This window comes from Carex rostrata, chromosome 7 (assembly GCF_964058835.1).
Source record: "Carex rostrata chromosome 7, lpCarRost1.2, whole genome shotgun sequence".
Taxonomy (NCBI): Eukaryota; Viridiplantae; Streptophyta; class Magnoliopsida; order Poales; family Cyperaceae; genus Carex; species Carex rostrata.
In genome coordinates, this window is record NC_135924.1 from 10,441,008 (window position 1) to 10,555,061 (window position 114,054).

At 32.2% G+C, this 114,054-nt stretch overlaps 11 protein-coding genes across 13 annotated transcripts; 7 read left to right on the forward strand and 4 right to left on the reverse strand.

Moving 5' to 3' along the window:
- Positions 1-3,158: 3,158 nt before the first annotated feature.
- Positions 3,159-9,236, reverse strand: LOC144556861 (putative magnesium transporter NIPA6). Of its 2 annotated transcripts, XM_078305338.1 has the most exons (9): positions 8,816-9,231; positions 8,228-8,284; positions 8,025-8,115; positions 7,667-7,827; positions 7,263-7,390; positions 7,035-7,172; positions 5,219-5,311; positions 4,253-4,376; positions 3,159-3,651 (listed from the first exon to the last, which is right to left on the reverse strand). In XM_078305338.1, the coding sequence occupies exons 1-9, from the start codon at positions 8,937-8,939 to the stop codon at positions 3,533-3,535; spliced, it is 1,035 nt and encodes a 344-aa protein (XP_078161464.1). In that variant the 5' UTR covers positions 8,940-9,231; the 3' UTR covers positions 3,159-3,532. The 2 variants fall into 2 exon arrangements, with proteins under 2 accessions (XP_078161464.1, XP_078161465.1); XM_078305339.1 differs by lacking the exons at positions 3,159-3,651; positions 4,253-4,376 and having other exon boundaries at positions 5,268-5,465; positions 8,816-9,236.
- Positions 9,237-36,731: 27,495 nt separating this feature from the next.
- LOC144556462 (protein PSK SIMULATOR 2-like) lies at positions 36,732-41,256 on the forward strand. Its single transcript, XM_078304814.1, has 12 exons — positions 36,732-37,091; positions 37,741-38,060; positions 38,622-38,714; positions 38,799-38,889; positions 38,977-39,070; positions 39,408-39,502; positions 39,603-39,675; positions 39,754-39,851; positions 39,932-40,048; positions 40,152-40,228; positions 40,357-40,401; positions 40,533-41,256. Exons 1-12 carry the CDS (start codon positions 36,933-36,935, stop codon positions 41,005-41,007), a joined length of 1,737 nt encoding a protein of 578 aa, XP_078160940.1. The 5' UTR covers positions 36,732-36,932; the 3' UTR covers positions 41,008-41,256.
- A 9,092-nt stretch (positions 41,257-50,348) lies between these two features.
- Positions 50,349-50,777, forward strand: LOC144557130 (chaperone protein dnaJ 11, chloroplastic-like). Its single transcript, XM_078305659.1, has one exon. The coding sequence runs from the start codon at positions 50,349-50,351 to the stop codon at positions 50,775-50,777; it is 429 nt and encodes a 142-aa protein (XP_078161785.1).
- A 5,033-nt stretch (positions 50,778-55,810) lies between these two features.
- On the forward strand, positions 55,811-56,281 carry LOC144557131 (chaperone protein dnaJ 11, chloroplastic-like). The gene has a single exon (XM_078305660.1). It carries the CDS (start codon positions 55,811-55,813, stop codon positions 56,279-56,281), a length of 471 nt encoding a protein of 156 aa, XP_078161786.1.
- Positions 56,282-67,336: 11,055 nt separating this feature from the next.
- Positions 67,337-69,892, forward strand: LOC144556465 (thaumatin-like protein 1). 2 transcript variants are annotated; one of them, XM_078304816.1, is made up of 4 exons: positions 67,337-67,454; positions 67,613-67,955; positions 68,062-68,409; positions 69,417-69,892. In XM_078304816.1, the coding sequence occupies exons 1-4, from the start codon at positions 67,409-67,411 to the stop codon at positions 69,586-69,588; spliced, it is 909 nt and encodes a 302-aa protein (XP_078160942.1). In that variant the 5' UTR covers positions 67,337-67,408; the 3' UTR covers positions 69,589-69,892. The 2 variants fall into 2 exon arrangements, with proteins under 2 accessions (XP_078160942.1, XP_078160943.1); XM_078304817.1 differs by lacking the exon at positions 69,417-69,892 and having other exon boundaries at positions 68,062-68,439.
- A 1,517-nt stretch (positions 69,893-71,409) lies between these two features.
- SHD (Chaperone protein htpG family protein) lies at positions 71,410-76,598 on the reverse strand. The gene is made up of 15 exons (XM_078304815.1): positions 76,404-76,598; positions 76,155-76,281; positions 75,672-75,825; positions 75,507-75,587; positions 75,307-75,418; positions 74,888-75,014; positions 74,661-74,799; positions 74,412-74,529; positions 74,135-74,325; positions 73,810-74,025; positions 73,514-73,679; positions 73,287-73,425; positions 73,034-73,184; positions 72,359-72,763; positions 71,410-71,784 (listed from the first exon to the last, which is right to left on the reverse strand). Exons 1-15 carry the CDS (start codon positions 76,465-76,467, stop codon positions 71,551-71,553), a joined length of 2,424 nt encoding a protein of 807 aa, XP_078160941.1. The 5' UTR covers positions 76,468-76,598; the 3' UTR covers positions 71,410-71,550.
- Positions 76,599-84,869: 8,271 nt separating this feature from the next.
- Positions 84,870-85,289, forward strand: LOC144557132 (uncharacterized). The gene has a single exon (XM_078305662.1). The coding sequence runs from the start codon at positions 84,870-84,872 to the stop codon at positions 85,287-85,289; it is 420 nt and encodes a 139-aa protein (XP_078161788.1).
- A 4,196-nt stretch (positions 85,290-89,485) lies between these two features.
- Positions 89,486-89,905, reverse strand: LOC144557133 (uncharacterized). The gene has a single exon (XM_078305663.1). The coding sequence runs from the start codon at positions 89,903-89,905 to the stop codon at positions 89,486-89,488; it is 420 nt and encodes a 139-aa protein (XP_078161789.1).
- Positions 89,906-93,083: 3,178 nt separating this feature from the next.
- On the forward strand, positions 93,084-93,503 carry LOC144557134 (uncharacterized). Its single transcript, XM_078305664.1, has one exon. It carries the CDS (start codon positions 93,084-93,086, stop codon positions 93,501-93,503), a length of 420 nt encoding a protein of 139 aa, XP_078161790.1.
- Positions 93,504-106,825: 13,322 nt separating this feature from the next.
- LOC144557241 (uncharacterized) lies at positions 106,826-109,023 on the forward strand. The gene is made up of 5 exons (XM_078305786.1): positions 106,826-107,484; positions 108,140-108,245; positions 108,340-108,383; positions 108,468-108,535; positions 108,775-109,023. Exons 1-5 carry the CDS (start codon positions 107,009-107,011, stop codon positions 108,843-108,845), a joined length of 765 nt encoding a protein of 254 aa, XP_078161912.1. The 5' UTR covers positions 106,826-107,008; the 3' UTR covers positions 108,846-109,023.
- Positions 109,024-109,922: 899 nt separating this feature from the next.
- LOC144557296 (uncharacterized) lies at positions 109,923-113,698 on the reverse strand. Its single transcript, XM_078305856.1, has 8 exons — positions 113,523-113,698; positions 112,885-112,997; positions 112,585-112,656; positions 112,305-112,340; positions 111,468-111,513; positions 111,283-111,370; positions 111,141-111,198; positions 109,923-110,363 (listed from the first exon to the last, which is right to left on the reverse strand). The coding sequence occupies exons 1-8, from the start codon at positions 113,599-113,601 to the stop codon at positions 110,313-110,315; spliced, it is 543 nt and encodes a 180-aa protein (XP_078161982.1). The 5' UTR covers positions 113,602-113,698; the 3' UTR covers positions 109,923-110,312.
- Positions 113,699-114,054: the final 356 nt, after the last annotated feature.

A 114,054-nucleotide genomic window follows, 5' to 3' on the forward strand; every position in this document is an offset into this window, starting at 1 on the left:
AAAAGAGATGTCTCCATTCTTATATTATGCACGTAGTTGTCCTGATCTGCCAACGGCTGAGATTGAAACAATTTGCTTTTCTTTTTAATAATGAATTTCCTACTAACAGTATATAGCTGCTTCTTTTTATTCAAATTTATGAAATTAATTTACATATATTTTTAGTTTTTTAATAGATTTTGTTGAAATGATGATGTTTTTCATTCGTTTTTTTAGTAAATGCATGGTTGCTTTCTTATAAGAAGTCGACATCTTTTTCAGGCATAAAAGCTCTTACCGATTACGTGCACACAAAGAGGCTTAAGTTGGAGATCTATAGTGATGCAGGTATGTTATTATGTTCCTTAAATATGTTATTTGAACAATTTAATTGTATTAGACATTAATTTTAAAAATTAGTTCATCTTTATTACATTCATCTTATGTTGGTCAGACATGTAAGTATAATCATAGGTTAAGGTACTTAAAATCCTAAATCAACAAAACCATCAACAAAAAATGTATGAAATGGTTTTTTTTATAAATCTAAATTTCAACTATGTAGGGCTCACTTTTAATTAGGTGTGATCTCAATTCTATGAGCCAAGACATCAAGGATATACTTGGCAATTCAGAAGTTATTGCAGTAAATCGAGGTAACAAGATAATTATATTTTTTTTGAATTTTTTGAATTTGGATATGAGTTCTGATACATTTTCATCCTATAATTGCAAAAATAGATTCACTTGGTGTTCAAGGGAAGAAGGTTTAATATTATAATGATTTAGATTGGTCATGATTTCTTTTTATTTTTAAAATTTTAATAATTTTTGAATTGATTGATAGTGATTTGATGATGTCTTCATTTCTTTCTATTTGTTATATCATTTAAAAAATATTATTTGTCATTTAATATGTCATTTTGTTTGAGATTCTTTTATGAAAATGTCAATATATATATAAAAGAAATGTTATTTACGTTTAGATTTTATTTAATATGTAATTTACAAAATATCATTTATCATTTAGTCTATTTTTACAAAAATATATTGTATAATTATAATATATTTCCGTTGCAACGCATTTATATTTGAGTTTCAGATAAAAAACATATAAAGCAGTGTAGAAAAATTAGGAATAATATACTATGGATCATCCACATTTATTGGGCATCACCCATTTATCTTCCTATTATATTTTTGTCATTTTGAAAGATGTACAAGTTTAAAGGGTTGATTATTTATGGATGACAGTATATAAAATTTATAGTATTTTTGTATATACTATAAATTGATTATTGTAACATGGAGCATAAAATAAATTATTACTTATTTTACGCAATGACGCCTACGGGCTTATCTCCAAAAAAAAAAAAAAAATAGACCACCGATTGAATATAGCAACAAAAAAACACATCAAAAAGAAAATTAAATATGATCTAAACATGTCATAAATTATAGCCGTTGTAATATATTAATATAAACATAAAATAAAAATTATTATTCCAAAAAACTTTATTTCAATAATAGAAAATTTGTTGAAATTAAGCATGTAGCATTATTCTCAATGATCATACAAAGGTCTTCATTTTCATTCATTGTTTTGTTGGTTTGAGAAGCTTCACTGTGATAGTTGTCAAAGAGAAGGATGACTAGAGTTACCAACAGATACTTCATAATTGTGTGATAAGTTATGTACTTTAATTATGCAAATTCTTTCATCCGTCTTTTCATTCTTAATTTCAAAAGGACAGTTAATCTTACATGTCTCTACTGTCTTTTCTCTTTAATTAATCTAAAGACACATTATGTGCATCACGATATTGACCACCTCTATCATATTGTAAAATCACATATTTCTCTGGTTTTTAACACTGATAGATAATGTGTGTCCTTTAGTCTAGTAAAATGCTCTAATACCATTGAGCAAATCTGCACGAGTTTCATAATATAAATTGAGTATTCAAGTTTTTCGGCCTCTTGTTCGAAAAATTCATCAATAAAACAAAAAATAAAGAACAGTTAAATTTTGATGAACCATTTTCAAATATTAAAAATTGTGTTCCTTACCATTAATGTGATACTGTAATTTTATTATTAAAAAGCTTAACTTTATTTTTCAAAAGTTTATCTAAAAAGTCAACCGATTATTCTCGATTATAGCCGATTATTTATGATTATTCACGATTAATCGCTTGTCGGTACCCTATTCGTCCGACGATCGCATACCGTTATTTATAACACTGATTTAAAATGTTTTATTTTTGAAAATAAAATTGAGAGTAGTCGAAAAAGAAAGAAATATTACATGCAATTTAAAGTGGAATTTTTTTCTCATTAGCAACTTAAGTTTTTTTAGCCAAAATATCAACTAAAAAAATAAGAATGGTTGTCAATTAAAGAAATAATGTCAATTGAGTATACTCTATTAATAAATAATAAAGTCTATAAAAATAGAGGAGTAATTACTTTTAAAATATTCTCTCACCCCTTGTTGCTTTGAATCAAAAGCTCGATGTAAAAATCTACACCCCTCTTTCTCTATAGTTTCAATAATAAAAATAAAAAAACAATCATATATTTCTGAATTTTGTTTAGGACTATTGTATTTTTGTAAATAGATGAATAACATATTTTGTGCTGGTAGAAACAATCATATCTTTCCGATGTGAAGGGAAAATGAAAAACATCTAGAACTTTTCTTGTAGAGAAATGATTTGTAGAGAAATTTTCATTGTTAAAATAATTTACATCAATAATATATATGTAGAGTAAATCTTTATTTAAATCATTTAATTATATCTTTTCCTAAAATAAAATTTCACTGATCATTTTTCTTTCAAATCATTTAATGACTTGCCTTTCTTTTGGAGAAAATTAGATATTAAATCGCAATGATACTTCACATTGTTATTTATTATTTGGATTTTCATTTTTTTTCATTTGTATCTTTTATTTTCATTTAAATATTTTTTTTTAATTTTGTATGAATGTTAAACCAAAAGGTCTGTTATATTGTATTCAATTTTATAATATGTTTCTGTTGCAATGCACGGGCACGATACTAGTAACAATATGGCTAATTTTCTTTGCTAAGTACGAATTTTTTTCTTTGATTTGCAAAGATAAAAGTTCGAACCCTTCCTAAAGCAGAGCTGTTGCTTAATAAGAAACGGGTAGGGTAATATTTGCATATATTCAAGTTCACCTTCAGAAGACACAATTGTACTACAATGTAATAACTATCAACGATACATGTTCTCAAACAGAAGTGTATAAAACCATATGAAAACCATTATCACGTCAGAACCAAGTGCCAAACAATTGAATGCGCATGTACAAATGCCTATGTACAGAAGGAAAAAAAATGATACACAAAATGTAAGGAATGCTCTGCCTCTTGTCTCAACTGAGACCTCTATATATAGTTGAATACAAAATTGAAAAAGACATGGCTTCTGTCTCTGATATTTAGATCATTTGAAGAAAGCCGTTGGATCCATACCTAGATGAAGAAGAACATCTATCTGAGCATCATCACAAGGGATGAGTATCAGGCTGATGATTGGAGTGCCACAAAATAGTCCTCTTCTACATTCTTTAATAGATCATCAGTGCCTATGCTGATGCACCATGAAATTGCCGAAGCTGTATCCACTTGCCACGCCACGCCTTGCAAAACCAGTTTCAATAGTTTTTAGTAATTTACAGCTTAAAGGTAATTCTCCAATAGCAGTTTTACATTCAGCTGGCTGGTTGTTAACTACTTACTCATCATCCACATGTTCATTCAGGATTAATTCACCAGCAAGCAAGGAGTGTATAGAAGTGTATAACAAAAAGGAATGATTTCACAATTACTCTTACAACATGTCAAAGTATCACAAATACCCCTTCAGAAAATATATATCAGGTCCTAGACATGGAAAACATATAGAGTATTGTCCTCTTCTCCTAAGTTGTCTAAAGCTACCCCCTCTTTCGTTCCTTAGTTACACAGGATATCTTCGGTGTTTGGTCCAGAAGGGTTTGATATTTACTGGTTTGATAAGGTTATACATCGTATTTCTCGCTTTGCATGGGTATATAAATATTTAGCACTTCTTTCAGTTCAATACATGAAATTAACCCCAATAAAGACTATTCACTATACCACCTCGTATTTTTATTCAAACTAACAGGGCTGATCAACAAGAAAAAGGAAAATCACAACTAAAATCCAGGAAAGGATGAAAAAGAGGTTTAAAGAGAGTATTAAAAATTAATCAAGTACCGGAGGCAGAGGCAGAAGCAATTTCCTGCTCTCTGGCAGTATGCAACAAGACAGTTCCAGAAAGGATCGTCAGAAGCCCACAAAATTCAGATACTATGCTGCTTATTGACTGACCTGACCAATCCTGCACCAATAAAAGGTGGAATATTATGAAGGTTTGAGCTTGAATACAGTTTGGCAACTTATTTGATTTTTTATTTTGAGCTTGGGGTATTTGTCTTCAGTACAGTTTAGCAAATTTTATTATTTGTCCCAATATTTTTATTATAAAAGCTGCAAAGAAAAGGCTCAAAATGCTTGCAAAACCATCCATATTAAATTAGGCAGGCTAACCCACAGACCACCCAACCAGTTCAGCTGCCCAACAAATTTAACAAGTGATGGATCAGGTCATATCTGACAAATTTTCACTCTTCATAAAAGAGAACAACATAATCCATTGCTTTTAAAGTTCTTGCTCAGAACTCATGGGGTCAAATAAATACAATTGGGATTGGATGTGCTGACAATTCGTTGACAATATTTTTAAACTAAGGTAAAAAAAAATCACAAAAAAAAAAATGATAGAGTTTTGAATAGTTAGATCACTTAACAATCAAATTTAATGCAATTTGAGTATGGTTTGATAATCTATCAAAGATTTCTAAGATGCAGATTGCTGCAAATTTCAAGTCACCTGATGATGGATAAAACATGCACCAATTTATCCACCACATATCAAAGATATCATAGTTTGTCATATGGATAATCGATATATTGCACAGACACATCCATAAGGTTCCATTTCAATATCTTTTTGGAGGTCAGTGAGTTAGTTGCCCACTGATCAATTTCAAATTTTATGCTTACTATTGATATTGTCAAGATTGTCAGAGGATCACATCCCAATGCAACACACATTTGTGAGAGATGGACGTCAGCTATACATATTTGTTCACATAAGATCAACCTAAATTAATCCATTACCTGGAACATAATTGCACTTGCGACAATTGTGAGTGTGGTAAACATCACATAGTAAATAGGAGAAACTATAGCTGTATTGAAGGTATCCAGTGCCTGGAAATATAAAAAGTGTGACATGATAATAGAAATCACATAGAAATATGATAATGGTAAAAGTAGAAAAATGATATAGAAAAAATCGAATTAAAGCCCCAAAAATAGCAAGCAATAGTTAAAAGAACCCTACATTGCTAGAACTTGCAGTATCCTGAAAGCGAAGAAAGTCTTAACAGAGGTCACTACCATTAGTTCTGGGTTATACTTTTAATAATATGCTTATTTTGTCATGATAAAAGTAACTGAATTTTATTAAAGGGAAAATTTCATGTATACCCCTCAAAAACTTAGAAATTACGTATTTCCCCCTCTAAAATTCATAATATCATATTTACCCTTCTAAATTTCAAAATACACAAATTTACCCATTTTAGTGTCTTTTCAATTAAAAATTTAAAACTCATTTTAAATTTATAAATTACCCATTTTACCCTTTATTAAGAAAAGAAAAAAATGTAGTATATTTCAGAAAAATGGCAGTCTTCTAGTTGGTCAGTTTCTAAGGGAAAATGGGTCATTTCTCTACTTCTGATGCTTACATAAGCATATACCTAAATCAATATCTCCAACCTCGTTCTTTTTTTTTGTTCCTCCACCGAGCTTGTTTTTTCATGTTTACTGAATATCCTCTTATCTGACTAAAAGTCCCAAACTACAATATAGCCATACAGGTACATATATTATTGAAAATCTTAAGCCAACAGACCAAAAGAAAAAGTAGGAGTTTGAAGTTTGGAAAATTCTGTGTCCATATATTACATTTTGTTAGGGAAATTCAATGATCAATATATTTTCTATCTGCACTAAATAACCTTTTGATGAAAATGAAAAGTTTAGAATATGAAAGTAAAGAAACGAAATTGAAATGTAAAATGCTAAATTACAGAACCCTAAATATAGACCAGTTAAATTCAAAAGATTAGACAGAAGTACCCCAATTCTTTCTTCATTCGAGTTAAATATAAAAAATTGGGAGTTTATGCTTCTAGGTACTGATAGAGCCCATATGAATACATTCTTGCATCTAAATGTTAAAAATTATCAGAAGACTGTCTAAGATGTGTTGTATTCTTTTAAGTCACCTGGTGCAGTTGACTATATCTTTGTGTTGATGTGGCAGTGAAAGGAACAAGGATATATGGTTCTCGCCAAAAGGAAAAAAAAAAATGAAGAGGATGAGAAGGATAAAACAAAGGAAGATTAGTGAAAGGCGTTTCACATGGAGAATTTTGTTGGTGAGGTCAACATAATTTAATATTCTTTTAATCAATACTTGAAGAGGATGGCACGCCAATTCTTTTAGCGCTTGAATTTTTAGACACCCGATTCATATTTACGTGTAGGAGTTGGCACTTTATTTATTTTTTCACGTGTTGTCTGCTTCCTGTCAAATGTAGGCCACACGTGCACCAAAGTTTTGAGTTCCGCTTATATTTCAAATACCCAATTTTCCTAAATGCTTAGTTCTGAATTTTCAAATTATTTAATATAAAAATCGGTCAATTACGAGTAACTGTGTCATTGCATTATTCTTAGTCCTTTATCTTCGAGTAAGACAATGATATCGAAAGGCTAGCTAAGAATGGACAATGTTCTGAAATTCTGCATCATTTAGGGGCTATATTTTTTTTCAAAACTGAAAACTTATGATTCTCATTTTTTTTGCTATTTATGGATACTTTAGGGTATTAATTGCAAGTTTAGAACCAAAGTAGCATACCTTGTTAAGGTAATTTAGTTGGGAGACAACGCAAACAACAGCCACTGTTACAAAAAGCCAAGTCTGGGGATAAGCAATCTGACTTATTCCTTCTAATGTGAGCTTTATGGCAATCCCAATGGCCTTTATGCTAACTACCTGAGAGACCATTAATTTTAAGATTCAGATTCAGAGATAATCATCAAAAGGAAATCTGTTAATTAATGATTGTTAAACACTTAAACTTACTGTTAACGACCCCATTAATGAGCAGATCCCGAGATAAATTAAGATGTTTGTTTGTCCATACCGGGGTTCAAAATGCAACACCAATGCTATCACCAATACTAAAGTGGAACCAGCATATGTTAAAAATGCTGAAAACAAAATGAATACCAAAAAAGAAGATTTAGAACATCAAACTTCTCAATTCCAAATGGCAATAGTGAACACCACAAAGTATTGTACACGCACGCAGCAGATCCTGTACCACCACAGTACCAGTCTGGATACCGTACCAGGTAGCATAAAGCATGTACTGCACTATATAGAATATCAGCATATACTTTGAATTTTAATCCCTTGTTGATATTGTGTATATTTTAGAGAGAGAGAGAAGAGGAAGGAGGGAGATGACTATTTGCAGTTTCTACCAGGCTGAGTGGCAAGGTCCCAAATTTCTTGTACAGAAGTAGGCGTGTGTTCTTCAGGTGCATGAATTACAATAACAACAGAACCAACTATACAAGAAAGGCAGCCCAAGACTCCAAGCCTTTGTAGTCTCTCTTTCAGCATAAAGTGTGCTAGCACCGAACTGTATTGTACGCAAACAATTTCACACAAAATTCAATTACATTCTAAACACAAGGTTCATAGAAAGTTCTGTTCGTACTGAATTGGTACCATACTCCGAAGACAATCAAGACACTAATTTATATCCCCTTTTCACAGAATTAATGCAAACGGCAAAAGAAGAGAAATAAATATAACATTTTACTGTAGATCTTTTACCTGACTATGATACTTAAAGCACCAAGTGGGGTCACAAGTACGGCTGGAGCAAAAACATAGGCCACAAAATTTGCCACCTCGCCGAGCAACACTGTACATTAATCGATAGCACATGAAATATCTAATCAAGTATTTGAAAGAAATGGTGTACTGTGTATCTTGTTGTGAACTGCTAAAAGAAATTAAGATGTAGAGCAGCGTACTTGTAATCATTCCAGCCCACCATAGAGGCTCTAGCAAGTATGTGTATCCTCCTACACCTACAATACAACAAAAAAAAATCTATGGAATAAGATATAATATATATTCAACTGGTATGCGGATTCTTACTTTATGCAGGTGTGGTATAGGCAGCAAATTAGACCTACGAAATCGAATTGAATATCTCTATTTAAGAGAGAAATGAGCTACATTGTATTATTATGTCGAAATTTGTTTGTGGAAATACATAAGGGGCTAGAAATAGCTTATACCTGACAAATCTTTTTGAGAACCTCAATTCCAGGGATATTTTTATTATTAAACCTCAAAACCGATACATAATTTTTTAACCAGACATCAACTAGAATTCCGGGGATATTTTTATTAAAAACATCTATTTTTGTAAGAACTTTTTTAAACCCAATTCTCCAATCTGTACAAGAAATTTAACTTCACTTGCCTCAATTTGACACATTTTTCATAAAAGTCCAGCCAAATACGGAAATAAATCTGAATGAGTGAAAAAGAGGACACGAATCGAGGTGATGATCTAACAAATGACAGCTGAAAAATATAGTTTTCAAACGAACCTGCGCGGGTACCAGATTTCCCGGCTCGCCTAAGACCTTTCTTTTTCAAAATAAAACTAGCTCCGATGAAGGCACCGGACACCATTGCCAGCGAAAGCCCCACGACATTGTTCGAAACTCCCATTTTTCAACTCCCAATTAATCTCCACTCAATTCCCTCTTTTGGGTTCAAAAATGTAGCTGGGGACAAGATCGGGAGATCCAATTGCGCGTATCCTTCGCGCGTTCGAAATTCGAACCGCGGGAAGGAAGGATACGAAAAGCCACAGCGTGGCCCTGCTTTTTCTCTTGGGTGTGGTGAGGGACCCACGGTTCAGAGAAGGGCGAATAGCGGCGGTGGGGTGAGAAGGTCGAGGATTGGCGGTCGGAAGTTTAGTTGGAGCAGGTATTTCTTATTTGGACCGAAACGGCAGGACAAACTGGACTTTGACTGATTGTTTGCTACGCGTTGCGATCGATCGTTACGATCGCATTGCTGCCGTGTAACAATTAGCAGCTGTCGGATTGTAATTTTAAAATTTGATTATTCGATTGGTTCCGCGTGTTGACGCAATGATTGAACTTTCTTGGAGGGAAAATAGAAGAACTATGCTCGACCTGTTTAGATGGATCCAAGTACCTGACTCAAACAGATTAGAACGGACGGTCCAGATTAACTCAAAACGGTGCCTATTCGGGGATGGCGCGTTGGGGCAATATTATTTGTCATTTATGATTCGTGCCAAGTTAAGAGAACAATCCTTGTCCGTCCGTTTCCAATTTGCTTGAGTCAGGTACCTCCGTACCTGGGGTGATCCGAATTGGGATCGTGGTGGGGAAATTCTGAATCGAAAACACTTGTCATGTGGGGCAGTCCAGTGGAGCCCGCAAATTCGGATCCGTGTAAATTATTTAAGACAGGACAACTGTTGGACAGTTGGCGTATTCCAATCATACGCCTTTTTACGGAGGGCCCATATGGGATGCTGCCGTTTGTCGTGGTCTAACCAGAAGACATGATCATCTATAAACTGAGGTTGTGATTCCAATGGCGCAAATCATGATTCAAACATTAGACATCATTGACCATATTTTCAGTCTTTTGTCTCGTCATAAATAATTAAATACTGTATGATTATTTAAAAAGAAATCCACCCCGATCAGAAACGCTCGGGAAATGAATTCAATATGGAGGATGGAAAGCCAAGTAGGAGAAATGAATACTTCTTTTTTTTTTTTTGAAATTGCTTGGTAGTGGCTACAAAGTTGAGAAATGAATACTTCCTCGCAATTTCTTTGGATCATTTCAAACTTTGACTTTGTGAGAATATGCTCTGACTGACATAAGAATGAACTTTCTTGGATTATGGATATAATATGACAACTCCGCTGGTAGCCACGTCCTCAGAGAAATGAGAGTGCGGTTGTGTAGTGCAAATCACAGTGACAAATGAATTATTTGAGTTTGGTTTGGCGAGATCAAAAATACGTAATTCGGATATAATTTAGAAATGATTCGGAATTATCCGGATTAGAGATCTCAGTCCTGCAAGAGAGCAAAAAACAAAGAAAAATGTTTTGAAAAAAATTTGCTAATAACTCGCAAAATTCAGGAAAATATCATAAAGTTTGCGAATTATTCGGGTTTAATTCGGTCAAAGTTCGGTCAACCGAATAATTTGGCCTTTAGTTCGACATCAAAAAAAAAAAAATTATTCAGATTTAATTCGCGAATCTTATAACTATGGTGCATATCGGTCAGCAAGAATAAGGCCAAAGATGCTTCATGAAAACTGTTATTTTTTGTTTTCCTTTTCTTTTCCTATACCTTTTCTTTTCAATTTATTTTAATTTGAACAAGTTATAATTATTATTTGTAATTCAAACTTTAGAATAAAGTATGACAACATTTTTTTTATTTATTGGTTAGTAAAGGTATTGATATTACCCAGCTTGAAATTTTGAAACTGAAAAATGGAAATTTTAGTAAGAGATAAAAGACAATTAAAACCGTTTTCTATTTTGAAAAATGAAAAATAGAAAAGCAGAAACGATACAATAAGAACATACTTTGTTTTCTGTTTTTTATATTATGCGATATTATTAAAAGGAGGAGGTATATTTTAGTATTTCTATTTTTTTGCATTCATAGTGCCTCTATTTATTACTTTTCTAACAAAAAAAAAATTAAAATTCGCATGCAAAATAAGATTGTTAAATATGATAAGTATTTTTCTCTCTACATCACTTGCATGACTTTTCGTTTGATTGACATCATATTAAAACAAAAGTTGAAACATCGTAAACTCTTGCATGTGCATGGAGAAAATAATACACATAATATATAATGATTTGATTTTAGAGGAGGGTTTCGGTACCTCATGTTTTTCAAACCTCATCATACCTCGTATTTTATATCTTTGTTTTTAAAGTTTAAATTGTCGATCCAAACTGCTCAATGTGATATTCATAATAAAATATGTCTGGGTGAAATTTTATATTTTTTGAAAAAAAATTTACTATTTTTAAAATAAGTACAAAATCATTATTCCAAAACTTTAATGATTATTATTCAAAAATAATTCTCAAAATAGATAAAACTTTTAATAAATTAAATGTACTAGAAATATCATAATATTTTCTAGATTACATAGAAGTGACTTTTGAACCGGGATCAATAACTCAGAATCTAAGCATTTTTATTTTTTTCCAATAACACATAAAGAAATATATTAATTTTTCTTACAGCCGCGAAAAATCCGACCTGAAAAATATTGATCCGGGTTATTTGTTGCAGTCTTTCTAATAAATCAAATTATATTGTATTCCATCTATTTTCAAAGAAATATATCCAATATTTCTAATATTTCAATACAAAAAATAAAAAATAAATACAAATTTCTGTTTTTAAAAAAAAAAAAAAAAAAAAAAGTTGGGCCCGTGGAATTTTTCCACGGGTGGGAATTAAAATTCCAACCCGTGAAAAAATTCCACGGGTTGGGTATTTTTAAAATTTTTGATAAACCTTGGTTATTATTATTAAAATAATTTTTTAATTGGGTAAAAATAAAAATGTCGGCCCATTCAATCATTCCCAGTATAAATCGTGCAAGTGTACAACCCTACAAGTAGAATGTAGGCCGTTGGTGGAAAAAATTATAGATTTCAAAAGGGGCCCAGAATAGTAGAGATGAAGGTCAATTTTTCAGGCCTGCCTTCAAAGAAAAATAATTACAAGTATTTATGGGAACGGCTTAACGATTGAAGAGAAACAAGAGAGAAACAACTTCTAAATAAATAAAAGGGAAAATTAAAATGTTGTTTTTTTATTTTCTGATAAAAGGTATGTTAGTGTCTGTTTCATTAGAAACATAGTCAGCTATCGTAGACCCCAAAGAACCCAACAACCGAAATTTTTATTAATAGCATAAAAAAAAAAAATCAAAATACTGTTTGTTTGATCAGAATTCGAGAATTACCCAGGATATAGAGCTAATCTGCGGACCTAATTAATGGGGTCCGTCCAGTCTATCCACGGCCCCACAATTTTTTTTTTGTTTACATAAACATTTATAATAAAAAATAAAGGCTCAAATTTTGAGATATCTCGACACGAATTTGGTGCATGACACGGATTCCAATTAAAAAAAAGTACAACTGAGTTGCATATTGTCTGTGCGAACTCCATTAATTAGGGTCGCACACTGACTCTGCAGCCTAGGTATTCGTGTCGTGTAATTCTCTCCAAAGTTTTTTTTTTTATGCTATTAATAAAAATTTCGGACCCAACAATACATCTCAAACAAGAAATAAATTTTAAAGTGACATTAATAATTGTGAAATTTGACCCAATACTTTTAAAAAGAAATAAACAATAAAAATACCATAAGATTTTAAAGTACTTCATTTAGTGAAGTCCACGTACAACAACGTACTATCAGTTCAAAATTTTCATACTTCAATTAAATGATTGATTGACATTTGGGGGGTACTTGTTCTCAATTCAGTGAAGTCCAAATACAACAACGGGCTAATGAAATTAAGAGAGGGTTCAAATGCCTTCATTTTTTGTGCCTCCATTATGCCTCTATTTTTTAAAATTTTATTAACTCAAAATTTAAAAGTGAAAAGTCAAAATAAAACAATTAGATGTGATCTATTTTATTTTCTCTATGTGCTCATAAAAAATTATCACATTTCAATCTTGTTTTTATATGAATCAATAAGTTCAAAAATCAATGTCTAGAAATCGTCCACATAATGCATTTTTTACAAGCTCTTGATGACAATCAAAAGAAAATTGAAATGTCATAACTTTTTACACGTCCATAAATAAAATGATGTAGATCATATCCAACGGTTTTATTTTGACTTTTAAGTTTTAAATTTTGAGTTATTAAAGTTTTAAAAAATGGAGACATGATGGAGACACAAAAAATAGAGGCATTTGAACCCTCCTCTGAAATTAAATAGGGGCTATTCGTACAAATTTTTCATACTTCAATAGTTCAATTGAATGGTTGATTGGGATTTGAGGTTACTTGTCTCAACTCTCAAACCGCAAACTAAATGTGAGGTATTTGGCCTACGGGATTGATTTTTTTTAAATATAATCAATATTAATTATTTTAACAGAACAAGTACAATTAATTTTTTTTTTATAAAAGAAACAGTTCTACTGATTCTAGAGATCGGTGGAGGGAGAAAGAACTAGAAATAACCAACGTAGATTTTGCAGAACAAAATCTATATATAAAAATCAAATCAATAGTATTTTTTTATTAAAATAATTAAAATTTATTCTTTTTTTTTAAAACCTACCCCCCCTCCAAAAAAAAAAAAAAAAGGGGGTGAGGTATCTAATTTTGCTTTGAAAATCAGATCATCCATTTGTTAGGCTGTCGCAACCAAACAAAAATATTTCTTTGATACCTCTCCGTTGCTTTAAACAAACAAGGGAATTTTAAGCTCCTTGATTTTTTATTTTTATTTTTATGGAGGAGATCTGACTTCCTGAATTAAATGATGAGAGCAAATTTCCATGCGTTGACTTGTTACCATGGAATAAATGGCATCTCCATTTATTTTACAATGGAGAGATGAAGTAGTTAATGGAATGATATTTCTGAAAGAATTATTGAAAGAAAATTCAAACTCAACAAATTTAAGTACTACTCGTACCAAATCTGACCAGGAATTCTCACATGTTCAAATGCCAACTTTTATTTACTATAATTTCCTCCCTAAAATATTCCAAAATCTTCATTAAAAAAACTTCAACGTCACCAACTTGTTATTAAAAAGGAACTAAAAGCACGATGAGAAAAGAAAAGAAAAGAAAAGAAAAAAAAAAGCAAAATTATGCATTATATTAGCCAGCTGCCAAGTTTTGTTTTAGCACATGGGAATCTGTATCCTCTGCATTACCTCATATCTTGAGTTTTAAATCTCTACCGTCCGACCAAAATTCGGTCTATTACAGTCCAAGTTTGTAATGAACAATATTTCTTCAATGGTGAAGTTTTTGTGCAAAAGATTTTGGACAAAATCTTAACTAAAGTTACTTGTCAACCGTCCGATCTGTGTTAAAATTTACACGGATGGTTTAGATTTACAGAGCCATTCAGAGTTATTAAGTCTTAAATATGTTGGTACGAATCTTAAAGCAAATCAAAGGGTAAGGCCTGACTTTGGATGATATTTTGTCCGAAGTCCTTTGGACAAAATCCAATTCCTTTCTTTAATATGCGTGCCAATACGAATCAGACGATCTGGATTCATTATGTAAAAACTCAAAATTTGAATTCTGATACTGATCTCATTCATCCATTATATATCAGATCATCATATTAAGAAAAATAACATTTTTTTTTATTGAAATTAACAGCGGAGCATGACGCTTTCTACATATAATTGTCAAAGTTTTGACTTTTTGAATATGTTGCATAAATTTGAACAGCGTGCATTTGTTGCTAAATGATAGTGTTTGGAACGACATTTCATTTTCTTTCATTTTAGTAATAAATGCTAGAAAATATGTGGTCCTAAAAGGTTACATCTCACTGAATTATTATTGTTTGAAAGGAACCGTCTCAATTTCAATTAATAAGTTGAAACTGGTCTATAAATAAATTATGCTCGCAAAGTGTAATCATTAAGAATGACGAGTAGTATTAATTAGTATGCATTTTTTAATGTTGCATTGAATTTTTCTTACATATTATTTTAAATTTTATGAACCGCGTCTAACTTAGCAGCTAATGTACAGTCTGATTAAATCCAAAAAATAATAATTAAATTTAAGGTACTACTTGCATAGTGCATGTCAAGTCTGATTCATGATCAATCCACAGAAAAATATTAAAAATCAATCATTGAAAATTTCAATTTTTTGTTATAAGTTATAATATGTATGATCAATCAACAACAAAAAATATTAGAACTTAATCATTGAAAATTTTATTTTTGTTGTTATGAAAGAAGTAAAACACCTCTTAATTTGGTTTGAATTTAACATATTTCATATTTGACTGACGGAGAAAGCGCCAACAATTAAAACTTTCATCCTTCTATTATATTTTTTTTATGTTGGAATTAGTGTTCTAAATAGCGTGCTATAGCGATGTAATAGTGGTGCTATAGTATTTTTGGACCTTGAACACTGAGCTATGGGATAAAAGTACGTTATTTCAGCTACAATCGTTATAGCGGTCCACTATCTGCGCTACACGCTATGCTACATAGACTTTTATATAAAATCCAAACTAAAAATTAATTTTAAAGATCATTTTTTTCATGGTTTGTATTGATTTTGCTTTTAAATAGAAAAAGATAGTTTATTTCACGATGCTTAGGGTTTTTTTTAATAGTAAAAAAAAATATAGTTTACACCATGATATTTATGTTATTTTGAATAGAAAATGTTAGATAATTTATAATAATATTGATAATTAGTAAAAATATAAAATATATGAGACTTTAGATAATATTAATCAATTTTGTGTAACTTATTGCTCTATGAGACTTTATATAATATTGATAATTAATAGAAATATAAAATATAATTTTTTTTAAACAAATCAGTATGTATAATAACTTTTGCTATAGCTACGCTGTTCGCAAAAGCTGTTTTTTTACCTTCTTGCTATGACGCGATAATAGCTATTTAAAATCTTGGTTGGAAGCATAATAAGCTCGTCTATTATATTGTTAAAGATGTCAAATGAATGTAATGTCATTATATACGATCAAATTCTTGAAGAAAATAAAAAATAAAAAATTGCGGGTGACTGTATCGCAAAACATGCAAAGATAAGAACCGTTGTCGTATGAAATTGGATTGATTGTGATATCATATGTCTGAATTCGTAAATCGACTTGTCAACTTAAATTTGTTTGTCAGAGACACCGAGCTTTCATTTTATGCAAATAAGATTCGGATCTTGCACTTCAAATTTTGAATTATTCAAACAGGTTAAGAGTTGGTTGCAAATTTTTACTCGAGCTGCGCCCATTTAGAATTTTCTTTTAAAAAGGAAAAACTTGAAGCTTGTGAGTAGATTTTGCAGCTCAAAAGTTTGACTGTTTGTTGAGAAAAAAATTAATTTTGAAATTTCTTTTTAAGATAAAAGATTTATGAACTCATTTGACTTTTAAAATAAAGATGAGGAACAAAGTTTCTCGATTTTTAAATATATAAAAAAGAAAAGTATTATCCCGGACTGTCAATCTCTTTCACTTTTATTTTTTAACTTCCATATCATATATTCATTTTCTTTTTTGGATTATTTGTACTTTTTTTTCTCATCACTCATCTCTCTTTCTATGTTTTTTTCTCTTTTACTTTTCTTCATTTAATCTCGTTCACATTTATGTCGATCTATGATGAATCTTGCAAATTTAAACAATAAAAATCTTTTATTCAATTTTCTCTTTCAAATGAGATATATATTAAATTTTCTTTCTCTTTGTGATATGCTAGGTATACATACTTGTTAGGTTAGGTTTATAGACTTCACATCAGCACTTTACATAGTTGTGTAGCAAGATTTACAGTCTTCAAAGCTTGAATTTAAATAATTCGATGTAGTAGCTACCGCCAGATTTAAAAAAAATAAAATTAATAAATTACTTGTTAGATTTACAGATTTAAAATCAACCCTTTAAAGAGTTATATAGCAAAGTTTACTAATTTGATGCAGCAGCTTAGTGCCAGATCTAAAAAGATAAGAGAAAAATACCTTGCTAGCTTTATAGACTTGAAATTAGTGCTTTACAGACATGTGAAACAATATTTACATACTTGAGTGTAAAAATAGCTTAGTGAATTTCTAAAAAGTGATTCCAGTCAAAGCTGTTAGTACGAAGATTAATTTAACTAAAGATTTAGTCGCAATTAGCGGACTCCTTTATTGAAAATCTTTATTTAAGTTTCAAATATGCGATCTTTTATAGAATGATATATTTTAAATCGCTGGATCAAAGAAGAGATCCTAAATGCTAATTTTTCTTAGTTATTACCATCCACTACTGTTCGGTATGACATTTAATATTAAATATAATTATTTGAGGGAGGTTATTGTAATATGCATATTAGATCAATCCATGTTATAAATTTATATTTTTCAAAATTTAAACAGTCAATTTGAACCATTACACATAATTTTTATATTAAAATGCACTTGAAGACCAAATTTAATATTTTCATAATTTGTTTAGAAAGTTAAAAATCACTTGATATGAAAATTTTAAACCATCTGAAAACAACAATTTTATATCTATTTAAAAAAATAGTAAAGAGTTTCTAAATAAAATGTAAAGTTTGGTTTCTAAATACATTTAAAAATAAAAATATAAATTCATAACACAAATCCATCTATCACGTGCATAGTATTATAGCCAAATTCTGAATATTTTATCATTATTTTAAGTTAATTCCAAATATTGACCTATTATTCTATTTCCCTTTCTGTAGAACGCCGCAAATTCAAAATAAGCGAAATGTTAAAAAATGGAGACAATGATATGATTAAGGTCACAATTTTGTTTCCTTGACCAAGGACTCTTACAAACGAGTGGGGCCCTGTACAGAATGGATCTGCATGTATTCAACAAAGCGGGTTCAGATTCTCTTGTTGCGATGCGTATCAAACCCGTTAAGGAGTGATGGAGCTTTAGACTTTGGAAAATCAGAATTCAGAAAAGCATCAATTTCTGTTCAGACTCAAAACTAGAAGCCGACCAAGAGTATTTCAGGAGGGGCAGCCTACTGAATTTTGAGTTTTAGTGGAGATTGGGATGTTTCGATTGACACTGCCCTCCTTTGGAAATTTTTTTGTCTTCCTCTAGATGTTTAAATTGTAATTCGGATTAAATTTAGAATTAAAATTAATTTTTTTAATTATGATTGATAATTAGAATTATAGGTTAGAGAATCAGAAATTACAAGTTAGAATATTGAAAAGTATAAATTAAAACAATATTTTTTATCGAGTACCTCATTAGTTAATAAATTTAAATTCAATTAGCTATTTAAATCCGTTCGATATTTTTTACCTCATGACAAAAATTTTGGGTCCCCCAGCTCAAAACTTCTTTAAAAAATTGATTGAGATTGACAAAAAACGAAACAAAACAAAAATCGTCAAACTAAAACTGCCTTCAATAATTGTTATGGAGTGAGTCTATGGTACTATGCATATCATGGGTTGGCCCGTGCTACGGCTCAATATTTGAGTTTTCAAAATCCTAATAGTCAATCCGAACCGTTCATCTTGTTCTCCATATTAATATGTGTTTGGAGGCCAAATTTTACATTTTTTGAAATTTTTTTACTTTTTTTTTAGATATTTAGAAAATCACTTGATCTGAAAATTCTTGACCATCCAAAAACAGTGATTTTCAATAAATATAAAAAAATAGTAAAAAAATTCAAAAAATGTAAAATTTGGTCTCCAAATACATATTAATATGGAGAACAAGATGAACGGTTCGGATCGACCATTAGAATTTTAAAAATTCAAATATTGAGCTATAGCACGGGCCAAATCGTGATATGCATAGTACCATAGACTCACTCATTGTTTTGTATTATGTATTTTTTTGTACATCGTATATATAAATAAATAATGTGCGGTCCAATACACTGATGCATTATCTTTTTGTTTGCTTTATTATTTTTTCCTGTTTAGTCGTTTTCTTTCTATTTTTCCATTGAAGTTTATCGTATTTGGATAGAACTCTTTTGACAATGAATTTCGAGCGTTCTTTGCGTCGATATATATATATATATATATATTTTGTATGGAGAGAATAAATTGAAGATAAAAAAAATACCGTCAAATTTGATTAGACCTCCAAAGTCTTATCCAAATTGGATTTAAATCGTCCAATTATTTACAGTATTAAAATTTACACAGACGGTTTAAGACTCATGATAAGCATAAATTATATACACATTTAATCTAGATTTTATCATAAAACAGCCTCAAATATCTTGTATTTTTTAATATAAAGTGATTAAAATACACCTGGAATCAAGTTACTGCGGTTATTTGGCTTTTCATTGCAGGAAATGATAAAAAATAGCGAAAATACCCCTCAGTGCGAATCAACCACACGCACTGTGGATCAGTGCAGCCGCATTGAGTACTTAGCTGCATTTCCAACATCCAAGCGCTGCGCAGGAATTTTTCCCGAGCCTAGTGCGGATGTAGTTCCACCCGTAGTGCGGATGAGCCCAGCCGCACTCAATACTTGGCTGATTTCAGAAACTTCAGAAAAGCATTATCCACACGCAGTGCGGGTCATCCATCCGCAGTTCCACCCGCACTCAAATAATTCGCAGAAGTTAAATAAGGAAATTTAGACTCAGTGTGGGTGAGACCATACGTAGTACGGATCATCCATCCGAACTGGACCCGCAGAAAGCCAAATTTACACAGTTTCAACACGGTTTCTATTTTTGGCGCTTCATGGACGTGTTTTACAGCTAAATATGGACAAGACAACCTGGGAAATAATCCGAATATAGCCCCCACTCACTTCACAACTATGCTTCTTAATTGGGTATAGTCATGGGCTATAAAAGAGGAGGTTCATTCCCATTCAAACAAACAATCCATTATCTCATTCTCTCTCTCCACACACACAATACTTAGCGATAAATTCTGAAGTAAGGAAAGCTTTCAAGCAAGGAGAAGAAGGGTTTCCTGAGCAAGATTCGGCAAGATAGAGGTTCTTGATTCAATAAAGGGTGTAATCATTTCTTTATTTCATTTATTCTTACTTTGCCAACTTTTTGTAATGGATCTCTCTAAGAGAGAGTAGTTATCTCTCTAGGGGTTTAGGTTAATGCATGAACTTGTTTAATTATATCTTATTTGGTTATTTGTTTTTGTTATGATTGTTTTATGGGATTTGATGTTAATTTATGTGATTTATCATTTGTGTTAATTACATAGTTTAGTACTTGAAATCGAAGTAGTCCCGCTTTGGTATCTCTTTGTTATGCAAATGATCTAAAAAAGTTAGGATGAGAGGAGAGTACCAAATTATGAATGCAAATACCTTAGGTTTGGATTAGGATCTAACCAATAAGGTTAGGAATTTGGTGAAGGACCTAACCGTGAAGCCAAACCTTAATTAGGACATCTCAAATCGAATCGGGTATTAGTATGAAGGACTTAATCATGAAGTACCAATATTTGAGGAGATGAGAGACTAACAAGAGCTTATGGTCTAGGTAGCTAAGGTGAAGGACCTAACCGTGAAGTCTGAATTACTTAGACACGTTATTAATGTTGGGTTTCGGGGTAACCAAAACCCGTTTAGGCTTAAGTTGCGGAATGACCGTAGAACGAAAATTTCTACGGCCAACTTAAGCTCAGGATTAATCGGGGTATGTCAGGAAACTTTCCGAGGCTGTCCACCTTCAGTATTCCTTTGGCATCAAAACCCAATTTAATCATTTTTACAGATCCACTCCATGATTGATTTCTAAAATTTTAATCTACTTACCAATTAAATAGATTAATATAACATTTATACCTTGTTTCCAAATTCGGATTGGAATGCAGACCGAGCGAGTAGAGCTACATCACGGGAATGATTCTCCTCGAAGCACCAAACGTATGGTGCCTCTATCGGTTATCCACCAGGTTTAACCGGAGAGCGGTTTATTACTTTTGCTAGAAATACTATAAACCGCGGAATTCTGCAAAAACACTATTCATGAAGAAAAAGACGAAAACTCGTAAACACGAATTTTCGGTTGCTCAGTTTCATCAATAAGTAAAACTGACATACCGCAAAATTCGGTAAAATACTATTCATCAATCCCGTAAATATACTTCACAACAACCCGCAAGATTATACGTCAACTACGTATAACTTTCTTTTCTCAACCGAAACACTATTTGGGAGAGAAACCGAGAAAGAGAGAAAATACCGATTCGATTCTGCACGAAACGATACGTGTGAATTAGTGAGATTTTCTCTCTACCCCTCCACCCCTGTTTATAGGGTTTAGGGTCGGTTGCCAAAAGACCAAAATGCCCTCCAAGTTTGGCCTATTTACAAGATATGCCATTGAATGCATAACGATGATGACATGTGGATAAGATCGATGACGTGTCATCTGGATTGGATCGATGACACGTCATGCGAATAAGGACGAATCTGAAAAGACCCGAATGCCCTCGGCCCGAATACAAACAATATTCGTATAATTATTCTGAACAATTATATTTCTTGCGGTTGTTGTTTCGGTAATTTATACAACGCACCGTGTACGTTTATAAATTAACCGGTTAACTTTTATACAATGCGTCACACACGTTTATAAATTAACCAATGTTTTTGCTTGTTATTTTTACATAACATTTATAATTTAATTATAACACGTATAATTGATTATAACCATCTTACTATTGATCATAACCAATTTATAATCAATCACAATAAGATTCTCCGATTAACTCCTATATGGTGTGACCCAATAGGATCTGTGTTATGTTGGTAAACAGAGTTAAAACTGTTTTAACTTCTATAATCATGAGCGGCATCTGGCAACACATCATGACCATCCAATTACACAGATGATGTTGTACAGTACAATATCACGATCCAGTAAACAATTTACTTGTGTATGTTCTTCTGTCTCATAGCTATCAGATTAGTTTCAAGGTAGATGTGTGTCATCCTTGCTAACTGAATCTTTTCTTGATCTTGAGTAGATTATCAAATATAATTACTCTTGTAATTATACTGCTAGCAGATAATCTTACTCTATCAAGGGGCCCAGTGATGCTATAGCTCGTATAGAGATACGAGGGACAAATAGTATTCTTGGTAAACTATCACTTCCTCAGCTAAGCTATACATATGGAAATGCTACCGTTATGACTGCTTTTTACGGACAGCGTTAGATAACACTCACACATATATATTTCTCAGTGGGAGCGATAAATACCTCATACTATAGAACCTGACACTGAATGAAAACATTAATGACACGAACACAATTCTATTTAATGTTTCATTCGGGGTCTATCAAATACCATGTTCCTAGAACATGTATCTATGTTATTAAAATGACATCTCGTGTCAGGTGGTTTGTAAAACTTAACCATCTTTTAATCCACATACTAACTTTATCGCAGTAATTAGTGTTCCTGCTAATTACCTTGGTCAGTGATTTTTTAAGAGTATATATCATCTATATTATGGAGTTTCACAATTTCAGTCATGAACTCGAAATGATCCATAAATTCAATAATACTCAAGGCCGCAAAATGATATATAAATAAACATTCAATTCATGAACAAAGCTTTATGATAATTTATCGTATTATTGACTTCTAGATTATTACAAACTAACAATTAATTCACGAAAGTGACCCTTAATGACATATTAGGTTAGAAACATCATCAAGTCATACATGAACTCAAACAAATACCGAATAGATAGAGTTAGCAATGGATTGTAGACCGAATGCCCCTAGATCTTCTCAAACTAGAAAGCAGACCAATATTTATTTCTTCTATTTACTTTAATTGTTTTAAAACTTCTCTCTCTCGGGTATTGAACCCAAAACTAGGAATTGTTAGAACGAAACCCCCTTTTTACTTTATTTACTTTTTCTGAAATTAATTATTAAAGTTTAAACTAAGTATTATCATACTCTCTGTGGATCGATACCCGATAATATATTACACAGTAGGATTGTATACTTGCAATCTAAACCGAAAGTGTATTTAGAGTTAAAAGGTACATCTAATTGTACTGAAGCTTTTTACCATACCCTTTGGACGTATCAACTCACTAAGTCATTTGAATTTATTAAATTATAAATCATTCGTGCAAATTATAACGCAGATTGGATGCACGAATCTAAACTGTTGGCACCCGCATAGGGCTGGGCAAAAAAGCTCGAACTCGTAACTCGCTCATTTACAACTCGTTTAATAAATGAGCCGAGTTCGAGTTGGCCCCAACTCGCTCATTTATAACTCGAGTTGCAAATTATTGGTCACAATAAATTTCAAAATAATCAAACCCGAATCTCTAGACTGTTATTTGTGCTTTGAGATTCGTGCAAAATATGTTTGAACTTGTGTTGTAATACTATCACTGGTTAAACGAGTTATAAACAAGTTGTGAGCCAACTCGAGTTGATAACGAGCTGAATTTGAACTTGTGTTGTAATACTATCACTAGTTAAACGAGTTGTGAGCCAACTCGAGTTGATAACGAGCCGAGTTCGAGTTGGCTCTACAACTCGTTATTACCATCTCAACTCGAGTTGGCTCGCTCGTTTATTAAACGAGCCGAGTTCAAGTTGGGGATAACTCGCTCAAACTCGGCTCATTTACAGCCCTACACCCGCATGCTGTACAATAATTAATATTTATCAAGAAAAAGATCTAATTAGCAATGGAGACGAATATCTAATTAATTGCTATTTTTTCTTTGAGAAATAAAATATAAGTATTAAATTAACGAATTTTTTTCTTTGTAATCGGAACTTACATGAGTCTGCATCGTCTGCATTAACTCAAAAGAGTATCTTTTGAGTTAACGCATATCGGCCATCTGATTTTAAACGGAGCTAATTCAACCACAGTTTATAATTCATGGAGCTCTTCAATATTAGTGTGAATCTAGTCCGCACGGATCTTAAAACATATCGGACGGTCCAGATGCATTAACTCAAAAATTCTTTTTTGAGTTAATACAGAGGATACAAATTCAAGGTTTCCCGAAATTCGTATCCTCTGCATTAACACAAAAAGAAATCTTTTGAGTTGATGTATTTAGACCATTCAATAAACTTTAAAATTCATACATATTAGATCTGCATTAATATTGAAGCCTTCTAAGTTATAGGCGGAGACGGATTCAAATCAAATGAAATCCAAATGTTTGAACAGTACCATTGAAATTCCTGAAATTTCAAATCCAATCATCTAACTTTTTCTGTGCACGCATCTCAGAACAGTTCAACAGTTGGATTCAAAATTCCAAAAATTTCAAAATTACTGTTTATGCATGTAAGATTTCAGCTAATTTGAATCCGACAGAGACCGGATAGCCTACATTTAAAGTCAGATGTCAATCATACATCAGATGCATTAACTCCTCAAAAGAGTAAGATACTCTTTTGAGTTAATGCAGACGATGCGGATTCAGTTTCCCGCCTGTTCTTTTTTCCATTTATTTATTATTATTTTTTTTCTCTATCCTCCATGAAAAACATGCATCGTTATGACGCTATAACGCTATAGAGTATAGCCTTGTAGGTAACGCTTTCCAAGTTTGCAAGAATTTAGTAACCACCTTTTTGACTTACATTGGAGAGATCAATTTCGTCGCAAACATGTACTTGTTGACTTGACTCATCTAGATGGTTTGGTAGATTCAAATTGGAGTTGTAATTTTTTAATTAATCCACTGTTAAAATATATTTAGCACGATATTGTCTATTTTTTATGGTTAATAAAATCTTCGCAATTGATCTGCTCTTTCTAGAATTTTTGTTTCTTGCTTCGGTTATCTCAATTAATATATAAAAAATGCACATGACCACATTTTCTTTGGTTCAAAGTTCAAATTAAAAGAATGTATCTCATACTTTATATACCGGTTGTACCGGAAATAAATCTGCCGAGATTCCAATGGAATAACAGGGTCCGTTATTCCGATCTCAATCATTTAAAAATTTTCATGCGGGAATTCCAATAAATGAACTTTTTTCGCACATGAATCTCAACATAATTGAATGGTTGAGATCGGAATAACAGGATCCTGTTATTCCATCACAGCAGATTTATTTCCAGTTGTACCTAACACAGTAATTTTGGTTTAAGATTATATTTTGAGATGCCCTGATCAAATTGGGTGAAGGTTGAAAATTAGAGATTAATTCTTATTTTTACAATATCTATATTTCTAGATTTTAGTTCTACAATCTATCTGTTTGGATGCACTCTAGAATAGCTAGAATTGTTACTATTTGAGAATAGTAGATGAGAATAGTGATTTTTGAAAGAGTGTGAGAATAGTGTTGATGTGGTGCTATTCGGAATAGCGAAAATGTTATTTAGATTGAATATTTAGAATAGCGATGGAGGGATTGAACATTTGAGAGAACACCAATTGTTATTCCGACTTTTTATAAAAATAGCGGAACATCGCTATTCTTGCTATTCCGAATAGCAATTGAGTATGTTTGAATTGATCAAAACAGTGCTATTCTTACTATTCTCAGTACATCCAAACATAGCCTCAAACGTGTACATGAGCTAGCAAAATTTGTTTGTACCTATAGATATTAAGACTTTTGAGTCAGTGGTACAAACACTTTTCATTGTGTTCGTAAATAGTTATTTTGAGACTTTTTAGACTTGTTTGATGTGACCTTTGATGTACGATAAAAAGCTTTAGAATTAGATATAAATGTTTTCTTACAATAAGTATAAACACAAGACAAAATTGATTTTTGTTTTGTTCTGTTCATATTATTGCTTGTGGGACAATGAAAGATATTAATACTTGTAACCTTAACTAGACATAAAACTATGTCGTGTTTTAACAATTCTCTGGTCAATTGTCAATAGTTTTGTTTTTAGAAATTTTCTTATTTGATGGATATTAAGATTCTAACACTTCCTACATACATCTGTATAGATTTCTGAATTTTTTTATTATTTTTATATTTTTGTTCTTGCCATATATTTTCTTCTTCCATAGCAATTAACACTTGTCAACAGAGTCAGAGCTAGATTTTCAACAAATTAATTAGAACATATTAATCATATCCCTAAAATTATTTTTGTTCTTGCAAAAATTATTTGAAAATTTAGAACATATTAATTATAGCCCTTATTTACCTCACATTCAAAATTTTCAAATTAAACAAAATCAATACACTACAATGAAAAAACGACAGAAGATACAGAGTGAGGCTATGGTGCTATGCATAATGTATATCAACCCGCCCGAATTTTTTATTAATATCCAAATTTAATATTAAATTTCAAAAAATAACCACATCAGCAACGTTTCTCGAAATATATCCTTTCCGGAAATTTTTTTTCCGGAAACAGAGGCTATTTCCGGAAACGGGCTATTTCCGGAAATTTTTTTTATGGACACAAGCTCTTTCCGGAAATTTTTTTTACGGAAACAGAGGTGGACTACAAAGGGCGCTGGCTAGGGCGCTGGCTCCACCCGTCCCCATCAGCCATCAGCGTTTTTTGAAGGTAATTTTTATTTTTATTTAATTTATTTAATTTATTTAATTTATTTAATTTATTTAATTTATTTAATTTTAAATGGTTTAAAATAATGTCCAAATAATTTAGGAAATACCAAATGGTCTATAATTGTTTAGAAATTACCGAAATAGTCTAGAATTGTTTAGAAATTACAGAAATGGTGTAGAATAATTTAAAAAATACCGAAATGGTGTAGAATAATTTAGAAAAATACCCAAATAGTGTAGAATAATTTTGAGAAATACCAAAATAGTGTAGAATAATTTAGAAAATACCGAAATAGTCTAGAATTGTTTAGAAATTACCGAAATGGTGTAGAATTGTTTAGAAATTACCAAAATGGTGTAGAATAATTTAGGAAAATACCCAAATAGTGTAGAATAATTTTGAGAAATACCAAAATAGTGTAGAATAATTTAGAAAATACCGAAATAGTCTAGAATTATTTAGAAAATACCGAAATGGTGTAGAATAATTTAAAAAATACCAACATAGTCTAGAATAATTTAGAAAATACCAAATGGTGTAGAAAATTACCTTAGTAATATAGAAAATTGTCCGATTAATTTAATTTTTTTTTAGGAATCTCTTTTCCTTTCGGGTACCTTTCGGAGCTCTGATTGTCTGATCGATCGGATCTGCGATTCAGGTTTTTACATTTGAATTTTTTTTATTTTAATTTAAAATATAATTAATGAGTTCATTTTAATGGTTTAGAATATTGTCTGATTAATTTAGGAAATACCAAAATGATGTACAATAATTTACAAAAATACCAAAATGATGTACAATAATTTGAAAAAATTTAAGGTGATTTACAATATTGTTCGAATTTTGTAGTATGGCAGACCCAGTACTTAAGCATAGATTTAGCCCCCTGTTGTGGATAGTTCACGGTAATCACAGGATATCTGAGGCGTCTAAGGAGGTAAACATTTACTTATTTCGTTTTTCATAACTCTGTAAGTAATCAAATAAATATTGTAATTAATTTTTTTTCTTATTTTAGAGTAAAGAGATTTTAAACGTGAGACATTATCGGCACAAATGCGAGTATAATGAGAGGTACGCACCATTTTTAACAACAGTTGGTTTCTCAGTTATACCTGCAGCATTTCAATCAATTGTCTCACGATGAGCCTGGTGTCCGAGTCTCCGACCACGCATTCTGTCCATCTCCATCGGTATGCGGTCGTGCTGTCTCCTTTCTTTTTTTATCAGTCTCGACTCAGGTTTAATTTTTGGGCCCTCATACACTGGCCATTCACATTGGTTGTCTTTCGGTTCCCAATGTCCACTCCATGTTTGTGCCACTATTGACATACGGTACAAGGGGTTGACGTATAAATTTTCATTATATCTCATTTCACGGACAACGGCCATGAAATGAGAACAAGGTATGCTGGTCAATTGAGGCTTCTGACATTCACATTCAACCTTGTTGTTGTCCTTAACAACAACCCTATACCCGAAATCTCTACGAGTATACTCAAGTCTCGGCTGATTACGCCTTGCTGAAATTTTTTCACCCTTAACTAGGACCTCAAAAAGCCCATGACTTCCACGATAAGGAATCACAGTCATGTTCCTTCCTTTTCCAATACGCTTTTGCAATAACTTAGTTACCCTGTCGGACCACACCTGACCATGCTGACATGCCATTTGAGCTTTGTTCGATCGTTCAAAAAACTATTTATTTAATTTATAGAACGTATCCTCCACGACCGCTGAAACCGGTAATCGCCGACTAATTTTGAACACGGCGTTCAGTGACTCTGACCCATTTGTTGTCATTATCCCCCATCGGTGGCCTCCGTTCAAAGCTTTATACAACTTCTCTGGATATGGAAGCTCGTCTTCATCGTTAGGGTCCCTCTTACCCACCTTGTTAAGGTAGTCGATAGCCTTCGGACAACCAATTTCAAAGTCTTGTAACATCTCCTGCAACCTCCTAGGTTTGCATTTGTTCACCCTAGCTATGAATCTGTCACTAACCTCTCTCTTACGGCCCACGTGCTTGTAGAGATTTTCGGCAATATGTTGGGAGCAATACCGATGCACACATTGATCGGTAGACTCATCTCATCCGAGATTTGGATCCTGAAACACGGCTTTAATTCCCAAATGTCTATCCGATATGACACAAAAGAATCGATTATCTCCAATTACTTCCAACCTTAACCATCTCATAAAAAAACTCCAGTTGTCAGCGCTTTCTTTCTCCACTATTGCAAAAGCCACTGGAAGCAATTGGTTTTCAGCATCGTACATACATGCCATTAGCAGCCTACCTTGGTACCGTCCCGACATGAAACATGCATCGATACTAATCACTGGTCTGAGGAACGGTATCGCTGCAATACACGCTCCAAATGCCCATGCCGCTCTGTGGAAGTGCCTATCAGTTTCTTTCTCAATCGGTTTCAAGATCACACAATACTTAGTTCCTGGGTTGTTTCTCTTGATGGCTTCCAATAGTGGAATAAGTAAGTTGTACGAGTTCTCCCAACTCCCAAATAGATTTGCAATAGCAAGCTCACGGCCTCTCCATAATTTGTTATACTTGGGGGTTACTTTATCATATTTCATCATAACGATATCTTGAATATGATTTATAGAAGAACACACGTCCTTTCTAATGGTCTTATCAATCGCAAGGGCAACCATCTCTGTTGTAAGCTGACAATGATCAGTACGTGTTGCCGATACTGTGCACGTATGGGGAAGTGCTTGTTTGGTAATAATCCAAGATTCTGAAAGACCGTTCTGCTTTGCGGACACCTTAAATTTACAAAAAACATCTCTGCACCCCACCTCGTAACGTCTAGGTTCGCTCCTAATAACCCTGCACTCACAATTATTTTCAAGATGAAACTCTTTGATTGCTATCTTTAGAGCCGTTTTCGACTCAAAAAATACACCTTTAGCCAATTGATTATCTGTCATTTTTTTTAGCTGCCGAAAAAATCGACATCCGCAGGCCGAAAACCGGATATGTCATTGAAACTGTCAACCGGATGTGTCATATTTTCCCGACCAGTAATCGGGTACTGTGGTTGTGAATGATTGGGCTGTCCGATATCATCATCGGAACCCGACGGCTCACCGGAGAGCATCTCATCTCCACTCGCCAAACTATCAGAATCAATTGCATCCACAGGTACATGCGAATAATCGCGTACATGTCTGCGGACCGCACTGGAACTGGGTCGGGATCTCATTGGTATATCCACAGAGTGCCGACCGGTACTAGGTCGGGATCTAACTGGTATTGGGTCTTGATCCGCATGATTATGACTGCTACTGGGTCGGGATATAACTGGTTGATCCACAGAGTTGCTACCGGTACTGGGTCCGGGTCTCATTCTTACATCCACAGAGTACCGACCGGTGCTAGGTCGGGATCTAACTGGTATTGGGTCGGGTTCCATAGGATTCTGACTGGTACTGGGTCGGGATCGAGGTTCAGGAATCTGACTAGTACAGTTCGGTTCCAATTCTACATATAACTCCATAATCTGGAACCTTTGTGAAAAAGACGACACAATTCCTAAAATCATTTCGAATGATTGTTGGTCCATTACCGGTACTAATTGATAGTCACGTTGTCCATCGGTGGACATATTAAACCTGGCTTGAATTTCCAGATTTGCTTGACTAGCATTGTACCCAACAAATTTATAAATCTCATTCTGAAGATAATCAAAATTGTGGTTCACGGTTATCGGTAATGAGTATTTAGCTCGGGTACTGTAATAGACCCCCTCATCATTATATTGGATTTTCCCTCCAGTATAAATTTTCGCACAAATAGTTGTCATTTTTAATTTCGATTGGTCTGACAATTTCAAAAATAACAACATATAATTAATTAAAAATTGTGTTGGCATTGGTAAAAATATTCTGGACAATTTTCAATAATTATTCTACACTATTTTCGAATTTCATAAATTAATAGGGCAACATTCTAAACTATATTGGAATTTCTAAAATTATTATAAACCATTTTGGAAGGTTGTAAACAATTCTAAATTTTCTGGACAATATTATAAAAAATAAAAAATATTTTGGAATGAAGTAATTAATTATAAATTAAATTAAATTAAAAATAACATAAAGAAAATATAATTACCTCAATCGAAAACCGGTCGATCTGACTGTCAGAGCTACGTAAGGAATCCGAAAAGCAAAAAGTTCCTAAAACAATTCTAAATCATTTCAGAATTAATCATAATTATTTTAGAATTAATAAAATTATTTTAGAATTAATAAAATTTTTAAAATTATTCTGCACCATTTTTAATTTTTTTCAATTAATATGACAATATTCAGAATTTAAATAATTTCAAATTAAATAGTTACATATTTAAATAATTACAAATTAAATACTTCTAAATTTAAATTATAAATAAAATAAATTTAAATTAAATTTAAATTATAAATAAATGAAATTAATATTATAAATTAATGAAATTAAAATTATATATTACTTAAATTTAAAATATAAATAAATTAAATTATAAATAATAAATTAATAAAATTCGAAATATAAATAAATTAAAACTTACTGTGAGAGAGCGGATGAAATGAAAGCGACGACATTCTGTGAATTTATAAATTGCATTTTCGGAAAAAAATTTTACGGAAACAGGGACAATTTCCGGAAAATTTTTTTCCGGATTTATCCAGTTTCCGGAAAAAAAATTTCCGGAAATTCGGTCTATTTCCGGAAAAATTTATTTCGGAAAGGGTATATGTCGAAAAACATGGCTGATACGGTTATTTTTTGAAATTTAATATTAAATTTGGATATTAATAAAAAATTCGGTCAACCCGTACTACAAATTCATATATTTGTTTTGAATGTTCTAACGGTCAACGTGATCTCTATATGAATATATATTTGCAGACTAAAATTTTATATTTTTTTTAGAAATTTTGATCTGAAAATTCTACTCATCTAAAAGAATGTAAAATAAAAAATATAGGTACATATTCATAGTACATATTATAATATGGAGATCATGTTAAATGATTTAAATCGACTGTTAAAATTTTGAAAACAAAAATATCAATTCATAGTACATATTAATCCGCGCTATGCATAGTACCAGGTCTCACTCTATAATTAAATAATTCATGTTCAGATAATTTTAGCACCATAGCCCTTATTTACCTCACGTTCAGCAAATTTCAAATTAAACCAAATCAATACACTATAATAAAAAATGACACAAGATATAGAGCGAGGCTATGGTGATATTCACAATACATATCAACCCGCACTAAAGATTCATATATTTGTTTTGAATGTTCTAACCGGCGATCTGAACTGTTCAATATGATCTCTATGACTTTATATGAATATATATTTGCAGACTAAATTATATATATATATATAGAGATAGGCTACGGTGAGTTGCGAAGTAAAACGCGTTTCTACTTCACGCCGTATTTTTATTTTGAAAACCCAAACGACCGATCCGAACTGTTAGATGTTTAATCCATATTGAAATGTGCTTGGAGACCAAATTTTATATTTTTTGGAATTTTTTTACTATTTATTAAGCATTTTTGAAAACTGCTGTTTTGCTGTGAACAGTAAAAAACAGTAAAATTTTGTGAACCCTCAGATCAGCGGCATTCAAAATTGCTTAATAAATAGTAAAAAAATTCCAAAAAATGTAAAATTTGGTCTCCAAGCACATTTCAATATGGAGAACAAGATGAACGGTTCGGATCTACGTTTTGAACTTTAAAATCACAAAATATGAGCGTGAAGTAAAATAGTCGCTTTACTTCGCAACTCACCGTAGCCTAGCTCATATATATATATATATTTTAAATTTATGCTACTTTTATATAGGTAGAAATCGCTTTATCTAAAAATTGTACTCATCTAAAAGAAAGTAAAATAAATAAATATGAAATCTTGTCTACAAGTAAATATTCATAATAAATAAATTTATGTTGAACGATTTGAATAGAATTTTGGAAACAAAAATATTAATTTATAGTAAATCAATTCGTAATATGCACAGTACCATGGTCTCGCTCTATAATTAAATAATTCATGTTCAGATAATTTCAACACGGTTATTAATATTGACGTACAAATGTATGACAAATATTTACTGAACACCTAATATTAATAAAATTTAAAAGAACTAGCATTTGATCTATTGGTAAAGACACATAATATATGTTTAGAAGGTTATGGATTCGAAATTCATATAGAGACAATTCTTTATTATTAGTTGTAATAACAAAAATATTAAATAGTTAGGTGGTTTTGATCTTCAACTTTTATAAAAAAAAAAAAATTAATAACCCAACGTCACTATCCGCATAAATGTCAGCTCTGACGTCATATATATTTATAAACTAATACTGCCATTTAACATTGTAAATGATCTAGTTCGTGTTATTTTATTTTTTGCTTTAGTTCGTGTTACCATGAACTCGGATCAACAATACCGAACTAACTTACAACAAAAGAATAATGTAAAATTACAAGCAACTTGGCAAGTTGCGATCTTTATATTCCATCATTGACTTATTCTGGCAGAAGCACAATCAGTCAATGCTTCACCAAATGAAATTGATACTGGGCCCGAATAATACTTGTCGCTTTTGATCAAATATTAAAATAAAATTCAGGGGCGGACTTAGAGTGTTTCAGAGGCGGTTGCCACCTGAATTTTGAGTTTCAGTGGAGATCAGAATGTTTTGATCGACTGTATTTTTCTCTGAAATTTTTTTTGTCTCATTCTGAATGTTTGAATTGTAATTCAGGTTAAATTTATAGTTAAAATTAAAATATTTTTTTAATTATGATTGATAATTAGAATTAGAGGTAGGTTAGAGAATTAGAAATTACAAGTCAGAGTATTGAAAAACATAAGTTAAAGCAATGTTTTTTATCGAGTATCTAATTAGTTAATAGATTTAAACCTGATTAGTTATTTAAATCTGATTCAATATTTTTTTGCCCCTTCAATGAAAATTCTGAATCCCCCCTTATAAATATGGTAAGCCATCAAGGTAGTTTAGTGCAGTGCATCTATGTATGGAAAATAAGAACATATGAATAAGATATTGTATTGACTATTGAGAAAGACGCATAAATAAATAAAAACAGTGCTTATAATAATCTAGAAGGAAATGGCATGATGACAAAAAAAACAGTCCGGTTTTCTGGATAAATATTTTAACAGAGTAGTTTTAACTCCATGCAGCGCATAAATAATAGAATCGTAGAGTTGTATATGTTTCGTGCGCTTCGTGAAGTCAAACTGCTCTGTTAAAAATCTTTATTCAGTTCTCTACTTCTCTTCCTCGGATATATCATATCTAGGGGTGTACAAAAAAACCCGAGACCCACCCGACCCGTCTGATCCGACCCACCCGACCCGTTTTTTACCGGGTTGAGTTGTTATTGGGTCGGGTACGGGTTGAAATTTGATAAACCCGTTACTCTGGGTCGGGTCACGGGTTTGCTATTACTAACCTGTTTATACCCGGACCCGACTCAGAGTAATTATTTCCTTCGTTAGCGACTCGGCTCTCTTTATTGAGGGCTGGAATTACCTATTGTTTTGTAATAGTAACAGGTGTCACTGTTTAAGATAATAATTTTGTTTTAGTTCTTGAACAGTGATGTTGTTCTTTTTGTACATCAGTACATGCATGCATATTTCTTTTTCATTTTATTTTGGCTTATTTTAGCTGTTATTTCTTTTTCATTTTATTCAAGCCTATTGTACATTTAAATTGTTTGCTTTGTTTGCTTTCTTTTTATTTAATTAAACACATGTTAATGATCTAGTTTAAATTGTTTGCTTTCTATTAAGTTAATGCCTAGGTTAATATTGAACAAGTCACTGAATTGTGGAGCCCACTATAAGTTTCTCCTGTATACATTTTTGTCTTACTGTTTCTTTAATTTTTTTTAACACTATTTGTGCAAGTGCCAACTGTGCAACGTTGCCACTACCCGCTGGTACATATAATACAGATGAACATATACTGTTAGTGCTACTTTTAGTTCGACAATACCAGAATGATAGCTTGAATTAATAACCCGTTTAACCCGTCTAACCCGCATAACCCGTATATAAAAAAATAGATGGGTTGGGTTGGGTTATGGGTGGGTCGAGTAAAAAAAAAATTTAACCCGGTGTAATCGGGTTGGGTTCAATTTTTAATAAATTATCATTGACCCGTCCGTTGTACACCCCTAATCATATCATACAAATACAACGAAAACCATAAAAAACAACGAAATGTGAATAATCAGAGTCGATCCCACGTCGGAGAAGACTTCTGTGCGGCCGGTCCAACATTCAACCACACGACAGTCTACGGTGGGGCCTACGGTACCTTATCCCATCCAACGGCTAGTGTTGCTCTATCCGTCAGGTTGGTGCCGTGCTCTGGTTAGATTACGGTCGCTTTCAATCACCGCCGTGGACCAGGACCAGATGCAGGGGTATATTCGTAAATTCGCAAGATGTACCAGACCCCTATAGAGGAGGCTGGTTCACACTCGCGGAGAATCCGAAACCCGCTGCGCGCCAAAAATCACTGGATCCTGGCGACCTCCTCTCCATTTTCTGGCTGAACCGGAGCCCAAGTTTACCCGGCTTATGGCTGGTTGGTTCAAGAGGTTAAATCCACTGTATATTTTATTATTTGCACTAGTGAGAAGTGAGAACTCTGTATAATATTCGTTGCTCAGATGGATAATTTTTAAGAAGACATTACTTAAGATTATAATGATTAAAATATAACTTATTAATATTCGTGAATATATATACAAATATTATATCCTACACAATTTAAATATCGAGTTACAATACTTTTGAAATATTGAAAATTTATTAATATTCGTGAATACATATACAAATATTATATCCTACACAATTTAAATATGGAGTTACAATACTTTTGAAATATTAAGAATTTATTAATATTCGTGAATATATATACAAATATTATATCCTACACAATTTAAATATGGAGTTATAATACTTTTGAAATATTGAGCATTAATTTTTGATCTAATAACAAAGACAATGTTATCTGTGTAGTATGTCACATGTTCGAAATTCAAATAAAAGAATATCTTGTAAATATTAAATAGTTATATAACTTATTTTTCAATTTATATCATTGCATTTAAAAATGTCCTACCATAACTAGGGGTGGCAACGAACCGAACCGAACCGAACTTACCTTAGGTTTGAGTTTGGTTTGAATTAATTTCGAACCGAACCTGGTTTGATTCGTTTCGAACCGAACCCATTTCGAATCGAATTAATTGCGAACTACACATTTTTCTAATCGAACCCGAATCGAATCACAAACTAAATTATTTTTTAGCAGTCCTAGTTATACCGGTAGTTTATACATTAATTTTTTCTCGCGGGACAATTCACATGGCTTCATTTTACCGGTATGAACTATGAAATGAGTGTTTTTAAGTTGAAAAATTGTTCATGCAAAAATACATCAGAGACGGCTTTCCTGGTATGAACTACGAGAGAGGAGAAACAATCATCTAGGCCGGAGAGAGGAGTGACAGCCGGAGAGACAGCCAGTCGCCGAGAGCGTTAGCTAGATTTTAGAGCTAGAGGGAGAGTGAGTTAGGGAGATGTGGAGAGAGAACTAGATTATTGAGATTTGAGAGCGAGGGAATGTCGGCTAAGTTAAATTATGACTCTCTATCTTGGATTTTAATTTCATCAGGTAAATGGACGGCCGATTTTATTATGAGATTCGAACCATAAAAATGATCGAACCCATTTCGATCGAACTAGGCTAGATTTGGATTTGGTTTGAATTAATTCCGAACCGAACCTGGTTAGGTTCGTTTCAATTCGAACCCATTTCGAATCGAATTAAACTCGAATCAAACCCGAATCAAACCCAAATCGAATCACGAACCTCGAATTTTTTTGCCAGCCCTAACCATAACCATGTACAAATGTACAATTAATTTTGCTAGTACGTCATGAGACCTCAATAATGACCGCATTCATCGGCGGACTTTAATTTGGGCCCAAACAGTTGCACCGCCCTCTCCAGTATTTCTTTAAACGGGAGAGAAACGATAAAGGTAAGAGTCAATAGTCGAGAGCGCACGGGGTCAGAACGCTGGGAAGAAAAAGAGAGAAAGGCATTTAGCTCAAGCCTCCTATTCTAATACGCGTTTCAAAAGTTAAAACTGAGAAGAACTGCTACTAAAGCAGAGAGCTAAGAGCAAATCAAAGTAAATTGTAAATCAATTCGGGGAATTCCTTCTCCCTTTTCTTTTTTTACGCTGGCGATTAGGGGTATTATTCAACGAGCTTTGCGAATGGGATGCGTCTGTTCCAAGGGGCGAGACAAAAGAGGCGCGGCCCGGGCCGCACGCAATGGACCGGAGGTGGAATTCTCTCACAAGAGGAGGAGCGGCTACCGTGCCTACGACTCTGGCGAACTTGCGATTTTGTCGGGGAAAGCTAGCGCTGGAAAAGTAAGCATACTTATCTTTTTGAATTTTTTATCGTTTTTAGTTTCTTGATAGTTAGATAGAGTTTAGTATTCTTGTAGTTTTTCTTAAATTTTTTTAAGCTAGATTTTTTGTATCTTTCTTTTTTTGGCCAAAGGGTGAGTTTAGATGCGGGTCCCCTATTCCCGAGAAGAATTTGTTTTGTTTCAATTTTTTACCACGGTTAGTTGCTTTAATAAATAAGGAGAAACTATCAAAGGAAGAAATATATCGTTATTACAAATAACTGAAATAATTTAAAGCAAAGTTTGAGAAATGAAAACCGATTATTTTTACTCATGTAGTAAACATGTTGATTCTGTGCTTGTTTGTATTTCAAATAAGGAAATACTCCACAAATGATTTACTGAGCTGATGTCTTAATTCATTTGGGAATTTTGATCCAACAATTATAACAAACAAGTTCATAGTAGATGCTGAATTAGTACTGTATAATAAAAAAAAAAGGATTCCAATCAGTTATAGTAATTTTTTTTTTATTGTCTTCACTCCCGATGTTAAGTTCCTGTATGGAACAGTCAATTCCATATATTACATAATTTCCTAACAAAAATATATACATGACTAGAAAGCATGACTTTAATTAAAACTCTTTTATTATTTATTTTTTCAGTTATCAGAAACAAGTATTGGCAGAGCCAGCATAGCTGGCTTGGAGAAAGCCGTCGAAGTATTAGATACACTTGGGAGTAGCATGTCGAGTTTAAACACTGGTAGTGGGTTCATTACGGGAGTTGTGCATCGCGGCAATAAGATAGAGATTCTTGCATTTGAGGTTGCTAACACGATTGCCAAAGCATCAACTCTATGGAAATCTTTCTCTGACGAGAGTATCGGGATCTTGAAAGAGGATGTTTTGAAGTCTGATGGAGTGAGGTTGCTCGTCTCTTCAGATGAAAAAGAGTTGCTTTGCATAGCAGCTGCTGATAAGAGGTGGGTTTTTTTTTTTTTTTTTTTTTTTTTTTTTTTTTTGTTAGTGAATAAGACAAATAAACAGATTAAATAGGCCAATGAGAAAAACCGAGCATGTTTTCTATTGGAAATAGGCACAGGGAAGGAGTTCCGGTTTAATGGGGTCTCTTGGTACAAGTAAAGGAAACTGCAGTTTATGTGACATTGTATCGGGGAAACTGTTCTCTGGCAATTGTTAACAGTTTCATTTAAATAGAAAGAAGATTTTACACTAATTTAGTGCAGGGATCTGTCTCGAAACAGAAATAGAATACTGTTTTTCTTTTATAATTTCTCTCTCCAAACAAAAAAAATAAGGATAGAGTCAATTGTTTTTCTTTTACAATATTATTGCATAATTCAGGCCTTTTGCACGTGTTTAAAGATATCATTTCAAGTCAAAAAAAGTTTAAGTCTCATTGTTAAACCCTATTAAACAAAACACAATCATAAAGTTTGTATTTGAGTTGTCACTGTTGCAGTCCAGGTTGTGAGGATAACATAAATTTAAATATTTTAACTGAATTTTTTTAATTTCTATAGGGATGAGCTAGCTCATTTCTCAAGGGAAGTTATCAGATTTGGCGACCTATGCAAAGATCCTGTCTGGCACAACTTAGGACGTTATTTCCAAAAGTATGTCGTGTTTTTTCAAAATTCATACATGAGCTGATTTATGAAGTCGTACATATGTTGAATAGACTGTTTTTAAATAAGCAGATTGGATTCTGATTTTGCCGCTCAGGATCAGTCAAAAAGCGAGTTGGATGCATCTGTCCATCAATTGATTGATCTGGCACACAATACTTCTGTGAGTACGCCTTAATATTAAACTAAATAAGTCATTTTGTGTGTTATATGGTCCTATTATTATTGTATGAGGAGTTTATATTTGTAGGAGTTGTACCATGAGTTGCATGCACTGGATAGATTTGAGCAGGACTACCACAGGAAATTTCATGAAGAAAAGGCCTTGCGTGGTGCTAGGAAGGGTAAAACTGAAAATTACTTCTTTTTGTTCTTTCTTTGGAATTTATGGGCTTCTCCATTATATCTTTGACTTTAAGATTGATTTGGTCAAAATTCTAACTTCAACCCGCCATTCAATTTCTTAAGATGTGACAAGTCAATGTGTTCTTTTGACTATCGAGTTGGTAGTCTACATTACTATGGTTGAAGAAGAAAACACAAATAGGAAATAGCACATGGTGAATTTAATTTTCATTGAAAAGAAACCCAAATAAACACAAACTCTAGAACAAAGAGAAGAAGAAGATTTGTCGTCTTTAACAAAGTTTTTACACTAATATTTTGTTCTTTTTTTGACAGAGAGTCTTATGATATTACTTAGTGAGCTCAAGCGCCAAAGGAAGCTTGTCAAGAGCTTGCAGAAGAAATCCTTGTGGGCACGAACATTGGAAGAGGTACCTTCTTCTTCTTCTTATTCTTATTTATTACTACTATTTTATATTTTTACCTTTTTCTTAACGAAAAGATTAAAGATTTTTATTTATTCTTTTGCAGGTCGTGGAGAAACTTGTTGACATTGTAGTGTTTCTAAATAGGCAGATCAGAGATGCATTTGGTCATGCTGCTGGTGTGTACTCTAACTCCTAATATTTGCTTATTATGCAAGTAGCACAGATGTTTTAATATGAAAATTTTCATTTTTCAGGTAATAGTAATGGATATGAGCAAGGTCAGGGTAAAAGGTTAGGTGAGTGCGGCCTTGCATTACATTATGCTAACATCATTAACCAAATTGATAACATAGTAAGTGTTCGAATCCTTCTCCCTCTTTACACTCTGCTGGGTACTCTATTACTGATTTCTAACTGTGAAATCTAATACAGGTCTGTCGGCCCCTCTCTTTACCTCCAAGTGCAAGAGATAACTTATACCATGCTTTGCCGGAAGCTGTCAAATTATCACTTCGTTCTAGGCTCCATGCTATGCATGACCAAGATGAGGTAATGTGTCACTGTCAGTAATCCAAACTAAACATTTTTTTGGGTCAATTTCATTCGAAATTATTACTTGAATCACTTCATATTTTTTCTTTTTCTTTTGCAGTATACAGTTGCTAAAATTAAAAATGAAATGCAGAAGACTCTTAGCTGGATCATGCCGATAGCAGAGAATACAGTTAGGTATGGTTTTTGTGGGTTGACACAAGTAATTCATTCTGTTTAAATTAGAATACCGAACCAAATATATTGTAGGAATCATCTAAATCTTTATTTTTTTTGTCTCTCCTATTAATTTGAATTTTGAACAGAGCGCATCAAGGATTCGGATGGGTCGGAGAGTGGGCCAATCTTGGGTTAGTCTTATGCTATTCCTCTTCCTGTTTAATTTTTAATTATTGAACTCCACTTTATGGCCATCCAATAAAGGAAGTACCCTTCATCAATTTCCACTTTGTTTTTAATAATCTCATTTGTTGCATAACAGAACCGAGGTGAACAAAAAGCAGAACCAACAGTCGAGCATTACTCGAATTCAAACACTTTACCATGCAAACAAAGCTACAACTGATGAATACTTACTTGACCTGGTTGTTCGGCTCCACCATTTAGTGGTCCAAGTGAAAAACAGGGGTTACGGGATGAAATCTACAAAACAGGTTTCAGCCTTAAACAATTCTCCGTCGCAAGCCAAACAAGTCTCTTCTTCGCCACAAATATCGGAGGATGAGAGAGAAATGTTGGAAAAATTAAGTTCAAAAGGCATTACACTTGTTAGAAGTAGAAGCTTTGATTCTGATAGAGGTACCCAAACGAGAAACTCCAGGGGTTTGTTTGCGAGTAGGAGTTGCGGCAGTTCACCGGTTAGAGAACTTGGTGCAGATGTTGATTGGGAGGGTGAGAAAGCTAGGATTTTGGATATGATGGACGGTCTGGATATGTATGCTAGTGGTTTTTCTTAGACGATGCTTGAGCTTGAGCATAGGTATTATTTCTCAAGAGTATAGTTGGTTATTTTCTATTCTTATAATTTGTTTTGTATATGAATTTAAAGCCGATGCTCGTATGTGTATATGAATTAAGCCGCTGTATGTTTTGTTATAAAATGTAAATATCGGAATAGAACGGATTTGTTACCTTTTTGTATATCACAACTCTTAGTGCACAGTGCTTTGCTATTTTCACTGTTCTCTCTCTTACTCACCATAAAAGGATGAACCTATCGTACCTTTGGCTTGAATGATCGTTCGGAGATGCAAAGATGTTTGAATTTTGTGGAGAGGAGGATAGAAAAATATTCAACCGGATTTAAATAAATAGCTAATTGAATTTAAATCTATTAACTAATTAAGTAATTGATAAAAAATATTATTTTAACTTATACTTTTCAATATTATGATTTGTAATTTTTTGATTCTTTAACCTATAATTTTAATTATAAATCATAATTCAAAAACAATATTTTAATTTTAACTCTAAATTTAAACCGAATTACAATTCAAATATCCAAAGAGGTCAAAAAAGTTTCCAGGAGAACAAATTCGATCGAAACATCCTGATCTTCACTAAAATTCAAAATCCAAATAAAGACAGCTAGTTGCCCCATAACACTCTAGGTCCGCCCCTGCTTCTAGGTACTTGTTTTCTTATTCTATTATGTTTGGATGTAGCAAGAATAGTGAGAATAGCGAGAACAGTGCTATTCCGATCCATCCAAACATACTCAGGAACAGCGAGAATAGCGCTGTTCTCGCTATTCTCGCTATTCCTACAAAAACATGGAATAGCAAACTACTCTCTCAAATGTTCAATCGTTGTTCTCGCTATTCTAAATGTTCAATCCAAACAATATTCCGAATAGCTTTGAGTTAGCGCTATTCTAACTATTCTTAACCTACTATTCTCAATAGTAGTTATTCTAGCTATTCTCTAGTGCATCCAAACGTAATGCACGTTATTCTCATCAAACTTGTACTAACAATGCGAATGTTAAATTAAATTGTACCTTTTTCCTACAAAATTTGCACGGCAACATGGCCCAAAAGAGACCCCATTGGACTTGTAACATATAGACTATGGGCTCAATTTGGGCCTTTAGCTATTATTCACGGTCGTTGCTTAAATTCATTGACCGATCGTTTATAAGGCTCAACTATCAACGCTGCCATGTCCAGAATAGAGGCTCATAGAAGCCTGAATTTGGATGGACTGTTATAAAAACGCAATCTATTTTTCAAATTATTAAATAGAATTAAGATGTTCTCGAACACATCAAATTCTTAATAAGCTTAATATCAAAATTATCACAAATTGATTTTAAATGAGTAATCTAAATTGTTGAAATTGATCTACTTCAAGAGTGATATATTTATATAAATTTTTTATAACTTTTCAAATTAATTTAATATAAAATCACGTAATAAAAAAATAATGAAAAATAAATGTATCAAAACTAACTAATATTTTACCTTATTTTTACCACTTGATTTTATATTAGTTAATTCGAAAAAAAAAATTGCATGTAAACTCATCACTCGTGAAATAGACCAGTTTCAATTGTTCGAATTTATCATTTGATGCAAATCAAATATATTTCAAAATTAAGCCTACCAAAGAGCTGTTAAGCTCATCATAAAATCACAATCATCATTATTTATTTATTTTATTTCTGAATTGTAAAGCTCGCTCTCCGGTATCAAACTATACAGTCGGTTCCAGCATAATTATTTCATTTTAGATAGACAATTTGATATTGTCAAATCAAAAGTTTAAATAGCGTTTATCACGCTATAGCGGAATGGCTAAAAAAAACAATGCTATACTCATATAACGCTACCATAGTGTACTATTTAGAACTTTGTGTCAGGCTGAAGTGTTCAATATAGCTGGAAGTTAAAACAATTTTAACTCGTTCTAACATGATACAAACCGTTATAATCCAAAAAATAACGAGAAAAAAATCTCCAATTATTTTCGTACAGAGAGAGAAATCCCAGATCCATCTCCAACACTCAATACAGTGCCTATCCTCTCTTGATACGCAACTTTTATTAGCACGGAAATTAGCCATCCATCTGTAACGAAATTCTTATTTATTTTTTTTATTTTTTTTCCTTTTGATATGATCAGGATATCTAAATTGAAGTCGAGCGAAGTCCGTACAAATGGACGGCTCAGATCCTTGCTAAAATGCAACCTTACATTCTTAATATTATCCTGTGATAAGGATGCCAACAGTCAACGGGTCATATCAGATTTGAATTTGATTGTTGATATGTTTTTATTATTTTTAGATGGATTAGACCAATTAATTTCTCTGGTCAGGAGTATTTTTTATTTAATAAATTTTTTTATAAAATAATATAGTGAATGAGAAAGAATATTTTAGATTTTTTATGCATAGGATCAGATTTAATTTTTTTTTTTTTCAATTCAAACTTTAGATTGATTACAATTATACTGATCTAAATTTTTTTTTTTAATAAGTCTGTTTGAATTCTGTGTGACAAGTAAGACGAAAAATTTGAAGATAATTTTTTTAAGGTTTAAAATTTGTCCGATTTACAGATAATCAAAGACAATCGGACAAAAAAAATAGATCGGGAAATTTTTAACTAGTCCTTTTATGCATAATAAATCAAAATTACTCTTTATCTTTATTTATTATTTTATAATATTTTCTATTAATAAACAATTTTCTCTGATCAGAATGATTCTATCCGCACCTGATCCAACCAATTTAAACTAAAAATTTAGAAAAAAAAAATTAATAAATCTTCTGTACTAGATCCGAGGCATTCCGTTGCACTTGATCCAATCGATTTAAACTAAAAATATATAAAAAAATATATATTATTCTGTACCACATCTGAGGCATTCGTTTAATTAATCATTCTCGTATTTATATTTTTCAGCGAGAGGAATTAAAATAGGGGTGGCAACCAATCAAACCGAATCCAGCTTATCCTAGTTTGAGTTTGAGTTTGAATAAGATTCGAACTAAATTGGGTTTGATTTGTTTCGAATCGAACTAATTTCAAATCGAATTAATTGCGAACTACACATTTTTCGAATCGAATTATGAACTATACATTTTTTTGACAGCCCTAGCCCCTAGTTATACCGATAGGTCTCGCGGGACAAAATTCATACGATTTCCTTTTAACTTTCACGAATTCACACTAATGGATTATGAGTTAGTTCAATATTTCCTTACCTTTTACGCTACTGGATTGATTAAAATCACAACATGGACCTAGTAAAATGAAACTTATTTCGTTGTTAATTTGTTATGCTGCTGAAACGTTTTCCTATTATAAGTTATCATTACATTAATAATTTTGAGCTGTGATATAAGTGTGGTTCCTACATTATTAAAATTAATGGTTGAATTTATTAGTTGTATTATTGGAAATTCGAATCTAAATAGTTCGCGAATCAATTTCGAACGAATTATACCCAGTTTGAGTTTGATTTGAATAAGATTCGAACCAAAATGGATTTTATTTGTTTTGAATCGAACTAAACACAAATCGAACTCAAACTGAATCACGAAACTACAATATTTTTTGCCACCCCTAGATTAAAACATGTTAAAACTTTTTGTAAAGTTAAAAGCAACTATGATGTATATTTCTCTGAAATTTTTATTTATACCATTTTTAAATAAGTTAAACTAAAACTGTGGACAAAATTAAGAACACATCTTTTAAATAGATAGAATAAAAAACTCGTCTCTCTCTATATATTTCATTCAATATACTGGAGCGTACATGCGTCTTTCACCGATAATTTCATTTAATTGAGTAAAAAGAAAAAGAAAAATAAAAGGAAATGTGATAAAAAAAATAGAATTTCAAAGAAATGTGATAAAAAAATAGAATTTCTCATAAATTGTGGTTATTTGGTTTATGTTTTTTTTATTTAAGACGGTATAAATAAAAATTTGAAATACTATTGGTATTTTTAAAGATAGAAAATTATAAAGCAATTAATGCCTTGAACATTTTTAAAGTTAGAACTATAAAGCATGCGTTCAAATTTCTGAACATTTTTCTTTCATTGTAAAATTTAGGGCGACCTTATTTTTTCTCTATGATCAACATAATATACACCATCTATAGTTTTCATGTCATACTCAGGCAAAGTATGACTTAATATGACGCCCTTTGAATACATCTAACAAATTTATGCTAAAAATAAAACAAAATAAAAAATTGAGTGTCCGTAATTTGAAACTGCAGATACATCTAACAAAAAATATCGTTTTAAGTTGCGTTCTGACCATGACACTTCAAAACAAAAAATATTAATAATAATTTTTTTAATTAGTCGATACATGATCTGATAGTCTATCTTTTCGTTTAAATACTAACTAATTGAGTTCAGTTGAAGTAATTAAATCAGATAATGAATTGACACTAACACCTTGTTTGGATGGAGAGTAGAGGAAGGAATGGGAGGTAAAGAATAGAAGGGAATGGAATGGAATAGAAAGGAAGATTAACATATTTAATCTCTTCGTGTTTGGATGATTAATGAGAGAAAATAAATTTAACTTTTCTTTCTATCTTATTTCTTGTTTGGTTGATTAAAATTTAGGAGGTTAATGAGAAATTCGGTGACTGTTGTAGGTTTGAGGAAAAAATCTTGTATGAAAATTATATATGTAAGATATAGGGTTGGACATTTGTGTCATTTTTTCTAAAAATATTTGTAATAAATTTTTTTTCCATCCGTTACACCCCAATTTGGGAGGGAAACCGATTCTATTAATTATCATGATACAAGGTTAAACCTTTCACCTCTTGTACCCTTCACCTCCGACATAATTTTATCAACCAAACACGATTCAACGGAAAGTTTTTGTTCCTTTCCATTCCCTCCCTCCCTCTACTCTCCATCCAAACAAGGTGTAAGGGTGAAAACGGTACGGATAATATCCGATTCGTATTCGAAAACCTAGATGTAAATATTTAATATTCAAATATTCGTGTGGATATAGATACTGATATAGTATGACATTTTAATTATCCGTATCCGGATAGTAGATATATACCATATAATTTAATATATATTATGAAAAAAATTATATTATTCACCATTATAATTAAATAAATATCACGAGCTTTGATATTTTTAATAATATTTTTTTATATCATTTTAATAAATATTCAATTCGATCTGTATTTGTATCTATCTAATATTCGATCTGTATCAATATCCGAATTTTTTTTTTAAATATGGATATAATTTTTTATCACTATTCGCTCCATATCCGCTCCATTTTCACCCCTAATGGACACAGCACAAGTTTGCGTTACTTTTACCGTACGTAAAGATAAAGGATCACCTTAGCAATTATTGGAGTAAATATTTTAACAGAGTAGTTTTAGCTTCATGCAGCGCATAAACCATGGGAAGCGCTGTTTTGATTCTACAGTTTCCGCGCTGTGTGATCCAAAACTAATCTGTTAAAATTTTAACCTCAATTATTGCTCTGGATAGAATTCTACTAATACCAGTCATTTTCTTTGTTATGGCTAAGAACAGAAGAATTTTACTTTAATTACTTGCACGGCCAGAATTCCCCACAAGCCAGTTATAAAGAAAAATATTGATTAGGATAGGATCTAGTAAGCATACAAGCACAACTGAAGTTTATCCAATGCAACAGTCTTGGTCCCACAAGTATTTTTTTTTTGTCACTTTCTTTAATTTGTTATCCATCCTACAATAATTGTTGTCATACATAAATATATTTCTTTTTATGTCCAAATTTGTATTTTCACATAATATCTTTTATTATTAAAAAAAAATATGATCGGTTCAAACAATAGATATGTTTGAATGGGAAGTGAGATTAGCTAGAATAGCGAGCTAATTCAGAATTTAAAAATAGCACTAATCCAACAAATTGTAAAGATAGAGAATAGTGACTAAAGCTGAACTGTTAGTATTAATTGTTCGAAACATCCTACTTTTAAAGTTTTAATTCAAATGTAAAATAACAAAACAACTTTTTCACTAACTCAGCTATTCCTTCATCACTGAACATTTGAATTAAAAAAGAAGATTTAAGTGTTCAAATTGAAGAGAAAGCATATATGTTCTCTCTTCTCAACATATCTTGAAAAAAAATTTCATCCATAAAACAAAAATAAAATGAGAGAGCAAAAGGTATATCATGAAAATTGTTTTGGAAAATATAACTTCTAAATGTGAATGTTCAATTCTAATAGATTTATAGAAACAATCCGTTTAAAATACATACCACACAAAAATAAAAATAAATATGGAAATTTATGAAATATAAATACACTAACAGACACAGACTACATGAAAACTTGAATATTCATTTTGAATCTGAACCAATTAAACAACATAAATTAGCTTCTAGGTATATACTATATACGCAGCCCTAGCTCCTCTGGAATTCGCATTATCTGAGATATCTCGTACTTAAATTTGATCTGTGGAAAATCCGGACCGTTCAAAAAGTATTCTTTAAAAATATCGAAGTATAATAATAACTAATTCCCTATATTTTTAATAGGCAGAAAAAAAAAATTAGGCCAGCTTTAAATAGACTGAAAATTGGAATTATCTCACATTAATACATATCCGGAATGGCTGCTCTGGGCTCCCAACAAATTTGCTCAAAAATGAAAAATCATATTGCAGAGAGAAAATTGATAGGTAACTCTGGTCCCACACTCCCACTCTGTACGCTAGTGGTCCCAACCTTATCCGGACTATTAATTGCTCCTTTCCGTTTTTTAGAAAAGACCAAAAACGAGTAAATTAGTGGTCCCAGTGATATACCAACACGTATCCTGTGCATTAACTCAGAAAGGAATCTTTTGAGTTATTGCATGTCGGTCGTCTGATTTTAACCCAGACCCTTTAATAATAGTACAGATCTAGCCCGCACGAATTGTAAAGCAGATCGGATGATCGAGATGCATTAACTCAAAAGATTCCAAGTCGGGATATACTCCAGCAGTACAGGGAAATAAATCCGCTGAGATTCCAAAGAATTGCAGGAACCCTCCGAATGGACATCCACCCTTTCATTTTCTTTGAGATTCGTGTAAGTAAAATAAATGCTCTTGAGATTCGTACATTTTAAAAATGAATGGCGAGATCTGAAACTGCAGACTTCCTGCGATTCTTTAAAATTTCACCAGATTTATTTCTGCTGTCCAAGCCTCTGCTTCAATCTTCATTCATGCCTTATCATCACCAAGCCTCTCTTTTCACATCCTTTCTTAAACGAATTCATATCACCTAAGGTAACTAAACTTTTGAGTTTAGATCCGGACCGTCTGATTTAATTTGGCACGGATATTAAAGGGACATCGCATTTTATTTCGTACCAGAATGGTCTGAATTCTGATCGGATAATCCGGATACAAACTCAAAACTTGAGTTATCAGAATCTAGATTTTTCTTTGACCGAGTCCGGATCCTCTGCACTATCTCACTGTATGAGTTTAAATTCAAACCATCTGATCAAAATTTAGATCAATCTAGTTCAAATCTGAAATTATGGAGTCCTTTTAAAATTTGTGTTAATATATAACAAAAGATTCGGACCAATCTAGCTAAAATCTGAAAGTATGGAAGTCTTTCAAAATTCATGCGAATATATAACAGAAGGATCGGATTTAGAGTCTAATAATAAGTACCCGAGGCCGTATGAATTCTCTTAAACCTTCTTTTATCTGTATGACTCCAGCCAACTCTTTTTTTTTTTTTTTACAAGGTCAATGGCCCATCTATCAAAAACTGATAAATTTTCAATTTCTCTATCAAAATATTATATTTTTCAAATATTTAAATAGTGTTTATCGCGGCATAGCGAAACAACTAAAAAAACAACGCTATGCTCATATAGCGTCGAGAACGTCATAACTTTTATAGTCTGAAAACACCATAGCGCACTATTTAGAATCTTGATATTTTTTCATCAAAACTAAAAACAACCTTTCTCCCCTTTTTCTTTATTTAGACTATTACTATCCTTTGAGTAAAGCTTGTAATCCCCAATTTACCCTTCTATTTTATAGATACGCCATTTTTATTCAAATTTACACTAAATTATCCAAATTGTTTTACATTGATAAAATTCTGCACTATTATAAAACATTTTTAGTTTTGATTTCTGTTGCAATATCTTTTCACTTGATAATAAATTCGATTAATGCCTTATTAGTACAATCCAATTGGAATAAAAGTAGATATTTTTAATTTAATAGAAGGATAAAAATTATAATTTTAATGATTAATAAAGGACTACCAATAGACTAAATGAAGTAAATGAGATAAAGTTAGAATATTTAGCTTTGATGGAAAAATGGAGATATTTTAATATTTGATGACAAAATTGACGGTTCTAAAAGTTTTAATTGGTGTACTTAAAATATTTTTTTTATAAGGCATTATTTTATATTTTATAGCATCCTTCTTAGTAGGCTTTCAACCAACATGTAAGTCAACATTTAAGAAAAAACGGAGACGTTATGTTCACTCGAGGAAGAGTTTCCATTCTACGTAGATTCTTGGAATCGGCAGAATCAGACAAAAAACAGGCTCTCCATTTAAAACCACCGGAGGAATGGAAGAGGGGGGGGGGATTTTTTATTCATAGTAATTATAAAATTCAGATGTACGAAAACAGATAGAGTACTTCATTTTTAACCAATATAGTAAGATTGTCAGGACGAATCACGATCCATATTTTATGAATCTAAGGCAATGCCCACGATCCATCTTTTTTTTGTTAAATTTAGACTAGTTTTAAACCGTTTTACAAACAAACAAAAGAGAAAAAAAAAGATGGATCGTGATCTGACAATATTACTATATTAGTCAAAAACGAGATACTATATCTGTTTCCGTAGATCTGAATTTTATATTAATATAAATACAAAATTCGGGGAAAGAGGAATCAAAATACAAGAATCACAGTATTAATTTCCCTTCACTAAATTAGTTCACCTGTCGGCTAACAGCATAGTCTGAATTAATGACACGACAGTTTCTGACACGAATCTTTTATTGTGCCTGAGGTCCAGATCTAGCATATGGGACCCACTTTGCATCACTAACATCCCATAACAGTAAACCTTATGAAAAAAAACAAACATGTGAAATCCATCTCTAATCTGACTCAGCTCTCTGTTTCATGGATAAGCCCCTAGTTTATCCATCCTACCTAAGTGCCTCTATTTAATTAATTAATTCCCTTTTTCCACCTCAGTTCCAGAATAACAAACCAACAATCAAACTCAAATTCCATATGATCTCCTCTCCTGCCTTCTCAAACCCGAACTCCATCAACGGATTTCGGTCACAAATCAGATCCAAAACCCGTCACACCGTGACCTGCATTGCCACCACATCAAGGCTGCCACATACACTTTCTTCCACCTTATATGATGTGCTAGGGATCAAGTACGGCGCCACGAGTCACGAAATCAAGGCGGCGTATCGACGGCTTGTGCGTGAGTGTCACCCTGACATTGTTGGGGATGATCAGAAGGCCGAGTCGGTAAATGAATTCATCCGGGTTCATGCCGCTTATGCTACTCTGTTGGATCCCGAAAAGAGGGCTGATTATGACCGGGGCATGATGGTGGCGACATCTGGTAGATGTCAAGGGGCCCCGCATAGGAGGTCGGTTTATAGTAGATCGCCTCGCACTTGGGAGACAGATCAGTGCTGGTAGAGAAAGCAAATTGTGGGATCAATAGACCCGAAATGTGTCAGATCAGGTCGTCATCGTGCAACAAAAAAATCTGTTATAATACAGTTGAAAATGCCAACACTGTACCAGTAGAAATGGAGCTACTGGGACTGGGTACTGGCTGTATATAGAATTAGAGATATGAGAATTTCCTCATTTTACTGTATATGTATGTAATATTGTTCTTCGCGCTTGTTGAAAAAACTTTAGCAGAGTTATTAAGATGACTTGTTAATTGCAAACAAGCATCTGTGAAAGAAGAGAGTTCAGATATCTCATGCCTTTTATGTCTCATGTCTCATATATTATATCTACGTTTACAAAGTTTGAATTATCGATTCAAACCTCTCAACTTGATATCCATATTAAAATATACTTGAAACCAAAATTTATATTTTTTGAATTTTTTTACTATTTGATAAATAAGTACAAAATCACTACTAAAAGAACAATGATTTTGTATGTATCTTAAAAAATAAATAATATAGAAAAAAAATATAAAATTTGATATTGAAGAATATTTTAATATAAATATCAAGTTGAACAGTTCAAATTGACAATTCGAATTTTGAAGATGGAGATATAAGATATGAGATACCATAAAACATAAAAAGTGTGAGGCATTTGAATTTTGCTCATAAAAAAAATAAGAGGAGGGTTCAAATGCACCCAAATTTTTGTGCACCCAAATGCACCCTATATTTCAAATCCTTTTTCTCCATTTTCAAAGTGCGAATAGTCAATCCGAACCGTTAGATGCGATCTATATATTAAGATGTCCTTGGAGACCAAATTTTACATTTTTTGAAATTTTTTTACTATTTATTAAGCCACTTTGAAAATCGCTGATTTTATATTTTCTGGACCATTGGATCAGCGATTTTCAAAGGGGCTTAATAAATAGTAAAAACATTCCAAAAAATGTAAAATTTGGTCTCCAAGGACATCTTAATATATAGATCGCATCTAACGGTTCGGATTGACTATTCGCACTTTGAAAACGGAGAAAAAGGATTTGAAATATAGGGTGCATTTGGGTGCACAAAAATTTGGGTGCATTTGAACTCTCCTCAAAAAATAATTATTTGACAATATATATGCCCAATCAGCAAATTTTATAACCTAAATTACATGTGCTTAGGATATATGTCATATATATATATCTACTTAAATTTAAATTTAAATTTAAATTTAAGTTGCGGTTTAGCAAGTTCTGACAATATATACGTGAATCTCGGTGTTTGAGTAACCTAACTGAAAATTCTAAAACGCCATAAATCTAGAAAATTCTAGATGCTAAAGAATCCCATATGAGATTGGATAGCTCAACGGTCAACTGTTTTAGAAGAGTGCTTATTTGGTTAGCCTTTGCTTCCTGGGAAAAACCATCCAGGATTCCATGTTCATCAAAATACCACATTTATTTTTCTTGATTATTTGACTTTCCTAACTTGTAGATATTCTGATCTCTAATTTTCAATTTAATTATCAAGATGCCATGAACCAAATTTGGATGCTCACAGATAGTGAACCATCAAATATGATTTTAACTTTTTAAGTATTATAAATGGATGTTCACATTAGAAAAAGAGTGCTGATATTAACACTATAAAATTTGTTACTGACATAACATATTTAAATTTTTTTTATCTGATGAATAAAATTGCCCTCGGTATGTAATTATTTCTTTTGCTCTCTTAATTAGTAACTATTTAATGACTATGTGTTTTTTTAATACACTTTCTTGATCTGTTTATCTTATTAATAGAGGAGAAATAAAAAGAAACAATAATTCTATTTTTATTTGTAACACCAATCTCAAAAATATTACAAAGTCCAAAAAAATTTCACTGTTTATTACATATATAATATATCCCTCCCCCTACAACAAAATAATTGTTTTTTTAATAACAGCTTTTATTTATAAATAAAAACAGTCCAAATAGCGTTATTATCATGAGCCATTAGAGATTTTATAAGAGTAGAACTAGGGTGTTCTTAAGCTCACCAAAGTGTTTGGTGAGCTTGACTCCAAAATCGGTCAAATCGGTTTCAAATGACGAATCCGAACCGTTGGAACCCGCTTATTTTACGTGTGATGCGTCTACATGTGAAATTTTTGAACTTTCGAATTAGTTTAGTATAAAGTCAAGCGGTCAAAACATGTTCAAAAAATGAATGTACTAAAATTAATTTATTAACCTTCTAATTTTGACCAATTGACTTTATACTAAACTAATTCGAAAGTTCAAAAATTTCACATGTAGACGCATCACACGTAAAATAGACGGGTTCCAACGGTTTGGATTCGTCATTTGAAACCGATTTGACGGGTTTTGGAGTCAAGCTCACCAAACACTTTGGTGAGCTTAAGAACACCCTAGTTCTACTCATTTTATAATAATGAATGAGAGAGATACAATCTTTAAGAAAATAGTTAATAAAGAATAAATTTATTTATATATTAAAATATTTAGATACTGTTGTGTTAATATAAAGTTTTATAGTATTAATATCATGAGCCATTAGAGATTAGATATGCAATTTAGCTTTCTTTTTTTTTCTTTTCTAGCCAGATTAAATTATTAAATAACGACATACTATTTTTTTTTTTTTTTTTTTTTGAGTTGACATACTAAAAGTGATGGCAACAGCGTAGACTTGGAAGAACCATGCTGCTATATATATATATATATATATAGAGGAGGGTTCAAATGCCTCCATGTTTTTGTGCCTCCATCATGCCTCCATCTCTTTCCATGATTTTCAAAGTTCAAACAGTCGATCCGAACCGCTCAACCTAACCTCCATACTAAAATATGTTTGGAGACCAAATTTTATATTTTTAGGAATTTTTTTTACTATTTTCTTAGATAGGTACAAAATCAGTAAATCTGAACCATCTAAAAACAGTATTTTTTTACTTATCTAAAAAAATAGTAAAAAAATTTCTAAAAATATAAAATTTGGTCTCCAAACATATTTTAGTATGGAGGTTAGGTTGAGCGGTTCGGATCGACTGTTTGAACTTTGAAAATAATAGAGAGAGATGGAGACATGATGGAGGCACAAAAACATGGAGGCATTTGAACCCTCCTCATATATATATATATATATAGAGTACGGCTAACGCGCTTCCTCTAGCATATGGGCCGAAATGCTTCTGGTGAAAAGTTGAAATTTCAAAATCCAAAAAGTCGATCTGAACCGTTCATCTTCTTCTCCATATTAATATCTGCTTGGAGACCAAATTTTACATTTTTCTGAAATTTTTTACTATTTATTAAGCCATTTTTAAAATCACTGATCCAACGGTGGCTTACCAAACAGTAAAAATCAGAAGCTACCGTTGGATCAGCGATTTTCAAAATGGCTTAATAAATAGTAAAAAATTTCAGAAAAATGTAAAATTTGGTCTCCAAGCAGATATTAATATGGAGAATAAGATGAACGGTTCAGATCGACTTTTTGGATTTTGAAATTTCAACTTTTCACCAGAAGCATTTCGGCCCATATGCTAGAGGAAGCGCGTTAGCCGTACTCTATATATATATATATATAAATGAAGAACCACCCTGCTTTAAAAAAGAAATAAAAAGGCGGGAAACTGTCCCTGCCTAGTTGTGGGAACGCCGCCACATTTTCTCTGACAGGCCCCATCTTATCCGTAATGAATCGATACCTTATCTTTTATAAAATTAAAATAATTGCCTCCTGTATTTCTTCTAACAGGTTGGATTTTCTGTGATTATGATTATTTCAGTTATAATTTTTTAAGAATTTTCTTTAATATATTGAATTACGCGTTTGGTCAAAAATTGCCGAACACATGAATTTGAAAAATCATAAATAATATTTTACCATAACATTTAAAATTCTAAATAAAAATTTTACTCTTTTGAAAATGGGGACTGGTAAAAAATTGCCGCATAAATATGCTTATGCAGTGGTTTTCCGTATACAAAATCTTTTGTAGTCAAGTTCATGCGGTTTTGATTATACAGGCACATACATGGTCTATGCAGACTTGACAAAAGTCTAAGAATTATTTTGCAGTGCAAAAAATTAGAATCTATAATATTTATAATATGATAAAGAGTACAAATTATTAGACTAAACAAGTATTTAGATATAAATTAATTTTATTTTATCAATATTTATTTAACAAAGCATAGTAAAACTATATATATATTTTCACATACAAATTCACATATACTATATGCGATCACATGTACAGTATACAGTGGACCTTCTATATACATGAATAAAATTATATTTTAAAACACTCTATAGAAAAAAAAAACAGTAGAAGACAAAAACATGAGGTCCCTTTCTGTTGGAGATATGAACCAGTAGAAAACAAAAGCAAATCAAAACAAAACCAGCAATGCAAGTCCACTGGAAGGAAACGAGAGAAATAAATCTTATCCGTCGGCAAAGCAGCTGGTTTGTATCCTCTCCATTAGTTACGGAACCAATGGGGGCTTGATCATGACCGCAATTTAAAATCGAACGGTCCGATCTAAGGAGGAAATTTCAGCACAGATCGGGACATTATGGACAGGTGTACCATGGAAACCATCAGATTTGAAATGGACGTTCAAGATGTCCCAATGTTCTCCAATTAAATGGGAAACTGGAGAGGAGGCCAACTCTCTAAAAGCCAAGCAATCCAGCCTTTCGCTGACTCAGCTCAGCCATTCTGCGGTTCCACCGGATAAGCACGCCGCGGAAACCGCATATCTCTAATCTAGATTTACTGTAGCGGTCGTTATCAGATAGCGTGTTACATAGAATAAATCCCTCGCAAGTCGCAACTCGCAACTCGTAAGGCGAAGCTTCTAACCCAGTTCAGCGACTCGATACATAAATTGTAACATTAAGTGACCACAGTATCAATAAGCTCAGTGGTTTTTTTGTTCTCTATTTATTCGACCTCTTCCCCTCTAGACCTTCCAAATATCGACTTCATAATCCCAAATTTGCAAAACTACTTGGAATCATTTTCTTCTCCAATGGCATCCTCTCTAACATTTTCCACACAGCACTCCATCGCCGGCCTTCAGACCCAGATCAAACACAGAACCCGCACCACTGTCACCTGCGCTGCCACCGCCGCACCTCCACAATCACGAGTCTCCAGATCCCCACCTTCGTCAACACTCTACGATGTACTAGGGGTTAAGTCGGGCGCCACGTATCGCGATATCAAGACGGCGTACAGGCGATTGGTGCTCGAATTCCATCCTGACATTGTTCCCGCTGATCAGAAGGCTGAGTCGGCGAGTGAATTTATTCGGATCCATGATGCTTATGCAACTCTAACGGATCCTGATAAGAAAGCGAATTATGATAGGGAAATGATGTTTTCTGCGCTGGCCACAGCTGGCCGGAGCCAGTGGGCCCAATCGCCACCGCCTCCTAGAAGCTATCGATCGTATTATAATCGGGCGCCTCGGACATGGGAAACCGACCAGTGTTGGTGAAATTGGTTAAATAGGGTTGGAGCATTGTCAGAATCAGTGTTATATTAGGAATTAGAATGGAGATTAGGTTCATTTTCCCTTTCTCGTTGTCTTTTTTACTGTTTTGGACTGAGACTCAGAGTCAGAGAGGGACGAGGTTTTTTTCATACGAACCTCCTGATTTGTAAATAGTTTTCGAAGAAGTTAGTTTATGTGAAAATTATAGCACTATAATTTTTCTCGTGCCTTTCCTTTTTCTTTTTTTTTTTTAATTGAGGCTAATTGGTTCTTTGAGGTTTAATTTAAAAAAAAAAAAAAATTGAGATGTCTACATTCTAATATCTGGAGAAATTAAATCTGCTCTTTTTCTTAAGAAAATAAATATACTCCTACTTTTTTATGTGGATTATTCAAAATTGATCACACGACTTCAATTATTTTTTTCTTTTATATTAATATAATTTATTAAAATAAATTAGATACAATTGAAACCGTGTAATCAATTTTGAACAGTCTTAATAAAAGAATGAAAAGATGACACTTTTCTTAAAAATAAAAAAACAGATTTGAATCCCTATTAGATTCGATTGATTTGCACAATGGTTATTTTCTCCTTTAAATATGCAACTTACAGTTGTTCAAAGCAAGATATATCCAAAGTTTGTACTTTGATCAAATGTTAAACTGAATTTAATTCTTCAATAAATATTACATCAAAAATTTTAAATGGATTTGTTCGACATTATTAGAGGGACAAAAAAATGTGGCCATCAGCATGTTTGGACTAGCGTCTAGTTTCTGGTTGACTTCTTTGATTAGACTTTCGACTAATTAAAACTTCAAATTTAAATTCGAAATTTTTTTTTTTCTGATTAAGTTCGATTTGAAATAACTCCAATAATTATTAATTTATTATTTGTTTACTTATGTGGATAGTAATATAAACTATTTTCAGGCTTTAATATAAAATCAGTGATATTCAAGTACCTAAAAATAATATTTTACAAGTTAAATACGTAAGGTAATGCGAAAAAATATTTAAAATGATAATAATAAATCTCAGGTACGAGCTTGATAACTTGATTAATCTTCAGCTCAAACTTAAAATCAATTTAAGTTAGTTATGTGTAGGAGTTTATTTAGCACCCTCCGATGATTATTTATTTATTTTTTCAACTGCTAATGTGTAGAAAAGTAATCGAACTACGGAATTGATAGTCGGTGATTTGTCATCGAATTGAACTTTTATTAATAAAAAATGTTCGGCAGGTCAAGTACATGACAGAGTCGGTGATGCAAGAATCTATGCTTTTATGGACATAAGGACCTATTTGTAAAATGAACATTTTTTTATTTTCAAAGTTCAAACAATCGATCCGAACCGTTCATCTTGTTCTCCATATTAATATGTGCTTGGAGACCAAATTTTACATTTTTCTAAATTTTTTTACTATTTATTAAGATGGATACAAAAAATATCAAATTCAGACCATTGAATTCTGTACCCATCTTAATAAATAGTAAAAAAATTCAGAAAAATGTGAAATTTGGTCTCCAATCACATATTAATATGGAGAACAAGATGAACCATTCAGATCGACTGTTTGAACTTTGAAAATAAAAATATGTTGATTTTACAAATAGGTCTTTATGTCCATAGAAGCCTTTGCCTTAAAATAATGAGTGAAGTCATTGTTCCCTTTTCTGGATTTGGAGGATGCATAAAGTCAAGTACCTGATTAACAATTTATAATATTCTATATAAGCTGGGATTAGACAATGTATAATCTATGATGACTAGTTTATGAGTCGGTTGGTCTTAACCCTGGAGGAATTTATGAAAATGCACGCCTTTCTCATAATAAAATAACTTGGTTAATTGATTGCATTTTCTTTTATCATTTGTCTACGTCTTAAATCTCCAAAAAAAATTATATACCATAATAAAAAAACTAAAACACCTCCGTTTTGAGGAAATTTTATCTTTATTCTCGCCGCAGAGCCAATATACGGCCTCATTTTAGAGGGACTATAGAGCTAATTTGCGGCTCCACTTAACAGGCCGCATAGATGTTTTTGGGGAGACTGCAGATCCAATCTGTTGTCTGAATAAATATGGAATTTCCCAAAACAGAATTGTTTTGGTTTATTTGTTTTTATTATGGTATTTAAAAAAAATTCGGCTTAAATCCTTCATATCCAAAGTTTCCCCAATAATATTTCTGAGCTTCTCAGATATATCATTTTATCTTATGATCAGTCTATAATAATTATAAAAAAGATCATGAAAATTAATTCCAAACATTGGTCTCGTGTGGCCCATCCGCCCATCTCTGATTGAAACACAAGCAGACATCTGATTTCCAGGTGGGAGTGGGTCCCGCATAACAGCTGAATAGATTAGAGACAGGATTGAATAATAAAATATTGTGGGCGATGCAATGGGGAAGAAAAACCGCAGCGGCAAGCGGAAGAAAAAGGGGGCTGGGCAGCCGGGTGCGTATCCTCTGAGATATCTCAACTTTTGCGTGACCGACGTGTCCGGTGCCTATTCGGGGTGATTCAGGGGGTCAGAATTATGTGTGCTTTGAGATTCGTGCAGAACGTATTTAAACGGTTGGAATTTACCATAAAGTCACACAAAGTTTGAGATATCTCAGAGGACACGAGCCTGGGCTTAAATCCCCGAAATTGTTTTATATACCATAATAAAAATAAAAATAAATCAAAACACCGTTTTGAGGGAGTTTCATTCTTACACGGGCCTCATTTTAGAGAGACTGCAGAGTCAATATGCGGTCCCACTTAACGGGTCGCAGAAGTGTTTTAATTTGTTGCAACATGTAAAGTGGGGCTGTAGATTGGATCTGCTGTTTCTATTTTAAGAGATCACAGATTTAATATGCAGCCTGAGTAAATGTGAAATTCCTCCAAAACGGAAGTATATTGATTTTTTATATATCATTTTATCTTATGATGTCTATAATAATTATAAAAAAAAATCATGAAAATTAATTCCAAACATTGGTCTCGTGTGGGCCGTGGTCCATCTCTGATAGAAACACAAGCAGACATGAGACATCCGATTTCCAAGTGGGAGTGGGTCCCACATAACAGCGAAGTAATGCCAATGGGGAAGAAAAACCGCAGCGGCAAGTGGAACTGTGGAAGAAAAAGGGGGGCTGCGGTGCCAAACAAGGGGTTGTCATTTGTCAACTTAAAAGTGCCTCCAATCTCTATCCCATGCTTGATGTTTCTCCATCAAAACTGCTTTCAGAATAACAAGAGGCGGAGATAGCGTGAAGGGGTCAAACCCAAGGGCAAGGGGGTAAAAAAAGGAACAAGTTGAATAGCCTTGGAGTCGAAGGGTCATGAATTCAGATACATCCTCTTGTGTGTATGAGTGTGACAGAATTTCCAAGTAATGCGGGGATTCATGAGTGCGTATCCTCTGAGATATCTCAACTTTTGCGTGACCGACGTGTCCGGTGCCTATTCGGGGGCGTTGTAGGGGATTAGTATTATGTGTGCTTTGAGATTCGTGCAGAACGTATTTAAACGGTTGGGATTTTCCATAAAGTCACTCAAAGTTTGAGATATCTCAGAGGATACGAATTCGGGATTCATTGGATTGGTACTGTGAGATGTAACAATATTTCCTCAAAAAAAAAAGAGAGATGTAACAATAAAGAGGGGTTGAAAGCAGTGTTTTCAATTTAATTTATATGCGGTATGCAGAAAACCACCGCATACCGCACATAGCAGTTTTAATATTCGATTTATATGTGGTATGCGGAAAGTCACCGCATACCGCATATGCAAATTTTTATGTAAACTTATATATGCAAATTTTAAATGAAAAAATGTATATATATAAATAAGTATATGGTAATATGTGGTATAAACCACTGTTAATATACTCTAAATCGGTATTTTTATCATTGTTAATATACTCTAAACCGGTAATATGTAATATAAATCACTGTTAATATATTTAAAACAATATTTTTATCACTGTCAATATACTTTAAACCGGTAAAATGTTCTAAACCGCATATTCGGACCAAATATAAATTTTCTATTCGATTGCAACCGAATAGAAATCTTCGATCAAATATTCGGCCGAATAGACCGAATATTATTACACTGGTTGAAAGAGTAACATGATGGAATAGTTATTTTGTTTTGTTTTTTCTTCTTCTTATATTATATATGAAGTGAAATTGTAAATATATATATAAAGTAATGAAGTTTAATGTAAGTTGTTTCGTTTATCAAATAATAGAAAATTTACGATAGTCCATCTATAACAACATTTTCTTTAATTAAACATAATAGAGGCATTTTGAATCAAATAGAAGAATCCAAATAGAAGAACCAAATTAGTCATTGGATAAATCAGTGCGTGTCACCATGTAAGGCTACTGCACATAATAGAAGAACCAAATAGTTTAAGAAAAAACAGTACGACTAAATTGGTTCTTCAACCAAATTGGCACACAATGAACACTCTCAAAGCATTTGACACGTATTTAACTAAAAAAAATTAAGAACCAGGAATTTAATCTACTGTTTCGAACTATCTAGAACTGAGGAATAAATTTTCGGTAATTTAACCTGAAACCAGAAATTTAATCTCTGATTTAAACATATTTTAAAATTTCTATACATGAGATGTAGTTTGAAATTTAATTTTTTTTTCTTTAGATATAAATAAAAATTTCGGTGCATATTAGTCCGTACTATCAGTGTGGGAGCCACAATATAAGAATGGTCAATGAACCTCCATTAATTTGTTTCAACATTTTATTTGTGTTTTATATTTATATAATTTATTGTACGATTTCATGGGTAGCGTAAAATGAATTTCATTTACAAAAACTAATTTTATATAAGTGATCCTCATTTATGTTTGATCTCTGTAACTTAAAAGTCTTGCTCCCCTTATGCATGCTATGGAATAAGTCTTTGTTATTAAAGCTAGGGGTGTTCAAATGGTTCGGTTTATTTGGTTTTGAACCGAACCGGTAAGATTCGGTTTAAATGGTTCGGTTCGGTTTTGATTTCTCAAAACCGATTAAACCGAACCGACCGATTTTATTGATAGGGTCAAGACTTCTAGTATTATTTTGGTTCATTAATCAAAACCGAAGTTTAAATTGGTTCATTAATCAAAACCAAAGTTTAAATTGAGTATTATAGATGTATTGAGTTTTGATTTTTGAGAAAGTTCGGTTCAACCGAACAAACCGAAGTTTAAATCGGTTTAAATGGTTCGGTTTAATTCGGTTTGCTATTTTAGTTCGGTCGGTTCGGTTGGATTTTCAAACTTCGGTTTTAAGTTCGGTTTGATTATTTTAGTTCGGTTTAAACCGAACCGACCGTTTGAACACCCCTAATTAAAGCTAAAAAAAATTCAAATCTGAACCATTTAACATCCCTTTCGTATTGAAATGTATTGGCATACTAAAATTTACATTTGTTAGGAACTTTTTACAATTTTATATATAGATAGAAAATCACTTGATTGAAAATTCTGGACCATCCAAAATTAGTGATTTTCTACCCATTTAAAAAAAAAGTGTTTTTTTTTCAAAAAATATTAAATTTAATTTTTTTCATATAAAAATCATATTTAATGGCTCAGATCGACTACTTAAAACTTTGAAAAGATAGATATAAGTACATATTACGGATTGAATTGTAATATGCATATACCATACCCTCACTCTATTTTTTTTATTTAACTTTTCATGATTCTAGAAAACATTATAAAAGTTATCAAAATAAGACAGTGTTATGAAATCTCCAGCCTTATTTAAAATTATTATTTTGACAGTAAATAATGCAACTTGTAGACTTGTACTGTTCCAAGTTCCAACAGAATAAACTTCAAAGAGTAGATTATTCTTCTATTTTGTGAACGGACACCAACGAACGGTGTTTTGGGCCAGAAATTAAGTCCTTGCAATCCAACACAAATTAACAACTGAAAGCTGACTTTAAGGAGAAACGCGCTAGAAAATGGGAAATTCTAGAATGCATTACAATTTAGAATATCATGCATCCTCAGTTCCATTTGCACCAGTTGTTTTGTTTGTGATCTGAGCAGCTGACACGTGGTTGAATTTCTCTAGATGTTTCTAGAATGATTTCAATTTTCTTTCTATTGGACAAATTATCCCGATCTTGATAAGTACTGACGCAGGGATGAATTTCCGCGTATAACTTTTTCTAGAGCTCACTTGATTTTTCTTTTACTTGTGTTTCTTATGAAAGAAAAGAGATGTATAATCTTAGCAATGCATCGTGCTTGCTTTGATAAAATTAAAATCTAAAGTTGAATTTTTGCTACGCAGATTGTTATACGTCGGATGCTATTTTATTTGAATAATAAACCCCTTCGAGAAAAACCTTTAATCAATTTGTTCTTAAATTCTCTCAAACAAAAAGTGGTTTTTAGTTGGTTTTCATCTAAAATTTTAGGGCAAATTTCTTGTACTAAACTTTGTTTTTTTATCACGAATTAATTACTAAACTTTTATTTATACCAATCAAGTCATTTAATTTTTCATTTGTCGTAATCAAGCCATTCTATAACTTTTTCATTCAAAATATTACGAAATATGCTCATTTCGTTAGTATTTTAAATGAAATTAGCACATTATGTTAGCATTTTGGACATAATGGATATATTTTGTCAATATTTTGGATGGAAAAATTATAGAGTGATTTGATTGGAACAAATGAAAAATTAAGTGACTTAATTGAGACAAATCAAAATTGAGTGATCAATTCGTGACAAACGACAAAGTTTAGTGAACACCAATGAAATTTATCCAAAATTTTTAAGTTATTTATTTTATTTATTTATTCATTAGTCAAATGGAGTTCAATTGTATGTAGTGTATTACTAAAGCTTGGCATGTCAGGCACAGGTGCCGGTACGCATAACACTACACAACATGTCTTGTAAGACGTGTTGTTTCAAGATGTGTCTGTAGTGTGTTCTTAACCGTGTTGTGTTTGAATTATCTTAAAATCAGCGCTATTAAGTACAACACATCTAGGCATGGCACAACACGAGTACGATACGGACGCAACACTCCTAATTTTCATACTTTTTAAATTTTTTCAAAAAAATTATTCAAACCACAAAATACTCAAAATACTATTAAATATTTAAAAACAAAAATTGAAACTAATATAATTTAGTTTCGAGTATGGAATATTTTTCCATATTTTTTTTGAACATTTACATATTTTTAAAATAACAAATTATCAAAATTAACAAGAAAAATTGACATGGTACGTCTAAATACTGGCACAGTACATCAAAATATGTTTTGCTAAACTGTACCGTGTTATTAAATGTATTATGTTCATCTCTGACACTATGCAGCACCACACACGACACAGTATGCCAGAACACAGCACAATACAGCCGCAATACACTACCAGTATGGCCACAATTGTAACATTTGGTAATGGCCCAAATAAGCCCAGTTAATTTTTAGAGCTTTTTTTTTTTTAACATAAAAGTTCCAGTATCAAATTTGTCTAAGTTGAAAATTAAAATCTTTCATTTATGTTTGTCACGACTCACGTGTGAATATTACTTCTTTTCAATATGGTATGATTATTAGCATTTTTTTAGCGAATACTATGTTGTTTCTAGATTATTGATTTTGATGTTCATCGCTAAATACTAGGGCTTGAAATGCTTTTAATGCCGGGATTTTAGGTAGCATCTAGAGGTGCACAAAAAATTCGTAGTTCGTAATTCGATTCGAGTTTGATTCGAAAAAATTCGAAAAAAATTCGATTCGAAATAGATTCGATTTGAAATTAATTCAAACCAGTTCGATTCGAAATTAATTCAATTTCGAATTCGAACTTAATCAGAATCGATTCGAATAGAATCGCGAATTTATTTGGTTCGAAATTCCGAGTGTAACCTGGACCGTCCAATTAATATCTGACGAACAACATTGCGTGTCTCTCCTCTCACGCTCTCTCTTATGAAAATTATTAATTTATTTGGTTCAAACTTCGAAGTCTCCGCGTGTCATTAACGCCAGAGCAAAAAAAAAAAAAAATCTCCACGTGTAACCTAAAGTCCTAAACCTAGCCGACTAAAAAAAAAACCTCCACTGTCTCCTTCGCTCTTTCTCTCCTCTCCTTCTACTAAATTTTTTCTGTTCAGATTTTAACAAACCAATAGAAGGAGAGGGGTCAAAGGATGTTCAAACTTCAGATTTTAACAAGCTCAAACGCTCAAGCTCAAGCTAAATTTTGTTGATTTCTTTTGGATTTTCTGAATTACGAACTGGCTTTTTAGATTTCTTTTGGATTTTCTGATTTTCTGAATTACGCTCAAGCTCAAGCTCAATTACGAACTAATTTCGAATCAAATCGAACTGGTTCGAATTATACCGAACCAAATTCGAACTGGCTTTTTAGGTTTGAAATCTATTTCAATTTCGAATTGGATTTGGTTCGAAATTATTTCGAATTCGAATTCGAACTAGGGCAGATTCGATTTGATTCGGTTCGTTTGCAGCCCTAGTAGCAACCTTGTTCGTTAATTTTTATTATAATATGATCTATCTTAGAGTTGATTTACTAGTATATAAAATATGGCCTGATGATCATATATAGTATGTATGACTTATCAGTCATCATTTACATATGGTCTGCATCATTTTATTCAGGGGTGTTAATTGGGTTCGGTTTAATTGGTTTTGAACCAAACTGAATTAGTTTGGACCAAACGATTTGATTTTTTCGATTTAATGGTTCGGTTCGGTTTGGAATTTTCAAAATCGAAATAACCGAACCAACCGAACTTTTATATATTATGAATTTGGTCCGAACCAGCCCAGTTTACTTCTTAATTAATTGCTTTACATACTTCGGTTTATTTCTTAATATCCCAATTTATTTTTTATTACCCCGGTTTATTTCTTAATATACTTCGGTTTATTATAAATCAATTGCTTTAAATAAAAATAATAATATATTTTGGTTTGAACCGAACAAACCAAAATAAAACTTTGGTTCGGTTCGGTTTGGTTCGGTTCGGTTCTATTTTTGAAACCGAATTATAAGTTTGATTTGCCTAGTTCGATTCGGTTTCAACCGAACCAAACCGATGAACACCCCTAATTTTATTAATGCATACATAGTGTATACTAACACGAACATAACACACTTTTGTATAATCTTTTAATAATACATGCATAAAATGCAATAAATTCTTGGGTTATTTCTCAGAAATTAATAACAGAATCTGCATTAATCTATTATAAACTTATAATTGTCTTTTTAAACCAAGCTGTTTAGTGACTTCAGTCTCTTCAGAATGGATTATAAAACTTATAAATGGTCGGGCTTATTGGGCTTTGGGCCAGGCATGGACGTCATTTTAATAATTCGGGCCGGGCTTCATTTCTACTTTTCTACGGTTGGGCAACGTACGGGTCCAGACCGATCCATTATAAGGCCCAGTAAGACCCTGACCTGTCTTATCCAAATAAATTATTCTTCGAATATTTTCTAGCCCAATAATTAAATCACCCAAGTATTTCAAAACAGAGATTTAACAGACATGACAAGAACTCTTAATTGTATTTCAAGAATCCTGTTTTAAAATTTGTATAAAATCGAATAAAATCAATTTCAGTAATAAAACTATAGTTTTGTAAGCATTGCTCGAAGCATGTGTTGTGTTTCTTTTCTGGGTTTTAAAAAAAAAAAAAAATTAAAATTACTGGTTTTTTTTCAGACGTAATCAAGGCATCAAGCAATCAACAAAATAATTATAATGTATTTTTTTATGATAGTTTTAATACTAGGGGTGAAAAATCCAATTAATCCAGTAATCACCATTTTTAAAGATAGATTTAACAAATTGTTATTGTTCGGTCTATTTATGCAAACATGTCCATGTATTAATTTTGGACATTTAAAAATTTCTAGATCATGTAGGTTCATGTTAAAATCCTTTTGAACTTTTTCTAGATGTACACTGAAGGTGATACATTTTCTTACAGTCTATATATGTGGTCTAACTGCAAGCAATCAAATACAAACATTTTTTTATTTCATCATTCTGAAAATGTGTTTTTAAAAATTAGTTCAAATTCAATATACGTTTTATTTCAATAATTAATTTTGTTTTATATTTTATAATTTGTTTTTACAATAATTAAGACTCGTGCCTGTGGGTGTTCAACTGGTTCGGTTTTCAATTGAACCGAAACATTTCGGTTTAAATGGTTCGGTTTTTCGGTTTAAATGGATCGGTTCGGTTTAGACTTTCAAAACTGACTAAACCGAACCAACCGAATTATATTGGTTCAAGTATGGTTTATATTTTGTTTTGTTGAATCATTGCTTTCTTTCTTTTATTTTAGTTTAAATATTTTAGAACATCTACATATTTTGTATAAAATTGAACAACTTGTGTATGAACATGTGTAATTTACGTTAATAATAGTACCAATAGGTTTACTTTAGTTTGAACCGAACAAACCGAAATTTATTTCAGTTTATTCTGTTCGGTTTTTAATCGGTTTAATTCGGTTTCATTTTTGAAAACCGGAGAAAAAATTAATTTAATTATTTTAGTTCGGTTTCAACTTGTGCCACGGGAATTTAGTCCCTTATTTCCACTGGGACAATTTTTCTCTTTTCTTGGGATTAAGTAGGTCAAAGGTCTACTTTAAATTTTAGTTAAACTAATAAAAGAATAACAAATGGGTAGAGATAATGTTTATTTAACATGTAAAACCATAAACTACGGTATTTATTATCTAAGATCTACGAATTTAATCCTTTCATTTAAGCCCGAAGAAATTTGGTAATTTCTTATCCACCCCTACAAACAGAGTATGCTTCGTTTCTTTTTCTCCTTTCAGTCCAACTATAATTATTATCTTACAGTATAAATTTCTCTCTTCTTCTCTTGCTCTGATCAAACCTGAACTTGATTAAATACACACCTTTATAAGTTTCTTTAATGGTATCCTGACCAAATCTCACCATCCCCTTCTCAGAAAATAGAAGAAACTATTTCTCCTACTACCTAAATTTCACCAAGAAAAGCCAAGAATTTCCTCCAACAATCAAGCAAACAAATTCATAATGGCTACATTGTTCTCTCTTCTTCTCCTTTTCTCTGCCTTCCTAGGTATTGCATCTCCTCTGTCTTTCATTGACAACCTATTTATTATATTTTTCATCAAGACTTAACCTCCTCCTAATTTCAGAATTACTGAGGAATGAATACATTCTTATTCTTTTTCTTTTGAAATTCTAAGTAATCTTGTTATTTCTCTCCAATTGTAGGCGCACAATCCACTTTTAAAGTAACAAACAACTGTGGATACACAATATGGCCAGGGATACTCTCCAATGCAGGGCTCGCGCCGCTCACTACAACCGGTTTCCAACTGCAACCAGGGGAGACACGTGTCATTGAGGTACCGCCTTCTTGGTCGGGCCGGTTGTGGGCCCGGACACTCTGTGCATCAGACCCCACATCCGGTAAATTCTCATGCGCCACAGGGGATTGCGGCTCTGGGGCTGTAGAATGCAGAGGTGGCGGTGCAGCACCACCGGTATCTTTGGTGGAATTTACTCTGAATGGTGGCGGTAACAATGACTTTTACGATGTTAGCCTTGTTGACGGGTATTTTTTTTTACTCAATTTCATATATTTGTTTAGTTAGTTCTCATGTTTAATGTTCAGAAATTACCTTTAATACAATCAAATCTGACATTACCTCTAATTACAGGTACAACTTGCCATTGCTTGTGTTTCCGCAAGGCGGGTCCGGCCCGAACTGTGCATCAACCGGGTGCGTTGTTGAGCTTAACGGGCCATGCCCGGAGGGCCTGAGAGTAGTCACCGGAGGACAAACCATTGCTTGCAAGAGTGCATGTGAAGCATTTGCTGATCCGAGGTACTGCTGTAGCGGGGCCTACGGGAACCCGAACACGTGTGGGCCCACATCATACTCTCTGTTCTTCAAAAATGCGTGTCCCCGTGCCTATAGCTATGCGTATGATGATGCCACATCGACATTCACCTGTGCTTCCGGAACGGCTCAATACCTTCTCTCATTCTGCACAAATTCATCTAGGTAACCAACTAATTATAACCTTTTGATTGTTTGGTAATTTATATAATTAATACTTGAACAATTTTAAAATTTTGGTAGATTGAGATAATGATTTATTATATGTAGCAGTTACACAACAGGAATACCGTAACCATCATGATGATGCCATGCAATACAATCATGACCTTGCAGAGTAGATTTTTCACGATAGCTATCTAAATTGAGTAGAACTAGGGTGTTCTTAAGATCTCCAAGCCCCTTGGTGAATTCAAGTCTAAAATCCGTCAAATCGGCTTCAAATGAAGAATCTGAACCGTTGAAATCCGTTTACCTTATGAGTGATGCGTCTACATGTGAAAATTTTAAACATTCAAATTAATTTAGTATAAAGTTAAGTGGTCAAAATTAGAAAGTTAATAAATTAATTTTAATGCATTCATTTTTTAAACGTTTTTTTACATTTTGACTCTATACAAAATTAATTTTTTTACATGTAGACGCATCACTCGTAAGGTAGGCGGGTTCAACGGTTCACATTCGTCATTTGAAGCCGATTTGAAGGATTTTAGACTTGAGTTCACCAAGGAGACTTAATAACACCCTAGTTCTACTCATCTAAATTAACCTAACATAGTATAGTAAATATTTCTGTTTTGTGCATATATAGTAATAATGCGTTTTGAATTAGTGCAAGAGTTATAATGGTGAGGATGTAGACATGCCTCTTGTGCTTATTAAGTGTCATTTTAATTTCTGATTCAGTTAGCTTTTAACAATAGGAAGCTTGAAATGAACAACTAAATTTATAGGGTTTCTGAGAAAGGACTAATTGGGATGCACGACAAATTTTATAGGGTTTAGATAATAATATTGCACCGCCCTTGCATTAATCAAATGTTCATTTGGGTATGCAATAACCAAATTAATCAATGATGCCATATATGATATATCTATATTTGATATATAGCAAAAAACAATTCTATCAATACCTAAATGTTATTAATTAGATTATTTCTTTAACATTACAGTCTGAGATCGTCCGGTGGAAATAACCCGGAAGCAGCTGGTGTTCCTCTTATCAATGACACAATGATATTCTCTGACGGTGGCCAATCAGGGCACTATTTTCCAAATTGCTTCTTCAAAATTTTCTTAGCTGCATTCTTAGTGCTCTCATGGCTTACTTCAACACATTCTTAGTGCACCATGTGCTACCATGATATCACCTCCTCAAATTCACATGCTCGGCAGGTGGGTTGCTGGGTATTTTAGCATGTTAATTATTTCTAGAAGCACATGCTCCTGGTATAATTACATTACATGGGTTCTCAGCTGTGGCAAAGAAGGGGTGTGATCAAATTTTGGATTTGTTTACATGAGATAGTTAGATATTCTGTTTTTTTTTATATATATATTTTTTATTACATGATAACATAGGAATAAATGCAATTCAAGTTGTATAGCTTTGCCATTGTTTCATTTTATTGGAGTAAAATTCTGAATTGTTATAACTTCATTTTTCTTGATTAGGCAGCTTCTCCTTACCTTCTCTCTTAGCGTTTGTTTAATTTAAAAAAAGTTTTGCTTTGGTAACGTGGAGAAGGGAGAGGGTTTGGATGCAAGGTCGTGATTAGTAGTGACGATATTCTGTTTTAAATATTTTGCATGGTTCCAAAGTTGAGGCGTAAAGATATGTTTCTTTTTGGCCCCTTTTGTCAACTTAGTAATAGATTTTTAATTAATCCATCAAATAGTTAATGCAGAAATTTAATTGTATCAATAGGTTATTGAGTAGATGTCGGTTGACAATTGACAATACACGCATGGAGAGCCAAGCGATTGGCTCAATTTGAAACAGTAATATTTGACTGTAAAAAGAAGGATCCGTATCCTCCCAGGTACCTGACTCAACAAAATTGAAACGGACGGCCCAGATTTAATATCGGCTGGTGCATGTTCGGATGACAGAGCACAGGGGCAGTATTATTTTTGCTTTGAGATTCGTGTCAAGTTAAAAATTCCAATCTTTGACCGTCAAATTTAATTGTACTCAGTCAGGTAACCTGAGGGGATGTGAATTCGTAAAAAGAAAGGTTTATTGTTTTGCATATTAGAAGAAAAAAGACTTGGCTCCTGTAAGAATTACCAATCTCAATAGCCGGACAATGCACCTTCATCGGTTGCAAAAATAATTGTAAATGGTTGACGTTACAATTATAATTTCAACTGTACGAACATGAAGCAATTACTAATTTTATAATCATATATTAAATTAACAATTTGTCTAAATATGCCGCGTCAGCTTGTAATTAGTTTGCAGTTGAAAATTGCAGAAATATAAAATTTGAAATTACTGACCAACTGATTAAACTGAATTTCAAATTTCAAATAGTCGATCTAAACCGTTCAACATAATGAATATATTAAAATGTGTTTGCAGAGCAAATTTTACATTTTTTCAAATTTTTTACTATTTATTAATTATTTAACAAAATCACTATATTCAGACCATTGAATTTTTGTACCATCTTAATAAATAGTAAAAAAATATAAAAAAACTATAAAATTTGATCCGCAAGCACATTTTAACATATCTATCATGCTGAACTGGTTGGATCGACTGTTTGACCTTTGAAAATATATAGTGTGGTCTAGTATCATAAAAAAAAGGAGTGTAAGTAGATCCCTTCTCTTAGTACAATGCACTTAGTACAATGCACCTTTATGGAGATGTTCTTATTTATCTTTAGTAATGATTTTTTTTTACACAATTATACAAAAATTGTAAAAAATAAATTATTTAGCATACATACGTGCTTACTATATAAAATGTTAACACTTAGTTACTGGTACTGCATATCCTTTTGAAACAGTGCTGAGCTAACTGTAATCAAGGTCACCAGTAGTATTTTTGTTAGCGGGTGCTGTCAGCCTTTGGTAGGTATTACTTTGATTTAGGATACTGCAACATTATTTCAAGATAGTGGCAAACAGAATGCATGAATACATAACACAAAAAAATTTATCAACCACCATTTTTATAAGTTCTCTTTTTCTAGAAACAGCAGCTGAATATAATCTAACTACATACAAACCCAAAAAAGTCTACAGCAGTGCATAATATCTTAAAGTCAAGTGGAAAAAAAAAATACAAAATTAGGTTTACAACTCATCCTTCAAGGAATCATCAGCAGCACCCTCCGATGCCTTCTCATCAGACTCGTGAGTCTCCTCTGTCTCATCTTCTTCTTCGACAGTTGCATCAGCAATGTCAAGGCTCTTTTGCACTGACTTGTAGATGCCTGAGGCAAACTCCTTCGGGTCATTTAAGATGAAACCACTCTCCAAGAGAGCTGTCTGGTAAATGAGCCGAGCTGTTTGCTTTATGTTTACATCCTGAAAGGTTCAGAAAGAAATACTGTTAATAGGAGAGGTCTTTCATGTGCGAGAGTAATTCAAGTTACAAGAATGAAGAGAACCTGTTGATACTTCTCAGATTTCAGAGGGGCATATCAAAATTACACCAATACAGTAAGATATGTATTCAGAATGGAGGCAGGGAAATTTTCAGTGGTTCAGTTCATAATATCTGGGCTTTTATTGAAATAACCTAAATATCGTTTAAGTAGCTCTACCACCAGATGTATCTATGATATTTTCAACGCTTTCAAAAAAAGAGAACAAAAAAGTTATATTTTTTTTTTGATACAAAGTGGCTTTCTCACATTTCATTGCAAAAAGGCGGGCTTTTCTGCTACTTTGTGGCAATAAACATGCTCTTTTAGCAAAAGCCCATTACTTCTGTTTTAACATACATGTTCTCTACCTCAGGATTATAGATGATTTTACCTCCAAGCTTCCCAATATAAACAGGTCACTAGAGGGGTAAATTGTATAAACACCAGGACTGCACAATGTGTGTGTCTGTGTGTGTGTGTAAGGGACTATATTATTAAATCTAGACGCATACCTCAGAATCTTGAGCAACTTTATCTTTGAGCTCCTTAATGATGGGGTGTCTGGGGTTGATCTCAAGCACACGTTTGCCCTTCATATAGGCAGCCTGTTTGTTGTCAGACAGGGTCTGGGACTGCATGATCTTCTCCATGTTTGCACTCCAGCCATACTTGGAAGTGACGACGACACAGGGGGTGTCGGCAAGGCGGTTGCTGAGCTTGACTGAGTCGACATTCTCGCTCGACAGCACATCCTTCCACCAGTTTGTCAGCTCCTTGAATGACTCCTTGAGGTCCTTGAGCTTTGAGTCCTTCCCCAGCTTAAGCCCCTCCTTTGACACATTCTGGAACTTCTTGTCCTCATAATCCATCAGGTACTGCATCAGGTACTCGTCGACCGGATCTGTGAGGAATATCACCTGTTCCAAATTTCAAGAAGTTAATGCAATTCATTTGAAACAGTTTGTGATATTTATTTTCATTTATTCTGGATTTTAGTATCCTCTTTCTAATGCTTTTGTTCCTAACAAATAGCTCGTATGGAAGCTTGAGAAATAAAGGACGAAATCAAAGATCCAAGCAGAAACCAGAAAAGGAAGAAATATCTGTGATCAAATCCATCCTTCAGTTTACATATTAATTCGTGCATAATAGGCAAAGTGTCGAAATAACTGGTTTGGTGCTCTTACCTCGTAGTTCTTCTTGGTGAGCCTCTCAAGGAAGGGAGACTTCTCCAGCTGCTCCTTGGTAGATCCAGTTATATAGAAGATCTCCTTTTGGCCAGACTTCATTCTCGAGATGTATTCATCAAGCCCAATGAGTTTCCCATCTGATTTTGATCTGCAAGAATAAAGTGCCAAATCCAATTCTTAATACCGACTGCATAAATATGGGTTCATTTATTTCATAGACAGACAAGAGAGAAGTAATAAAGTAACGCACGTTTCTATTCTCAAGAGCTTGGCAAGCTTGTTCCTATTGTGAGCGTCTTCAATAATACCAAGCTTGATTGATTTGCCAAATTCATTCCAGAATTTGACATACTGTCCCTTCTTCTCTTCTAGTTCAGCTTTCTCCTCATCTAACAACCAAAAACCATTTCTACTTCAGAAACCACAACTAAGATATATTATCAATTTGAACATAAGATTACAAAATTAGTAACATACCAGATTTGTCTTTGTTGGAGTACTCATCTGGGTCCTCTTGTGCAAGCTTGCGGATCATGTCAAGAGCCTTGCTGATCAGCTTCTTCTTGACTGTCTTAAGACTGTGGTGCTGTTGAAGCATCTCTCTTGAGACATTAAGTGGCAATGTGTCTGAGTCAACTATACCCTGCATGAGACAACCGAGATCAAATTATTGTCTGCTCATGAGAAAACCATATCTATTTTGCATTGGTGTCACCGGTCAAGGCTAGCAAGGGTAATATTGAAGTACAAGTTGCACAAGCACGTCAGTGTACCTTCAAAAAGCTGAGCCACTTGGGAAGGAGATCATCAAACTCATCAGAAATGAAGACCCTTCTAACATACAACTTCAAGTTGGCTTTGTTATTGTTGTAGTAGCTTTCGTACAGGTCATGAGGTGCTTTTGGTGGAATAAAGAGAAGTGCCTTGAATTCCACATCACCTTCAGCTCTGAAGTGACTCCATGCCATTGGCTTCTCATCTCCAAAATCCTATCCAAAGAAGAAAATATATTTCAAAATCAAAGGTCAAAAGGAACAAAACCATGCACACTCCATTGTTTTTCTTACTCTCTTTTGCTGCCACGTTTCAAAACAGTACCTTAGCCAAAGAGTGGTAGAATTTGGTGTACTCTTCATCAGTTACGTCCTTGGGATTGCGAAGCCAGATGGCCTTGACATCATTCAATAGCTCCCATTCATAGGTTGTCTCCTTGACTGTCTTTGTCTTGGGCTTCTTCTCGGTTTCTTCTTCTGATTCCGTTTCCTCTTCCTCTGTGGTTTTCTCCTCGGCTAATCCAGAAAAGCAAAATTGTTAATGACAACAGCTACTCAAAACTTCCTAAAATAAGCTACAGATGCTGACTACTGGTACATACATGATTCCTCTTCCTCACTGGATTCATCTTCATCAGCAGGCACTTCAACATCAACCTCTTTGCTTGCCCACAAGTAAATAGGGAAGTTAATAAATTCAGAATACCTCTTTACCAAATCCTGTAAGAAAGACACAAAAGAGGAAATCAGTGTTGGTCCTGATGAATAGCAACAAAAACAAGATTCATTTATGATAGAGTTAAACTATAACACTTTAGCCTTGAGATCATAAAATGAGAAGAAAAGGTTACCTTCAATTTGCTTTCTTCCAAATATTCCTTGGCTTCCTCCCTGAGATGCAATCTTATCTCAGTACCACGACCAAGGGGTTCATTCTCTGTATCCTCAGATACTGCAAATGAACCATCAGCCTTGGATTCCCATACATACCTGACATCATAAGACAAGAATAATTTAGTGTTAACATAATTGAAAAACAGATATGTAAACTGAAGGATCATCTAAAACTTTTTCTCACTGTTTGTCGTCATTGTGCTTGCTGATAACCTCGACATAGTCAGCAACAAGATACACAGAGTAGAAACCCACACCAAATTGCCCAATGAGGTTGAGATCACCTCCTTTTTGCACCTTCTCAACAAATGCTGTACATGATAAAAGTAAACAACTTATTAAATGAGTTAAAGTTACGCTGATTGGCAAACTGGACATTTCTTATGTTTCCCCCACTTGGAATAATGTTATCTATGAGCATTTTATTTAAATACAACAATTCATCAGTGTTTTGTGCAAAAGATATATTGTATGCATTTATGAAAAACTGCAACAAGTCATTAGAAATTTTTTTTTTTTAATTATTGGAAATTTCCACCAATGAATGTTCTAAGGCAAAAATAATATATTAAAAACTGATATAAACTGTGCAACTGTCAATACCTGAAGTTCCAGATTTGGCAATGGTACCAAGGTTCTTGATCAAGTCTTCCTTGGTCATACCGATACCTCGGTCACGAATACAAAGGACCTTATTCTCCTTATCCAATTTAATCTGCAATTCAACATAAATAACAAGTTTAATAAGCAGTAAATAACTCAAAGCAGCACAAAAAAAAAATCATATTTACATGCTAATTTACCTGGATTTCAAGCTTGGCATCGTCACCCGTACCCAGGACCTCCTTATCTGTCAACGAAAGGAACCTGAGCTTGTCCAATGCCTGTACAATACAAATAAGTATGTGAAATTCACAAATCACAAATCAAGAGAGAGAGATGCTGATATATAGAGAGAGAGCACATACATCTGATGCATTGGAGATGAGTTCTCTCAAGAAAATATCCTTGTTGCTATAGAGGGAATTGATGATGATATCCATAAGCCGAGACACTTCAGCTTGGAATTCAAACTTTTCTGCATGGGTTCTAAGATTCTTTCTAGAGATTGACTCAGCCTCCCTGGAAATAGAAACAATGGAAATATCAATTTCAAGCTGTAGATAACTAGATATGATTCAAACTGAGAGAAACTTTCGCTCAAAATGAATACAACTATTAAGAATTTTTTTTACAAATCTTGCTAAATTGCAAGGGCCAGAACTGGAATTGTGTAAAACCAATTTCAAAAACGTTTAACATGTCAGACGGTTCCATAAGATTCTACATTTTTACCCAAAAAACTCCTAATGAAACACAAAAGAACTGTAATCCATCACTCACTCAGAGATCAAACCAGCATTAGACTACCAGAAACGAAGAAATTGTAAGGCTCAAAACTAAATGCAAACCTCTTGATGACTTCAGAATCCGTGGACAATCCATTGGGTACAGCACCGAGCTTATCTTCCACTTTTGGCAGATCAGCTACCTCATCTGAGTCTTCCCTCTCCTCTGCATTTGCACGCAACTTCTGACCTGAAAATCCAAATCGACAAGATCAAATTCACCTCAAATCTCAAAAAGAAAAACAGATCACGTCAAAGTACTTAAACCCCCGCACAAGCCCAGATTGATTGCAAATTTCTGAATTACGTCACCTTGATCGGAGAGCGTTGATAGAAGAACCAGAAGGAGAAGAAGAGAGAACGCCCACTTTCGCATGGCGATCGTGAAATGGATCACAATTCACAACTGAGATCTGAGAGAGAGAGAGTGTGTGTGTGTGTCTGAGAAGAGGTGGCTGGGGTTTGGGTTTAAAATACGAGAAGGCGAGAGAGGACTTGGAAGTGGACTTGCCGTAGATTGAATAACGCCGTGGAGTTTAAGTTGATCAAGCCATGTGGATCATCGGACGATTCAGGTTAGTAACGAGACACGTGGAGGATTATTACTGGGTGAAGGTGCGGAGTTCGACGTGGGGAAAAAAGGGAATGATTTCAATGGGTCCCATTGCGGGTTCCACCATAAGAGCAACCGGATGTTGCGGGATGGGACCGTAGGATTGGCTGGGTGGCGAAATCGACGCTTTAGATTTGCTGCGATTATTCCACGTGGAGTGTTTTGATTGGATTCGTGAAGGAATTTTACGTCGACTTACTAGAAACTTCTGTCGCTTATAATAGAACCGGAAGCGCGCGTCGTTCGCTCTGGTTAACGACGGGGGACTGAAATAGTAAGCCCATTAGGCCCGTTAGATGTATAATATTATTGGGCTTACCACTATGGTCGTTTTTGTTTATACCAAAATGTGTACCACGTAATAATTAAATAGATGAATATATAGTTGAGCACATTTTGTGATTTTCTTTCATTCCAATCTCGCAAGAGCATAACCTAACCTTTCGTTGATCTTATTAAAATAGTTAGAATAAGGTGGATTGTCATGGCCCTCATTACATCTGGCCCAAAATTTAAATTTCGAGATTTTGGATTTGTTCATTTAAAGCCCAAACAATATAAGAAAACAGCCCAAATCTGTTCGCGACTATCTAAAAAAATATATTGTAATGAGTACTGATGGAGATGATCTGAGCCCACACTTGCAATAGATGGTGTGAGACAAACAAATGAATAACTTCCTTTAAAAAAACACACACATTTTTTTTTTTATTCAGGTGTAGGCATCTGGCACTGGCACTGTGGAAGCTGATACGAGAAATGAAATTTCAGATTGACCGAGTCATACATAGGACTAGATCTTAGAAAAGAATTTAGAAACCATAAATAAAAAAAAAATAGTTTATCAAACCAACTTGATTGTCTTGGTTTTTACAGAAACCATAAGAACTGAAATGTCATTTCAATCTGAAATATTTTTTTTTCGGGGACCGAAACGATATCTCGGTCTGAGGTGTTTCATCTTGTTATCGAAATCTGTGAAAATAGTTTGGACAGAAATTGCATCTCGGTCCTGAAAAAAAAAAAATTCAGACCGAAATAACATTTCGATTCTTATGGTTTGATAATTTTTTACTTTTTATGTATGGTTTCTAAAAAAAATTCTTGATCTTAACTATCTACATTAAGAGAATCGTAGATTTAGTACATATGATAAATGAACATAAAATTATAGCTTCAATTTCCATAAAAGATAATTAAAAATTTAGATGCCGGAGTTAATATGAGCTATTATTTTGAAAAGGAAACGCAGGTCTATTTTAGAGTCGTTCTTATCATCTTGTCAGGACCACTTTCTGCATCTTTTCGTTGCCATAAATAGGAATTTTTTTTTAAAACCATACATAAAAAATAATATTTTATCAAACCAATTTAATTGTTTTGATTTTTACAGAAACTATAAGAACTGAAATATCATTTCGGTCTGAATTTTTTTTTTTCGAGACCGAAATATTATTTCGGTCCGAGGTGTTTTCATAAGTTTTACTATTTTTTTATCAAAATCTGTGAAAATGACTTGGACTGAAATGACATTTCGGTTCCAAAAAATGAATTCGGACTGAAATGGCAATCAAGTTGGTTTGATAAAATATTATTTTTTATTTATGGTTTCAAAAAATTTCCATAAATAGAACCCCATGCTCTTATGTTTTATCCTCCACCCTAAAATGTTTTATTTTTACAAATATAATATTTTTTTGTATAAATGATTATGTTTATTTTTGCATTGACGCAGGTTTTCTATGAATGCTGAAGGAGCTCAAGAAATGCTTGGACTTCTTCAAATTTCAATCTCTGAGATTAAACTTGTAGACCTTCAATCTTTTAAAAATGCGCGTGGAAATGGGAAAAAAAAATGTCACATCTCCTTCCCAACAATAAATTTAATACATTTCTAAAAAAAAAATGTTTATCCCAAATGCCATCTCAATTTACGTAATCAAGTAACCATCGTTGTATCTCTCCAAGTATTCACAGCAATTTGTTCCTATAATCAAGAAACATTATTACAAATTATTATTATAAAATACAAAAATATATACGAAGAGGGCAGGGGCGGACCAATGTACATCCAGGGAGCAGCTGTCCCCTCTGGATTTCGAGTTTTAGTGGAGATCTGAACATTCTGATCGACTTTGCTTTCCCTTGAAAATTTTTTTGCCTCCTTCTGAATGTTTGATTTGTAATTCGGGTTAAATCTAGAGTTAAAATTAAAATATTTTTTTTGAATTATGATTGATAATTATAATTATAAGTTAGAAAATAAAAAATTACAAGTCAAGGTATTAGAAAGTATAAGATAAAGCATTATTTTTTTATCAAATACTTAATTAGTTAAGAGGGTTTAAACCCAATTCGATATTTTTTTTCTCCCCCTGAAGAAAATTTTGGGTCGGCCCGTGAAAGGAATCTATATCCTCTAGGTATTATAGAGGATTACCCTCACTTTACTGTTTGAGATGAAATCTCAACCGGTTTGGAATTCGGTCATTCGGGTCACCATAGGGGCAGTATTATTGGGCTTTGAGATTCGTGCCAAGTTAAAAAGAACGGTCCAGATCTAATCATTGTAAAATATTCCTTATTAGGTATTAGAGAGGATGTGATTTCCCCTGAAAGAGGGTTAAGTTTTTAAACTTTTAGCCTTGTCATCACCCATATCCTCCGTATCATCAACCGTCACGGTCACACTCCTATTCTCATTTATCCTGATTAGAACAGTGTTGTAAAAAACGTCCGTTTAGGCCGATTAATCGGCCGATTAGTCGTTGGCAGTGATCAAACCGTCATGAATTTTCTCGACTAATCGGTTAATTATTTTCGATTATTTCTGATTAATTGCTTAGCAGTACCATGTCCATCCGACGACCGCATACCGTTATTTACAACATTGGATTAGAAAGCTCGTTTTTCACGTGCTTCTCTTCTTATTTAAAAGAAAAGCATTTGTTATATCTATACGGTAAATACTCGGAGTAACACCACCCTTTTTGTGTTCTTTTATAGGAACTTTTTATCATATTATTATTTTTATTATACATAATGCTATCATTTCAAAAAATGTATTTTTGTTTAAAATCTGCCAAATTTTGTATTTCTTTTTTCATTCTAAAACGAAGCCCAGACGATAACTCTAATTAAATAAAATAGCACGAATCTACTGTAGAAAAATTAAGGACCCTGATAACAATCCCCGCAGGTCTATCCCCGCAAAAAACCCCGCACAAACTGCCAAAAATATCATGGGGGGGACCGCCCAGTCATTAATGCTCCGCAGAAACTGTTAGTATTTAACTTGAAGCATCAAAGTATTTATCTTGAATTCGCAAAGTATTAATCCCTATGCAATGATCTCTATTTAGGAAAAAATAAATCAACCCATGAGTTGTCCCCGCACAAAATTTTCTTTTTTTTTGAATCGTCCCTGCACAACTGGGGACCATTAAATAAGCAATCCCCTCATAAATACTTGCCATTTATCCCCGCACAAATTTTCCCTTTTTTTCTGGATTGTCCCCGCAAAACTGGGGACCATTAAATAAACAATCCCCTCACCCAATGATAAATACTTCTCAGACATAAGGATAAATACTTTATGATACATTGATAAATACTATATGTTACATGGATAAATACTTATCAGACATAATTGCAACTTTTAGTACAATATCAATGATAAATACTTCTCAGACATAAGGATAAATACTTTATGATATATGGATAAATACTATATGTTACATGGATAAATACTTCTCAGACATAATTGCAACTTACAGTAAAACATCTGTGACAATGATAAATACTTTCCATATATAATCGTAAATACTTGTCAGAACAACGATAAATACTTTCTTGAACTTTGTTCTTGAACTTGTCAATAAGTAATGTTTAATCAAATCAAAGTATTATCATGTCAGGGACAATGATAAATACTTCTCAGACATAAGGATAAATACTTGTCAGAATAATGATAAATACTTTCTTGAACATCAATAAACAGATTAATATTTATTAGCGGGAATTGTTATTAAATGATAGTATAATTAATGCGTGGATTGTTATTAGAGGACAGTATAATTAATGTGGGGATTGTTAATTAATGCGGGGATTGTTATTAAAGGGCAGTAATTAATGCGGGGATAAATGGAAATTCTTAGAGGAATTAGTGCGGGGATAAAAGACAATTAAGGGAGTTAATTTGGAGAGAGAGAGTGCGGGGTTAAATGGGGGGACAGGGTTGAGGTTATAATTATTCAAAAATTAAATCTGGAGTCAAAAATTTTAGTTTTTGTAATAACTTGTTCAAATATATATAAAAAAAACCCCGAGGCTACTATAGAAAAATTAAATCTCGAATTAAAATTTTTTTATTAATAATTAAAATTAAAATTAAATTCATACTTAATCATCAATCCGATTTCCAAGTGGGAGTGGGTCCCACGTAACAGCGATGCAATGGCCAATGAGAAAGAAAAACCGCAGCGGCAAGTGGAAGAAAAAGGGGGGCTGCGGTACCAAACAAGGGGTTATCAACTTACAAGTGCCTCCAATCTCTATCCCATGTTTCATAATTAAAATTAAATTCATACTTAAAATTAAATTAAAATTAAAATTACCAAATCTGTGAAGAGCGATTCACGGCCATCGATTCAAATCAGTGTTCTAAATAGTGCCGCTATAGTTGCGCTATAGCATTTTTGGATCTTAAACGCTAAGTTATGGCATCAAAACGTGTTATTTGAGCTACGGACACTATAGATGTTATAGCGGTCCGCTATAGAGCATAACGTGTACCGCAAATAGCGCGCGCTATGCAACATGAGCTGTTTTTTTTTTCTTTTCAATTTATATTAACTTATAAATAAAGGCTCAGATTGGATTTTAACCGTGATTTTATTTTTGCAATTGATGTACTAAGCTTTATATTAAATTATTAATTATTAAATGAGAGATCCATCAAACAAAATCAAATAAGGAAGCTGCAGCGTGCTATGCAACATGAGTTATTTTTTGTTTCCTTTCAATTTATATGGACTTTAAATAAAGACTCAGATTGAATATATTAAGATATTTTTTAAAACAAAATGATACTTACTATATGGTAGTTTGAATATTTTAAATAGATTAAGATAGTTAATTATGCCATAATGTCTAGGTTATTTTAAAATTTAAATAGAAAAAAAATAGATTATGTCATGATGCTGAATATATTTTAAATAGAAAAATATCAATAGTTTATGATAGTATTACTATCGATATTTTGAGTCGCAATTTGGACTTTGTATTGGTTCAATATGATTATTATAATATTTTAATCAATTTGATGTTATTTATTGTTTTATGAGACTTAGATAATGTTGATATTTAGTACAAATATATAATGTAATTTTTATAAAAAAAAACGCTATGTAGCATAGCTTTCGCTATAGCTTTTTTTGTAGGCTTCCCGCTATGACGCGATAAATGCTATTTAGAACCTTGATTCAAATCATGACGGCCTCCTTCCCTTCACGGAGTTGGTGGGTGAGTTAAAGAAACTTAGGGTTATCGAGACACACTTCGGCATAGACGATGCTGTGCTAAGCAGTGACGGGCTCGGGCATCTATATGAAGGTTTGTTCGCTCGGTTTGACCATGACAGAAACGGGTCAGTGGATCTGGATGAGTATAAATCGAAGATTTGTGAGTTGATGCTCACCATAGCGAATAGATGATGGACTTCAAATGAGTACTACAAACTTTTAGTATAAAAAAATATATACTTAGTTACTCTAATTCTATTCTGTCGGATTACAAGCGCATAATCTTACCGTATAATAGTGTCGAATGTCGATCCACAGGGATAAATCTATAATATTTAACAACTTAACACTAGTCTAGGTTTTTCAGTTTGTTTGGGTAGCAAGTAACTCTTAAAATAATTATTAATAATAATAATAATAATAATAATAATAATAATAAAGACTAAAGAGTAATTTTACAGTTTACTCTGGTTGTATGAGAGATTGCATTTGTCTCTAATTTCTTGGTTATCCTTGATGTACGGTTTATTGGATCTATTGCATGTTTCTTGTAGTTGATATGGAGTGTACCAGTATTCCGTATTTCTAGATTTAACCCCCAATATATAGTGTCACGCACTGAAAATTAAGACTTGTTTTAAGTCCAAAAGTACCTTCCCAAAAATAATGATGATTACTATATCTCCAAATGCTTTCTATATATATGAGTATATGACTATTGATCGTACTCAAATAAAAAAAGATGTACAATTAAATATAGACAACTGCACAATATAAATGAAGCATAGGTTGTTTTGAGATTCTCAAAAGATGGAATCAATTAAGTCTTTTAACTTTATATATATTTACAAAGCATTTTTCAGTCATATTTTCAATATGCAAGCTTCCATACAAACAATATTATTTCATTCAGTGGACCAAAATTTAATTCGGAATAAAGTATAATTTAATTGGGAAGTTAGAATGTATACAGTCCTTCAATATTACTATATTTTTAGTCAAATTTTCAATAAAGTATATTTTCCAATCAGATTTTTAGTCAAATTTAATTATGAATAAAGTATAATTTCATTGGAAAGTTAGAATGCATATAGTCCTTCGATATATTTACAAAGCATTTTTCAGTCAGATTTTCAATATGCAAGCTTCCATACAAACATCATTATTTTATTCAGTAGACCAAAATTTGATTATGAATAAAGTATAATTTCATTGCAAAATTTGAACACACACACACACATCAACAATTTCTGTATACATACGATACATTATATTTCCTATAAATACTTTAAACATCAATATTTTCAATCGACACCTCTTATTTAATTACTACATGCATTTAATTTAAACTATACAATTTTTAAAACAGGTTAGTTTGATTTAGTTAATACAATTTACTTTACCGTTACATGCAATGATGGATTTACTATATAAATTTTTTGAATATAAAAACAAAATTCTAATCTGTCAACTTCTATTTAATTATCTATGAAAAAATCTTTCATCCGGATTTCAAATTTATAATCTCACACGGAGTGTTATTTGTTGTCACCAGATTAAAGATTGTTTATTGAATTTACTGTATAATGTTTTTTCAAAATTTTGACTAATTTGTATTGTAATTTTTTCTGTAAAGTATGTAAAAAAGTTTTCTTTATTATTATTTTTTGGTCTCCGCTCCTTGTTATCCGATACAATTGAGGTTGTATTAACAGAGACAACTATGTAGAGTGAGGTTACAGTACCATTTTTATTTGCCTAACATGTGCGTAGGCTGGCTACTATATCATGCGTAGATATAATTCGTATTATGAATGTATATTTTTATTTTAAATATCTGTATGAAAGTACACTTAAGACAATAAGATCAAATTTTATATTTTAAGATTTTTTTTTCTAAATAAGTATAAAATTTGACTAGTGAGCTAGTTAAACAACCGAGGTTGAAGTGAATTCGTATTCTCTCTATTAATACAAAAGAGAATTTTTTGAGTTAATACACCTCAATCATATTTGTATTAAAATTCGTATAAACTAAATCTACACTAATATATTAGAACCTCTTATATTACAGGCAGAAACCAAATCGGCTCCATTTAAAATCAAAGAGATTCATTGACTCAAAAGGAAAATGCAGAGAATACGCATTCGATGAATGAAATCCTCTGCTCTTTGAATTTCTACTCTTTTTGCTATTCTCTCTCTCTTTTCTTTATCTCTCTACGTTTTTTATTCTCTCTCTTCTCCTCTTTCAAAGAGAGAGATAGAGACACAAATAAATAGGAGAAAATTCCTATTCGTAAAAGAACAGCAGCAGATTCGTATCCTGCATTCGAACCAAGTGGCGCAAAACCTGAATAGCGAATAGGTGATCAAAGAAATCTACTTTTGACTGTGGTGACCACAGAAATTGACCTCCTCACCGGTCAGAAAATAAACTGGCAATTTTAAATTCGATCTGTCTAGCAGATTCTAGGCTTCTGACTCGGTTTCCTTTTTTTTTGCTTCATCTGACTCGGTATATATTATATATTATAAATACAACCGAAGAGGTGTCATCCAAAAACCAAAAAACATCACACAGTAACATCTCAATTAGAACCCAATAATATACAAAGCTCAGTGCAACCCTATCAACACAAGATGAGCGTTGAAATCTTAGATGCTTCCACTATCAGAAATTTCATCAATGATTCCGACTTCTTTGCCAAAACTGTAGAAGAACGTTTCGCGGTCATCGATTCAAATCATGACGGCCTCCTCTCGTACTCAGAGATGGCGAGCGAGTTAAAGAAACTCAGGGTTATCGAGACGCACTTCGGCACAGACGGTACAGTGCCAAGCACTGACGAGCTAGATCAGTTGTATCAAGGCATGTTTACTCGTTTCGACCATGATGGAAACGGATCGATAGATCTGGAAGAGTATAAATCAGAGATTCGTGAGTTGATGCTTGCCATAGCGAACGGAGTGGGGTTTATGCCGGTGCAGATGGTGCTCGAGGAAGGGAGCTTCCTTAAATTAGCCGTCGAGCGAGAGATGACAGCCACAGTCAATGCCTAATAATTTTTAATCAATTAGATGATTTTGAGTTCTTTTTAGTTACTATGTTTCCTTCAGTGACCTTTTTTTATTTAATATGATGTTATAGTTTTGCTATTATACATATATAGTTATATACAAGTCATTCCGTTTAATAATACAGATTTAAATTTTGTAACGTTTTGAGTGATAATTTTGAGAAGAAACAGAGGACAATCCGAATAGAAATGATAACATATGATAATTCAGTTTTACAAGTTGAAAAAAACAGAGGACAGTCCGAGTAGAAATGTGGAGAAGCATCCCTCCACCACCAAAGGGTCAAAGACGAGTCGGTTCTTCTTTTTAGAAAAAAATGATTCAAAGGAGTAAAAAAAACTCGGAAGAGAATTTAAAATAAAAAGAAGAAAGCTTTTTTTTTTTTTTTGAGGTGAGAAGAAGATAGCTTCTGTCCTGGGTGGCAGGACCGCAGGAGTATGTCGGCAATTTTTTTTTTACAACAGTATATGAATACATGATGTGCTTGTTGGTTTCGTATTCATAAAATGCCTCCGTTAATTATTTATGATTTAATAAAGCAAAAATAATTTCGGCCAATTTTGATCAATGAAGAGGTTTTAGATGCTCTGACTTTTTATTTTTTTATTTTTATCATACTTTTATTTTTAAAATTACAGAAACTTAAAATTTAAATATTAAAATAAAATTATATGCACAAAATGTTCGTAGCTCGTGATTCGATTTGAGTTCGATTGGAAAAAAGTTCGCAATTAATTTGATTCAAAATTAGTTCATTATGAAACAAATGAAACCAATTTGGTTCGAATCTTATTCAAATCAAACACAAACTGAATATAATTCGTTCGAAATTGATTCGCAAACTATTTAGGTTCGAATCTCAAATAATGCAACTAATGAATTCAACCATCAATCTTTAATAATGTAGAAACCAAACTTATATCAGAGTTCAAAATTATTAATATAATAGTAACTTATAATAGAAAAATATTTCAGTAGCGTAACAAATTAACAATGAAATATGTTCCATTTGACTACGTCCATGCCGTGACTTTAATCAATCCAGCAATGTAAAAGGTAAGAGAATCTTGCGCTGGCCCATAATTCATCAGTGTGAATTCGTAAAAGGCAAAAGGAAACCGTGTGAATTTTGTAGTTCGTAATCCGATTGACTTCCAAAGAAAAGTAATGCATAAACTACTGGTATAACTACGGCTGCCAAAAAAATTTGTAGTTCGTAATTCGATCAACTTCGATTCGAAAAATTTGTAGTTCGCAATTAATTCGATTCGAAATTAGTTCGTTCTAAAACAAATCAAATTAGTTCGGTTCAAAATTTATTCAAACTCAAACTCAAACTAGGGTAAGTTCGATTTCATTCGATTCATTTGTAGTCCTTGTCACATATGATATATGTTATTTTTTAATATGCACAAATAAAAAATATGTTATTTCAATTTTTTTAATAGTATGAAGAGTTTGTAAATATACTAATGTTAATAAATTCTTAAAGCTATTTTTTAATTATTAATTCATATAAAATTAAAGTAGAATACAAATAATAATTTTTTATTTGTATATAAAAAAATAATAAATATCACATTTTACAATTTAATTTTGATATATAAATTATACAATTTTTGTTATTAAAAAGATTTAAAAGTAAAAGTATGAACAAGACAAAAATATTTGAATTGTTCTCTTGATAAGTAGAAATAATTTATATATTTCAATTTTTTTTATTAAAGTCCTTAAACACTCACGCAACACACTCACATGACTCAAACCCATGTTCTCCCGTGGGAAAATGGATGTCTTATTCAACTGCTCTAGGCAGTGTTGACTATATTTCAATTTATGAAGTAACCTTATGTGTTATGTCAAACAATTAATCGAATCTCCCCTCCAGTACTCATTTACTGGAGAGCTTATGACATCTCAGTTACCGGTGTGTTTTAATTATTTAGGACGTGTTGGTATTTCATGCGGTACCTAGAATAGAATAATTCTCAATCGAAGAGAAATTATTTCGGTAACTATCTGTATTATAGAGAAACCGCTTTAAAATAAGTATCAGCTTAAAACGGGGGAGAATCCAAATGAGACATTTTACGAATTGGATCTAAGCACCGTTTTGGGGCTGGGCCCCGGACCGGCCAACCGCTTGAGGCTTTTAGTCGGCTTCCAATTTATTTCGGTATTTCCCCAGTTTTTGACCGATGATAGAAGGTACTATTACTAAAGTAGAGGACCATGACCAAGACACCCACTAAACATGGTACTGAGACTGAGGCTACCTAGTGGAACGGTTTTTTATTTGTAGATGAGAACATATATTTTCTCACCGACAGCTGCAGGTAGGTTAATTTTTCTTGTCACTTGGACAAACAGTCAAAGAAGATTTATGTGGTCCCTGGTGAGGTCTGTGCCTCTTCAAGTTCAGTTATTTGACTAGTTTTTGTTCCTGATCATTGCTTCATTTTCTTTTTCAATTATGTCTCTGTTTCTAGTTTTACCTCTAATGTATCATATGATCAGGAGCGGAGACAAAAAAAAAAAAAAAGCCTTCAATGAAAATCACACTACATATTTTGTAGATTGTAAATTATAATTTTTATTTTAGTTATTAATTTTATAAATGTGGTGTACAAATAAGTAATTTTTTTTTTAATTACATTGTAAATTCTTTTTTTTTTTTGCATTTTTACTTGAAAGGATTGCAATACAGATTTTTTAAATTTTGAAAAAAATAATAATGATAAATTTACCTCATTATTATATACCAAGGTTCTAAATAACGTTTATAGTGTCATAGCAGGAAGCTTAAAAAAAAAAACTACAGCAAATAGCGTCGCTATAGCGAAAACTATGCCACATAGCATTTTTTTATTTTTATAAAATTATATCATATATTTGTACTAAATATCAACATTAACTAAGTCTCATAGAACAATAAATAACATCAAATTGATTAAAAAATATATAATATTCATATTGAACCAATACAAAGTCCAAATTGCGACTCAAAATATCCATAGTAATACTAATATCATAAACTATCGATCTTTTTCTATTCAAAATATATTCAACATCATGACATAATCTATCTTTTTTTTCTATTTAAATTTCAAAATAACCTAGACATCATGGCATAATTAATTATCTTAATCTATTCAAAATATTCAAACTGCCATATAATAAGTATCATTCTGTTACTTCAAGAAATATCTTAATATATTCAATCTGAGCCTTTATTTAAAGCCCATATAAATTGAAAAGAAAAAAAAAAGCTCATGTTGCATAGCGCGCTGTAACTTCCTTATTTGATTTCGTTTGATGGATCTCTCATTTAATAATTAATAGTTTACTATAAAGCTTAATACGTCGATTGCAAAAAAAAAAATCACGATTAAAATCCAATCTGAACTTTTATTTAAAACTCATATAAATTGAAAAGAAAAAAAAATAGTTCATGTTGCATAGCGCGCTGTAACTTTCTTATTTGATTTTGTTTGATGGATCTCTCATTTAATAATTAATAGTTTACTATAAAGCTTAATACGTCAATTGCAAAAAAATATCACGGTTAAAATCCAATCTGAGCATTTATTTAAAACCCATATAAATTGAAAAGAAAAAAAAAAAAAGCTCATGTTGCACAACGCGCGCTATTTGCGCTACACGCTATGCGCTATAGCGGACCGCTATTACCGCTATAGCGCCCGTAGCTCAAATAGCACGTTTTGATACCATAGCGTAACGTTTAGGGTCCAAAAACACTATAGCGCGCTATTTATAACACTGTTATATAGTAAATCCGTCCTTGCATGTTACGCTGAAGTAATTCTATTAAATCATACCAATCTGATTTAAAATGTTTGCGGAAATTGCTGTCGTATGTCATGCTTAAAATGGTAAGTATGCTACGCAACCAACAGTGAAAAAAAAAATCACGAGAGTCATTTTAAATTTGAAAGATTCTTAATAAGTCATACTGTGTTTTTTCTTTGCTTTTGAACTTTTAAGACTGAATTATCAGCATCAACTAAATTTTCGTTATCAAACTCTAAAATAAATAATTTTTGTAAAAACAAGATATATTTCTTCTCTAAGTCATCACGTATACAACATTAAAACTGTTACTAAAAAAATAAAAAAGAAGTGTCGGAAAAAGAATTTAAAATCATCCAATTAATTAATTAAACATAGACTATAGTTGTCAGCTCCCGCTTGACGGCTAGCTTAAGGAAGCTCCCTTCTTCGAGCACCATCTGCACCGGCATAAACCCCAATCCGTTCGCTATGGCAAGCATTAACTCACGGATCTCCGATTTATACTCTTCCAGATCCACTAACCCGTTTCCATCATGGTCAAACTGAGCGAACAAACCCTCATATAGCTGCCCGAGCTCGTCACTGCTTAGCACAGCATCGTCTATGCCGAAGTGTGTCTCGATCATCCTAAGTTTCTTTAACTCGCTCGCCAACTCTGTGTAGGAAAGGAGGCCGTCGTGATTTGAATCAATGGCCGTGAAACGCTCTTCGACAGATTTTGTAAAGAAGTCGGAATCATTAATGAAATTGCAGATGGTGGAAGCATCTAAGATTTCAACACTCATCTTGTGTTGGTAGTATTGCAAAAAGATCTTATGTATAATGTATTGGGTTCTGGACTTACTGGTTTGATTTCTTTGGTTTGGAGCTAGAGCTACTTGGGTTGTGTATATATACACCGATCCAGTCACAGCCTGAACGATTTAATTCAAGGCATTCACGCGTGAATATGTTATAATTATTATATTTCATAATGCTCAGAGTCTCACTCGGACCATATGCAGTCAGATCCAATTGGGATCTAATTTTGATTCCGGTGGTTCTTTTCTTTTGGGGCCATGGTTTCTGACTGAAGCAGAGTCAAATTTTCTTTTCTTTTTTTTTTGTTAATTTTATTTTAGCTTAGTAGCATTACCAATTCTCTCAAGAAAAATGTTAACTATATGAAAATTTTATAGTAAAAGAAAAAATCAATTGACTACTATTCATTTTATATATCTCCGCCACTTCAAAATGAGATGTAGTCGACGTGACGGTACACATACATGCTTGATAATTTTGACAGTCCGGATAAAAATTGTTAAAAAAAAAAAAGTTGAACTAATTTGTGGATATGGTGTGCCTTATATTAATAAGATCAAATGCAAATTTGGTCCAACTTAAAATTTATATTCGCCCATATATTATAAGTTAAATATTTAAATTTATTCAATGCATGATTTTTAAATTAAATCAAATTTAAATGGAGGACACATATATTTGAATTAAGGTATGTTGAAGCGTTTATAATAGCTAGCATTTACTCTTACAATAATGTAAATGTCTGATATGTAGTACAAACAATTGAATGTAAATGTCTAACCGTTAAATAAAAAAAATAAAAAAATCGATACAAGGCATGACATGTAGTGCACAAGACTAAATACGTACCTTGATTAATACACAGTGGGCTCCTACCAAAAAAATAGAAAGTAAATCTTAGTGTCCTCCATGCTGGAATTTTTTTTCATAGAAATTAAGAAAAAAAAGGTAGAGAGAAACAGAAAGAGTATATAATTTGTAATATTGTTAGAAAGATCGGTACAGATTCTACCGATTCTAACAATAAAAAAATTTAGGATAAATACAAATTCTACCTATCATAATAATCAAAACAATTAGAATAGGTAGAAATTTCACTGTTTCTAACATATTGTTTTTATTTCTCAACGTCAAAGCAGATTTGTTTGAAATGAAGTTTAGATAGGTAATATTTATATCTATTCTAACTGTTTTGATTGTTATGATCGATAAAATCTATATCTATTCTAAATGTTTTGATTGTTAAAATCGATAACATTTGTACCGATTTTTTTACCAATATTACAAATCCTGTATTCTTTCTGTTTCTCTCTCTATCTTTTCAAAAAAAAAAATTTCCCTCCATGCTCATGCGGTAATCTTTCCGTACATAGTTTTGAGTGTGCCATACTGCCATTCCACCATGCGTTCATGTTAGCCCGGTTTTATTTTATTTTTTTTAATTTTTAAACAAGGATATGGATCCACTTTTTTTCTTGAGCGAGAGAAATAAAAGAGTAATTTCTGGTAGAATATGGACCTATATTTAAAAATTAAAAATAAGAAACAGAATCTGGACCCAGTTAATAAAAGACCAGCCCATTTAGGTGGCTCATACCATGGGAGAATTCCGTGTGGGCTTCCAGACTTTTATTACAAGTCAAAAGTTTTCTGAGCGTTGACCATTGAAGTGACAAGTCAAAATTACTTTATTTCTCCAGTTGGGATTCGAACCGCGTTTCTCATTAAAATCGTCATATACCTGATACCTCTAATCACAAGGGTTTTCAGATCGATGAGCATTGAATCAAATTAAATCTGCAGTTCCCTTTAATTTGCATCTAAGATTTAAGTGCACTTGATTTACACAATTTTTAAAGTCATTCATCCAATTTTTAATAAAGATTGGCTGAATCTAACGTGACATAGGATCGAGTTTGATCTAATATTTATCGGTCTGCCTTCAAATTGTCATTAATATTGGCGAAGTTGAACAAAAGCGGCCTCTTCTCTTTCCGAACAGAAAAATTTATAAACATATTTATATTTTTATAACTAAATATAAAAATACATTTAATTTTCTTTTTCTAAAAGTAGTAGAATTAAATCACCAATTTTTTATTAGAAATTAGATCGATAACTAAATGAAGAGTGAGGTTACAGTACTTTTTTATTTGGAATGCATATCCTCTGCATTAACTCAGAAATAAATCTTTTGAGTTAATAAATTTTAATCGTCTAATCTTAAACGGAGTCAGTCTGATCCTTGCTTATGATATAGGGGGCCTTTAATATTAGTGCAGATTTAGTCTGCATGAATCTTAAAGCAGATCGGATAGTCAATATTCATTACCTCAAAAGATTGCCTTCTTAGTTAATGCAGAGGATACAAATTATTTTGTTTGCCCAACATGTTCGTAGGCTGGCTACTATATCATGTGTAGATATGATCCGTATTATGAAAGTACAAAATCTGACTAGTGAGCTAGTTAAACAACCGAGGTTGAAGTGAATTTGTATCCTCTGCATTAATTCAAAAGAAATTTTTTTGAGTTAATGCATCTCAGCCATTAGATTTGTATTAAAATTCATGTAAACTAGATCTACACTAATATTGAAGAACCACTTAGGTTCCGTTTAAAATCAAAGAGATCCATTAACTCAAAAGAGAAATTGAGAGATTACGTATTCGAGAAATGAAATCATCTGCTCTTCAAATTTCCTACTCTTTCTGTTATTCTCTCTATCTCTCCTCTTTATCTCTATATCTTTTCTATCCTCTCTTCTTCTCTTTTAAAGAGAGAGAGACACAAATGAAGAACAGAATGCTATTCTTAGAAGAATAGCAACAGATTCGTATCCGGCATTCGAACCAAACCAAGTGGCGCAAAACCTGAATAGCGAGTCGGTGACCAAAGAAATCTACTTTTGACTGTGGGCCCGGAGGCATTTCACATAGTGACCACAGAAATTGACCTCCTCACCGGTTTCTGACTCGAATTTAAATTCGATCTGTCTGCAGATTCTACGCTTCTGACGCGGTTTTTTTTCTTTTTGCTTCATCTGACTCGGTGTATATTATAAATTATAAATACAACCAAAGAGCTGTCATCCAAAAACCAAAAAACATCTCAATTAGAACCCAATAATATACAAAGCTCTTTGCAACCCTATCAACACAAGATGAGCGTTGAAATCTTAGATGCTTCCACTATCAGAAATTTCATCAATGATTCCGACTTCTTTACCAAAACTGTAGAAGAGCGTTTCGCGGTCATTGATTCAAATCATGACGGCCTCCTCTCGTACTCAGAGATGGCGAGCGAGTTAAAGAAACTCAGGATTATCGAGACGCACTTCGGCACAGACGGTACAGTGCCAAGCACTGACGAGCTAGATCAGTTGTATCATGGCATGTTTACTCATTTCGACCATGATGGAAACGGATCGATAGATCTGGAAGAGTATAAATCAGAGATTCGTGAGTTGATGCTTGCCATAGAGAACGGATTGGGGTTTATGCCAGTGCAGATGGTGCTCGAGGAAGGGAGCTTCCTTAAACTAGCCGTCGAGCGAGAGATGACAGCCACAGTCAATGCCTAATAATTTTTAATCAATTAGATGATTTTGAGTTATTTTTAGTTACGATGTTTCCTTCAGTGAACTTTTTATTTATTTAATATGATGTTACAGATTTAAACTCTGTAACGTTTGAGTGATAATTTTGAGAAGAAACAGAGGACAATCCGAATAGAAATGATAACATATGATAATTCAGTTTTACAAGTTGAAAAAAACAGAGGACAGTCCGAGTATGGTCATACATGGGTGGATTTAGATGGGTGATGGAGGTGAATTTTGAAATCTTAATCATACATCTTAGAATTTAATAGGCCTTTTTTTGGCATATGTTAACCTCCTTTATTTCATTTTTGGTATGTATTAGTTCTCTTGGTGAAAATATTTTATCCTTTGTTTTTTTAATGCCCCACAGTAAAATATTTTTTATTAAGATCTTGCTATTTAATTTAATGACATGTCTTTTCATAATTTCATATGATAATTTTAAAGGACTATCATGTAAAATTTATTAATCAAAATATTGACTCTTTAGTTTCCCCCACATTTTTATTTCCAAACCCCATTTTCTTCTAATCAAATATTGTCATGTGCTCAATGCCCTCTACTTGTTTTAATTCTTAAAAAAAAAACGAGAAGGTGAAAAATGGGAAGGAAATATTGCATTCGGAAGAAAAAAAAAATCTGATCTCTTCAGTCTCCTTCATACTACCATTGATTGTGTGTCCGAATTGTCTATTAGAGCCTCATCAGCTGTCATTGTATTTGTGAGAAAAAAAAAAAAAAATTCAGAGTGAATATTTTTTTTCCACGCGCACAATATTTTGGCCATTTAAATTGAATCCGAACCCAGGTCCATTTCCGTTCCCGTCTTGCAGCCGAATAGGCCCTTAAATTGTTGATTTTGCATGTTGCCGTGGTCAAATATAGATAATTGGAATTTTCTATATCTTCAATTTACGACTACTTGTGATTTAGATCGGGTACGATAACTATTAATGTATTATGAAAATTAGTTTGTAAATGAGATTTATCATGTTGTTGTTTTCTTTTTGAAATCGAGTAGTGAATGATTTTATTATCTTGCATTATTAGATTTTATTAAATAACTTTCAGATATGATGTTTAGTTCTCTGTGTTCAAATTCTATTTTTGAAATGCCATATTCAGATATTTCTATGTAAAGAACAATTCCCTCTAAATAGATGAATATATAGTTGAGCACATTTTGCAAGAGCATAACCTAATCTTTCATTGATCTTATTAAGGCCTTATTCGGCCGCATTACTGTTCCTGTGGGAAAAAAAAATTCAATAAATTCAGTTCAACTGAATTTTTTTTCCCACGTAAACAGTAAAAAACATTTCAAATTTTCACTTTTTTTTATGCCTACACCCATTTTCATCGGCGCGCCGAACAGGGCCTAAAATAGTTAGAATAAGGTGAATTGTCATGGCCCTGATTACATCTGGCCCCCAAAATTCAAATTTCGAGATTTTTTATTTTTGTTCATTTAAAGCCCAAGCAATCTAATAAACAGCCCAAATCTGTTCGCGACTATCTAAAGAAAAAAATATTGTAATGAGTACTGATGGGATGATCTCAGCCCACACTTGCAAATTGCAATAGATGGTGTGACACAAACAATAACTCAATAAGTTCCTTTAAAAAACACACTTTTTTTTTTTATTCAGGTGGAGGCATCTGGCACTGTGGAAGCTGATAAGAGAAATGGGATTTCAGATTGACATGGGCGGATTCAGAATTTTCGTAAGAGAGAGGGGAATAAAAAAAATATTGAATTGAACTTAAATCCGTTAATTAATTGGGTACTCTATAAAAATAATATTTTGACTTGTATTTTTCAATACTTTGACTTGTACTTTCTGACACTTTTAACTTATAATTCTAATTACCAATTATAATTCAAAAAATTTATTTTGATTTTAACACTAAATTTAATCCGAATTACAAATCAAACATTCAGGGGGGGCAAAAAAATTTCTAGAAGAGATAAAGTCGATCAGTACCGATAAATTAGCACTAAAACTCAAAATTCAAAAGAAGACGGCGATCCCCCTGTTACATGCTGGGTTCACCCCTACATATAGGACTAGATCTTAACTATCTACATTAAGAGAATCATAAATTTAGTACAGATGATAAATGAACAGAAAATTATAACTTCAATTTCCATAAAAGATAATTAAAAATTTAGATGCCGGAGTTAATACGAGCTATTATTTTGAAAAGGAAACAAAAAAAAAACGCAGGTCTATTTTAGAGCCGTTCTTATCATCTCCTCAGGACCACTTTCTGCATCTTATATTCATTCTTTCTTCTTCTTGTTTTTTTTATTATTGGAAGCCCGTTGTCTATTCAAATTCAGACAAAAGACAACTAAACGACTGAAAGTATTAAGGCCATTCTTTTCGTTGCCATAAATAGAACCCCATGCTCTTATGTTTTATTTCTACAAATATAATATTTTTTTTGTATAAATCTGTCATTATGTTTCTTTTTGCATTGACGCAGGTTTTCTATGAATGCTAAAGGAACTCAAGAAATGCTTGGACAGTTGAACTTATTCAAATTTCAATCTCTGTGATTTAACTTGTAGACCTTCATTCTTTTAAAAATGCCACATCTCCTTCCCAACAATAAATTTAATACATTTCTAAAAAAAATGTTTATATATATATATGCTTAACCCAAATGCCATCTCAATTTTACGTCATCAAGTAACCATCGTTGTATCGCTCCAAGTAGGGGTGTCAATGGGTACGATATGAATAGGGTGGAACCATTTTCATATCCATACTCACTAAGAATAACATTACTCGTATCCTGCCCCGATTTTTTTATTTATATCCAAAAATTAAATCAAATTACAAATAATAACCGAAGCACCGTTGAATTTCGAAAACTACCCAATCCGGTTATTGGATAACCGGATTTGGGATAAATGTCCGGTTATCCAATAACCGAACTCAAGAAATATAACCGGTTATTCACTAACCGGAAAGTTATGTTTTTGTTTTTTTTTTTTTTTAAAACAGAAATTTCGAATTTTTTTTTTTATATTAAAATATTAGAAATGTTGAATATATTTCTTTAAAAATAGATGAAATACAATATAATTTGATTTATTAGAAAGACTGCAACAAATAACCCGGATCAATATTTTTCAGGCCGGATTTTTTGCTGCTGTAAGAAAAATTAATATATTTCTTTATGTGCTATTGGAAAAAAATAAAAATGCTCAGATTCTGAGTTATTGATCCCGGTTCAAAAGTCACTTCTAGGTAATCTAAAAAATATTGTGATCCATCTAGTACATTTAATTAATAAAAAGTTGTTTCTATTTAAAAATAAATAAAAACTTTAATTTATTTAATAATTGTTTTTAAAAAAGAATTCTCAAAATAGAAACAACTTTTTATTAATTAAATTTACTAGATGGATCACAATATTTTCTAGATTACCTAGAAGTGACTTTTGAACCGGGATCAATAACTCAGAATCTGAGCATTTTTATTTTTTTCCAATAGCACATAAAGAAATATATTAATTTTTCTTATAGCCGCGAAAAATCCGGCCTGAAAAATATTGATCCGGATTATTTGTTGCAGTCTTTCTAATAAATCAAATTATATTGTATTTCATCTATTTTTAAAGAAATATATTCAACATTTATAATATTTTAATATAAAAAAAAATTCGAAATTTCTGTTTAAAAAAAAAAAAATTACTTTCCGGTTAGTGATTAACCGGTTTTTTTTTTAAAAAAAAAAAAAAACAAACAAAAACATAACTTTCCGGTTAGTGAATAACCGGTTATATTTCTTGAGTTCGGTTATTGGATAACTAGACATTTATCCCAAATCCGGTTATTGGATAACCGGATTGGGTAGTTTTCGAAATTCAACGGTGCTTCAGTTATTATTTGTAATTTGATTTAATTTTTGGATATAAATAAAAAAATCGGTATCCTGCCCGTACCCATTAATAATTGACTTTACCCTACTCTATCTTTACCCGTTAAAATTATCGGGTAACGAAAGGGTAGCAGGTGAATAATGAATAATACTAGTATAATAATTAGTTTTATTATATTTTACAAATAAAACATCAAAACTCATTTATTTTGCAAATATGCAATGACATTACTAATAAAAAAATAAAAATAAATGTGCAATCAATTTCAACTAAATTGTATTTTTTTATAAAACAAGAGGATTAAAAAACAAGAATATATCTTCCGACAAATTTAATTATTTAATTAAAGAACAAGGCATACAAATAAAAATAATATATTTAATATTTTTCTTACAACAAAAACAATACGCTAAATAACAAAAGTACTCACTAATTATTGCTCAAACATTATCATATTATAATATTTTATATAATTATCCTATAGGGTAAAGGGTACGGAATAGTCTTTACCCGTACCCTTACCCATTTAGCTAACGAAAAAAAATTCTTATCGATACCCATACCCAATAAGCTAAAAAAAAAATATCTTACACATACCCGTCTTATCGAATACGGTACGAATCAAGTAAAAGATTAAAAAAGTATCATTAACACCCTCCAAGTATTCAGAGCAATCTGTTCCTATAATCAAGAAACATTATTACAAATTAATATTATAAAATATAAATATATAGGAAGAGGGCATGACCACGTATATCCAAGGGGTGTCCACCTGGATTTCGAGTTTTAGTGAAAATTTGAACGTTCTGATCAACTTTGCTCTCTCTGAAATTTTATTTTGCCCCCCTCTAAATATTTGATTTGAAATTCGAATTAAATACAAAGTTAAAATTAAAATAAATTTTTTGAATTATAACTGGTAATTAGAATTATATGTTAGAAAATAAAAATTACAAGTCAGGTTATTAAAAAGTATAAATTAAAGCATTATTTTTTATCTAGTGCTTAATTATTAAAAAGTATTAAAATGACGTGAAAGAGGGTTAAGTTTTTAAACTTTTAACCTTGTCATCATCACTCATATCTTCCGTATCATAAACCATTTAAAAACTTTTAGCCTTGTCATCACGCATATCCTCCGTATCATTAACCGTCACAGTCACACAGTCACACTCTCATTTATCCTGATTAGAAAGCTCATTGTTCACGTGCTTCTCTTCTTATTTAAAAGACAAGTATTTGTTATATCTAAATTCTAAAGTACGGTAAATACTCGGAGGAACACCACCCTTTTTGTGAATTCGTATCCTCTGTATTAACTCAAAAGAAAATCTTTTGAGTTTGAATCTCGATCATCTGATCCGTTTTAAGATTCGTGTGAACTATATATGCATTAATATTAAAGTGCTCTCTATATTATAAGCAAGAGCCAAATTTGCTCTGTTTAAAATCAAACAGTTGAGATTTATTAACTCAAAATATTCTTTTTTTAGTTAATGCAGAGGATACGCATTCCCTTTTTGTGAGATTTAATTTCAGCCAGTGGGTAATCGAGATGGTAGTAAGGGACAATATTATTTGTGCTTTGAGATGCATGCCAAGTTAAAAATTTCATTTTCAGACCGTCCGATTCAATTCTACTCAGTCAGATAACATGAGGGGGATATGAATTCCTTTTTGTGTTCTTTTATAGGAATTTTTTATCATATTATTAGAGTAGAACTAGGGTGTTCTTAAGCTTACCAAGGTGTTTAGTGAGCTTAACACCAAAACCTATTATATTGGCTTCAAACAATAAATCAAAACCATTGAAACCGATTTACTTCAAGAGTGATGAATTTACGTATAAAATTTTTAAAATTTTAAATTAACTCTGTATAAAGTCAAGGTCAAAAAATATTCAAAAAATGAATGCACTAAAATTAATTTATAAACCTTCTAATTTTGTCCGCTATATTTTACTACTAAAATAATTCGAAAACTTCAAATCTTTGCATATAAATTCATCACTTGTGAAATAGATGGATTTAAACGGCTTGAATTTGTCGCTTGAAACCGATATAATATATTTTGGAGATAAGCTCACCAAACACCTTGGTGAGCTTAAGAACACCCTAGTTTTACTCCATATTATTATTTTTATTAGGGATGGGCTACGCTACTCCATGGAGTAAAACGCGTTTGTACTCCACGCTGTATTTTCATTTTGAAAATCCAAACAACCGATCCGAACCGTTAGATGTGATCTCCATATTGAAATGTGCTTGGATACCAAATTTTATATTTTTTGGAATTTTTTTACTATTTATTAAGCATTTTTCAAATTTTCTGTTTTGCTGTGAACAGTAAAAAACAGTAAAATTTTCTGGACCATCAGATCAGCAATTTTCAAAAATGTTTAATAAATAGTAAAAAATTCCAGAAAATGTAAAATTTGGTCTCCAATCACATTTCAATATGGAGATCACATCTAACGGTTCGGATCGGTCGTTTGGAATTTCAAAATAAAAATATGGCGGCGTGGAGCACCAACTCATTTTACTTCATGGAGTAGCGTAGCCCATCCCTTTTTATTATACATAATGTTATCATTTCAAAAAATGCATTTTTGTTTAAAATCTGCCAAATTTTGTATTTTTTTTTTCAAATAGATATATTTTTCATTCTAAAACGAAGCCCAAACGATAACCCTAATTAAATAAAATAGCACGAGTCTACTGTACAAAAATTAAATCTCGAGTCAAAAATTTTAGTTTTTGTAATAACTTGTTCAAATAAAAAAACCCCGAGGCTACTATAAAAAAAATTAATCTCTAATTAAAAATTAAAAGCAACGTTCAAATACCTACACTTTTGTTGTCTTCACTATACTCAATTTTTAAAACTTCAACTAAAATTAAAAAAATATATAAAAAAAGTTTGTTCTAACTGACATGCAATAAATTATGATTCTTCGACTTTATTCTAACTGACATCAAAAGCCAATAAAAATTAACTAATAATGTTATTTAAGTTTGAGAACTTTTATTATTAAAAATTAGAAAATAAAATCCTAATTGAACTATAAAAATAAGTTTCAACCCTCCTCTTCATTCTCGACCTAATAACCCTAGATTTTAAATAAAAAAAAGCACCTATAATTATTATTGGTTTTTCCTTAGATGAGATCATGGACGGTAGGTTAGTGTTTTTTTTAAAATTAATATTATCTATATATATTTTTATAATTTTTAAAATTATTTATATAGTTCAGTCTCTCTCAAAAGAATACTAAATGTAAAACATTTTTTGTATGAGTTTTGTATGTTTTTTTAACACATTTTTTTCGTAACATCTTGTTAGAATAAAAAAGAGTGAGGCTGCTACAGAAATAATAAATATTAAATCTCAAATAAAAAATAAAAAATTTAGATTAAATATATGCTTAAGCAGCTTTCAAATACTTTCACATTTGTTGTCTTCACTGTACTCAATTTTTAAAAATTTTAATACTAAAAATTTAGAACACAAATATAAGAAAATTAGATATAATCTATATCATTTCTTCTTTACACGTGAAATTTTATAATATTTCAACTTTATTTTAATTGGCATAAAAAACTTATAAAAATCCACTAATATTGTTATTTAAGTTTAATCTTTTTTTTTTATTATGAACATTAGAAAATAAAGATATAATTGAATTAAGTCGGTAGTTCATAAATTTTGCATCCAAACACATTATTCGTGAAACATATTGATTTTAACAGTTTGAATTCGTCATTTGAAAATTATAATCATTAAAAACAAAAAATTTGTATGTATAACATTACTTTTAAGTTTTCAATATATTAAATTCGTCATTTGAAGCATAGTGACAAATAAATTATTTCGGGTTCAGTTCGGCGATGTAAAAATTTCATAATTCAGGAATAATTCGGGTATAATTTGGGAATGATTCAGAATTATCTAGATTAGAGATCTCAATCCTGTAAGAGAGCAAAAAAAATGTTATGGAAAAAATTTGGAAAAAATTCACGAATAATTTGTAAAATTCGTAAAATTCACGAATTATCCGGGTTTAATTTGATCAAAGTTCAATCAATTAAATAATTCATCGTTCGATTTGACATCACAAAAAAAAATGAATTATTCGAATTTAATTCGCGAATAATCCATGAATCTTGTGACTATTTTGAAGTCATAGCGAGCATTAAAAACACATCCTAATTCTACTTAGTACCTTGCATTAAAAGCGTGCCTATAATTGTTATTGCCATTTTCTTCGACCAGATAATTCACAACAATCAAACTGAACTTATCGGATAAGGCCAATGAGTTGGCCGGGACCCGGGACAGGTTAGAATCTGGTCGTTAGACTTTGTCCCACATGGATGAATGAACTCTCTAATTTTTAGCATTTTCCGTGAAATTGATGAGACAATTGTACAAAATTACAGAATCATTCAACCCCCTTATATTCTTTGTTAGTTTGGAGCCATCAATAGATTCAACGTGCCTCCAACCACACGGCAGGTAAATCTTTGTTTTAATGCTGTGTGGCATGTAAAAAATATAGTTTAATGCTTCTGGTACCAACATTTGGTACCTTGAAAAACTTTTTTTTAATGCTGTATGGCATGTAAAAATATAGTTTAATGCTTCTGGTCCCAAGATTTGGTACCTTGCATTTTTCACCAGTGCATACTTCATTCTTTGCTTCTTTCTCTTCCCTTGAGCAGTGGCATCAAGTACACCTCTTTTAATCTCTTATTAAAGTATGGAGGAATTTCACATATACACCTCAAAAATATTGAAATTAGATATTATTTTGTTGTTACTGTGCATGTTTCAAAAGTAGATAAATAACTCGTTTATCATTGAAATTTGATCAATTAAAAGACTAATATTTTGTAAACACGCTACGTATTTTTTATTTTTATAGATCTTAGATTAAAAAACAATAAAATTTAGAAGTGTAAATATGATATTATAAACTTTAGAGGGAAAAATTCATAATTTCAATATTTTTGAGGACTATACATGAAATTCTCCCTTAAAAATAATTAATTTCTAAATTCCCTTGGCCCCCGCTCATTCACTTTTTTTTTATTAGAAGGGAATCTTAGAAAGCGATATTACGTCCGAGAAATAGAAAAAAAGGCCTCGCTAATTTTTTTTCGTTTTGTATTTATATGCTCCTTTGGATATCATAATTACAAAAAGGAGGTCGGTGTTATACCTCTAAAAAGTGTTTGTTTTTAGTGAAATTTCAAAATAAAAATTTTTGATGTGGTTTTAGAAGGATTTTCTAACACTTCGCTTATAAATGTTGAGGAGAGTTAATAACTTAAAATTTTATAATTTAAATATCAAAATAAAACTGTTCAGTTTGATCTATATCATTTTTTCTACGCATACAAAAAAAAAATGATATTTCGACTTTGTTTTTATGACGTATAAGTTTAAAAAATATATATAATTTAAAAAGTTAAAAACAGAGATATGATAAAGACACAAAAAGTAAAAACATTTGAATTTTGCTCGCCAAATTAATCTATCTCTTAAAACAATATCCAAAATGAGTACGTATTTTTTTCTGAAAAGTTATTTCTTATTTTGTTTGGTTTTAAGTTTTAACCTGTAATAATTTGTGGTATAGGATTCTTAATTTCATGCCAAGTGTTCTTGATTTAAACGCTTTCTGTTTATAATTGTTGGTTAAGATAGGAATCTAGATATTTTTAATCATGAACTTGCAACTGTTTGTTGCTATTGTAATGATAATAATTGAATTGTCCTTTGGACCAATTTAAAGATGCCATGAAAGAAAATAAGGTTCTAAATAAGGACGCTATAGCGATTTCGGACCATAAAAGCTATGACGTTATCAGCGCTATTTTTTAACTATGCCGCTATGACGCAATAAACGCTATTTAAATCTTTGGAAAATACACACTTTGCGATATGTGTCATATAAAATATTATATCAAATAATATGTCATATCAAACAATTAGATCACTATTTAAAATAAATCAATATTGGATAACCTAGCTAGTGATTTCTATATCAATTAATGCACATCAATTAATTATTCTTCAAAATGCATAGCCTACATTTATAAATGTTGACAAATTCTCATCTACAGTACAATATTGATTGAAATTTGAACAAACTATAATTTTAGAAGAAAAGACTATTTAATATCCTACTTTTCCATAGCATAAGATGAATGGTCAAAGTTCTTCAATTGAAAATTCAAAATCCACATTAAAACGTGAGTTAAAGAACTTTGACATTCATTACATGCTACCAGTGGCAAAGCCATCATATATAACTTTGGAATTTTATAATCGGATATGAAGTAGTATAAATATGTTGACATGTCTATTGCTGAAAACTACCTGTGTTTCTTTGACAATTCATTACTACAATCCAATCGAATGAATTAAATTGCAAATTACGACTGATAATTGACTAAAATTGTTGAGTGCTAATGTTTTTTTTTATTTATGTTTAAATCTGATTTAGAATTTAGTGAGATTGGTTTTATATAATTTAATTTTGCTCACTGACCCAGTAACCCAGTAATTCGAAACTTTTTGTCCATCTCTAACTCAAATTTTGACTACGCCACTGCATGCTATTAGCAATTAGTGTCATCCACATGTGAAGACCTTATTGCTGTTGATTGTAGAAATATATTACTTTAATTATAACAAATAAACCGACATTGCATTGCATATGTATGGCTGAATATTATTATCATTTCAATGCGATTATACATATTAATTTATACAATAAAAAACAGTAGCAAACTAGGGTGAGATCATTTTTTTTTTATCTCTTCAGATCTTTACTGCTTGAGCAATCAATCATTAGGGACTTCAAAAAATAAAAAGATGAACACTAATAGATATGATCTTTTGATGGTGTAAAAACGGAGCATAGAGTAGTAAACATCGATCGTATTAATATAAATATTTAATTTGTCAAACACGCAATCAAATATTAAAAAAACGTCAAATTTATATTTTTGAAGTTCATGGTAAAGATAAGGACTTCTAGCCCCTTTTTTTTCAAAAGAATATATATTTATAATGAGGAGGGATCTAATTATACTCTTTTTTGTTGACATCAGATTACACTCTACATTTTAAAAATTAAAATAGTCAATCCAAACCATTTAACACGATGGATATATTAAGATGTGCTTGCAGAACAAATTTTATATATTTTTGAATTTTTTTACTATTTATTAATATGGGTACAAAAATTCAATGGTTTGAATATAGCAATTTTGTTAAATACTTTATAAATAATAATTTTTTTTGAAAAAAATGTAAAATTTGATCTGCAAGCACATTTTAATATACCCATTATGTTGAATGGTTTGGATCGACTATTTGAATTTTGAAAACTTTATAACTGAAGAGTGTAATTCGGTGTCACCAAAAAATGTGTAATTGGATCCCTCCTCATTTATAATTTGTTTGACAAATGCACAATCAATATTATAAATTTCGTATTAATATTTATATTTTATTTGACAAATACAAAATCAAATATTAAATGGATGACAAACAACAGTGTCATCTGTATGTCGACAAGGATTGAAGTATGTGTTCAGAAATTGAAATGCTAAAAACACAGATTGGAGTACCTTTTTTCATGCTCTTGCTAAAAACAGCAGTGTCATCAACATAAAAGTATTATTTCATTATTTTATACGTACTAGATAAAATATATAAACCAAATATTCAGCATGATACTTTATTTTTTATCATTTGATTTATTGAATTTTTAGTCTTAATATATTTGAACCTTTTCAGATTCGGATACAAATATTAACATTCACATTTAACATACAAAGTGAATGTTAATATTTGTATCCGAATCTGAAAAACTTCAAATATGTTTGTAAGAATTTTTATTATTATTAGATCTATACTGAATCTATTTTTGTTAGTATTAAATTAAATAAAAATATTAAATCTGTTATTATTAGATGCATATTTTTGTTAGTGAGATTGAATCTATTTTTGTTAGTACTAAATTATCTACTAGTATCGCTCCCGTGTGTTGTAACGGAGACATATTATAAGAGAACAAAAAAATATCATACAAAATGACATACATTCATAAAAATAATTAAACTAAATGACAAATAGTATTTTTAAATAATATATCAAATGACATCTGTACATAAATAACATTCTTTAAATGACATATTAAATAACATATCTTTTTTTGTATTTTTGACATATTTTTATAAAAAAAATCTTATACAAAATGGTATATTAAACGACAAATAATATTTCTTAAGTGATATAAAAGAATAGAAATAAATAAAGATATGACTAATTATCAATTAATTAAAAAATTCTTTAAATGACATTTAAAAAATAGAAATAAATAATGACCAATTAGAAAGATACGATTTGCATATAGCGAGTACATGCGGCAAGTATATGTCTAAATAAATTTAGACTTCTACACGTAAAAACACATATAAAAAAATGCAAATAATTAAAATATATGATCGGTGATTGATATTCAATCCGTAAATTTATTTCTTAATTAAAATCGTTGATGAATAAGAACAATTATGTGCTTAATACAAGAATAGAGATAAGCCTATATAACCAACTCCGAAAGGAACGTGTATGTATTATATACATGCACGTGTGACGTGTTAGTATGAATATATAAAATCCCGATCCTACGGGTTTAAATAAAAAAAAATCACAGATGATGTTTTCTCCATTTTCAATCTAAATCTTTGTGATATTTATACTCGAGTAGAAAAATTGTAAACCACGCAGCATTTACCTTTTTTCTCATGCTCTTGAGTCTTGATATCAATCAACATAAAAGTATTATTTTATTATTTATACGTACTAGATAAAATATATAATCAAATATTCTCCATGATATCTTTTAATTTCATTTAATTTATTGAATTTTAGTCTTAATTATTAAATATTTAATAAGTAAAAACATTACAAACAGAAAAAATAAAGGCATATAAAAGATAACCACCGCTCTTCTGGAAATATCAAAATGTTACATTTTCAGGGTTTGACTTGCAATAACGCCAATAATAAGCGAGCAGTTCAAAGCAAACCCCCACTAAATCCGGACCCTTTATTATACGACAAAGATCAATCTCAAGATAAGATAGAAACAGTTGATAGCTTCCTACTAAAACGGAGTTAGAGGGGAGGTCCTATGGGTAATGGACCAAATTCGGTCCTATACCCTTTAAAAACCATTAGATGGACGTCAAAAGTCGTGGAAACCTTGATCATGAATTCTGATTCCGATCGGACGGATATTAGCTGATATCGGGCCGAATTTATTCGACTTCCCATTGGACCGAACCCGGCAACTACAACATGTGTTACACGAACTGCATAACCGGATCATTTACGAACTGAGAATATACTGCAACCGACCCTCTACATTTACATTTTTCTTTTCCCTTTTTAGCCCTACCTCCTCTCCTTTGTTCTTCTCCCCTTTCTCTAGTCTATTTCTTCTAGTGGAAGGCTGGTACCACAACGGAGAGAAAAGGTAAAAGGAAAGAGAATTATAAAATTGAAAAGAGATGGATTTCTTCAACGAGTTGTATCTCTCAGCTGTGATCTCCATCATCCTCGCCTTCCTTCTAGGCAAGTTCGGCTCAGCTGACAACCGCCGTCGGATCAACTCCCCCATGGCGTCCAGCCGAGATTCGTCCATACACGTGGCAGTGGAGCCTAATCCAACCTCTTATACGGTCAAAGATGGGGAGGAAGAAATAGACCGGGAAGAAGAAGAAGAAGAAAAGGCAGAGAATGAGGTGGAGATAGAGAGATTCGAGGGGTTAGAAGAGGAAGGATGGGAAGGGGTGGAGAGGAGCGGGATCGAGGGGCTGTTTAGTGAAGCCGTGAAATTTACAGGGGGTGATGTGGGAAAAGAGAAGGTGGGGAAATTAGCGAGAGAGATGCAACTCAGATTGTACGGTCTTTACAAGGTTGCAACTGAGGGGCCGTGCTACCAGCGGCAACCGATGGCTATCAAGCTCACTTCTCGCTCCAGATGGTAAATTCTCGTTGCGATCTCGCGTCTTTTTCTATTCTTGATTAATTCATTATTATTTTTTCCTCTATTGATTAATTGATGGGTTGGTTAATGCAAATTTCTCATTTGGTACCAATTTGAATGTTACAAACGATTTACTTGTTTGAATTGTTCTGCTTGCTCTGGATACTAATTACTAATTAAATGGTGAATCATTATCTTGATAATGTTAAGTGATATGTATTATATATTGCAACTGCATTCTGAAATATTTGGTAATTAATAACACCTGCTAAGAGTTCTGACATGCTGCTACTTCTATGCATGAAAGTCGTTTCTGTCGTGTAAGGCATTACTCATCACACTATATTTATTACTATTTTCTTTGCACATTTAAGCTGTGAGCCAAAGATGGAAACTTAAACTAATTGAACTTTTGGATAATGAAATGATCCAAGTTGTCAATACATTAACGAATAAGCATTTATCTTACTTATTAGTATTATTAGAGGGATTAGTAAAGATGCTTTTGTCATTTGTGTATTACACTTTTTTCCAACTAAAAATAGTCTAAATGGTAACTAAAAAGAAGGATATTCTTATTTTAGAATAATGATTGTTGCAACCAGCATTGGTTCAAGTAATATTTGTCTAAAGTTTTGTTTCCCTTGCTAAGGAATGCATGGCAAAAGCTTGGAGACATGAACCCAACAGTTGCAATGGAAAGATATGTGACTCTTCTTCAAGAATGCATTCCCGATTGGAACGAAGGAATATCCAAAGTACATCTTTATTTCAATTTTTCATTGTGCTTAAATTAAAGTTTAGAACATAATAAAACAGGCTACTTAAACATTTGTTTCTATATTTGGCTAGGTTGATACAACAGACAGTGATAGCAATAGTTTTCTAGCTGAAAGGTATTAAATTTTATCATCACAAATGGTAAAGACTTGAATTTTGTTCTTTTATTGCAATATGACTTATTCTTTGCTCCAATGCAGATCATCAGCAAATTCTTCTCCACCTAACATTGATCAAGTAGCAGCTGAACAGACAGTATCAAAGCAAGGTACTGTAATTTATCTTCTTAGATTTTAGTTGTACTACATTTTTCTTAATTTATTAAAGATGTCGTAGGGAGGACCTAAAGAACATTTAAAATTGTGTTCTTTTTGGACAAAACATCTAGTAAAAAAATTGGTTTCATTTTTCTTTTTGTTGGGAAAATAAGAAAATCAACAATCATAAAAAAAAATGGAAAAAAGGGACAGTGTATTAGTTAATTAACTTATTTTTCTTTAATTGCAGGACTAACACCAACAGTCGTTTTAAATCTGCTCTGCCCAACTAGAATGGCATTCCTAAGTTTCTACATTTAGATTAATTGATACAAAAGTTGTAATGTTTCATTTGTGGTGGTTATACGAGCTCTGCTTGTGATGTTTTCTTATTTCGAGCGGTTTACTTATCAGTTTCTCAGGTTTAGTTGGTCTTGGTATAATAGATGTATAATTGTATATGTGTATATTATATATACCAAGATATTTTAATGCTTGACGCCACTGCTCCTTTGTTAGGTAGAAATCGTTTTTTTTTGAGGAAACATCATCGAGTAACTAATTGAAGGTTCTCCTAACATGCAAAGTGGCATTACTTTTATTTAATGCTTTGCTCGTTCGTTTACGAAATAACAGGTAAAGTCATCAGGGCCCGTTCGACCGTGATCGTATGGCTACGAAGGAAAGTCACGAGCACTGTTCATTACTGTAAAAAACAACAGTGTTTCCGCTGTTAGAGTCCATAATTCCCAATCTTCCAATCTAATAGATGAAATGATAGAATTACTGTAGAATTGTATACACTAGCCACGAAACTGGTTCGTACAAATCCCTTTGTTTTTTGTGCTCGACCATGCATTCCTTAATTCACTTTATAGTTTATAAAAAAATTGATTGAAACAAGGAACATTTCGTTTCATTTCTTTTCTTTCATGTACCATTTTTTTTTAATAAAGGTCGGAAGTCAAACCACTCAATTATTTAATACCCTTATTATTATAATAAATGATTTCTCACATCCGGATTTTAAACTCATGATCTCTCGTATAGAGACCATATGCTTTTGTCACTAGATCAAAGGCTAATTCTCCTGTACCGTTTATCTTACGTGCTAAAGAGAAGTTTCTCATGATCGAGCCACGACTTTCCAATTAATAAAATCTGACGGTTCTCTTATAAAAGAGTGATCTGATGTGGCTTTATAAAATTATAACTTTTATCAAGCATTATTATATTAAGAAAAAGTGAATAGAGTTGTTCATAAAAATAGCTCATAGTAGCTTCATAAGTCATAACAAAACTATGCAAACAAAATCTTATATACACAAGCATTTGTCAAGCAATAACTCAAAATTTAAAACAATAGGTTAAAAGTTACCTTGATACTTGCTGCAGGAAAGAGTCCAAAACCACCAAACCATATAGAATTTCACCCAGTTTAGTACAAGTCATCACCACGTCTTAATCAATACACCAAACAGGCATCCCTTTCAAGTTGGGTACTACCTCCTAGCAACCTTTTTTTAGGTGTACATGCCAAACTCGAGACTATCATAATCCTTTTTTTTTTTATGCCAAAAACATAATTCATCCAGAATAGAATCTGACAACTGCAACTTCATCTCTTATTTGTCATAACCTACCTAATCTAACAGTACAACTAACATAAATGGAAAAATCCCGAAAAATCTCTTCACAAGCACTTCTCAAGAAACTTGCCCAGGGAAAAGATGTTCAGGCCAAATTAGAGTAAGGACTACGATTAGGCACACCACAAATTAATCATGTCTACTCCTTCGAGGTTATGACCAGCAGCCCTAGTGCTCCAATAAGCAAATACTGAAACAAAAGCAATTGAATCAGGAAAGCAATAATTGTTTGATCCTCAAAATTTAACATTAAAAGAGTTAGAAATTGACATACCCTGAATAGACTCTGTCAAGATTTTTGAAAAAGAAAAAGAAAATGACATAGCATAGATTTCATAGGAGATGACTAAAACTTCAATACATGAGAAGAATTGGTCACTCAACTTTGATTTGTCCTTCTCAAGTTAGGTTATTTTGCACTTACATTAATTAAGAAAATAAAATGGCATATCTCTACTTTCTCTTGATTCTTTTCTCTTTACTGCAGCTCCATTACCTCCCATGCCTTTCCCCATCCTAATTTATTTTCCTTCCCACTTCGCATACTTAACCTTAGAGGTTGAAGGAGAGAAGATACAGAGGTGGGAGGTGGTAATGGCGAAGTATAAAGAAAGAAAACAATGTAGAGAAATAGGAAGATGGGGTGATTTTATTTGGGACACAGCACTGATTTTCAAATATGCTAAGAAGTTTATATTTCAAAAATGGGACACGGAATGACTTAATATATCTTTTACAAAGCCAAACTTTTACTCTTTTCTTTTATTGAGATTAATATTAAGGGTACTTTCAGGCAAAAGCATTTCATTTCTTAGACATGTTACATGTTACATGTATAGTTTTTGTTTTGCCTATATACATCATTCCAGCCACTTTAGCATGGAGAACACTTGAAATTATGTATAATGTTGAGGCTAACAGCTCAAATAGGTCAGAGCAGAGAATAAAATTTTATTCAAGAGCTCACCTTGACAAGTGGTTTCTCAGTCATGATAATTGTAACCCACCCAACATATGGCAAATACCTACACAAAGAAAAGCCAACCAAATATCAAAATATTGCAATTAAGTTATCAAATAAAAACTTTATAAAATAAATATAAACCAACCCAACAGCCCGGCCCATGATATGATGCTGTTGAAGCCAGAGCTGGCCATGCGCGTATAGAAGACGATCGTCCCCAAAATTATTATCACCTTGTAAATACAATAGAAGGAAAGATTTTCAGTTTTGAACTGTCAAAAAATCAAAGCCAGTGAAAATTGAAAAAGACAGTTTTGTAAATTGAAGTACCTTTAGTAAGAATATCAACCTCTTTAGTTTCTTGTCGTTCATGGACCTATAAAGCATAATAAAATTTAATTGGACATTGGGATATGCAAGTTGAATTTGTAGAGTACTATATAACAGGTAGAGTATACTCATGGACCATTTAGATGCAAGTAACTGTAATGTACAAATAACTCTTCTTTTGTACATTACAGAGATGGGGAATGAGGTAATAGAGTGATTAAGAGTGGATAAGTAGAATTAGTTGATTAGAGTAGTTTAGACTAATTCATGAGAATAAAGGAGTTTAGATATAAGAATGAGGGTCATTTGACTCGTTGTAAATACATTTTTTTATCAATGAAAGTTAGTAGGCATTTAAAACCACTAACCTTAAATTTTTTTTTTCTTTTTAATATTAATTTAATGCACAAATGCATATGGCCCAACACCCTTCAACTTCTCAGCTGTTGCACATGACCTCTACTTTTAAAACACACATCTCCCCAGTTCAAGTATAGGAAATAATGTGTGTCAACAACTACCCCTAATTAATGGAAAATAATTAGAATACAATTAGCAAAAGGTTAACAAAAAAGTAAACAGATATGTTGAAATTAAAAAAGGTTGCAGCTCATCCTATGTAATATTAAATTTCCATTCCTTGTATATATAAATCATACATGAAAAGAAAAGAAAAATAACTAAAATTAGTACAGGGCATGCTCCATGTTTATCTTAGTTCTATAATGATCTACAAGTTCAGGGGTTTATCCTAAATAAACTTCATTTCATTTTCTTTTTCTTTTTGAGTAATAATAAGTTCTAACTTCAAACATAAAATGGGCTAAGAATAGGGACCTTAATTACACGATGCACGATAGGAATCTCTCGCCCCTACAATAAATAATTGAGCAAAAAAACCAATTAGTGAATAATTACATACAAATAAAAAACATAGCAAATCTTTGTTCTCTTGCTACCTTTTCTTTCATCAAGGGTTTTTACCAATTTATATCTTTCCACAAAAAGCTTAAACTTGAAGCACCAATTGCTTGAGAAAAACCAATATCTGACCTATCGTTGGTTTTGTTACATGTAGTTCAAAAAAGAGATCATAAATGCAAAAGTAGCTACCTACATCTACATTAAAGACAACTATTTCACCAGCACGAATGGGTGCCTGACTCATGTGCAAGAACAAAATATCACCCTGCATGTAAGAAAGCAAAGACAGACAATGTGTTATAGAAATAAAAAGGAATTCTACAGCAGAAATAATCAGTTTCAGTATTGAGAAATGTTTATCTAGGGTTTATGTTATTACAAATATCTAATGCATTATGTGATTAACAGTTATCTAGGATTTCGATTTAACTACTAAGGTCTCAATAGAATCCAACTATTAGCAAACTGAGAACACATGAAACAGCAGACTAACTCTCTTGAAGCCAGGTTCCATACTTCCAGATAGAACGACAACAACAGGTGATTCACTTCCTGTCAGACACATCAGGCTTTTCCATATAATAAGTGCTGATGTCACAATCATACCTGAAGTAAAAATTAGAAATAAATAATAACTTTGTAAGACCATATAATATAAACAATAACTTTTTCTTACTAGGCTTGTGCCCCAAAAGTCAAAATTGTTTTGGTTAAAGAACAACCCAAATCAACTGCAAAACATCATTGAGAAACCAAAAGGTTTGAGCTACTCCAATTATTTGTATTGTTTAACAAAGAAAGCTGTCACTAAATCATCATCATATCCCAATAAAAGCCTGCCTAGCATTGAAATCTAGAGTAGAACTTCTATATAAAAATTATATAAGGTGCTAATTTATTAAGTAATCCATCAATTCAGGTGACAAACCCATAATACTACATACTACTCTCAACTATCCCTGCTACGTCTCTGACAAAACATGATTTTGAGGAAGTTCACAGGTCCATGTCTCTGAAGCAATTTGCCAAAAAAAGAAAAATACTTAATGATGTAAACGCAAAAAACCCCCTCAGACAAAGAGATCAAAATGGCAAGGAAAATCAGAAAGAGGAGGAGGCGATGAAACGGACCAAGGCTGACGATCTGAGAGAGAAACTGTCTGATCTGAAGAGAGCGAATCGACTCGATGTAATCACCAATAAACCCCATTTTCACCCTCCTTTTCTTATTCCACCGATCCCCTGATCTTTATTTCTTCTCAACCCCTCTCTCTCGCTCGTTCGATTTTGTTTTTTCAGTTGCGACATCAGAGATTGAGAGGGGGAGACGAATTCACATCCCCTCAGGTTACCGGACTGAATACAATTGAAATCAGACGGTCCAAAATTGTTCTATTTAACCTGGCACGAATCTCAAAGCAAAAATAATACTGCCCCTCTGTCATCCGAACCGGATGAGAGTTAATCTGGGCCGTCCGTTTCATTTGTGTTGAGTCAGGTATCTGGGAGGATACGGATCCGGCGGAGACCCAATGAACAAAAAAGTGTCCGGTACGGATGAAGGTCTTAGTCCCACGATATAGTTTGTGATGAGAGGTGGTTGCCATATAAGGGCTCGGGAGCGTAAATGATGACCTTAGAAGGGTGAGTCTAGAAAATTTTT

What these genes read in the sequence shown, in the direction of transcription:
- LOC144556861 (XM_078305338.1), bottom strand. Translation starts at nt 8,939, where the DNA reads ATGGGAGTTTCGAACAATGTCGTGGGGCTTTCGCTGGCAATGGTGTCC. An exon ending in GAAATCTGGTACCCGCGCAG is followed by an intron (nt 8,285 to 8,815) that starts GTTCGTTTGAAA and finishes GTTGTATTGTAG; the next exon opens with GTGTAGGAGGATACACATAC. An exon ending in CAAGTGCAATTATGTTCCAG is followed by an intron (nt 4,377 to 5,218) that starts GTAATGGATTAA and finishes TTATTGGTGCAG; the next exon opens with GATTGGTCAGGTCAGTCAAT.
- LOC144556462 (XM_078304814.1), top strand. Translation starts at nt 36,933, where the DNA reads ATGGGATGCGTCTGTTCCAAGGGGCGAGACAAAAGAGGCGCGGCCCGG. An exon ending in GGAAAGCTAGCGCTGGAAAA is followed by an intron (nt 37,092 to 37,740) that starts GTAAGCATACTT and finishes TTATTTTTTCAG; the next exon opens with TTATCAGAAACAAGTATTGG. An exon ending in ATAGCAGAGAATACAGTTAG is followed by an intron (nt 40,229 to 40,356) that starts GTATGGTTTTTG and finishes AATTTTGAACAG; the next exon opens with AGCGCATCAAGGATTCGGAT.
- LOC144557130 (XM_078305659.1), top strand. Translation starts at nt 50,349, where the DNA reads ATGATCTCCTCTCCTGCCTTCTCAAACCCGAACTCCATCAACGGATTT.
- LOC144557131 (XM_078305660.1), top strand. Translation starts at nt 55,811, where the DNA reads ATGGCATCCTCTCTAACATTTTCCACACAGCACTCCATCGCCGGCCTT.
- LOC144556465 (XM_078304816.1), top strand. Translation starts at nt 67,409, where the DNA reads ATGGCTACATTGTTCTCTCTTCTTCTCCTTTTCTCTGCCTTCCTAG. An exon ending in GATGTTAGCCTTGTTGACGG is followed by an intron (nt 67,956 to 68,061) that starts GTATTTTTTTTT and finishes CTCTAATTACAG; the next exon opens with GTACAACTTGCCATTGCTTG. An exon ending in TTCTGCACAAATTCATCTAG is followed by an intron (nt 68,410 to 69,416) that starts GTAACCAACTAA and finishes TTAACATTACAG; the next exon opens with TCTGAGATCGTCCGGTGGAA.
- SHD (XM_078304815.1), bottom strand. Translation starts at nt 76,467, where the DNA reads ATGCGAAAGTGGGCGTTCTCTCTTCTTCTCCTTCTGGTTCTTCTATCA. An exon ending in AAGCACAATGACGACAAACA is followed by an intron (nt 74,800 to 74,887) that starts GTGAGAAAAAGT and finishes TTATGATGTCAG; the next exon opens with GTATGTATGGGAATCCAAGG. An exon ending in AAGCTCTTGAGAATAGAAAC is followed by an intron (nt 73,185 to 73,286) that starts GTGCGTTACTTT and finishes TTATTCTTGCAG; the next exon opens with ATCAAAATCAGATGGGAAAC.
- LOC144557132 (XM_078305662.1), top strand. Translation starts at nt 84,870, where the DNA reads ATGAGCGTTGAAATCTTAGATGCTTCCACTATCAGAAATTTCATCAAT.
- LOC144557133 (XM_078305663.1), bottom strand. Translation starts at nt 89,905, where the DNA reads ATGAGTGTTGAAATCTTAGATGCTTCCACCATCTGCAATTTCATTAAT.
- LOC144557134 (XM_078305664.1), top strand. Translation starts at nt 93,084, where the DNA reads ATGAGCGTTGAAATCTTAGATGCTTCCACTATCAGAAATTTCATCAAT.
- LOC144557241 (XM_078305786.1), top strand. Translation starts at nt 107,009, where the DNA reads ATGGATTTCTTCAACGAGTTGTATCTCTCAGCTGTGATCTCCATCATC. An exon ending in CTCACTTCTCGCTCCAGATG is followed by an intron (nt 107,485 to 108,139) that starts GTAAATTCTCGT and finishes TCCCTTGCTAAG; the next exon opens with GAATGCATGGCAAAAGCTTG. An exon ending in ACAGACAGTATCAAAGCAAG is followed by an intron (nt 108,536 to 108,774) that starts GTACTGTAATTT and finishes CTTTAATTGCAG; the next exon opens with GACTAACACCAACAGTCGTT.
- LOC144557296 (XM_078305856.1), bottom strand. Translation starts at nt 113,601, where the DNA reads ATGGGGTTTATTGGTGATTACATCGAGTCGATTCGCTCTCTTCAGATC. An exon ending in GGTTGATATTCTTACTAAAG is followed by an intron (nt 111,371 to 111,467) that starts GTACTTCAATTT and finishes TGTATTTACAAG; the next exon opens with GTGATAATAATTTTGGGGAC. An exon ending in ATCATGGGCCGGGCTGTTGG is followed by an intron (nt 111,199 to 111,282) that starts GTTGGTTTATAT and finishes TTCTTTGTGTAG; the next exon opens with GTATTTGCCATATGTTGGGT.